The sequence below is a fragment of the Aythya marila genome (assembly GCF_965140915.1).
Source record: "Aythya marila genome assembly, chromosome: 5".
NCBI classification, from domain to species: domain Eukaryota; kingdom Metazoa; phylum Chordata; class Aves; order Anseriformes; family Anatidae; genus Aythya; species Aythya marila.
In genome coordinates this window covers 50,470,843-50,615,021 of record NC_139046.1, presented here as the reverse complement: position 1 = coordinate 50,615,021, position 144,179 = coordinate 50,470,843, and the positions used below count along the sequence as shown (strand labels likewise).

General features: G+C 36.1%; 1 protein-coding gene across 1 annotated transcript; it reads left to right on the top strand.

Moving 5' to 3' along the window:
- Positions 1-39,176: 39,176 nt before the first annotated feature.
- On the top strand, positions 39,177-128,728 carry LRRC4C (leucine rich repeat containing 4C; the record flags this gene model as incomplete). Its single annotated transcript, XM_082762464.1, has 3 exons — positions 39,177-39,249; positions 76,968-77,100; positions 126,770-128,728. Exon 3 carries the CDS (start codon positions 126,812-126,814, stop codon positions 128,726-128,728), a length of 1,917 nt encoding a protein of 638 aa, XP_082618590.1. The 5' UTR covers positions 39,177-39,249; positions 76,968-77,100; positions 126,770-126,811.
- Positions 128,729-144,179: the final 15,451 nt, after the last annotated feature.

The window sequence follows — 144,179 nt, the reverse complement described above, 5'->3', positions numbered from 1 at the left end:
CTAAAACTCCACATGGAACAGTGTTTAATGTTCATAGTCATCAGTCACTCTGCTTAGAGAGAAAAGTCACTAGTTCTTATGCAAAAAATCCTCCCACTCCAGAGTGTTTTACTGTGTCACTTCAGAAATCCATCTCTAGTTCACGTACTTTAATGTCAATAGAATGTGCTTTTTTTTTTTTTTTTTTTTTTTTTTTTCCTTTATTTATTTATTTCCCCCCCTAAAATTTAACATTTTGGCAGTTGTGGAAGTGATGAGTTGACCATCTGATAGACTCAGTCAAGTTGCATGTCAGACTTCTCAAATTGCTGACTGCAGCTGTTATGAAGTCTGGAAACCTGACTGAAGGCAAGTTCTAGTTTGATTTTTTTGACTCCTTAACCTTTTCAGTGAGTTCCACCCCTGAATTCCAACCAGCCTGAAGAAAGGCCAGGTAATTACTTTGTGATAAGAAGAGCAGCACTGAAGGATTTGCCTGGGGCTCATAACACTGATGGTCTGATAAAACTCAACAAAGTCCAGGGCCCCAAAAGACTGCCGAGGCTGGATCTGCTGTAGGCTAATATGCTTAGAGGAAAGGTCAGGCAGTTGTGGAAGGCCGAGCAGCAGACTGACTCTCAGCTCTGTGGCAGGTGGAGTTCAGAAACTGAGTGGGAGACAGACAGGGATTGATATAAATGAGTTAACTGATTCTCCTTTTCTTTAGGCCCACATTCCCCAGACATGTGAGCAGGTGTCTGTGCTGTCATTACAAACAACTGGAGCTGTTATCTGAGCCTCCTGCATAATTGCAGTGGGACAGGAAGACCTGGAGTGTCAGGGCCCAGGTCTAAAAGATTACTTCCACCCTTCTTTTAAACAAAGTCATGCATTTTTATCAGAATGAGTTGTTCAGATCAGAAGATATTTCTTTCTTTATTCTCTTCTCGATGCCAGCACATTTCTAGATTTTTTTTTTTTGCTAGCATCTTATTACATCTCAGCCATCCATCCTGATAGGTGTGGTGAATTGGTTCTGTTGTCAACCACTGAAAAATCTTAGAAGCTTTTTAGCTTTGATTTATGACAGAAACCAGAATAACACCTGGATAATTCAAACAGGTGAAGAACACAGTAGTTGTTTTAAAGCACTTTCAGTAATTCTCACCTCTGTCTTGTTTTATCTGAGTGCAGTCAGATGGCCAGGTGCCTTCAGCATAGCTACACTTTTCAATGGTGGTTTGTACAAGTAGTGATTACAGACTAAATGATGGAGGACCGCTGGGATTCCTCTTGAACTTGTTATAAATACAGTAGCCTTCATTTGCTTGAAGAAGATTGTGTAACTAAGGAAGAAGGATAGACTAATTATCAACAACCAGAAGTCAGTTGTCTTTTAAGACTTGTCTCTACTTAATAATCTTCTTTACCAATGTGCTTTTTTTCCAAGAGATATAGTGGAATTGACTTACAAGTACTGTAAGAGATAAATGCCTTACACCTGGGGACAAATTTGTCTTATAAGTAAAATTAATCTATTGACTGGAATCATCTCACAGTCTGAAATTACATTTGTCTTCTTAATCATGTATTTAAATACGAATTGTGCTATTACCCATTGCAGAAGAAGGAATTGGAAGAAGTTTGACTGACTGTCAGGCAAATTCTGTAAGATTTTTCAGTTTTCTATTTAAATATGATGGTTGGTAAGAATCGTCTATTAAAATCTTATTAAATAACAGTCAGACCATAAATGCACTTTTCTTGAAAGAAAGCTGAAAAAAATATTCTATACACTACTATTTACCTTTCAGTAATCTCAGTGTTTTCAAGCAGTTCTGCATCTTTCATTGTTGTTCTCTGTTTCTTCCTTCTTCATATGAGTCATAGTAGATATTTTAAAAACTTTTGGACTGGCAACCTAGAAGCTGAAGAAAACTTTCTCCTCTACTGAAATAACAGAGTCAGAAGGAATCTCTTTCAGTGGGTGAGTTGTGACCCAACCTGTCACTGGCTTTTTTTCTGAATCAGCTAAACAGCAGATACCAAAAATCTATGGAAATTATGAAGTTGACTTCACTGCCTGTTTTTATGTAAGCTACTGAACAGCCACCATCAGATAGTATTTAGTCTTCCAGGATTTCCTGACTGATGGTTATGAATGTTACTGGGAAAGCACCTTCAAATGGGTTAACTTAAATAAATATGTATATTCTTCAGGTATACTGTCTAGTCACAAATTTGCTTTATTTATTGATAGGTTTTGAAGGATGAAGAGAGGTGTTTTTGGTAGATTTTGTTATTTCTGTCTTTAAGTAAAGACTGAACTATAAGGCTTGTTTCCAATTAAAATAATAATTTCAGGACAGAAAACTGCTATTATTTACAGTATGAAAATGATTTAGTTGCTATGCAGTTCTCTGAATGTAAATTAAGATAGAATTTGGATAAATCTTGAACAGCTTCTGTTTATACAATCAGACTTGCGGTTTTACTACTATTATCTCAACATGGAACTCTGACAAAAACCAAACCTACTGGAAAGATGATATTTTTGCTTGATTTAGGAGAGGAAATGAAGTAACATAATAATATTGGGCAATGATAACAGTATTCAGCAAAGGAAAAACAGCATTTCCTTGTAAGCTTTTTATTTGTGTTTGAAAAATATACTAATTATTCACTGAGGATAAACAGTTTTGACAAAATTTCAAACCTTTGGTCTAATTTCTTTGCTCTGTCTTAGAAAGCTGTTGTATTTAACTTGCATGGGGAATCCATAAATGTCCTAAAATGATAGTTTGCATCTGTTTATATGTGGTATAACAGATATGTGGGAAGAACAATGGTTCTGTGGTTGTGAGGCCTTTTGTGTATCCCAAAAAAAAAAGGTTGGCACGACCACAATTTGTTCATATGTGAAAGGTTGAAGGCATAAGGTGGGACTTTGAAATTGAAATGGTATATCAGATAGATTTTAGTTGTACATTCATGGGGAAACTTCGCTGGCCAGAGTGGAACACAGAACTTCAATATTCTCGTTCAAGATAGGGTGATATAAATGGGGAAAACAAACCCAAAACTTAGAAGGAAAAGGATGTCCTGTGTAAAATTTTTGAACATGGCCAGAGGTGCTCTGTCAAAATAGTAGAATTGTAATCAAAAGCAGCTGTGGGCATTGTTTCGTTTCTGTTGTCACCTCTAGGTCAGTGTATGGAGGTCATTAGTAACTTTTTCTGATAGTGACTGTGTGCAGGTACTTGCAGACTCTGGTGCTCATGCATACACAGCAAAGATTTTAAAAAGCACTCTGGTGCCTTGAAATGACTTCTTCTCGGAATGAGTGTCTGTGGCAGTGCTAAATGTTCCTTTCCTAGCAGAGAAGTGCCATAGGCACTTTTAATTGAATTTAGAAGCTGATAGAAAGAGCCAAACTGTATGCTGAAATCCTGCTGTCTATCTGCAGTGTAAGTCTAGCAGACAGGAGCAGCAAAAGCTTCTGACATTCAGTAAACCCTGAAAGAGGGCTCCAGAGGGACTGCGTCTTGGAGTTGAACTGTAACCTTTTTCTCTGTGGGCGTCACAGTATTTCTCTCACTGCAAAAAAGCGCTATCTCGTGTTCTAAACTTGATGTTGCCTATGACACAGGCATCTTTCCCTTGAGAGGTAAGATAAACCTGCTAATTTATTTCATAGAGGTATTAACGATTTCTGTATTCTTGCTGGGATAGATAAAACAACTCCTTTCACTAGTTTCTTGGCAAAGAGTTTCCTCTATTGCTACCACTGCAGCAATGCATATAGAAGCCTACCCCCATCTTTAAAAGTGTGGTTGTTGGCCTGCCAGTCTATATTGTGAATTACTTGGAAGAAAAGCACTATTGTTGTTGCAATTGTAAGGGGAAGAAGGTGCTGTCCTAGTTGCTGTAGGTGAGTTGTAAGAAAATAATAGAATAATGGACAGGTTGTTGCCTGCAGGTAGTTTTCAGTTGCCTGCAATTTTGTTAGAAGAGATGGAAACGTTCTCCCAGAAACGTTTATTGTGGATTCATTATTAACTGAATTCTGCCCAGCTGAATGAAACAGTCAGTAGTATTTACCAGATAATATAGGTGAGATTATCAAAAGCAGACTTTGAAAGTTTTGAAAGTGTTAGCTGGCATTGTTTTGTTGAAATTTTCTACTCCTTAAAATGAGGAATTATATATTTTTTACAAGTTGCACTGTTTAGTACAAAATGGTGAGAACTTTATTTATGTCACTTATCCTTACTGAAGATGGGTCTGAAGAAAACTACTTCACAATCAAAAATATGTTTTTGTGTTTTCTGAAAAAGAAAAAAAAAAACGTCTGAGAAGTAATTTGTCTGTTCATGTTGTAGCCACTGATGCTGGAAATCTGAGGGAATCCTTCTCTCTGAGGCATTGTATCAGACAGATCTCATTAGAATTGCATGAAAATTGAGCATTTTCCATTAAATGTTATAATTTTGGCAGATTTGTTAATACCAGTATCAACTTGGACCATTTTTTTCTGCCTTGTTTGAGTGTAGCTAGTCTATGAGAGTAGGATTAACTTCCTACATCACTCTTTACTTGGTTATAACACTTTTCAATAAACTTGGAGAACTTTGTTATTAGTTTATCTACAGAGCTCTCAAGATTTTCAGAACAAGAAATAATACATCTTCCTAAGCGGAATGCAGTTTGTTTTCCAAACTACACTAGTATAATTTTGATTAATTGAAAATAGAATAACCCTGCTTAAAATGTATCCTGTATAGTCTAAATGTCCATGTTCCAGTTGGTATTTATTCTTACTTTAAGCCACACACTACTCAACTGAAAACTTTTACCTATACATTCTGCTGTTTTGATTGAAATGATGGGGAACATTTGCCGTCTTTCCTGTTCACTTCAAAGTTGGTAACTTTATCATCTCTGCATATGCCAGATACTGCTCTGCAGCATCTGGCTGTTAAGCTGTTTAATCTCCCTGGGAGAATCTTGGTTTAAGTCCATGACTAACAATCATATAAAAATATGTCCAAGCCAGATGCCTTTCAACTTGTGTAGCTTTTGATATTGGGGTGTATAATGTGGTCAGTTTAGTTCTTAAAAAGTCTCCAAGTAATCCCTCCTCCCCCCTCCCCACAAAAAAAGAAAACTTCACAGAATCACAGAATTTCTAGGTTGGAAGAGACCTCAAGATCATCGAGTCCAACCTCTGACCTAACGCTAACAGTCCTCACTAAACCATATCCCTAAGCTCTACTTCTAAACGTCTTTTTAAAGACTTCCAGGGATGGTGACTCCACCACTTCTCTGGAAACAAATGAGTGGTCTAAATAGATAAAATATTTAGTTGTCTTTCTAACCTTCATGAGAGTTTGAATATATTACTCATTTTTGTGGTTTCATCTTGAGATCTTCTACACACAAGATGTATGGTTTATGGCATCAGCTCTTTGACATTTCAGTGTATTGCTGCTTGAATACATTCAGTTGTGGAGACCAAAGCTATACATGTGTTAGGGTAATTAAAAGGATAATTAAAAACAAATACAAAAAGCGAGTTTACATACATATGTTTAGAAAAATCAGTAATACTTTAAGTTGCTGAGAAATTATATGAACATTGGAAAATTAGTCAAGGGCTAGTATTATTGCTTCTTCTGTAATAGTAGTTTTTAGAAAATTGTTAAAGCTGGAACATTTAACTTGATTTTGTAGTCTAAAATTTCAATTTGCCTTTTAGGAATAATCTTCATAGTTTCCTAAGAAAGTTGCAAAAAGGATTCTACTTTACTGAAAACAGGATAATTGGTTATTCAGGAATGCTAGGAAAATTAACATATTTTTCCTTTTAAAACTACAAAACTTAATTGAAGGACAATAAATACTTTTTATTTAAAGATTTTTTTTTTTATGTTTGAATTTGAATTATTATGGTTATGTAATTTCAAATTTTCAGCTTGAAATTTATTTTTTGAAGTTAGTAAATGATTTTTTTTTTTTAATGTGTTGGTCTTCGTTTCTCAAACTGCACAGCTTTTACGTTTTTACCTCTTAGCTATTCTCTGCCTAGTTTTTCCTTCCTGAAAAGGAAAGAAGGACTTTTGCTAACATAGTTCTTTCCCAAAATTGATTTTCCCTTTTTTCTTGCAGAAAAATTAGATCTGTTTTTCTAAGTTGAAAATGTTTTTCCCCTGATAGAGGAAATCTCTTCACTGCAAAAATGAACAAATAATAATAGAAGAAAATAATAATTTAGACATTATTACTGGTATGATCAAAACAAGGAAAGAGAAATTCAGAAAGATAATTAAATATATCTGGATTCCACTGTAAGACCTTCATAATAGCTCTGAACCTTTATCTGTAGACTACCACGTCTATCCTTAATGTAGTTTTGGCCATTGCTTTACAGCATTCTAGTGCTTGACAGTGTGTGCACAATCAGTGCAAAGTAAATATCAGCATGTGCAACAAAAAAGCAAAACGAAGCAGAACACTGGGATCTTTGACATACATGTGGCTTTAAATTAAATTAAGTAATGTTGTATGATTCCAGCATACTCCATTGCTTATTTATGAAAGATTTACAAATGGTTCAAGTCCTGTGGTAATTATCAACTGACCTATTACACGTAACATGTACAGATAGCTCTGATTTATGTCTCTTGAAGATGTAATAAAGTTAAATCTTAATGAATGCAAAATGTTACCATTACATTCTAGCTGAATTCTTTGTAAAGGAAGGTTGGGGTGAGGTGGGTGTAGGGAAAAAGGAAAGAAAAATAAAGGTGGGATAGGATGGGAAGGCTTTAATTACTACAAGTTACATGTACAGGTTTTTAGTGGAATTTAACTACCCAAATTGGACATGTGACCGTACAATGAGCTGTAAAGCCTTTACTTGTCAAAGGTTTTGAAGTTTCAGAAACTTTAGAAGTAGAGCTCCTACTATTGGGACATAATTCAAACAAACACTAAAAGGTCAAAATGCTTACTATTGCAATAATATCTTTTCATTGCAGCACAGTAGATAATATTCTGCAAAACTGTGACTTTGCAAATTCATGCAGTCATTAAGGTTGGAAAAGACCTCCAAGATCATCTGGTCCAACCATCCCTGTACCCCTAATATCACCCACTAAACCATGTCCCTAAATAATTCCAAATTTGTCAAATTATTCAGTCTTCAAGGGAAAAAACACAGAAGAAGACTGGTACAAAAAAAATAAATAAAAAAAAAATCAGAGAAACTTCACCTAAGAACATATTATATAGGTATTGAATGATAATCACAACATACAGCTGGTGGGTGTGGGTGTGTGTAAACATTATTTTACACTCATTTAAAATAAGAAGTTTCTGTATGAAAAAAATGTGTGTGTGTTTTGTTTGTTTGTTTGTTTTTAAAGCACAAATGTCTTTAGCATTTCATGTTTCAGTTGTTTGTCTTCATGAAGTCAGTGTGGTCTTCCATATCCTCCCAAAATTACATTGGTATCTTTTTTTAAAAAGCAAAGAAAAGAGGTAAGCTGAGGGGTGAAAAAATGGACAAGGACCTTTTACTCCTTTATACCAATAACTTTTGGGTTTTTCTTTTTTGATAAGTTATATTTTCTACCATGAGCTTCAGAGAAAATAAGCCTTTTGAACAATTTTAGAGGTGTTATACTGTTTTCACTGATGCAATGATTTTATTATATAGAGAGCTATACTTTTTGCTACAATCACTAGGGGTGAAGTGAAAGATATGACCTCCAAGTGACTGTTAAACAAGTTGATATTGATGATGTTATTTATTTTGTACTCTTAATTTTTAATTCACAAAATACCATCTGAAATTATTTCTCTTTTTACTCATTTTAAATATCATCATATAGAATCATAGTATGACTTGGGTTGGAGGGGACCTTAGAGATCACCTGTTTCCAATTCCCCTGCCATAAGCAGGGATGCCACCCTCTAGATCAGGTTGCCCAGCACCTTGTCCAACTTGGACACCTCCAGGGACAGGGCATCCACAGCTTCTTTGGTAACCTGTGCCAATGCCTCACCACCCTGAGTGAAGAGGTTCCACGTAACATCTAATCTAACTCTCCCCTCTTTTACTTTGAAATCAAACAAAAAGTCACTCCCCAACTTTTTTTATAGGCCCTCTTTAAGTACTGAAAGGCTACAATGAGGTCTCCCTAGGGCTTTCTTTTCTCTAAGCTGAACAGCCCCAGCTCTCCCAGCCTTTCTTCATAAGGGGCCTCAGACCTGGATGCAGCACTACAGGTGGGGTCTCACAAGGGCAGAGCAGAGTGGCACAGTAACCTCCCTTGACCTTCTGGTCTTGCCTATATTATATAGCCCAGGATGCAGTTGGCTTTCTGGGCTTCAGGTGTATGCTGCTAGCTCATGTTGAGCCTTTTGTCCACCAGAACCCCCAAGTCCTTCTCTGCAAGGCTGCTCTCAATGCTTTCTTCTCCCAGTCTGTGCTGATGTCTTGGATTGCCCCAACCCAGATGCAGCACCCTGCACTTGGAATTTTTGAACCTCATTAGGTCCACAGGGGCCCATTTCTCAAGCTTGTCCAGGTCCCTTTGGATGGTATCCGTTCCTTCTGTTGTATCAACTGCACCACTCAGCTTGGTGTGATAAAGTATGTTTGTGATCTTTTTTTTTTTTTTTTTTTCTTCATGTTCTTATATTTATTATCAGTCATAATCGGTGTTAGAGATTAATGTTGTGGGTTTTAATACAAGACTTACAAGGCTTATGCTAATGATGTCTAGACTATTTTTATGTAAATTTTCTGAATGTGACCTACTTTCATCTCTGTCACTGCAATCTGCAGATTCTCCTATTCATGTCATATTAATTCATCCAAGTTTAATGATTGTCCTGCCTCATTAACTGGACTTGCAGGACACATATGGGAGACCTTGATGAGGCCAAAACTTGTTTCTCAGTCATGCCAATAACATGTCAACATATTTATTCAGCCCATTGTGACCCAACGATCTCAAGTAAATCTGTATATTTTTAGTTATTATTAATGGATGTTGAGATCTATTTTGCAAAGTTTAACAAAACTACTTAATGATGGTCTGCCCATCTATACTTTTAGTGATAAATGACAAACATACATTTTCACACATGCAGATACAGGAAGAAAAAATGAATTTTAATGATGAATTGCTTTGAGTATTGAAAAGAAGAAAATATTGCACTTTCAATTTGTGCCTTGATGATAACTTTGATTCTAGCTCCTGCTAGAGTTTAATGCCTTTTGTTCCTTTGTAAATGTGGCAATTTGTTGGATCCTGTTTGATGCTATTTTCTGTTTTTCCTTATCATTTACTAGCTAGATAGTACTAACAGAAAACCTCGCAACATATTTTACTAAATAAAACTAGAGCGAACATCAGATGTTTTGGATAGCTATCTATGAAGCCAACTGCATTTTTCAATTCATTATTTAGATCTTCTGGAATGCCTCAGCTATTTCATAATGAAATCCATTCCAACTTTCATTTAAATTATACAGTGTTACCAGATTCAATTCTATTATTTTCATAAGCAGTAGTGCTTATGAAAGCTATATTAATGTCGGCATTGTATGGTACATAATATTTCTTAATCATTGCAAGGAAAAAAGTACCTTGAGTTACCCAGTTTATAGGTTAATTGAACAATAATAGAGTTTTAAGGGTAACTCCTTATTCCACCTTTCTGCCCCCAGGCTCACCTGTGCTTAACTGCATGTTGAGATGCTAAATTTTGCTTCTGACTTAGTTGTTGAAAATGTTGTATGCTTTGTGGAGATTATGGTTCCATACCAAGATTTGGTTGCAGTTTATTGCTAGATGGTCTTGTTGCAGTACACTTCAGTGAAATCTGAATACAATACCTCTGACAAGGAACAATGTACATACAAGATCAGAAAAATGCCTTGAAAGTTAGATGCTTAGGCATCTACTCAGTCTTGCTAAACATGCATAAATTGATTGGGAAAAAAAATCAAAATAGCATTTGTGTTACGTTAGTTGTGCAGAAAGCTGAAAATACATATCTGAGGTAGAGCTTCAGAAAGCACCCAATTGTGAAGGACTTGAATACTCCTTGCCTACTTAGATATTCTGTATGTTTCACAATTCTATTGATTACTAATTATTAGATTATAATTGTTTTACATGCAAATCATTTCGATATGGGAGTTATGCAACATATAGCTTACTACTGATATATCAATAGGAAATTTTTACCTCAGCAGATGAAGTACTTCTCAATACAAAAGATTCATGCAAGACTGAGTTTTTAAGTCCTCAGAATTCTAAAGTGGTTTGTAATCGAGTTCTAGGCCTTCTGTTGGGTTTCTACACCACTGTGAATTGTAATGTAGGGATAATTAGTAACTTTAATACTATAACTCCATGTTCACCTTGAATTTATTACAGAATTACTGAAATATATACTATATTCTAGTACATAGAACACAGTTGCATTCATTGCTTTGGTGCTTAAATTAGAGAGAAAGCAGAGGACCCTAAAATTAGCAAATTCAAATTCAGATGTTTTTAGTACATCAGAATCTCAAGCATTTCACTGAGATTTTTAATTTCCATGCTTAGGTGTGTTTTTGTCTTTTTTTTTTTTTTTTTTTTTTTTTTTTTTTTTTTTTTGTGAGCAAGTGCAGCTAATATGAGTATTTTTCATAGAAATTTTTTGAATATGAAACAGACCTGCTATGAACATAAGTGAATGTCTCATTGTGTGAGGGTTGTATTTGGATTAGATTTTCCAAAAGTGAATGTACATTTGCAATTAGCTATGACTCACAGGACATTAAAATTCTGCAGTAGATTAATTTAATTGTATATAAAAACTGAGAAAATGCAAAACTTAGAATAACTTTTCTAATAGCATTAGAAAAAAACCACACCCTCAGTCATGTTAACAGTACCACATTAACCAAACCAAGGGAAATCTTTAAAGCAATCTTTAAAGCATTTACTTATAAAAATTAATTTGAATTTAGAAAATATTCCATGCTGCATAGATGAAACTGAACCCTAACCGGGCTAAATACTCCATTCAAGTAGTTCAAAAAGTCTGAGGTTTAGTAGGAAACTGAGGGATTTCCAAATGCAAACGTAGGATGCTAAGTCAAGTTTTTTGCATATCACTGCACTCAGTGCCCCAACTCACACATCCTTTGACTTGTGAGTTGGCTTTTACGATGTTTTAACATATAGTTGAAAATATTATTCAAAAGGAGTTATTGAGGTGAATTTGTTAATTTTGCATTGAATTTCTTGTTTAGGGATTATGGGTACTGAAAGTAATGACTGAGTAAGTGTTTTTGAGAACTGTCTATAACATAAGTTTTGCAGAATTATTTTCCTTTTTTTTTTTTCTTTTTTTCTTTTTAGGGGGAAATAGTCCTTCATTCCTTTCTCTGTCAAGCATTTAGCAAGTGCCAATATAAGATTGGTTGTGTGTACAGTAATATATTTGTTTTCATTTTATCTGTTTTTAAAAGTATTCTACAAATGGAAAATAATTTATACTTCAGTCCTATATAGGTATAGACATGGCTTCCTCAGGTGATACTATCCTAATGTAAATGTGACGCCAATTTAATGTGATACCTCATTTTTCTGTATGTGTCCGTAGATAATATAACCAAAAAGATTTGTTTATGTTTCCTAGATATTTTATGTTAGTGATTATATAACGTGTTTAAGTGTAGATTAAGGCACTTGGCATTATGCACTTTCTCTCCATTTCCTTTATTGAAGTTCTGTTTTAGGGACTATTTCCTCTTCATCAAGGCCAGGTTAGATGGGACCTTTGAGCAACATGATCTAGTGGGAGGTGTCCCTGTCCATGTGAGGGGAATTGGAACCAGATAATCTTGAAGGTCCCTTCCAATCCAAACCATTCTATGATTAATTCTATTTAGAACTAAAAGATTCACATATTATAAGTGGTTAAAAACCTCACACTATACAGCGATACACAGCACTAATACTTTTATTAAATCCAGTACTTAAAGATATCTTCAAACTGTTTTTTTTTCCTCCTAATAAAAACCACACAAACATTTTCAAGGGAATGACAAAGACATTGCTGCAAATAATGGTTATTTGTACCTTGTCATGCATCAACATTGTCACTTTGCAAATGTAGCATGAAGAGCTGAAAATCATCAGTCTGAGTCATATTCAGTAACTTTTTTTCCTCTCCATCTTCAATTTTTGCAATAATATATATTATGTTTATTTCTCTCTCCTAAATTGCTGACCTAAATTACAACAATTAAGGAATAAGGGGTATCTGGAATGCATTGGTCAGAAGACTGAGTGAGAACAAGGATTTAAGCAAGTATGATTAAAATGGCGGTATGTGTTTTTCTTCCTTTTTTTTTTTTTTTTTTTTTTTTTTTTTTTTTTTAATATGGCTGTTTCAAAAGGAATGGGAACCAAACAATAAAATATGTAGATGGAAAAAGCATAATGTTAAGTGCAGGAAGAGCCATCTGAGGCATGAGATGATAGCTCTGTTGCTAGAATGACAGCTATTTAACACTGAATCTGACAAAGCATTGCAGAATGAGATGTGGGAAATAACCCTGAAGTGCCTTAGGATGTGGACAAAACATTAATAAACTGTTTCACATTTTCAAAAATAATTTTTAAATGTGTACATGGCAATATTAGTACATTAGTTTTCATGAACATGTTATTTCATAATTGCAGATGGAGCATCTGTTAATAGTTTGGGTATTGAGGCTATTGAAAGTGTTTAATATTTCACTTTTACTTCTGTGCAAAGCTTCATCATTTTGAAAAGTACAAAATTGAGTGCATGCTTTTTTTTTTGCTTTTTTTTTTTTATGCATAGGTATAGAAATAGTTGATCTCCCAGTTCATCCCTTTAACTGTAAAATCAAAAAGAAAAAGTACACTGTGACCAAATGGAAAAAAAAAGTTTTCCTGTCTTCCGTTTCTACCAATTATAATCAAATTATAAAAATTATTTCAGACCCAAAGGCACATTTTGTTTGATCTGAATAAAATATTTTCTTTTTTATTTTATTCTATTCAGGATTTCTTTTTTTTTTTTTTTTTTAATGAATTTTTAATCTAATTTTTGAAGTCGAATATGTTCTAAATAAACCCTCAGCAAGTGGCTAGACACTACACAGCCTCTCATTAGTTGCCCCCTCCACCAATGTGGGGTGGGGGAAGTGGAAAGGAAGAGTAAAAGCAAGAAGATTTGTGGGTTGAGATAAAATTGTTTACTAAGTGAAGAAAAAGAAGAGAGAGAGAAAACAAAACACAATCACTTAGACAATCACTTATCATCTACCAAAGGTAGACTGATACCCAGCTAGACCATGAGCAAAAGATGGCTAACCTCCCTAAGCCCCCTTTTCCCTTTTATGTCTGATCATGACGTATGGCTTGGTACCTCTCTGTGATTAGTTTAGGTCATCTATCTGATTGTGTCTCCTCCCAAGCTCTTGCACACTCCCTAATCTAATTCACCGGGGAGGGGGGGGCACAGAGTAAGAAACAGAGAAGGCCTTTGTGCTGTGCAAACTGATCAGCAATAGCAAACATAAGTGTGTTATCACTATTGTTTTGATCACATGTGTGAAACATGGCACCATATAAACTGCTGTGAAGAAAATTAACTCCATCCCTGCCATAGGATGCAATAGATGTACAGAGCACCATGGGATGGCTATGAGGAGAAAGGCCTAGGAAGCTGGCCTTTTGGAAACACCTAATATTGGAAAAAGAACAGAAGGAAGAGAGTTGGAAATTGAGGAATAATAACAGTCCATGAAAAATTATTGGAAAGGAGTGATCCCTGCTGAAGGTAGAAAGGATATGTAGCAGGTTTACTGTACCGAGTTTTTTCAAGTTTAATATTGGGAATCACTTTATAATAGAGAGACTGAAATATTGGATTGTAAGGTCCAATAATATCTATCGCCGAAGTCTTTCTGAACAAGTTAGGAAAAACATTTATCAAAAAGGATGATGGTTGACATTGTGAGAGGTGTAGAGTGGTGAAAAAGGAAAAATTTACCTGTTGAAGGGACTGATTTTCTGAGTACAGAATAATGTAAATGGGTTCTAGAGCCAACGTAGTCTAATTTTCCACTCCAAACTTGTAAACGTACTTTACTTCTTAATTTCTAGTGTTTCATTTTTGTATTGGTATTCAAGGTACAAGCATGTTCATGGTTCTGAAATTGTTAACAGAGTAGTTTGTACAAGCTCTCTCACTTGGAAATAATAATAACATATTTCTGCTTTTTACAGCCTCTTTTCAGACTCACACAATATATAAAACTGGAATGATTTTACCATAGATAGCAAGACTGTCTTGTTTTCCTCAAACAGTGGCAATAATAGGATAAATTAATTAAACTGGTCACTTAAACTAATGACCATAGCTTTCAAGAGGCAAATAAACTCTTCACGGTCATGTGGGAGAAATTCTGTGAGAATGAAGTGCAAGAATAATACAAAGCCACTCTGAGATAAATATTCTGTTTTTTTTTTTTTTTTTTTTTTAATTATTTTTTATTTTATTTATTTATATATATTTTTTTCCAGGGGGACATGAATTGATTTTCTCTTGGGAATTACTTTATGCAAATTTTTGGAACGTGGCCAGTTCAACAAATAGGTCTGTTCAAATTGGAGTGTTTGTTTGTTTGTTTGTTTGTTTCCGGTTCTAGTGGCAAGATATGTAATTCAAAGGCAGGTTATTGTTCTGCACAGAGGGAAGCAAATGCATGTTTTTGACATCCTTAAATTTGTTCTCCTCCCCCGCCCCCAGCAACACATCTTGTTCATTTGAGTGGCAGCTGAAGTATGGAGTATTATACTGAATAAAGTGAAGGGCAAACTTAAACAATTAACTGTTCTTTCCAAGACAATGAAGGTACCAAGTAAGATTTAGAAGAGATGGATATTAACCCTGTTTTTGTATGTAAATCATAGCAGAAAAAGGCAAGTGTGGTTGCAGGAAGTTTATCTCTGCTGCTTTTTCCAGCCTCTTGAGCTCAAGTTATGCAAACTCATGTAACTTTCACGCTTGTGAAATAAATATATTTCCCATTGGGAAGTTCTGGATAGCCTAGGAAATGAGGAAACATTCTTCCCCTCCTAGCCATCTGTAAAAATGGCTAAAAAAATAAAAATGTTTATTTAAAAAAATAAATAATAAGGTACCATGGATTTATGACTTTTATCAGGCTTTCCCTTACAATAAACCACAACAAAACAACCTAAGCTAAAGCTTTTAGGTATCATGCAGAGTACAGATTTCCTAGGCTTGATTCCACAGTAAAACTGAGCTGGATTTACAGTTGTGAAGAAGTAGGTAGGATTTTGACTGAATGTTTCAGTCTGTTATACTCTAATACGATGTGACTCATAATAAAATGGGAGCCTGTAACAGAACAACTGTACAGATCTTAACAACATCACTGATACAATGGTTTTCAATCTCTGAATTTGCAGTAAAAATGATGTGGTATTTGCATTTCTTCATTTTGTCTTATACTTTTCTAGCAACTTGAGAATGTTTCAAGGATGAATTGATTTGCATATGTCAGAATTTAAGACAAAGCTGGGAAATGTAGATAATGCATGCACAGAATGTGTGCTTTATAATATGAAGTCATACAAATACAAATGTTTGGAGAAGTTTGTGTGCAACCTTTTTCTAATGCAAAGTGCCATTACATGGAAACACATTGGCTTTCATGAAAATTTCATTACAGTGGTTACTGAGGGCAATGGAAAACTCAAGAGTTGACTCATTCATTGCTGAGTTTACCCACAATGGGAAAGTTTCTTTATTTCTGCTAGCTTATTTGGACATTTTGGAACTTGAATTACAGTCAAGGTTACTGTACAGTTTATAAAGGTTTGTGCTTACATATTCTTAAAACTATAAACCTTTTTTTTTTTTTTTTGTCACCTTATTATCCAGTTTTCTTTGGCTGTGAATTGTTTTCTCTTGCTTTAACTCATGAAGATGTGAAGAACAATTAACAGAGGTCAATTTATAAAGTTATGCACGTCAGTTTATCCTACTTATTTTCCCCTCCCAGTTGTGTTCTAGAAGAGTTCCAGGGCTGTGTTTTAGAGTTATGAAATCTTTTTTATTCTGTTGGGAATAATTAGTAATTAGTCTCACTTCATGTGAAAATTTTGATTCTATTAAAAGTTTTTATTAGCTGTTGTTATTATTTTGAGAGCTGAAGGCAACATATTCTAACACTTTAAATAAACCATTTAGTATAAATCATGTATAATCCTGTAGGCATTTTGCCTGTACGCAAAACGCTGCTCTGCAATCTCACTAGTCTTCCACAAGACTGTGATAATGTCTTAAATAGATTGGGGAAAAGGGCATACATAGCTAGAAGTGTGTTCAACTGCATTTTACATTGGTGTCATCTTTAATGAAGCTTGTGCAGAAAAAGTTCCTTGATGAGACAACATTAAATAAAAGATCATTTGGGAGATATTTACAGTACGTGGCTGTTCTTGTAAACAGGTAAGAGGAAAGGGAACAATTTGGTTTCCTTTTGTTGTCGTTTTATAATCAGTTGGTTCTATTTCAGTTTCCTTAATGCTATGATAGTGCTGGCAGGCAACATAGAAACAGACTTCAGCAGTGTGCGACATCTCTATCGCTTGTCTGAACTTTGGCACAAGAATGACAGTTGTCGGGAAAGACTTGAATTTATATACTGATCCCTAATAGAGTTTTCATGTCTTCTGATAACTTCATTTTCTCTTTTCTCATATGAAACCTGTTAAATTTTATCAGTACCTCAAACTTATTTTCTTTGGGTAAATGCTTAGAGCCATATTTGCAGGTAAAATTGGTCTGATTCCGCTTGATGGGAACAGACAAAAAATGTGTAAGTGTATATATGTATAAAAAATGGTACGTGGAAATATATAAGCCTTATTTTTTATATATATTTTATGTAAGGGAACAAATAATTCAGCTTTTCTAATGAAGGTATTTCTGACAAAGTTACTGTGTGTACTTGCTTGTCAAATAGTAACAGACTAATAATTTTTAGAAAAGTCTTAGAATTAATCTTTAGGAAACTATTTGCATCCTACTTCAATAGTCATGCGCTGTGCTTATCCACTGACTATCTTACATTTTTTACTGTTTTTCAAGTGTCAATCAACTACAGAATATTTTGATAAAATGTTTTGATCAATAAATTTACTTCTTAGTGCATGTATATTCTATTATTACCTGTGAATAAATCGCATATTTTCTATCCATTTATATGGATTGAATCTGACTTTCTCTAATAAGAATATAAATATTCTTTCTCACATGTTAGAGAAACTTTTATATTTCTTTTCAGTCATGATTAGCAAAAAAGTTGCTAGATGGCATCTTTCATGAAACTTCTTTTTTAGCTTGACTTTTTAAAATTCCAAAAAAAAAAAAAAAATGCACCATATGTAATAACAGAATACATTTATGTAGATCATATTAGGCCAATCTGGAATGTTTCAAAGAAATTTGAAATAAAAAATGCAGCTGCTTCTGACACAGTTAAGTAATAATTCCACTGTAACAGGTATACTTTATGTGTATTTTAAAGACTAAAATTTGAGATGAACTTTTCCAGTTGGATAATTCCATTCATACTAACCTGATTTTTGATATTGAATATGTCCAGGACATCAGAGGATCACAAGGAACAGCAGGGTATCAATAAAGCTAAAAGAAAGTAACCAGATGTCTCACAATGCCGAGTCAATGATATTGCACAGTGGCCATCACTTCACTTAGCTAATATTTCTGGGAGACTGGATATACAAAGGTGTTCTCTGTTCTTTTTTAATTCCTCGATCCCTCCTTTTCTGTATTTAGATTTGCCAATTTAATGTTTTCATTCACATTTAAAAATATAATATTAATTTTCTTATGAAGCATTTCTGTTGCATAGGTTAGTGCACTTGATAGTATTTTTCTCCAACTGTGTGACGTTCAAAACTGGTTAGGCATTTGTGGACCAGCTTTGTAATGGTGGATTCAGCACCAAGGACAGCATAGGAGTACCTAATTCATTCCTCCCTCACTGTTTTTTTTTTTTTTTTTTTTTTTTTCTTACCAAGTTTTGCTAAAAATAGTTGGATAATAATTCTGAATATAAAGAAAAATTAATCATGGATGATACTGAGTTTACTGAAAGAAATTGATTTGTTAATGAAAATATGAATGCATAAATGCTTTCTAGGATGAATATTTGATATTCATCCTGACCTTCTCATAAGGCCTTTGCCAGCAGCATCATTGTCCTAATTTGTTCTCTTACTATTCTCAAAGTGTTCAGTGAGGTAGGAAATGGTCAGAGTAGGAGGGACATGCTCTGTGCTGTTTAGAACAATCCTAATGAAATTAGAAGGTTTAGTTCGGGTCCCTTAATATCACTGTCTTTTGTATAATGATTAAAATGATAATCTGATGGTTGAATTCCACTTGCATAATTGTATTTTGCCTATTAAAATTGTAAAAGATTGAGCAGAATTTTTTTTTCTTTTTTTTTTTTCTTTTCTTGGTATGAATATTCTATGTAGTACTACTGTGAATCATTTACCAGAAGTTATGCTTTACCACAGAGACCACATATCTTTGATCTCTAAAATAATTCCGATGTGGTGATTTTAGACAAACTGTGATGAAAAGTTCTGTATTCATACAACTTACTGCTTGTTTTTGTTGTTATTATCACTTTATAAGAAGTAAACGTAGATTTTTTTTTTTTAAATCTTATAATTCTATAATATCTTAAAGGTTGGACTAGATGTTCTTAGAGGTTTTCCAACCTAAATGATTATATGATTACTTACAAATTGATATTATTGATAGGGGGCCATGATTATTAGCTCCTCTGTGAGTTAGTTTCCCAGGAATACTGTGCACCTCAATCATTATTGCTTAAATGTCACTCTAACAAGGAAGAATACAGCATGTCTAATATAATTTCTTTTGTATCCTGTTATCCACAGTATTCTAAAAAGTGAAGCATGAGTGAAGCCTAGATGAGTTTTGTAGGCAATGATACCAGCTGCTAGAAGCAAGAAGGCCTCACACAGTGCTGGTTGCAATGGCACTGCAATAATGCTTCCTGACCTGATAATTATGTTTGAGAACTATTTCTCTGAATTGCTGCTAAATGCTGATTTTTATTTTTATTTTTATTATTCTTTACTCCTAGTTAGAAGATTTTTTTGCTTATTTTAGAGAAACAAAGAAGCCAGCCAACCAACCAATCAAGCAAACAAAAACCTAAACAGAAAATGTGGCTGTATATGGGGAAAAAAGAGGGAGAAGCAGAAGAATTGAAAAAGTTGTCACCGCATTGCAAAAAGGACAGGGGAATGAAAAGTGAATTTGCTTATTGCGATTTAATTTTCTGCAAATACTTGGAGAGGCAAATTTTAATGGAAACAAGACGTATAAAGCTTTGTTCATATACATGTAGGCTAATTTTCAAAGATATGGAAGCTGTTCTTAATTATTTATACATGTAACTTGAAATTTTCTTCTTCAGGAAATTCAGGCTTCCATACGTGTCTAATTGGCTCCTCTTCTTTTTTTGTGTCTGTGTATTTAAAACCGATGCCTGTATCTGACCTCCTTACTTTGATGCCTGTCGTGGTTTAACCCGGCTGGCAGCTAAACACCACGCAGCCGTTCGCTCACCCTCCCCCCTCCCTCTCTGGGACGGGGGAGAGAAATGGAAAGTGAAGCCCGTGAGTTGAGATAAAGACAGTTTAATAAGATAGGAAAATAATAATAATAATAATAATAATAATACAATGATGATAATAGTACTACTAATAATAATATGTACAAACAAGTGATGCACAATGCAATTGCTCACCACCCGCTGACCGATGCCCAGCTTAACCCCGAGCAGTCCGGCCCCCTCCCCCCGGCTAGCCACCCCTATATATTGTTTAGCATGACGTCAGATGGTATGGAATACCCCTTTGGCTAGTTCGGGTCACCTGTCCTGGGTCTGTCCCCTCCCAGCTCTTACTGCACCCCCAGCCTGCCTGTTGGCAGGACAGAGCAAAAGTCTGAGGTGTCCTTGGCTTGGTATAAGCACTGCTCTGCAACAATTAAAACATCGGGGTGTTATCAGCACTCTTCTCATCCTAAGCCAAAACACAGCATTCCACCAGCTACTAGGAAGAAAATTAATTCTGTTCTAACTGAAACCAGGACATCTATCCACCCCTTATTCCATACCATTTATGTCATGCTCAGGTTACACTCTTTTCCATACATTCTAATTAGTCACCTATAGTAGTCATGGTAGTGGTAACATACAGTATTATATAGCAATTAACATGGTACAATTCAGTTCATGGGCTATTCTCACCCAGTATTAAATCTCCTTGAGGTACACACCGGACCTCTCCGTTCTTTTGCATCACCCACCAAGTGTATCCAGGTCCCTGAGCGAAAACAATTCCACGAATGGGTTTGCCTTTTCCTGAGGCAGGAGTAGCCCAGACTGTTTTACCCAGCATATTTTTTACATGCACTACAGGAACTTTATCCCCATCTACAGTACGTAATAGGTTTGATTGGGCAGGTCCAGCTCGGTTGGCAGATCCCCTAGTATTGACTAGCCAGGTGGCCTTTGCCAAATGCGTATCCCAGTTTTTGAATGTCCCAGCACCCATTGCTTTCAATGTAGTCTTTAACAGTCCATTGTATCGTTCAACTTTCCCGGAGGCTGGTGCATGATAGGGGATGTGATACACCCACTCAATACCATGTTCTTTGGCCCAAGTGTCTATAAGGTTGTTTCGGAAATGAGTTCCATTGTCTGACTCTATTCTTTCTGGGGTACCATGTCGCCATAGGACTTGCTTTTCAAGGCCCAGGATAGTGTTCCGGGCGGTGGCATGAGGCACAGGGTATGTTTCCAGCCATCCGGTGGTTGCTTCCACCATTGTAAGTACGTGGCGCTTGCCATTGCGAGTTTGAGGGAGTGTGATGTAATCAATCTGCCAGGCCTCTCCATATTTATATTTCAGCCATCGTCCTCCATACCAAAGAGGCTTTGACCGTTTGGCTTGCTTGATTGCAGCACATGTTTCACAGTCATGAATAACCTGTGCTATAGCGTCCATGGTCAGGTCCACCCCTCGGTCACGAGCCCATCTGTATGTTGCATCTCTACCTTGATGGCCTGAGGTGTCATGGGCCCATCGGGCTATAAATAATTCACCTTTATGCTGCCAATCCAGATCCACCTGAGCTACTTCAATCTTAGCAGCCTGATCCACCTGCTGGTTGTTCTGATGTTCTTCAGTAGCCCGATTCTTGGGCACATGAGCATCTACGTGACGTACTTTCACAGCCAGGTTCTCTACCCGAGCAGCAATATCTTGCCACAATGCAGCAGCCCAGATGGGTTTGCCCCTACGCTGCCAGTTGTTTTGCTTCCATTGCTGTAACCATCCCCACAGGGCATTTGCTACCATCCATGAATCGGTGTAGAGATAGAGAACTGGCCATTTTTCTCGTTCAGCAATGTCTAAAGCCAGCTGAATGGCCTTCACTTCTGCAAACTGACTCGATTCACCTTCTCCCTCAGCAGCTTCTGCAACTCGTCGTGTAGGACTCCATACAGCAGCCTTCCATCTTCGATGCTTCCCCACAATACGACAGGACCCATCAGTGAACAGGGCATATTTCTTTTCATTTTCTGGTAACTGGTTGTACAGTGGGGCTTCTTCAGCACGACCCACCTCCTCCTCTGATGATATCCCAAAGTATTTACCTTCTGGCCAGTCCATAATCACTTCCAATATTCCTGGGCGACTGGGGTTTCCTATTCGAGCCCGCTGAGTAATTAGTGCAATCCACTTGCTCCATGTAGCATCAGTTGCATGATGCGTAGAAGAGACCCTTCCCTTGAACATCCAGCCTAGTACTGGCAATCGGGGTGCTAGGAGGAGCTGCGCTTCAGTACCGACCACCTCTGAAGCAGATCGAACTCCTTCATATGCTGCCAGTATCTCCTTTTCAGTTGGAGTATAGCGGGCCTCAGACCCTCTGTATCCCCGGCTCCAAAACCCCAGGGGCCGACCTCGAGTTTCCCCAGGTTCTTTCTGCCAGAGGCTCCAGGTGGGGCCGTTTTCCCCGGCTGCAGTGTAGAGCACATTCTTTACATCTGGTCCTGTTCGAACTGGCCCAAGGGCTACTGCATGGACTATTTCCTGCTTAATTTGTTCAAAGGCTTGTCGTTGTTCAGGGCCCCATTCAAACTCATTCTTCTTACGGGTTACTTGGTAGAGTGGGTTTACAATCAGACTGTAATTTGGGATGTGCATTCTCCAAAACCCCACAACACCTAGGAAAGTCTGTGTTTCTTTTTTGTTAGTTGGTGGAGACATAGCTGTTATTTTGTTGATCACATCCATTGGGATTTGACGACGTCCATCTTGCCATTTTATTCCTAAAAACTGGATCTCTCGTGCAGGTCCTTTGACTTTATTTTGTTTTATGGCAAAACCAGCTTTCAGAAGGATTTGGACTATTTTCTTCCCTTTTTCGAAAACTTCCTCTGCTGTGTCACCCCACACAATAATGTCATCGATGTACTGCAGGTGTTCAGGAGCTTCCCCCTGCTCCAGTGCAGACTGGATCAGCCCATGGCAAATGGTAGGGCTGTGTTTCCACCCCTGGGGCAGTCGATTCCAAGTATATTGGACTCCCCTCCAAGTGAAAGCAAACTGTGGCCTGCACTCTGCTGCTAGAGGGATGGAGAAAAATGCATTAGCGATATCAATTGTGGCGTACCACTTGGCTGCCTTCGATTCAAGTTCGTACTGAAGTTCCAGCATGTCCGGCACTGCAGCACTCAGTGGTGGCGTCACTTCGTTCAGGCCACGATAGTCCACTGTTAGTCTCCACTCGCCATTAGACTTTTGCACTGGCCATATGGGACTATTGAAAGGTGAATGAGTCTTGCTAATCACTCCTTGGCTCTCCAATTGACGAATTAGCTTATGGATGGGAATCAGGGAGTCCCGGTTAGTGCGATATTGCCGCCGGTGCACAGTTGTGGTAGCGATTGGCACTTGCTGTTCTTCGACCCTCAGCAACCCCACCACAGAGGGGTCCTCTGAGAGACCAGGCAAGGTAGATAATTGTTTAATGCCCTCTGTCTCTAAGGCAGCTATACCAAAAGCCCACCGGAACCCTTTTGGGTCCTTGCAATATCCTCTTCTGAGATAGTCTATGCCAAGGATACATGGAGCATCCGGGCCAGTCACAATACGGTGCTTTTCCCACTCATTCCCAGTCAGACTCACTTCAACCTCCAATACAGTCAACTGCTGAGATCCCCCTGTCACTCCACAAATATAGATGGGCTCTGGTCCTTTATAGCTCGATGGCATTATAGTGCATTGTGCACCGGTGTCTACTAAAGCCTTATACTTCTGTGCGTCTGATGTGCCAGGCCATCGAATCCACACAGTCCAATAAACTCGATTGTCCCTTTCCTCCCCCTGGCTGGAGGCAGGGCCCCCCTAATCCTGGTCAGAATCTTCCTCGTTTCTGTGTTTGAAGGACTGTCTGCTGGAAGTTGGAGCAGCAAACTTTTCAGAGAATCCCTTCTTCCTGATTGTTTTCTTTTGCAACTCACGTACCCGTGCCTCTAGGGTCGCGGTAGATTTTCCATCCCACTTTCTCATGTCCTCTCCATGGTCTCGTAAGTAAAACCACAGGGTGGCACGGGGTGAGTACCCACCATATCGTCTTCCTTGTGTGGGTGAACGCCTACCCCTGACAGCTGAGACACTGCTTTGTACAGGTGCGAAGGAGAATAATCTCTCTTCAAGTTGGTGAACCTTTTCAGAAAGTTTCTCCCAAGTGTTCTCCTTTGGTCGGTGGGCACTGGTTGGTTCAGGTGGGGAGGACAATAGATTCTCTTCAAGTTGGTGAACCTTTTCAGAAAGTTTCTCCACAGCTGAGACGCAGGCCTGTAAGGAAGAGGAGAGACTTTCTTCGTACTGCCGGAGTTGTTTAGCCGCTTCACCCACTGTGGGTTCCTCATCCTCTTTCCAGGCCATTATTGCCAATGAGCTGGCATATGATGATGGTGCACTCCGTACAAACTTCCGCCACATGGGTCGTGTACACTTGACTTCATCTGGATCTGTGGATGTTTGTTTGAGGTCTGGATCCTCATAAATCACCTCCCGTACGGCTAATTCCCTCAGGTACTGGATTCCCTTCTCCATAGTGGTCCACTTGCCTGGTAGACATAAAATATCTTCCTTGAAGGGATACCTTTCCCTCACAGCTGAGAGGAGACGCCTCCAGAGGCTGGTGGGTCGTGCTCCATCTGCAATTGCTTTGTCAATGCCGGCGTCTCGAGCAAGGGATCCCAGCCGCTTGGCTTCCCTGCCGTCTAATTCCACACAATTGGCTCCAGAGTCCCAGCACCGGAGCAGCCAGGTGACAAGCTGCTCACCTATACAGCGACCAAAATCTTTTCGCACATCTCGTAGCTCGCGCTCGTTTAGGCTTCGGGTAGTTACTGTTGCTCTTTCGGCATCCTCATCTTCCTCCTCCTGAATCCTTGACGGCCCAGCGTCGTCATCATCTTCGTCATCTCTATACTTAGTTTTGGCAGAAGCCTTACCTGGATTGGCAGAAGACTCTCTGCGTTCTAAACGACTTGAATTTCTGTACCATATTTTCACCTTCTCTACAGGGGCAGCTTGCACTGCTACTGCTCGTTTCTCTGACTTTGTTACAGGGTCTGCCACAGGGGTTGGAATGCCCTCTGCAGGGTCAACTTGCACTGCTACAGCTCGTTTCTCTGACACGGCCACAGGAGCTGGAGCGGCTACAGGAGCTGGAGCAGTTGCAGGAACCGGAGCTGTAGCGGCTACAGGAGCTGGAACTGGAGCTGGAGCAGTTGCAGGAGCTGGGACTGGAGCAGCAGTAGGAGCTGGAGCTGGAGCAGCTGCAGGAGCTGGAACTGGTGCGGCTGCAGGAGCTTGAACTGGAGCAGCTGCAGGAACCGGAGCTGGAGCGGCTGCAGGAGTTTGAACTGGAGAGGCTGCAGGAACTGGAGCTGGAGCGGCTGCAGGAACCGGAGCTGGAGCGGCTGCAGGAGCTGAAACTGGAGCAGCTGCAGGAGCTGGGACTGGAGCAGCTGCAGGAACCAGAGCTGGAGCGGCTGCAGGAACTGGAGCTGGGGCGGCTTCAGGAGCTGGGACTGGGGCGGCTTCAGGAGCTGGGACTGGAGCGGCTTCAGGAGCTGGGACTGGAGCGGCTGCAGGAGCTGGGACTGGAGCGGCTGCAGGAGCTGGGACTGGAGCGGCTGCAGGAACTGGGACTGGAGTGGCTGCAGGAGCTGGGACTGGAGCATCTGCAGAAGCTGGGACTGGAGCGGCTGCAGAGTCCACCGTAGGGGTCACAGTGGCCGTTGGATCTGTCACTAAGTTGATAGCAGTATCCATGGCAGCTCGATAGGCGTAAGCCAGGCCCCAGCATGTTACAATGATTTGTGTTACTTTGGAACTTCCCGAATCGCGACACCTTTTATTCAAGCATTCTGCCAGTTTTTGAGGATTTTGCACTTGTTCAGGGGTGAATTTCCAAAACACTGGGGGTGCCAACTGGTCTAGATGCCTGCCCATATCCTCCCATACTCCCTGCCACCCACAACTATACTGCCTCCGGGCAGATCTCCGGATGAGTTTCCTAAGTAGTTGTTTAACTTTAAGCAGAACCTGAAGTGCATTCAGGAGGCAGAACAACAGGACTATGCTGGTCTGAGTATCCCAAGGATATTCAATATCTTGGAGAGCTATTGTAATAAACTCGGAGGATAAGAGGGTGGTGAAGGAGGAAGGGAGAGTGACCAAGGAGGGTACAGGGGTGGTGAAGGAGAAAGGGAGAGTGATCAAGTAAGAAAAATTATCTTCCCCTTTCCCCTCCACAGATTGACTCCCTAATGAAAAAAGGCAACAGATACAATTGCTAATAGTTTCCAAAATACAGTTTCCAAAGTATAGAATCGAAGATGTTACTGAGTACAAATACCAGGTTAGAGTCATGGCCAGATATTTCATCATCTCATAAGCCACTGATACAACACACAGTACCATAATGGTCTGAAACCAGGGCCCGGAGAGGAGAAACAACATGACAGAGAGCACATACGGAAAATAACGTGCTATAATACTCAATTTGGAAAACAGGCGCAGCACAGTTGAGATTAAAGCAATCAGCATTATGACAAGTGACTATTAAGCAGGTCTAATACTTATACCAATTTTAGTTTAACACACTCTAGTCAGATCTGCCGTTATCTCAACCTTTCGAGCCCCACGTTGGGCGCCAAAAAGACTGTCGTGGTTTAACCCGGCTGGCAGCTAAACACCACGCAGCCGTTCGCTCACCCTCCCCCCTCCCTCTCTGGGACGGGGGAGAGAAATGGAAAGTGAAGCCCGTGAGTTGAGATAAAGACAGTTTAATAAGATAGGAAAATAATAATAATAATAATAATAATAATACAATGATGATAATAGTACTACTAATAATAATATGTACAAACAAGTGATGCACAATGCAATTGCTCACCACCCGCTGACCGATGCCCAGCTTAACCCCGAGCAGTCCGGCCCCCTCCCCCCGGCTAGCCACCCCTATATATTGTTTAGCATGACGTCAGATGGTATGGAATACCCCTTTGGCTAGTTCGGGTCACCTGTCCTGGGTCTGTCCCCTCCCAGCTCTTACTGCACCCCCAGCCTGCCTGTTGGCAGGACAGAGCAAAAGTCTGAGGTGTCCTTGGCTTGGTATAAGCACTGCTCTGCAACAATTAAAACATCGGGGTGTTATCAGCACTCTTCTCATCCTAAGCCAAAACACAGCATTCCACCAGCTACTAGGAAGAAAATTAATTCTGTTCTAACTGAAACCAGGACAATGCCTTATTTCTTTATGTTCTTCTTGGGTGATATTGAATTTTACTCTTACGTTGCTTTTGACCTTGCAGCTTCTGCCATTAACCTTCTTCTTCAGCGAAGTGTTGTGCCAACCACTCACTGTTTGCACATTTGACCTGGTAGTTGTTCAGATCACTTTAACTAAGACTAATAGATGTGGTTGAATAATATTAACTGAATACTTTACATACTGAATTCCAACTGCTTCTCAGGAAACCTTACAAATATGTCTTGATTTGTAATTTTGTGGTTGTTGGGATTCAGTTGATGATCCCCTAGCTTGTGCTGCCAGATCATTTCCACAATGAGCAGCAAACTTGTGCCTGGATTGTGACAGAGATTTTTCCTCAAAATGACTTGTGCCTCTGCAATCCCTCTCAGTGCTGTTCAGCATCAATAACATGCGTGCTCTCTGCTGTGCATTATGACAGTCTGACTGATGCACTACGCAATGAATAATAATGTGTCATAACTGCAAGTAGTTAGAGCTTCCTTCTCACTTCTAGCACCTTGCCTAAAAAAATCATCTACTCCTACACTGTTGTGTGACAAAGGGCTGGGGTATATTTATATACTTGCTCTCATTTAAGCAAAGCAAAAATCCTTGCTATTCTAGAGCTCAGAATAGAGGTCTTCATCAGTATGATTGACTTATAAATATCTCATTTAAATGCTTTACAGAATCAAATCCCAAAGATCGGCATGGGTGTAATACAGAACTAGCCCAGAAGCAAACATCAATCGGTTTGTTAAGGAAGGAATGTATAGGATGGTATTTGAAGTTTTCTGCAGCAAGATAGTGGGGTGGTATTTCAGATATTGTCTTAGAAATTCTGGAAGGAAATATGAATCTGCGTGTATATTAATATATTTTCAGTCTGCACAGAACAACCCCAGCTACTATGACAGGCTTTGGTTTTGTTTTATTGACCAGCAGGATTAATGACTGGTTTATAATCCTGCAATACTCAGCCTCCAACCAAATAACAGAGCATACAAACTTTTGGTTTTCTTCTGCTCAAAGGAAGTAATAAATAGAAATGAAGTCTTTTTAAAAAAATAAAAATTGGAATAGCCACCAATATCTTGTTATGATTAAGCTGACACAAATGGTACTGACTACCTGTAAGAAGTTTTTCTTAGTCCTATAAATTATGTGTGGACTTTACACATTTAGCACGTGTTATTAGGAGACAAATGGTGTTCTTGTTTGAAAAGCTTTCAAAGATGAAGACATACAAGACTTAGGTGATTAATGAACTTAAACTCTGTAAATCTCGAAATGTTCCAATCCATATGTTTATGCATCTGAATACCTCTTTAAAATCTATCCTAGGGGCTTTGTTTGGAGAGTAGATTCAGGCTTGGTGGTGTTTTGATGTTGTTAGGCCTTTATACTTTAGCAAAAGAGTTTATTTTGGTGAATTTCAGCAAGCTCAAGTTCTTATATATAAAGCATCAATTTAAAGGAAACAATAACACTGCCTAGAAACTGGTGGAAAATCTTAGACTAACAAGGTCAAGGACCAGTCTACATTTACCTCTCATTCCATTGTATTCCATTATGGATTTAACAAGCATATGCTGTATAATAAACACAGGCAACAGTATTTTAGAATAAATATATGAGAAAATTCTATTTATTTTAAATCACAGGTGGATGAAAAAAAATGTTTTATTAAAATATCCATTCCTGCAGTGTTTTGGAATGTAAAACAAACAAAAACTTAACAATGACAATATTTAAGACTTACAATCATTATATATGTATTTGGGTACATACATGTTTATGTAGCCGTATAGATGGCAAAAACAAACCAATCCTTGTTTCTTATATCTGGGGAAGTCATGGAGAAAGGGGAATTCATGGAGAACGTGAATCATCTATTACAATGTAATTCTGTCATCTTAATAAGGATTTGAATTCCTAAGGAAATATTAAAGAAAAATATATACATAAAAATAATCACTTTGGAACCAGTTGTTTCTTGATATTTATGTATCTGGTTTTATTTTCCTTTGAATGAAAGAAATAACTGTTGGAGAGAGAGAGAGGAGACAGAATAAGAAAAAATATATAAACAAATAACAAAAATGAATAAAAACAGGCAAAACATGGAATAGTTTGTTCTACAAATTATCAAAATAGGAATACTTCGATATTATCAGTATTTTTGTTTTAAAATCAGTTTTTCTTTAATTATGCTATTTCCAGGGAAAATTTTTAATACAAAATTAAAAAGGCTTTATACCTTTGCTTTTTGGGAGAGTTTGTATTAAATGTTTACTTTGAACCTAAATCTCTCTTCTCTTCTAAATTTCTCCTCTGGAAAAGGAATTCTAGTAAAATATGCTGGAATTCTAGTAAAATATGCTTTATGTTCTTTAGCACCACAGATGCTAATTACTGCTTTTGTGTCTATGCTTTCACATAGAGAACTATCAAATGAGTTTTCCAAAACTCATGATTAATTTCAACTGACTCCTGACTTTGACATTGGAGATTCCATTTTAAAAGAGGTTGGATAAAAAAAAAAAAAAAGAAAGATCGCCATGCCTGCTTTTGGTAAAGATGCACTAGAAGTATTTTTAATGAAAACCCCCTGTCCCTTGTCCTCTTGAGTTTCACCAAATGCATTTGCACACATTTTTTTCAAACTTTGTAAACTTGTAAACTTTAGCCCATTATTCCAGTATTCTTATTAATCCCCCAATTTATTGTCCTATACTACAGTACTGTAAACTTAGATGCCACTACTACTTCTCAGCTGTTAAATGATAGTTTGTGCATTTTTTTCACCATGTTGAAGATCATTTCCACCTACATTCATAAAGGGGTATAAAGCAGATAAGATTATTAGGAAATGCAGTTTCAGTCTAAACTACTGAAAAAGTATAGAAAAAGAGAAATGGTGGGTGCACACGCAAGTAAAAAGAAAGCAATTTTACAGGTTTTAACCAAATTCAGACTCCTATGCATTATTACTTTTTTCTTTTTTTTTTTCCCTAAAAAAACAAAACAAAACAAAACAAAACAAAACCAATCCTATACTCCTGATGTACAACTTTTTAAATTAATGTTTTGTTCCTTGCAGGATTTTTGTCCTCTTCATTACCAGAAATGCCCTTCAGATGAAGTTCTTCCTTAGATTTTGAAGATCAGATCTGATTCAATAAGGTAGGTTTCAATTTAAAACTCTACCATACCCATTGGGAAAGATGTTTGGAGAGATGATAGGAAAACTGAGTCTTAAGTATCACTGATGGAAAAAATATTAAATATACACTTTAAATAACCAATATTTTTATCATCATTTTCACCAGTCACAACTGACAGGATTTCTTAAAATCTTATGATCATTTCTAACATACAGTCAATAAAGAGTGAGAAATATTCTTGACCACAACTTTCTTTTAGAATTTCTTAGACTCTTGCTCTAAGGGAAGCAAAGATGTGTATGTATTAAATCTGTTTCCTCTTATTGTCTCCAAAACGTATTCCCTTGTAACTTTTCCATGGCTTAAGTACAAATTCATTCTTTCCCTTATTTTGCTTTATGAAATAAATATTCTGGAACCACTTACTACATATTCTCTACAGAAGTAATACTTCAGTGGACTAGTTAGACCATTGGATTGTTCTAGAGTGGTAGTAGCCTAGTAAACTCTAAAAGAGTGTAAAGAGGATCATTATTGTTTTATAGTTTTTAATCTACTTCTTTAAGATGACACTGGAAGAGGATTAGATAATTGAGGCTTTGTATGTTCTTTAAACATTTTACATTTTTCATGGGAATTAATATGAATAGCAGGGAGAGATAAAGACTGGATGAGAAAATCCAGAAAGCTCAAGATGAAAGTTGGTCTTATTCCATATTTCACAGCACTTATAAGTATAAATATGGTGAATTCTGCCTTTATTCATTGATAGGTCCTAAATTGTTTTCTCACTTTTTCATCAATCTGAGTCAATGTCTATCAAAGTACATTCATATCATACCACATTTGTAGATCTTAAATTATTTAATTAAATTATTTTATATCAAGTATAGATTTCTAGGGTACTGAAGAAAATGATAAGTGTGTGTTTGTTTATTTCCCCCTGATACTTCATTTTTTTCCTACTTGTTTGCATCATATGTTGGTAAGGTGTCACATACGCACTCCAGCTGTGACATTGTACACTCTCCCTAGTCCTCTTAATAATGAGTCCGTGCTGTTTAACATGTTCATAAAATATTTTTTCCATTTTACAGGTAGGGTAAGAGGCATACAGAGAAATCAAATAATCTATTCTGAGAGCATGCAAGCACTCTAGGAATAAAATCCCAGTGAACACTGGCTATAACTCTTTTGATGTCCTCATCAGTGGCCATAGTCCTCCAAGGATTGATGGTAAGAAAATAGGTTATTATATACACTATAATTTACACAGTAGTTATGTGGAAAATAGAATATATGAAAAATACAGTTAAGTGGAACTTATGATGTGTGTGTATATGTATATGTATATGTATGTGTGTGTGTATATATATGTGATATATACATGTATATGATGTCTGATGTATAAAATTTGTATTTAGATAGACATTTAGTTGGAAGTTATTTAGAAAGTTGTAAGTATCTGAAAACAGAAAAACAGATGTTGAAAAGGAAAGTTGTCTTCTTAACTACTGTAATTTCTAATAAGTTGTGGTTTTTTTTGTTGTTGTTGTTTTTTGTTGTTTTTTTTTTGGCTGTGATGTCTGTCAATAATGTGTCTTTGCATATACCGTTTCTTCTACTCCCCACTTTATTGAAAGGCATAACTTTATCTGGGATCTTGAAAGGTTAAAGCAAGCCATTATCCCTTTTTTTTTTTTTTTCAATGAAAATTTAGAAATCTGTTATGTTACTTTTTTCTTGGCTCAGAGTTCTTTTCTGAAGGGCTTTTCCACAAACCTAAATTTCACTTTGAATGTATAGACATGAGGATGAGGCAGAGCAATATTGCTGCTAGGTTGTTTCTCGTTGAAGCTATGAAGCATATGTAGTTGAGATTTTATTTTCAATAAATGAAAATTTTGTTTTCCAGTCACAATTCCACAGTGGAAGAAATTAAGATGTCCAATATATTCATCTCTATGTCAGAGTATCATAGTCTTGCTATTTATAATTCACTGAAGAAAAAAATTGGTGTCACACAGTAAAGATATTATTTCCAATGTGATGCATCATTCATGTCAAACTCTAGTTGTCTATATTCTTAAATTTTGCTTTCTTAAAAAATCCAATTTAAAACTAACAGTAAGATATCTGTCCTTCTCCATTCTGTTGACATTCTCACAACCAAAATGCATTAGATGGGGTGTGAAAATAAAATGAACAACATTTCTCAATTGTCATTTACACCCATTAATCCAGACAGACTCCATTGAAATCTAACAAATTATTCTTCCATGTGGAGCGAATTTCAGCAGTTTAATGTCAGTGGCACTCTGTCCTGGAGAGGAGAGAATTTGTCTAGGATTAAATTCTGACTTAAACTAGTTCTATAGGGATGACATGATTTGAGCCACCTTTTCACGACTGTTTTAGAGGGAACAGTGTTTCCTAATGTTCAGACAAATCCTGTGTTTCAGTTTGTGCCTGTTGCCTCTTCTCTTATGTACCACTGAAAAGAGTCTGTCCTGTTGATGAGATTCCCCTTGAGCCTTCTCTTATCCAGATCTCTCAGCCTTTCCTCATAGAAGACATGCTATTGTCTCTCTTGGGGCAGCCCAAAGCTGGACACAATACTCTAGGTATGGCTTCAGCACTGTTGAGTAGAGGGAAAGAACACTTCCCTTGACTTGCTGGCAGCACTTTGCCTAAAACAGCCTAGTTTTCTTTTCAGCAAGAGCACACTGCTGACTCATGCTCAACTTCGTGAATTGGTTGTCTCTGCCGTAATGGAAGGACTGACAATACTGGATTCAAATCCATAAAATGGAAAGTCTAGAACGTCAGTGTTGAAGCAAGTTGCTGTTCAGTTATGGATTGTTAACATCAAAGATATTCCTAACTTTACTTTTTAATAGGACAAATTGTAGAACCATTCTAAACTTGTTCTGATAACCCAACTGGACAATGAACATAAAAAAAATCTGAGAATGTAGTTCCTTTCAAATGTAAACAACAAAAAATGACATTCAGCTTCATTTTTAACAAAAATTATAGGTACTATGATATTACAGAGAGATGGGTTTATTAAACAGCACTTGAACTTCCTACGTGCTGTGCTTTTACCCAGATCTTCCTAAAAGGATAAACTTGTCTTTGACTTCTCCTAAAGATATGTGACCAAGTAGAAATTACCTATAAATTAAGACTGAAAACTGGAACAGTAAACATTAGAACAAAAATATGTCTAATAAATGAGGAAGCATTATAGTCAGTTGCTAATTTTGATGGTTATGCACCTGATGTTATTTTCTTATACTAAAAGAATTGAACAGTCATCAGTGACATCACATACACATAAAAACACGTACCATGAGTTTCAGTTACGTTAGAGAAGTCAATCACCCAGTGACATTATTTCTGATACATATTTTATATAGTCTGAGATTTTTAGCATCTCTTCAATCCCTAAATTAATTGTTGAGCTAGATCCCTGCAAACAAAAGTAAGTTTGTCAGCATTTTATGTTCTCCTTTGAAAGCAGTAAGCTATGAGAAGATGCAAATACTGTCTCCACATGCAAGCAGTTTCTTGTCAGCAATGTAAAATAAATAGAAAGAATAATATGTTCCATAGCTTCATTTATGATTTCTTAATATTTAAGAGGAAGGCAGGGCTGTCATTGGCTTAGAACAACTTTGAACCTGCTTTTCACTTAAACAAAATTTTCTGGTTTTACTCTTTTTCACATAAACAATGATCTGATTTTACTCTTTCACATAAACAAAATGGTCTGGCTTTACTCTTTCCTTACAATTAGTATCTTCTTATTCCATTTAAAGATTTATCTTCTCCTTTTTATGTACAGGTTAGAATTTGCTTTTCGTAGGCTTTAGTCATGTTTCTCCTTCACCAAATCACTGACAATTCTGTCTGGTCTTTTTCATTAGTCTCTTCCAGTGCTAATCACAGACAGAAGTTCAGTTCTTTAACTTTCATCACTTGTCAATTAGGAATTGTTATGACAGCTGTTTGTTGTCCATGTTTATTGTGTGAATATTTTCCAGTAGATAGATTTGAGATTTATTTTCACCATCATACACAGGATCAGGCAAGCTTGCCCCATTTGCCGGAAAAAAATGAAGTTCCATGGCCAGTCTGTGTTTAGTTTTTTTCATAATTCATTCTTTTGACTCATGATGATCCAGAAAAAGAACCAGGATCTAGTGACCTCCACTGTGTGGTTGGGATTTTGTATCATAATGACCAGGACAGCTCGCAGGGGGAAGACCAGCTAACAGCCACTCTTAACACTCGCCTTCCATTGGAGTGTGCCCAGTGGTGGGGCACCCGTGTTGGATGGATCTGTGAACTGATATGATGTTTTTCTTTCCCAGAAATTCTGCAAACTAAAAGATTGAAGGCAATGTACAAATAATACACTTGAAGGCAAGAACATTCGGTGTAGTACGTTAGAAAGTCACACACAAACATTTCTGTCCAGCCTTTCATTCCAGCCTCTTAACAGTGATACCCTTTTAACATTTGATTAGTGATCAAATGTTGTTGACTTATAGTGATAATGTTTAAATATTTGTTTTAAATAGATTTGACACATAGGTGGCACTCATGCTTGACAAACAGATAATACAATTATATTTTGGATTTTGTTTGGTAAAATAACATTTAGCTTTTCATAGACCATGCAGTGTCATCTCATAAATATTGCAAATTAGATTGCTTTAAAATTATGTTCTGAGAAGCTAATCACTCTATTTTCTGTGTTTATTAGGTGATAAAGCATAATTGGTATATTTAAAATAATAAACTTTGAGAGAAGATTGTATCATAGCCTACAGCATGTTACAGTCTTGATGCTAATTTTGTGTCATGTTAATGTCAGTAAATATATTATCTTCATATATGTATATGTACAGCTATTTAAGTACTGGCATATGTTAGAAATTGTATTTTGATGCCATTTGAATGACATAAAAATGCAGAATGGGCAAATTTCTGGCAGAAGTAAAATATTTTGTAGGATTTTTGTGGATACAGTAGTTTGCATCCACAGAGATAGTGTAGCTGTTGCAAGTGCTTGTGTCTTGAATTCCGATTAGATCCCCAAAAGCTGTACGTCTTCTGGTTTTGATGCTCATATATTTGTTTAATTCAGTTATAGAAACCTTCAGTTTTACTCAGAAGTTCTTTAATATTAGCAGTAAATAAAGTGTTCAGGCACTTTTTAAAGAAACAGTGGAGCAAAAATATTAGGCTGTGATTTGTTTTTTGTTTGTTTGTTTGTTTTGTTTTGTTTTGTTTTGTTTTATCTTTCTGGGAAAAGGAAACAACTTTGGTGTTTGTTTTATTTTATTTTTATTTATTTATTTATTTATTTTCCAGATTTAAAGTAGTAAAAAGAAAAAGAGTCATAAAAAGTTTGTAGGCCCAAAATACACCAGCAGCATCAATGAATCAGACAGGAACAAAATAAGCTCACCAGCTGAGAAAAAGATTGTTACTTGTCAGCAACTTCATCTCATATCACACTCACAGCCTTCTCCAAATTTCTGAAGTCTTTTTTTAGTGTTCTTGACAGACCATTATGTTTGGGTTATTCATTATTACTATACAGCTAGTCTTTCACCCATGATAGGGAATTTGTGTTTGCCATTGATTTCAGTAAGACCAGATGCTAAATGGTCTAACAGTGATTAAGGACCTGGTTCCAATTCCATAACTTATATCTCAAGGAACTTTTTCACCAAAAAACCCACTGAGTCAGTAGAATAAATCTGAAAGTCAATGTTAATGATTCACTAAGTGTTATTTGACTGAATTCAACTAGTTTATGGATTTTATAATTCCACAAAAACTTTATAATATGACATTAAACTTAAAATTTAATTTTGTTTTATTTTCATGTATGCCAGTTTCACACCAAAGATTGAAGACTGAATAAGGATACCAAACATAATTCAATAATTTGAGAGACAATTCAAAGAACTAGCTATATTATTGTATGCATTGAATAACTCATAATTTCTGCTTAATATATAAAGTTTGCTATAATTACCATGAAAACTCCTGACTAGTTCTTTTTTTGGGGTTGTGCGGAGGAGTTAGATCTATAAATAATTTCTTTCTGATTTTGAGAGAGAGAGAAATGCCGGCACATACATCATCCATATTCTGTTTCTTTTGATCCTGCAGAGGGTAGCATGTCTAACTTTATACATGCCAAGTTTTCTGTAAAATTTCTTTTTCTTTTGAATTTAGGTCCCAGGGAAGAAAAAAAATTATATATATATAAAAGTAGTATATATTTATATATATATATAAAAGTAGTATAAGTAAATTTGACATACCTTGGTAAGTGCATAACAAATGTGCTAGTACCTTGCAAACCCAAATCTGTGACTCAGTTTATCAAAAATCTTGGTTGGAAGTCATACTAATCAATGTATGTGAGCCTAGATGTTGTACCATTGTGTTCCTGCCACTTAACAACTAACTGGAGCTGTCACTTAAACCCACTAAAACATTGAGGCACTTCATAGGGTTTTTGGCCTAGAACATCTGCCCAAATGGAGTTTTAGGTACATATATACAGGTTTTAAACACACATTTATTTCTGTAATAAGAAAACTGATTGTCTCTCCATAGAAATGATTTCCACTGTTACTTTTTATGCAAAGATAACTTTATACCTCATTTCTTTTTACTGTCATTCCTCTGCCTCTGTGGCTAGGCGGTACATGTGAATAGTGGTTAATCTCTACTTCTTTTGCAAAGATAACTATACTTTTTTTCATTTTACTGCCACTCCCTCTGCTTCAGTGGCTAGGCTGGTACCTGTGCATACTGCTTGATCTGTCAGAATCAAGCAGGCTTTTAAGAAAATGACTTTTGTCATTTCATTCCTTAAGATGATTCCTTGTTTTTCAATTACTGCTTTCTGACTTGAAGGTTTCTTAAGGTAACTTGGAGTTTGTTCCCAGACTGTCAACCAGGTGGCAGCAGTGCCACGTCAGAGCAGCTCCAATACCCTTTCCCTGACATCAAGTGTTAATGCAATTGACCAATCAGTGCTAAGATGATGGGAGGTAATTGGGTAATTGTATTTTACTGATCACAAGCAGAGAAAAGGGGGGGGAGGGTGGGAAGGGGGGAGCGAGAGAAACGGAGCGAGAGCGGAAGGGGAGAAGGAGGAGTGTAGCCAGAAAGATTGTCTCCGGGACATTTGCAAATCCTAGGGTGCCACTGAAAGGTGGCGAGTAAGAGAAAGCTAGGGCGACAGAAAAGCGGAGCTACTCCCGGCAGCAACAACAGCAGCTGTCTGGAACTGGATATATACATAGATGCGTACGTCCATGCACACACAGGAAGAATTCAAGCTGGGAGGGAGAAAAGGTTTCGGCTGTGCAAAGGGCTATGCGTTTCAGGGATGAAACTAAAAACTGAAAGAATTGGCCGCGCTCCTGGGAATGTATCGTCTTGGAAGGGAGGGAGACAGGAAGGAAGAAAGAAAAGGGGGAAGATAACTGGCATGTGGAAGACGATGGGAGTCTAACTCACTGCTGTGCAGAAGGGAAATCCAACTTGTAGATCTGAAATACACCAGATAGAGATTGCAAATGCAATCGGAGCTGCATTGAAACAGAGAAAGGGAGGAAAAGGGAGGCAGAGGCTGCAGAGATTTTATCCTTCTCCCTCTCTCTTTCCTTCTGTCTCAAAGAAGAAATAGAAGTTTATCCGTCTTGGTGCTGCTGGATCTTTATAGCTGCTGGACAAAAGATGGAGAGGAAGCTGAAATGAAAAGCAAAGGGAAACCGGTCCTTGTGAAACTCACAGCTAAGAGGACAAATCACGCCTCCCCAGGCTTCTTTTGTGCCCCATCGGGGGAGTTTTAACATCAGAAAGATTTTGAGAAGTGTGGGGGGCAAAGGGGAGAGTGGGCGTTAAAAACACCCGTCCTGAGTGTTTAAAATATAACAAGGGGATGGATTTATTCTTGACAGCTGGTGGGAACCTTGAATTTTTCTCTACTCCCTCCCTCCGTCATTCCATTTAATGTGAGATTATGAAAATGCAGAGGAGTTGGAGGGAAGGCAAAAGGATATAACGTGGAGTTTAAAGCAAGGAGAGGGTGCTGATGCTGTGGATTGCTGGCTTCTTGCTGAAATCAAAAATCCAATTGCGCACTGGGTTGTGATTGGAAATCTAATCAGATCTTTGGAGAGGGGGGAGAGAGACACTAAAAGTTTATTATTTTGACATACACAAATAAAAACCTAAATGCATAAGGAGATTCTTTTTTAAAGGAGTGTGGGAGATAGGGAAAAAGAAGAATGGGAATCCCTGTTCTAATGTGGAGACACACGGATTGGATAACTGATAGTGCAGCAAAGAAGGGGGAAGAAGAAAATTGCCTGGCAAGACCTGGATCTTAACAGTCACAACAAAATTGCATTAAAAGAATACAGATGGAGGGCTGCTCAAAAAGAAATGTAGCTCTTTCTGCTCTCCAGAGAAAAAACAACTAGTAAGCAATGGAGAGCAGGGAAGCCAGAGAGGCAGAAAACCTCACAAAAAGGAAAGTAGGCAAAGGATCCACAGTGGAATGAAAAGTTTCATAAAGGAGAAGGACCATTTATCCTCTACAAGATTTTTTTTTTTTCCCCTGTTATTCTTAAACCCCTCTTTGCTGGTGAAGGGAAGCATCAACATTACCACTACAGCAATTTTAAGCAGGAAAGTTGAACACAACAGAAAAAAATAAAGGACAGAGAAGAGGAAAGCAAAATTGCCGGAGGGGAAGAGTTCAGCAGTGTTGGGTTGGATTGGCACCTGTATGGACTGAAATTGCCAGGAAATTGCAGTTGGATATCTTTTATTTTTATTTTTATTTTTATTTTTTTCTTTTTCTTTTTTTTTTTTTTTTTTTTTTAATTTGGTTTGGTTGCTGAAATGAAATAGTTTTCTTAACCCCCCTCCCCCACCCTGTTTTTTTGTAACCACTCGGATTTCCAGCTGGATAGTCTTTGAGGATATAGTAAGTACACTTTTTATTTTATTATATCTTGGGAAAGAAAATGTGCCCCATTGCTTCTCTTCTTTTTCGTTATGCCTCTTTCCTTGGTCTGTTCCCCCACCTGAATAAAGAATGTGATTTAATTTTGATAACGGCAAGAGTGGGAAGGGGGTTTCATCGGGAAGAGAGAAGGAGAAGAATGAGGACAGAACTGAAATCTCACAGTAGCTCAAATGTTCCTGTTAGTAAAACTCCAGCCTTGGTAAGATGTTGCAGATGCCTGCCTGTGTGGCTTTATGGCATTTGTAAATATTCACTAGCAAAGGAATCTTTTGAAAAAAACCCTGCAGTGAGTGATGGGTGCTGCCTGATTGCCCAATCTGTAAAATCCAGATGCAACTTACACAGAATTGAATGTACAGGGAAGGTTTATTTACCTATTTTTTTTAATTTTTATTTTTAATTTTGTAAGTGTTTAAAATAGGTTATGATTTCACTGCTGGCATCCAGTCTGACATTGCAGATCAACATGGTGTATTAACAGGAAAATTTTATAATCGAGCAAGGAAATGAAGGATGGCTTTTGGTGGGAGTGGGGTTGTGTAGGGCAATGGGTGATAGGTTTTGAGGAGGCAGCTCTGAGAGAAATGGAATGTTTTACGCTCTGAGAACAAATAGTAGCAGGCAGAGAGAGGGCATTCTTCTGTTGAAGGGGAGTTTAGAGAACTGCTGTGCTAGCCACTCATGCCCTCCAGATCTCCTAGGAAATTTGTGATTTTGTGATGAATCCTCCAGGCTCCCCTAGGACTTTGATGGCAGTGGAAGGAGATTTACTGAGACTGACAGCCAGTGAGAGGATGCTGTCGTGTCTGGAGCTTTTTGTTATTATGTTGATAATGAAAATAATAAAAAGTGGCTTGTAGATGGTGGGGTTCACAAATTAGTAATGATGTGTAAGAGACCAGTAAATGTCTCTCCCTTCCTGGAAAAGTGGGAGTGTGAAATAAAGGCAGAATAATGTGATATTTAAAATAGAGGTTCTTGTTTTCATGTGGGGAAGCATGCCACCTCCATCCCCTTGTATGGCATGGATGCTTATCTTGTATATAGGGAGTTTTCTTCCTTTTACCCTTCTCATCTCCCTTACCTCTATGCTTCTCAACCTTGGCCTGCATATGGAGGGGATCCAGCTGAAAGTACTAGGCCACAATTGGGGTAGAAAGAGAGAGAAAAACTCATAGTTAAATGAACCACTGATCAGATACGGATAATTTTTAGTAGACAAGGTGCAGAGCTAGCTTTGCCAGTCATTTTACTTTTCTCTAGCTGGAATATTCTGGAGGAGGGGAAAGAAGGCAGGAATGGGGGAGATGTTGGTTGAGCCAGATCTTGATTTTGCCATTTTTTTTTCTGGCGATGTTGCCCTCTTCACAAGCTTCCTGTGTGAATCAACACAAACAAGAGCTCCAACTTCCCTGGATAAATACATAAATAAATATTAACTTTTTTTTTTCTTTTTTTCTTTTTTTTTTTTCTTTCTACATTTCATACACATCACCACTTCATGTTACTTCATGTAAATGTCCTGAATCTTTTGGCATAACGGAAGTGAGACCTTCTGCTTCTCAAATGTGTCCCATGTGCTTCTGTTTGGAGGTCATGCCTCTTAAGCCTTTTCTACTTGTAAAGGATTAAGATTTAGGGTCCAGTTCTGCTCCTAAGGAAATCTCTGGGAGTTTTTGTTTGGCCACGTGTTTGAATCAGACCCTTTGTGCTGTTGTGTGTAGAAAAAGAAGGAAGCAGGCACAGCAAAAGTTGTTCCTCCCATTTCCAATTACTGCCATCCTTCTCAGTATAGCTAAATCAGTTTAGTATGAAGTGCTTAAGCCTCATTTATTTCTCTGGGCACATGTTTTCTGGTGGGACACTAAATGGGTAATAAGTTTGTCAGCATCTGAAAGTATGCGCAAAACTCTGTTCTCCATTCCTTCATGTATCATTATAAGCCTGTGCCTTATTGTGGACTACACTTACATCAGCAGTTGCAGTAATAGAGCAGCTAAATTTATGTTAAGCTGCTGCTCAGTAATTACTGAAGGAAAAAGAAGCTGGCTAAGGAAAAGGCATCTCCAAGCTTTTCCCTGGATTGCTGTCAAGTGAATACATAAACAGAAAATCTGATAGAGCAACTCTGTTTTTTTTGACAATAGAAATCACCATATTTTCCTCATTCATTTTGTACAATAACTAGCAGGAGGATTTTCTTGATGTGATAAGGAAGCACTGAGAAAATTTAGCCACCAGTATGGGCTGAAATAGGCAAACCATGTCAACATTAAAAAGCTAGGGATGCGCGTCTGCTTCTAAAGAGGCAACAGTTTCACACTTCAGTGAATCATTCATTTAATACAGTAGCCAAAAGACACATGGAACAACCCAGAGTTTAACTCGTTCTGTCTCATAATGGCAATGAGTATAGCATTTCTAAGCATTTGTGTTGGGGCTTATCCAGAGCCCAAAGGGCTGGTCATAAAACACATTGCCGAAAGTGTCAATAGAAACATCCAGCTAAATGAGGAGCATCAAATCTCCTCAAGCAGAGGCAAGAACTGGTTGTCTCTGCTACTTCCTTTGCATGTTCCTGAGTAAAGGTGTATCATTCAGCAGCTTGTGCTGATCCTACAGGCTATCTCCTCTCCAAAACATGGACTATCCTTTCACACACTGGTCTGTAAAGGTGGTGCTGTACCATTATGTGTATATTTAGGCACCAAATGCTTGTACAGAAGGAAAGAGACAGCTGTTCTAGAGAACCCTGCTCCATTTGCTGTAGTTTTTCTCCAGAAGGTCAGAGATCATGGATCTCAAACTTAAAGTTTTCTTGGCAACTGGAGGTTAGTACTGCAAAGGGGTAGCTGGTCCATGTTTTTTCACAGGTAGGGAATGATTTTCAATTACCGAGAATAGGAACATGCTCAGTTTGCTGGAGCAGCAATTTTTCTATCACATTAGCTCTCAGCCTGATAGCACAGAGTGAAAAATAAACTTTCAAAATGGGCAAAACCCAAGAAAGAATGCTGTAGGTATGAACCAATACAAGCAATTGTATGGGACTGGAGGAAAAGAAAGGGATTTCCAAGATGTTGCCATAGCTTCCTGCATACAGACACCAAAATGATTTGTCTGCGACCTTAAAAGCTGGATCCCATTCCACACAAAGATTCTAGCTGTGACAATATAAGACAGGAAGATTTTTCGCAGTACTCAAGACAGGCTTTTAGCATGTTTGGTGAAAAATTGCAAGACAAAATATCCAAGAATGAAGTGTCAGTGTATTCGCTAAAGGAGTGCACTGTGCACAGCAGCAGTGTGTGAGAGCCTCCATCTCAGCTGTGCCACTATGCCTTCACTTTAGCTTGCAGAGATCTCTTTCATTTTGACTGCAAATAGTGAGGGAATGAGGAGAGAGAAGTGGGTGTTACTGCCGCTTGCAGTCTGGGAGGGAAATGACTGAAGAAACACAATTAGCACCCACTAAATTATTTCTGAGGTAGTCAAGCTGGCTGGACTTTGAGCTACTATTAGCAGGGGCCTTCCTCCTGCATTTCCATCTGTTCCTTTGCCAGCTGCCCTATGAAAATCGTAATGAAAAATAAGTCTCCTTCAGTTATAAAGTGCTGCCCCTCCAGGACAACCCAGATAATAAGAATTTAGTAATAGTAGCAGTCATGGGGACCCAGAAGGTAGCCTTGCAGCACTCTCCAGTTCCAGAGTGTGGGTAAGGAGCTGATCCTGCCTCCGCTTCCGGTAATCGCGTCCTGTAACAGCAGAAGACATGGGGGTTGTACTCGTAACATTTTGGAGTGGTTTATTTAACGGTGCTATTTAAAACATAAAGGTACCTGTTACTCAGCTTTTCTATCACAGCTGTTTCTTCTCTTGTGGGATAGAAATAGGGAACCAAGAGGGGCAATGGGTGTGCTAGTGGTGTGTTTTAATTGTGATGCACAAGCTGCAATACGTGGAAATGAATTAAAGCCTAGTTCCTGGTATGGGGCATGGATTTTTTGCTGTCTGCTAGAGGAAAAGGCAAAAATCAGAAGCTTGCCCATGCACACAATAAACGAGAATCAGGATCTACATTTGGTATCCAAGGAAGCGAGAGCAGAATCCTGCAGGGCTTTCTGTTCATTGTTTAAATGTTGCCATAGCAATATCTCAGGGCACAAGTTACATGTTTTCCACTTCTTGAGTTGATCTTTTCTTCCCTCTCTGCTCTCTTTCTCTCTCTTTCTCTGTTTCTCTCTCTGGATCTACTCAACAAACAGGGGGATCTCTGCAGAACTTTGTACAACAATAGGAAAAGGACTTTGAGAGCTGTATTATCTGTCCACTTATGTCCGTTCCCTGTCATTTGCTAATATGTTGAAGAAAATTGTTGGACGGAAGTGAAGTGTGAGGCTCTTGTTGTTAGGACATTGAGCACATTGCAATATTTTGTGTAGTGGTGATATGTTAATTGGATAGCTGCAGGCAAGTGAAGTGTAGCAGTCGCTGACAATTAGAAACAACAATGAACTTGCCAGGACTGAATCTATTCCTTGGGCAGATTAAAATGCATTGCAGGTATCTACCAGAGCTTCTGTAGATTGAAATGCTCGCACCACTGTAAGAACTCGTGAAATTCTGTGTTCACAATGCCGAGACAAGATTTACCCTTGCTGCTTGTGAAAGGGAGAGAGGCAGTATCAGACCACAGAATAAAGTCTTCCCTAGTATTTGCTGCAGAGCTTGTACTTGTTATGTCAGGACTGTGGGGGTGCAATGTAACAAGAAAAACAGCAGAATTAAAAAGTGAAACAAACCAACCCCAAATCAAAGAAGAAGAAGAAGAAGAAGAAAGATAATTCTCCAGCAATGAGGTTTCACATGCAACAAATTAAAGCTTACTTTAGGAGTAATGCAGCAAAATAAATAAATGAATGAGTTTTTGTCTGCAAACCCAGCACCAATTCAGGGTATTTAGATAGGTCATTTGTGTTTAAAGGGATTTTCTTTTGCTTTTCTGTTTTTTATTTGGCAGCTGTGGGATCCATACAGTCCCTGTGCATTAAAATAACCCTCAGAAATATGGATGTGGTTTCCCTTCATGTTTGTGTGGACACTATAATATGAGCTGACGTCCTAGAAGCCTAGGACTTGGTACTTTTTCTTCACTATACATACAAGAATGATTATTTTAAGAGCCAGACCAAATCCCAAAAGGCAGTGTTGGTAATTTAAAAAACAAACCAAACCAAAACAAAACAAAAACAAAAACACTACACACTATTAATGTAGTTTGTATCTCCAGCATGTTTTATTTCTGCTTACAAATCTTTCTTCACTTTCATGTCAACAACCTCTTCACTCATGTGACGTATTACATAGGAAATAAAACCAAGAACATAAAGAAGCTGTTGTTTATTGATGGGGTGAGTGTAACATAACTGATAACATCACAGGTTTCCTTGCAGTTTTATTTCAGGTTTTCTTTTCCTGAAGCAAAAGACTGCCTTAAGACCTTGAGTAGGCACTAATTATTTTAATATACCTTGATTTTTCCTCAGCATCTCTGAGATGACCAAAAGGGTGGCCAAGTGTGATATGGGGATGGAGATAATCACCTCACTTACCATTCATTGTGCTTCTGCTTACTCATCAAATTACTGAAGCCCACTGTCTTGACTGGAATTTGATGTAAGGAGTTTAGGATGAAAATTTTGGCATTATTGGGCCTTCTATATAGACTAAATAGACCAAAACTATAGACCAACATTTTACTTTCCTTTTAATCTCCAAAACCAACTACTAGTGAGAAGGTGGAAAAGGCTGGAATTATAATCTCCCCTTTTTGTGAGGGAATTCTGTCTTGTGGAGAATGAGTTAAAAAATAATGTTTTAATTTTAATATGCTAATGCATATTTTTCTGTTCTAGTGCAACACTGCAACATGTAGAATTTAGTCTGTTGTATAGTAACCATTCCATGCAAACAGTTTCATACATTTTACATTTCTTTCTCCTCACGTCTGTCCTTATGCAAAGATAAATGCAGTTCTGTTCCAACTAATCTAAATTGGAGCCTTAGTAATGACTGCAGCAGGACTGATCCTACTCCTTTTTTTTTTTTTTTTTTTCTCCTAAATTAAGTATAAAACCTGTTTCAGTTTCGTAAGGAAACAATAGGGCAAGGATTTATATTCATGAGCATAAAAAGGTGATCTGAATGCCATTTTGAATTGATATTTGAATTGATAAACTGTCTAAATTTTACATTGTTCCAGATTACCCTCATAGCCCCTGATGACATTCCAGGTGGGAATGTAATAACTGATGGATTAATTAAATAATCTAGTCCCTGTTGCTGCCATAGCAAAACTTCAAGTTATATTAAAAAGAAAAAAAAAAAAAAAAAAGGAAAAAAAAAGATTTTTTTATATTTTGCAAAATGTCATATTTTAGGGCCTAATTCTTAGTCACTTATTACTTATTGGTGTTGGTGTAAACTCTCTGCATTACATATTCACATCAATAACTGAATATTGTGACATGTTCTAATAAGTATAACAACAACAACAAAAAAAGAGTTCACCTTTAAAAGCTACAGGAGAGGGATGTGCAAGGCTAGAAAAGGGTTAACTTAAGGAACCATAGCTTTTCCTCCCTCAATGCATGCAGATTTCAAATGAAGTGTGCAAAAATATATTAAATTCCATGAGCTTCTTTGCCAAGGGGCATACATGTTGTGCTACGGGTTTTTTACTTAGCTGTTTGGTTTTACAAGAATTTTCTCTGCCAGTACTGTATTTGTGAGCCCTTATTTGAGAGGCAGGTTCTTCTAGAAGTGGTTATATATTATTTTTCCAGAGGCAAGCTTTTATATTTGTTCCATCATTTAAAGAAACGAGGTTCATTTTTGTTAGGGTTGTTGATGGCAAATCTACTAAAGGGGAAGGATGATGACCCCGTTAGCCTTTCAAGTTGCTCATATGCAGTACACAGTCTCTCTTCAATAAGAGTTTTATTGCATTTAACGCCCGTGTGAATTTTGACTGTATATGATGCAGGGAATTAAAACCATAATGGATTTCTCTTTTGGAATGGAAAGAGGTCGAAAAGCCTCACCTTCAGTGAATGTTTGTGTTGATATCTCTCTTTCTGTAATGTGTTTCACTGAGTAGTCTGGCCCTGAAAATTGAGAAATATACATTAAGTAAAGTTCTGGAGGTATTTGTTAAAGACTGCTGAATCAAGCCATAGCAGAGGATAACTTAGTCCTTAAATACCTTTCTATAACTTGTGGAAAAAATAATTGTCTTTTTTTTTTTATGGGAAATTTCAATTTTTGGAGTATGTATGTAAATCGCAGAGCTGTAGTAAAATGTCATTAAGAGCTGCAGCGAACTATAGATAATAATTTCCCATTACAAAAAGTATTGTCTAATTTAAGGCATCACCTATATAATCTTTCATAGTGGCAAAGAAAGATAAAATTGATGGTTGCCTATACTAAATGAAAGATAAAATGCAGCCAGTAATGGTGCTTCAGAAGGATTTCTCTTCTAAACCTGAGGAAAATATTGGAAAATAGATTGAAAAGAACATTTAAGCAGACATCTGTGAATAAAAACTGGATTGTTTCTAGGAATGTATTGTTTTGCCAGAGAAAAACCCAAATCATAGAAGAGTTCATGTTGTCTCTGATACAAGGGAAAATGAAGCCAAAAATTAACAATTAAGCCAACGTCAAAGCAAACTTTTATATAGTAGAGAGAAAAGAAAGAAAAAGAAAAAGAAAAAGAAAAAGAAAAAGAAAAAGAAAAAGAAAAAAAAAAGGCAACAACCCATATAAATAATACGTTTTAAAGTGAATACAGCTAATAAGATAATTTACCAAAGAAATCCAAAAAAAATCTTAATAGGAAAGAAGTGGTGAGGTTGGATGGTAGGCTGAAATATACTTAGAAATGAGGTATTGTTATTATTGCTGTTCTTAGTGCTGCTTTAATTAAAGACATCTAATGAAGAGTTATTGACAGTAGTGATGCAGAAATGACTGAATTTTTCAATTAAAATTTCCATTCTGCATCTGGAAAAATTGTGATTAAAAATTCTTACCCTGAAAAGAAAAGGCAAATTAAAAGAAATTGGAAATTATTTATTAGAGGTAAATATTTTAAAATCAACTGTCCTATTATATTTTTTTCTGAAGATTATTTCAGAGTGTCTCTCTAGACAATATTCCAATGACATAAGTACAAATGATTACCTTGGTAATCATTTACCAGTTTGTCTTGCATAAATTTTAGGCAAAATAACAGAAAATGTAACACAGGATTCAGCTGGTAGAGAATTAAAGCAAGAGAAATGTTTGATGGCAATACTTAGATGTTTAACTATTATGTTTAAATGTTTAACTATTAAATGTGTTAAAGAGAAATGTTTGATGGCCTTAAGTTAATAAATAAATAAATAAATCTATCAAGCAAACAATGTGACTGATGACACTGCAAGGTTCACAGATAGAAGTTACTGTGAATATATAGTAAAGTTAAAACTTTGGACTGCATAGGATACTCATTAAATAGCTTGGAAGGACTGGTCAGATATTAGAAATGAGTATTGGTCAGAAATAAATATCATGGGGAAATACATGTATATTTTAATATATTCTACAGGGTTTGTAGCTCTTACAATACTTGTATCAATGATCTAGACAGATCACTGACAGAAGATTACACTTAACATCACTGACAGAAAATTGCACTTAATGTAAGTGTAGGGCCCACAGCTGGTCAAATGGCTTGGATAAGAACAGCTGTTAGGATGACAATGTGAGGGTAAACCAAATGAATGAGATACACAAAGCAAACTGAAAGGGCATTTCCCCATAATGATAATGCTAAAGAGAAGAACTATAAACAAAAATTTAAACAAAGGAATCAGCTTGGAAATATGTGTAAAAGAAGCATGAAACTTTGTCAGGGTGAGTGACTGGGCAGGTGAGAGAAACAGAACAAGAAACTGGCTTGACACAGCAAAAAGTATCCCCGTGTCATTGTGATCTTGGCTAGATCTGACCTAGGTGATTCTGCACTGTATATTAACAATGAACTAGTATCCAGCTAGAGGAGTGCTGATCAGAAGAGGGTGTCACAAGCAGGTAACCACACTTTGCAAATTCATGGGTGAACCATGAGCGTTTTCTCCCCAGCAAGTGCATTAGTGGATAGCAGCAAGTGGGACAGGACCACACAGAACTGGACCACCCATATCTCAAGAGGAGGAATGAGCAAGCAGGGGAGCCTGTGTGCTCTGAAGTGGGGATATGCTTGTAACCCACATGGCTTATGAGAGTATCTGTGTGGTATTATTTGAGGGATTTAACTGTAGGGGTGTTTACAAGTTTTTTAGGGGTTTATTATCATTTTCAAATGTTCAGTGTTGCGGTTTACCTGTTGTATTGCTGATCATGTACCAACAATGACTGATAGCTAATAACATTATTTAATCAGTAAAGCTTTGAGAAGTGATATAAGTCACATGGATTGTGAAGTTTTTCCTTGTAACAGTAAGTATTAACAGCATGGTAAATTACAGGTATGCAGAGTGATATGGATACAAAATGTTATGTATAAGAATGACAAATACAGATGAATGAGGGACATTCATCTGTAAAAGCAATTCTGAAAAGTATTTGAGGTCATAAAAGACAAGAAATTCTACATGAGTTCCCAGAGTGATCCCGTGTTTAAAAAGACTACATGTATGTTGTACCATTTGATAAATAAGCAGAGAAATAGAATAATGATTTCAACAGGAAAACATGAATGGTATGTACATTTCAGTTTGTAAATGTTTTCAAAATTATGTTGAAAAGAAAGAAGAGACACAAAAATGCTGAGTGATAAAGGAAAAGGTTTTAGATGTTTCAAAGTTTTCTAATATAGCAAATATAAGAAGAAGAAGCAATAGCTGGAAGCTGTGGTCTCATACATTCAGATTAGAAAATAAGATAGATTTCTAATGGTGAATGTAATTCACTATTTTAAAAGCTGCTTGGAGAAGTCCCATTTTCACCATCTCTTGGATTCCATGTTCATAAATTGGTTTTCTTTGTGGAAAAGTGTTGTAAGGATGTATGTATTACTGAATTTGCTGTGCTGTGATATTTAGTAAGGCAGACTAGCTGTTTCTGAGGTCCCTGTACCTATGCCTATGATTCTGCATGTAGAAGGAATGCATCCTGGGCATTCATAACCAGTCTTCCAATCCTGTCATCAACAAGCATGTCTGCCTTGCAATAGGTACTAAATATAGAGGTGTCAAAGTTGTTTTACCTTTCTCCCTGTTTCTCTCTGCTTATAGGCCAGTAAACATTATTCTGTTAGTATTTTTATCTTGCTGTGAATGGCACTGAAGCAATTTAGGCTAGAAATATATTTTTCTGTCTTCATAAAAGAAGTCAATTTTGGGACTTTTTTTTCGTGTTTGCTTCTTTTGCTAATGTGTGTACCTGCATTGACAGAACAACTGAGAAGAGGAAAGAATTAAGTCAGTTTGACCCTGCATCTGCCAGCATATTAGCTTTTGGTGATATAGGTTACAATTGTATGCAGTCTCTGTGGGGTGTTTTCTCATATTTCTAACTATTCTTCCCTTGATTTCAAGTTTAAGATTTGTTCCAAACTTTTCAGAAAAAATTACTGATGGAAATCTAAAACACAGATACATATTTCATACTTTCAGGTGAGATCAGTGGTCATTCTCTGCTCACTTTTGAGTTTCATAGTATCTTTCATAATCCAAGCCAATTTGTGTGTGTGTAAACTGTTTGCAGCATTCAGGAGCCCTCCTGAAGTAGTACACAATTTGATTGTTACAACTGAATATAGTTATTTTGAGAGGTCAGGGACTGTGAGAAAGTATTCTCTCAGGCAGCAAAGGGCATTCCTTTGGAGGTAAATATATTCAATTGCTCTCAACTATAACTTGTCAACAGATTCTGTGTCCTGAGATATCAAATCCTTATTTCTTCCTTTTTCTTTCTTTTTCTGAGACAAGAACAAATATCAACAAATTTGCAAGTCTTAGGAGATTTTGATCTAATTAATATTTCCAGAATGAATACTTTGTCTGTGATACTTCAGCAGTACCAGTGTACAAAGAGGCATATTTTGGAGTGGCAGGTTAAAACAATAATATTTTATTTTTAATCTTTGACCTTCCTTCCCTTACTTACTGCTCTACACCCATTCTGTGTATATCAACTGCAGCTAATGAAAATGTAAAACAGTGGTATATTCTTTGTCACTCAACTGAATTGTCTCCCAGTTAATGTTTGGATTGTCACTGCATGAGATAACAGGACATTCTTCTAGTAATGTGGCTTCATGAGATGCTGTACAGCTTACTGTGTCAGCTTATCCAAAGAAAAACTAACATTTAATAGGCCTGATTCTCCATGTGGCTTGTATTGTCATTTATCACTGAGTGATTGTCGTATTCAGACAGTACAAAACTGAAAGTGTAGTGTTTTCTGCTCTCCTAATGTAGATGGAAATAACTGTGTAAAAGATAGTGGGAACTTCAATGCTTTGTTGAGGAAGTCCCCACTTTTCAGTACTGCAGGGGCCACAGAAAGCCTGCTGACCTTTCAAGTATTTCTAATTTTATGAAGTTCAAGATGAAGTTAGAGACATGGTTGTAGTTTCCACCTTGATAATCTATTTTGTATTATGCTTCTTTTGGCACTCTTTATTATACCCTTGCTTTGGATGGATAGTCTTATTTTTCAGGGACTGTGAAAATGAGTTAAATTATCTCATATGCTTGCTTATGGTAGAAAACTGTGGCATGATTTTATAACATACTAACGTGCAGTGAAGTTGCACTGAGTCCTGGTGTAGCTGCTGTGTGTTAGATTAGATTACATGAAGGCATTGTTAATAAGTATAATTGTTAATAAGTAGTCAGTGTAGTAGTAATCAGCATTTTGAAAGTTCATACCTTAATCCTTATTAATTTTTCCACATGTCCCAAATAGCGTGGTCATGGGTTTTAAAGGAAAATTGTTACATGTCCCTTACTGCTCCCACAAAAAACAGTAACTTCCCCCTACTGTTGAAATCCTACAAAATTGATTGTCTAGGATAATGTTCTTAAAATGTTTTAATTTGTACTCTCAGCTCATCTGGGATTTTTTAATTTCATGAGGCATCATTTTCCTACTTTTCCTTCATTTTCTCACACACACATTATGCAATGTTCATCCTTTAGATTTAAATCGAATAAAAAATTAATCAAATATAGCTGAAATTTTGCATCGTTGTTCCATTAATATTTACAGTAAGTGTCTGCTTTGGTGTTGGAAAAACAAGGCTTAAGTCTAGCAGACATTGTCTTGGATGTTCTCTCCTCTTCTTTCTCTCCTATTCTCTCCCTGAATTCCCTTGTCAGTTTCTTTCCAAACCATTCACCTACCATGGAACCAGCCAAATGATGGCAGGGGTCAATAAGTATTCAGTTTGCATACTGGGAAAACTAACTTTTGGCTGCTTCTCATTCCCTGACTAGAGGTCCTTATGGATATTTTGTGTCAATAACCCATCCCTCCCCAATGGTAGCAGAGTTCAGAGGCTGTTTTTCTCCTGCAAAAGTTCAAAAGGAATGCTTCATGCCAGAGCTCTGTGAAAGATAAGGGCTATCTTGAGTGATCACAGCAAAGAGGTGTCTGAGGACTGGGGAAAAGCAGCATTTCTATAGCTCTGTTTAAGGACAAGTTAAAAACTTGAAAGATATAGTGCTGTTCTTGCTTGCTCTTCTATGCGGAGAGACCTGTGGATCAGAAAGAAGTCATCTCTCTAAAAATAAGGGAATTCCATATTGAGGAAAAAATGTATTAATGAAGCTGTCAGATTTCACTAGTTTGACTTAAACTACTCTTGCTACTAAAATTCCATATTCATTTGTCTGTATGCATGGGTGTGTTTAAGATCGTAGATTGTCCTTGAAGGTTTTGGAATATATTTGGATTTATGACGTGTTAAACATGATGATTCTTTGCACAGGTGGTTGCATTATAGAAAAATAGCAGGGAAATAGTATTATTTTTTTATATATATTTAGCAAAGCACCTGCTTCCTTAAGTCTCTCTGTGTAGGAAGGGGATAGAAATCTCCACACATTAGTCATGTAGATCTCAGAAGAATTATAACATATGGCATCTAGGTTTAAAAAAATATATCTTATCTGAGAAAGGTTTAGAGATAAAGTTTTTTTTCAATACAAATAATTTTAAAAAATCCACATGCTCCAAAAGCAAGAAAAATTATCTAATCTTATATCAGATCTTTCCCCCTCTTCATTTCAAATTATTCATTTTAAAGGGTAAACAGGATTAAGAGAGACATTTAAATATTGTAGAATGGATAGTTTTGGGTACTGTGATGGTCACCTCTAGAGATTTCTTGACTCTGGTCTCTGTGTGCCTACGTCTGACTTACCGCATGAAACAAAATACACAAACTCTATGTACTCCATTGTACTTCTCTATAACTTCAGAGAAATTATTTCTGCATATTGCAGGGAAGAGCCTTCCAAATTTATGCAGATAAAACTGTTTTTAATATTTCAGACATCAAAACCAGTTTAATATGATTTAAGAAGTGGGAATAGGATTTAAGGGGAGTTTTTTGTGAGATTAGTTCACAGTTGCATGAAAGGACCTTGAATAAAAGACATTTTGTAAGCCCAATTTTAGTGCAATCAGTATTGCCATACATAACACACATTTCTATGCAGAGTAGGAGAGGAAAACAAAGAAACATGTACATCTCATCCTTAAATATTCCATTAATGAAATAATTCTAGACACGTACGTCAAAAACTTTTCTCATGCTTCCTTTCTTAAGAAAGGATTTTCCTGATCTGCCAGCAATTTCCTGATACTGCTAACTATTTTATATTCAGACTCTTAGTGATTTTTTCCTGCTCACTTATTTCGCCTCAGGCATAAATTGAATTGAACAAACAAACAAGAAATTATTCCATTCTGAATGTTGAGGAGGATTGCAAGCCTGTCAAATCTTACTCTTAAGAGTAAGTACTTTCAAACTTAACCATATTCAAGTATCCCTTTGACATTCTAGCTCTAAGTAAGTAAGAGAGATTCAGTAAAACCTTTTCAGGTTTTCTACACATTCTACACTGAAATTGTTACTTATTTATTTTTAGGTTATACACTGGAATGGTTGAAGAACACAGTGCACAAACCTTGTTTTCCCTGGACACTGTTGATATTGCAATAGTTCACAAGGTTTAAAGATAAAAAGTTATTTTTGTCATAATTCACAACTTTTGGGGCTCCTGTTTGCATTAGACGTCAACTTATTTTGCATTTAGTAGATGAACCACTTCCCACTGCTGGATGAAAGGTGCAGTGCTCTATATATAGATTTACTTTTTTTCCTGAAACCAGGGAACTGATTTCTTTACTTTGTCTTAGGGGAAGATTAGGATAAATTCAGTGTTGAAGATCTGGACAACTAATTACTGAATATAATATTTATCTGCATGTGATTGAAATAATTTTGGCTGTCTTAAATGCTGGGACCTGATGCAGCTAACCTTAAATTTCGTGGGAGGTATTCAGCTATGACGATGATGCATGCTTTGCTTCTCTTATGTTGAATTTGCTTACCTAGTCATTGCTAACATGTATAGAAAGTCATCAAGTCAGCATTACAGACTCTTTTTGAAGGGTGGTAAATTCTCTAAAATCTAATAATCTCCTTTCAGCCTACCCTTCTTATGCAGACACTCATACCCTCCGTCCAATGCAAATGAGCAGAGAATCTCAGGGAATACTTGGACTTTCAGATGTGACTCAGAGGTCGATAGATTCAGAGCCTCAGGCAGCAAGTGAAATTCACAGCTAAGGACAATTTATTGTGACCACCCTGATCCAGGAACCTTCCAGCACAACCAAGGGGTTTGGTGATGTCCTGATTTCTCACATTGTCAGCTTCCATGAGTTTGCATAGGAAGGCATGTCTCCTACTGAATTAGAAATATTCTGATGAATAAAAACTGCATATTTGAGAAAAGGCTTTGGTCGAATTTAAGATTCTCATTACAGGTTCCCATGTTACTGTTCCTAGGTATAAATTACTGCTTATGAAATGAAAATTCGGTAAAACAAAATTTAGTCAGATGTTTGGTAGGGTGAAAAGGAGAAAAATGTAATGATAAGTTCCTTCCTTCTTATTTTCTTATTTTATTTCCTTTTTTTTTTTTCATTCTTTTTCTTTTATTTTTATTTTTATTTTTCCTTGGGTTCTCTGTGGAGATAACAACACAATTAAGACACCTAAATCTATCAATTTAGCAAGCACTAGTGTGCTTGCTTTTGCTTGGCACATCAAGTATCTTTTAACAATTGTGTTTAACACAGAATCTGTCTTTTTAGTTTGAAATGCTTTGGTTTTGAGTGTTGTTTGTTTGTTTGTTTTTCCTTAACATTATTTCATTGTGTTTTAAAAGCCCTGAATAAAGTTTACATTAATTCAGAGGCCCTTGTTGAAGTTTTGTGCATTGTTTAAATTCCATGTTGCTGGAATGTTAAGGATAGAAGGCACCTCAATAGTTAATGAACCAAATAAAGGAGAAATTGTCCACACTTTCAAAATTCATTTCTCACATTGGAGGCAGAAGATAGTTATGGTGAATTTTGCAACAGGCTTCTCCCACGGGGTCATATTTTATTAAACTGAGTAAATTGGATGAGTCAGAGACATAGCTGTCTAGGAATTTAAACAAAATAATTGACACATTATCTGCCAAACATACTGTATTTTTCTTTATTTTTGTGGTGGGTGGTAGGTTAAGAGATGTCTGCATAAACTCCAGTTGATGAAGAGAACAAGATGGTGCATTTTTGCATTTTGCTTTGTTCTGCATTCCACAAAGTAGATCTGCTTCAGATATGACTGTCCTCCTGTACTCCCGTCCAAAGGGTAAAGGATGAAGAGTTGTTTTTCGATGAAGAGTGGAGAAAATCCTAAAATCGTCTAATTTCCAAAGGAAAAAAATCCCTTACAGTGCTTACTGTTTTTTTCAAATCCATCTTATTTACTTCTCTAATAGCAGCATTGTTCCACTTTTAATAGTATGTGTTCAACAGTGGACTGAAGGTAGAAAGCTAAAGGACTTCTTTGAATTTTACCATGGCAGATTTCCCTCCAGCCTCTTAGTCCATAGATGAAAATAATTGTGCCACAATGCCAAGAAATTAAATCCTACCACAACTCCAAAATGCTATGAAAACATACCATTGCATAACTGTGATTCCAGTGAATGGACTCATTATGACTAAAATTGTCTAACGTTCTATTGCCTTTTTGTTCATATCTGGCAGGAATCAGGCTATCTCATCGTGGTACACAATAGGTTTTTCTAAATATGGGTGAAAACTAGAACGTTCTTTGGAACAAGTATTGCCTAAATACAACAGAAGTGAATGGAGAATGCTGGCTTTAATTAGTGATACATTCTTGCATTGGAAAATGATCAGCAGATCAGTCATCTTTGGGTGGAAGGAAGCTCCTGTTACCAGATGGAAAATAAATTGAACATTTCTCATCCCTCAAAAAAATAGTGCCAAAGTAGAAATCTATACATATTTAAAAAATCCTAACAAATCCTGCAATATTTTGGAAAAACTGAGGGGTGTGTGTGTGTGTGTGTTTTATTTTTTTATTTTAATTTTCTTTTTAAAATCATTTCACTTTGTGTTCTAGCAATAAACTTGCCCAGTATAACTTGCTTTTTGTAGTTAGTTTCTTATTTCTTAAATAAATATGAATGAGATATGAGTAAATATTAGACAGTTGTGCACTAAAAGTTCAATTCTCTTCAAAGAGCAAGGATATATGGTATTAATGTTTTGGAATGAGCAATCCTCAGTTTCAATTTTATGGTCTTTTCATTTCTTTTGTCTCCAGTGTTTTATAAGGCATGCGAATTAGCTACCATCAATATCTAAAGCCCTCAAACCTGAGTTCTTTGAGTAAGGTAAAACTAAATCTATATCCAGATATGTTTACATGCAGTTTGCCTTTTCCAAATAATTTCAATGGCTGCAGTTCTTATGGACTTCAGCTCTTGGAACATTACAAAATGTTGAGTCCTAACATAATGTAAATCATGTATTTCATCAGAGCTGTCTTTCAAATAAAAAAGAATTAGTGTAGTTTGGTTTTACATTCGCCTTTTCAAAAGATTATGTTGTTAGATTGTATGTCAGTGTGCTTGAATAGACTAGAAGATGAATGATCATTTTGCAGTCCTGTGGTACAGGCTATGCAAACATTTATTAAATAAAACTGATAAATGTAGTTTAGTTTCACTGCACAATTGCATTTATTGCTAGATCCAATCTATATATACACAACACATCTATCCTGTCAAAGTCCATTCCTATTGTGTAAGAACATATTAAAGTGACATGCACAGCATTGCCATGGTCTGCTTTGTCTTTATTCTTTACCTGGTTCTCTTATAAAATCTACTTCAAAAGAAGTAGAACATACAGAGAACATACACAGTAACTAATTTACTGTGTTAGTATCTTTCTGTTTTACAATAAGTAAAATATAACAAGGTTTAATATCAAATGTACAGTCAAGAAACAGCTGGGTTTCTTTTGTGGTGTCCCAGAACTGCCTGAAACAGTTGAATCAAAGGTCATTGAGTAATCTTTCTCATTTTTCATATGTATACATGAGATGTGATGCAGGTCCTAATAGAGCACCCTGATAAATTAAATCAACTAATTACTTCTTTTCGTCTTTACTCCTTCCTTCTCCAAAGGAATACAGTGTTTTTTCCCAAGAGAAGTTGTATTTTTGTGTGTGATTTTTTCCCCATAGCTTCTACTACTATTATGAGTGATTGTACAGATAAATTGGACTGCAGGAGTTCTGGAGTCATCAAGATGCAGTAGCCCAGAGATACTGATGTTAAATGGTGCCCTTTTCCTTAAAGGCATACATTTCATGCTTGCTTTTGTGTAGGGCAGTGTAAGCACAAGAAAATTTAGTACTGGATTTACATGTATTTTCAGAATTACGAATCATTATTACTTGGCTAGAAACGTACTGATAATTAATAGCAAACAAAAAACACTTAAAATAATGGTAACTTAAATATATTTATAAAAGTAAAAAGCAGATGAAAAAGTCTGATTAGTTCATGACCATAAAACTCATACCCACATGAATAACCCAACTTAAAAATTCAAATTATTTTATTGTGCATGACTTGGCAATACAGATGGGAGTAAATTAAAAGCTAGACTGAACAGTTGTTCAGCTCTTTCAATATGGGAAGGGATATCCAAAAAGAATCCCAAGAAGGGAATTGTGATTTAGTTACTGTTCCAACTCAGATTCCGCCTTGATCCATAAGGAAAACAATTTATTGCAATCTGTTCATTTTACTACCTTCTTTGCATAAGCCTTTTTCTGCTCACTTCTTCGTTAGGAAGAAGTGTTAAGAGTCTTTCTTTTGCTCATTTTTTTTTTCTTTCTAATTACCTTTACTGAAAAGGAAATATCTAGAGACTCCATGATCTGTATAGGAACTGCAGTAGTTAGAATGCTTTACTGGATCAAGACTAGATCTCTCTACCATGCAGAGTTGAGCCATAGAGGAGAAATGCAAGTTGCTATAATAAGCCAAGTGCAAAATTGGATTACAAAGTCATTAGAGGCTGTAGTTGTTCAGCACCTTTTAGGCCCTTGGGAAAGATTATTAAACAAATGAAAATGGTTTTAGAACTAAGCATTCAGTTCTTTTCAAGTAGGAGTTATTATTTTTTAACATCTAATTATTGTGCACAATATTGGATTATATCAAATACAAAATTTAGTTTATTGCACCTATAAAAGCAGATCAATGCCAATGTAAAACCCTTAAAACATACTTTTTTTTTCTTCCTTTGTCTGTTTCTGTAAATTGGATGTTTAGATAACCAAAAGCTTATATTCCTTTTTTTTTTTTTTTCTTTCTAATATTTCTGGTATGTTTCTTAAAAACAGAATGCCTGAGAACAATCTTTAAACTATCTAAAATCATTATATTTTTGCATACTATGTTTTAAATTAATAATCTGTGATATTATATGAAAATAACTTATTTTCTTTATGTACCTTAATAGAAGCACATCGTTTCTCTTTTTTTTTTTTTTTTTTTTTTTTTTTTTGTGTGTATGTATGGTAAAGATAAATATATTTCATAGCTTGATTTGACTGACTATTCTAGCCATAAGTATACCATCAGTTGGAATCATTGTTGCTACCCTTCAGCTCCTGGCAGTAGTTAAGTGCCTAGGCCCAGCACATGGCAGCAGAAAAATCCAGGGGCTGGTGCTCTGTTGTGGTTCTTGTTTGGTTCCTTATGTCTATTAAGGAATAGCAAGTTTTTGATTGCGACTCCAGTTTTACCGCTCACACATTTTCCTTGGAGGATTGCCCTGATCCTGCCCTGGTCAGGCTGGAGTACCTGGAATACTGTGTCTAATTCTGGGCTGCTGGGTACAAAAAAGACAGGAATCTCCTGGAAAGAGTCCAGCGGAGGGCCACAAAGATGATACGGAGTCTGGAGCATCTTCCTTATGAGGAAAAGCTGAGAGACCTGGGTCCATTCAGCCTGGAGAAAAGAAGACTGAGAGGGGATCTCATCAATGTGATCTCATCATACCTGAGGTGTGGGGGACAGAGGGATTTGGCCAATATCTTTTCAGTGGTTTGCAGGGACGGGACAAGGAGTAATGGTCACAAGATGGAGCCCAGGAAGTTCCGCACCAACATCCTTCGCAGTGAGGATGACGGAGCACTGGAACAGGCTGCACAGGGAGGTTGTGGAGTCTCCTTCTCTGGAGATATTTAAGGCTTGTCTGTAAGCCTACCTGGGTAGCCTGCTCTAAGGAACTGTTTTGGCAGGGGGGTTGGACCTGATGATGTTTTGACATCCCTTCCAACCCTTTCAATTCTGTGATTCTATGATTGGCTATCAACTGCCTAAGCATGCTGAGAATCACCTGGTCAAATAGAAGACCACCAATCTGGAACCAGTTGTAAAACAGCTTTTTTGAAATGTTCTAAGTGTTCTGTAAAGAGGAAGAAAGAACCTTTTTCCTAGAATCATATAAAGTATTTTCAGAAAAATTCCTTCCTGATCCATACAGAATAGATATAACAAATAACATGTATTATGCTCCCTATGATTACCCTAACATGAGCCTCGGAAGAGGGAATCTTTTCTTACTTAGCTGTCTCCGACAAATGGCTTTGAGGTGCTAGTCTCAGTCATTTGTTTTTCTGAGGCAATAAGTTACTTAACTCACAATACATATTCTGAGAGGTGGTAAGGATTATGTGAATTACAGGGACAAGACAAATGCCAAATTCGGTTCAACTACAGTGGACTGACTCTTCATCTTCAAGTAAAATATGATTTCTCTCTCCTACAATGGTTCTTTCTTGGTGTCTTTCCACAAAATTCTGTCTTGTAGACACATCAGGTTTTGTTGTTATATTAGGCATGGAAAGCATCAGAAAAGATAACCATTGTCTTTAAAGATTGATACATTTTTTCAAGCTTTTAACTTGCAGTTTTTCAGAAGCTGACTGGGGCTACACTGTGAAAAAAGAAAAAAAAAGAAAAAAGAAAAAAGCAGTAAAGGTTATCACATGGTAGAATAGATCATCCAGCCTAGTAAGTGAAAATATATTGTTGAAATAATAAGTGAAAGCTTGTGCTTTGGTTACAATGCTGGTACGTGCTGCAACAGGACAATATTTTTGACTGTTTCTTCCTCTTCCTTTCTCCTCAAAGAGAAAAATGTATGCAAATGAGAATTGAATGAAATATATAGTAATTTCATGTCAAACTCTCTTACTTAGTTTTAATTTCTAAATAACTATTCTATGATTATAAGAAAGAGATACAAATATGTATATATACATATCTCTCTATATTTTTTTTCCATTATGACTTAACTTTTAGTTTCTAAGATTGCTTTCATTGTATTCCAAGTAAAGAAATCTAAACTCTGAAATCTCCTTGGAATTTGAATGAAATCAGTGTTTGATGGGGACCACCAAAACTTTATTTATTAGTATTTTGTGAAGCTTTTTTTTTTTTTTTCCCAAACTTCAGAACTTACATCCATTCCAATTACTTTTCCTAAGTTCTTTTCTCCTGAGTCCGTGCTCCATTTAAATTCATAAAATACAATGTGTAAGTCACGAGTTTGTTTCATTACACATTTTTCTTTTTTTTTTTCTTAATTTGTAAACCCTTTCTATCACAACTTCTCTCCTGCACGAACACTGTGCAGCTCAGTTCCGGATCTGAAAAGCCCCTGCTGTTCCATTTTCAAGTGTATCTTGAGTGCTGTCTGCCAATTTTTGATTTTCACCAGATTATGTAGCAATTAAGTTCAATTTAGTAGAGAGAGAGAGAGAGTTAAATAGATCGGCTTACTTGAAGGCTATCAATCAAAACCTATTATTTTCCTGGAGTTGAAATGGGAGGGGTGATAAGAGCTCCTGAGTATTTAAAAAGATACTTAAATTATGCTTCAGAACTTTTTGTGTACAGAAACAAATGTGAACAGATTTAATAGGTCCTCTGAAAGTTCCTGCTCTTACACAACAGACGCTACTATCAGTTGTCTTATTGTCGTGGTTCCGCTCGAGTGGGCAGCCGAGCTCCACCACAGCCGCTCTCTCACTCCCCCTCCTCAAAGAGGAATGGGGAGAAAATATGTGAAAAGGGCTCAAGGATTGAGATAAGGACGAGAAAATCACGCAATTATTGTAACGGGCAAAACAGACTCGGCATAAGGAGATAGTAAGATTTATTGCCTATTACTAACAAGCGAGAGAAGTGAGAAAACAAAGGAAAAAAGCAAACCAAAAGCACCTTCCCCCCCATCCACCCTCTTCCACCTCCTCCCCCCGAGCGGCGCAGGGGAACGGGGGAATGGGGGTTATGGTCAGTCTACAGCACTTCTTCTCTGCCGCTCCTTCTCGGTCACTCTCGTCCCCTGTGCTGTGGGGTCCCACCCACAGGATGCAGTCCTTGATGAACTGATCCGGCGTGGGCTTCCCACAGGCAGCAGCTCTTCCAGAACTGCTCCAGATATGGGTCCGTACCACGGGGTCCATCCCTCAGGAGAAAACTGCTCCAACCTGGCTCCCCTACGGGCAGCAGCTCCTGCCAGGTCACCTGCTCCTGCGTGGGCTCCTCTCCACGGGCTACAGGTCCGGCCCGGAATCTGCTCCGGCAGGGGTCTTCCACAGGCGGCAGCCTCCGTCGGTGCAGGGCCACCTGCTCCACCGTGGTCTCCTCCATGGGCTGCAGTGTGGAACCCTGCTCCACCGTGGTACTCCATGGGCTGCAGGGGGACATCCTGCTTCACCATGGTCCTCACCACAGGCCGCAGGGGACTTCTGCTCCGGCACCTGGAGCACCTCTCCCCCTCCCTCTACACTGACCTTGGTGCTGTTCCTCACTCCCTTGACTCTCCCGGCTGCTGTCTGGCCCAGTGTTTTTTTCCTGTCTTAAATATGCTCTCACAGAGGCGCAAACAACATCGCTTATTGGCTCAGATCTGGAAAACAATGGGGCCCTTCCCAAACATGGGGCAGCTTCTAGATCTTTCTCACAGAAACCACCCCTATAGCCCCCTGCTACCAAAACCTTGCCACGTAAACCCACTACACTTATATTTCTGTTGAACCTGCAGTGTGCAACAGTGTACAACAAAAGGCAGTACAAGCTCTAATATAACCCTTCAAATTACTGTTTCATTACAGATCACAAATAAAATGCAAAAGTTAGGCAAACTGAATACAAAGTGAATCTAATTTTTTTAAATTGTTTGATTTTCTTATTTCTTTCATTGGGACCAATATTTCTGGTGTTTTGCTGGCTAACATGAAATTCCCATTTGGTAACATCAAGTATACTTGTGTGTGGAGATGACTGAGATACAAAATTCATATATTTTACACACTCATTGCAAGAGACTCTGAAAGTCGATAATGTTTTTTCTGAAGAAGGACAATACAATATGCATTTCTTGTGCATTTCAAGAGGAATACTGCTAATGGAGATTTTAAAAATTTGTTGAAAGAAAATACGGTATTAGGATACCAGTGACTATCTAAAAAATCCTGGAAATTCACCACATTTCCTTTTTAGCAGACTTTGACCATTTCAAATATGATTTACAAATACCGTATATTTCTGGTATTTAAAATACAGTTGTCCAGTAAAGGCAAAACTGTTTAGATTGTTTTTGTTTGTTTTTCATTCATTTGTTGTTTTCATTTCATTTTCATTTAATTCATTTGTTGTTTAAACAAGGAGAGAGAAGTATTTATTTTCTTCTAGCATCGAAAACTTTTAAATCCTACTTTCTAGGGTTTCTAGACATGACATCTCTTCTATAAAATGCTTGCAGGTTTGTAAGCTTTGCACTCGCTTTGGGAGAACCTTAGTCTACTGTTTGTGAATGAGCTCAGTATGTGGATGTAGGGATGTGGGAAGCAGTCACAGTATTTAACATTCTCTCCAGATCAAACATTTCTTCATCCATCCATCTGCTTTTTCTGATTTTTTTTTTTTTTTTAATAAGGTCACTGAGACTATTGTGATGCGTGACCTTTTAAAAATCATAATACTGCAGAAAGTTATGTTATAAAGAAAGAATGTTGAACACTATGTCCAGATGTTACTTAAAATAGGTTTTCAGATATAAAGAAAGAATCAAATATGAAAACACAGTGGATACACAAATTCTTTCTTTGAAGCAGAAGGAAAAGGAAGGGAAATGAGGTCACATCTATTTTGACATCCCTTTTAAAAGGAAGAAGGAAAATAAAGAGGTTTTAAAATGTAGTGGTGCTCCAGAATGACTGACTAGATCTCAAAGACAAAAAAGGCAAATATGGATCATTTAGCCTTCCATATGATCACTACACAGTTGTTTCTTACAGTCTCATGCTTTGTCTACTTTATTTCCAAATGTTCTCACCTTTCACAATTATGTTACTTTTGGACAGATTTTAGACTTCTGAAATGTTTTTCTAGTGTCCAGTTTACTGCCTTCATTTATACTATCATTTTTACTTGGAGTTTCATTTTTCCTGTACCATACTACATAAAGATTTTCTTCCTCAATGTCTGTAATCTTCAGGTATTTATAAATGATAAAATCTCATTTTACATTTTAATTAGCTATATTGGACTAATCTGTCCTCAAAATAAGTTCGTCTAATAACTTCATCATTGTTCCATCTCTGAATATCCTATTTGTTATTATCATTTTGGTTATAAGGAGACTAGACTTAGGGTAATTTTGGACTCAGGTTGCATCAGACTCAGGTAGAGTACATGATCAAGATGATGGAGTAGATTCATGTGAAGTACGCTAGTAGCATTTCATGGTCAACTAATATTGCTAAGAACTTACTTCAGGTGCAAGAAATATACATGATCAAGGCTGTGGTGACTGAGATTTTCTGCTACTCAAAGACAATCATTTATTGCCAGAGATGAATAGGGGCAACAATCAGTTATTTGGCCTCCATCTTCCCTGAATAAAAAAAAAAAAAAAAAAGTTTCTGTCAATTGACTTTAAACTCTAGAGAGTTTTTTCTCCATGTATTGAGAGTAAAGCAGCATAAAAGAGGTTTGGTATATTAGGAATTGGATATATTTGGTATTATTAGGAATGCTTATTTATTTTAAATTTTTTAAGTTATTTAGTTTCAAATCTCTTATATTTAATTTTAATTAATTTACATACTTTTTTATTACATATAATAACAATTAGCAGTTCTGTAGAATACTATTTATTCTATTTTATAGAATTTTACTAATTATGATCATACAAGTTCTTAGAAGTTGGTTAAAAATATATAATCCTTTTTTTTTTTTTTTAATGAGGTGATCGCCCTACATTTTTTAGTGTTCTGTGTTGGATTAGTTGGCTTATGAGGAGAAAACACCAATTCTTAGTTAATTTCTTTATTTAATGAAAAAACATACTTGTTAAAAACAACAGTTTTGCTTTAATTCATCCCTTTGGACAGCTAGACTTGTAGTAAAGCACAAAGTTAAGAGTACAGATAACAGTTTCATTTATTTTATTACATTTTAGTGTATTATCATGGTTTTTTGTTTAGCATTCATTGTGAGACTAATAGGCCTAAGCCGCAGTGTTTAGTGCTTGCAGAAGTATATCTAATGTGATAGACTCTTTTCAGAAAGAAGTAACAAATGCAGTCTCTGATTTATAAATAAATAAATAAAATATCATAAAGTATTTATTATCTATTTGGTAAATTACAAAAGAAGGAGAAATTTTTAATATTCATATTTCACAGAAAAATAGGAGGGAAGAGAAACAAAATTTACAGTGCATTAAACACGTAACCCAATAATTCATTATATATGCATATTGCAATACCCCCTCATTAAGTGTAAACATTTACACTCAATGGTAAATCAGAATGTCACATTGTCAACTATTCTGTGCAAGCATTGTATTCTTGAAATGACTATGGTCCAAATTTCCATATTTTCATTATGGAGTTCATGCAGTGCCTACGATCATCAGGTCAGTCGTTTCATGGCAACTCATGACCATCTGGAACACTTGAAGCCATGAGTATATTTGGCCAGTAGCAGTGAAGAATATCCAATCTAAAACTCTTTATTGGTGTTGCAGACTATCATAATAATTGAATTGAAAAAACAAAAAACAAAAACCACTAATTTCTTTTTTTTTTTTTTTCCTTTTAAATATTCTCTTACACATTTCACTTGCCATTGGTATTTAATGGTGCTGTTGGTGTTTAATTTATATACATATATGCAATGTACAAAAATAAGGAAAACCATAGAAAAGCATGGTTTTTGTTTTTACTTTATAATGGACTACGTTGTGTGAAGCAGCAGTACTGCATGTAGTAATAGGTGATAGGTTACTAATATATTATACGTAACCCCAGGATGATAATTATATTATTAGTGTTATAGTTGGCATTAATGACTCCCAAGCAGACAAATGACCAGTAGGTAAGAATGGTTGTCAGAGATGCCATTGTACACACCACATTGTTTCTTGTGAACAAGATACAGAAGAAATAAATGCGCAGTTCAGTGATTGCTGTTTTTAGCTAGCAGAAGACTTTTGTCCTTAACTTTTATATATATATATGTGTGTCTGTGTGTGTGTGTGTATATATATACATATATATATACAACCTGGAACCAGGCAGCCTGTGCTCATCACTCTATATTTCTCTGGGCCCTACTTGCTTTATCTTTATCTTGCTTCATATTACAGGATCAGGAAACCCATGTGCCATAAGAGGATATTTTATACCCAGATTTATTCTATCATTTTTTGTGTGCTTAAGATGATGGATGAAATTACTTACTGCATTTCTAAGTGATCTGTTGTTTTTATTAGACCCTGATAGTCCAGCAGGAAACAGGTATTTGCATGTTCTCAGAAACCGCCTTTGGGGTGGGATCTTCCTTCCTTGATTTCTCTGTTCTGCTGCTAATCAAACCACCAGTTGGACTCAAATACAGGATAGCTTTGTTCTTCTTGGCTGCTTAGTAGTCTAGAGACTTTGATATCATTTGAATTTTGTTTCTTCTCTTGATCAACATGTTTCTTTGTCATGCAGGCCTAGTCTTGATAAGTAGATCCCAATATGTTCCAAAAGAGTCACTGGGAATGATGGTGTTTAATTTTTGCATCCAACTTCCTGGGACTGGATATTCCTGATGGGACTAACACAGATGTATTTTACTTTCTGGACCTTGTTTTTCTGTTGTTTTGCATTGTTTCAAACTTCATTGACTGTGTTCACCTGTTATACTACTGGTTGCTTCTAATGATGTGTATGTTGAAAATGTACCTAGACTGGAAGTACATGCATGGAAGTGGTATAGATGTTCATATATGAATATAAATAGTATATTTAAGATAAAATATCAGAAAGGCATGATGAAATTCAGAACTCTGATTCTCCGCTTGGTGAATGGTCCATTGGAACTGCTATAAAAACTACTTCTAACTGTTGTGGTTTAACCCGGCCGGCAGCTAAACACCACACAGCCGTTTCATTAATTATAATTATTAATTTATAAATTAACTCTGTCCTAACTGAAACCAGGACACTAACACAGAGATTTCCTTTTTAAATTAAATTGGTTTTGACAATGTGGTTGTAGTAAGTAGCTAAAGATTTGCTCGTCTTTTGTGCCAAGAATGCTTTCATCCACCTGATTTTAAGGAACACTGAGGGCTCTAGGGTTTCCCACATTTGTTGCTAGAGCTAAAATCATAGAATCACAGAATCATCTAGGATGGAAAAGACCTTCAAGTTCCTCAAGTCCAACCATCAACCTGCACTACTGATTACCATCACTATATCATGGCCCTTAGTGCCCTGGCATTGCCTCTGGGTAAACGTTTTAATAAGGACTCTAATTCTGCAGAGTGCAGAAATTATTCTGTTCCCACTGAATGGTACTGAAGGTTGCTAGGCACCTCAAAGGGCCAGTGAGTATCACAGCTTGCTTAGCACATGGCACTACATATGCCATTTGCAATCTCTGCGTAGAGCAGACTTCTACTGCTGTCGCCATAGATTATTCAGTCTAGTTTCTGAGTTTGTTTTGTTGTGCTTAGAATGTGAGCCCATCCCTTATAAAATGGTAACATTCTGTGGATTGTGGCTTATGGATCTAGCAAAAACAGGTCACTGAAGAAGTGGGAAGAGGAAAGACTTGAGATTTCTGTATGAATAGCAATAAAAAAGTTCAGTTCCCTGAACATTTCATAGAAGATGTCTCCAGAAGATCAAACAAGCCAGTGACTGAGGCAATGTGACAGTAATAGCAAATCTTAATTTTTTTTTTACCAGCTTTGTTAGGTCCTTATTGTTTGTTGTGACATGTGCATTCCCGTATACTCTGTGTAACTGTGGAGGTATACAGGATGCACTTACCATGGAATAAGCATATCCCCAAAGCCTCAGGGTATTGAGCTACTCTTTTGTTCCACATAACTTACTGCAGAAGTGCTCACAGAATGGCATGCTTTACTGTGTGTCACCTTATTGCTTTATTATTAGGCTTCTCAAAGGTCAGATGGGCTTGACCCAAATTCATATAGAAAACAATGCTGTACAAAGTTGCTTTTCCTCATTTTTTTTTTTCTACCAGAGAATCTGCTTATTTTTCTGAGGCCTGCAAGAGTATTTTTGATATTATGTGAAAAGCAGAGAACTGTTTTCAATTCCCATTGTGGTAATCAATGAGATGTAAAATTGCAGAAGTTGCATGCTGCCTAGAGCCTCTCCTGACAAACTTTGTTTGGTTTGTCAGAATGCATAAAACATGTAGCATTAGCTCTATTTCTCTCTGATGCAACTGAGCACAGAAAGAAACCAGCTTTTAGGGAAACATTTTCATTTGCTTAATTAACACTGCCATGGCTGCCATACAGAAAATTCTTGCTGTGCTATGCATGTTTCTTAGGATGGGTATAGAGACCATTACCTGTATATGTGATACAAAAAAATCAATAAACTTGTGGACTAGCTCTATAATTATTTCACTTTTGACAATTTCATTCAAACATAGAAAAAAAAAAACAGTCAAGATAACCTTATATTGTATTCTGTATTTTTATCATATTTGTGACTACTCAGGAAAGTTGTATTTGTTGCTATGCAGTTAGGAATCAGTTGGATACTGATATATAAATTCATGTTAGTAGTTCCTAATAAATAATTATGCAAATAATTCTTATGATATATTTAGGAGGAAGAAACTCTTAATATTGTATGTTTTGGAATTATGTGGAGTTTGGTATATGTTTTTTATAAAAAAAAAAAAAAAAAAAAAAAAAAAAAAAGGAGGCATTGTTTAGCCCTAAAAAGTTTTCCTATGGATGTCCTTATGGGTGGAGTGATTGTGTTGCTTATGACATTAGTAGTGGGCCCGAAGCTTCTTGTCTGTGCCTCTGACGCAGATAACTATAGTCATCACTCATGAGTCCCTTGGAGGTGTTTATAAAGAGCTCTGTTCTCATTCCCTTTACTACTGGAGAATACATCCATTTTGTATAATGCCGTTTCTCTTGACTACCTTAGCTGATAAGTAAAGAAGTGAATGAATGTTTGTAAATGAGGTATTCTTTCTCTGCAATGGCTATTCTTTTAGCATAGAAACTTAGGTGATTGCCAGTTTCTATCTCATTTTGAACTGTTTTCTAGAACTATATTCCCCTTTTGTTTACTTTCCTTCAGGTTGATTTTCTAATGAACAAATGTGAATGAAGAGGCAATATCATTGCAATTTCCAAGCTTTCCCTAATTGCATTAGCTTTTTGACAGCAACAAAAAATAATAATCCTGAACGTTGAAATGAAAGTTGGGATTATATTTTAGTGTACTATACATGTTTTGAGTATACCAGCTATTACCTCAATTAGCAGGTCAGCAGATAAGAGTTTTTACCTTGTGACTGGATTGCAGGATCTGGATTGAGGAGAATGCAAACAGTGGAAATAATAATCTATAACATCTGTCAAGACAAAAGATGGAGAGGTGGATATGTTGGAATCACTCCCTTCATAAGAGCTCACCACTTGTGAGCTCTGGGGGATATCTGTCAGGGGATATGTGGAGAATGATCTGAACAGAAGAGGTCTGAAATTCTTCCTGAGAGAATTTAACATTTCTCTTAGCCATTAAAACCAAATTGTATACAAAAATGTGGTATTGTTTCACAGTTGTGGTTTTATCTGAAATTCCATTTCTAAATTCTGATAGCAGCATAATTTGTTGGTTTTGTGTTTGTGAGGGCTTTTTAATTGCTTGGGTACAAAAATCTGTTTCTCAAGTTGAAGCTTGGCCTCATGATACAAATTCTCAGCCAAGGAATAAGTTTTATTTCTGGAGAGCATTTGAAGAAGATGGAAAAATCATGTTTTTATTTGTTTTTGAGTTTCACATTTATAGACATATTTTCATATGAAAAAATCCTGAACTGCTTCAAGTTCCTACTTTAATACTTTGACACCTTGCTGAAATTTTGTTGCATTTGGATTGCAATTTGAATTACTCCCTCTCCTTTCCCTCTCCCCTCTCCCTCCCCTCTCTTTCCCTTTCCTCTCTTCTTTCCCTACCATTGGATAAAATGGTAGTTCAGAAAGAAATAAAAAAGTGATGAAGCTTATAGTCTCTAATCATTAGATAATATTTTATAACAGTCTTTTTAGGAGATTAAAAAGACTGAAGTTATAGTGTAGGCTCAATGAGGCCTCCTTTTTGTCCTTCTCAAAGTATGACGAGGTGACCAACTAAGAGTAAAAAGCAGTTTGATGGTTTCTTTTCCACTGTAGGTTTTATCTGAACTTGAGTCTCCACTCAATTCAAAAGGTATTCATCCCTGAACTGTGTTGTATAGTAGAACATACCTATTGTTTTCTGGTGTGCATTCCAGGACACTAATCAATTTATGTATGAGGGTGGTGAGGCACTAGAATAGGTTACCCAGAAAAGCTGTATATGCCCCATCCCTGTAAAATCCCTTGAAATCTCTGGGTGGACAAACGATTCACTAAATGTATCTAAATAGTAAGCTATCAACTGAAGTGTTATTCTTGATAACACACTGTTTATTTTGATCTGGCAAAAGCATGAATAGTTATTTCTTTTAAGTACCTGTTGAATGCACTTTGTCAGTATCTCCTTGTTTTTAATCTTATGAATTTCTGAGATGACTTCCCTTACCTGGAATTATTCACACATGTATAACAATGATGTGTAGCTATGTACCTACAGGATAAGACAAATTTTATTCTTCATTAATATAAGACAAATATTCTTTGTATCCTTCTGAAGTAAATCTGTCAGCTGAAAACTAGTTGTCTTAGAAAAATCTTTCCTTTGATATCTCAGAGAACATTTTTTTCTCCATGTGTAACACCAGCAATTGATATTACCTTCTTCTGCAATACCTTGAGGTTTCAAAGGGCAGAAAATAGATTAAATAATGGAGTAGGTCTTTTGCATTGTTAACATATCTGAAACTCTCTGACTTGGGGAATGTATTATGCCTGGGAAATTTCCGCATGAAATAGTGAAGAGGGGTATCCTGTAACTCTTACCAAGTAGTTTGCTTCTGTGCTTTGTTTTTGAAGCTGATTTTCATAAATTCACTTCCAGTTAATGATTGAAAACTCATTAAACTGGGCATTAAGTAGGCAGAAGATTCCTAAATCATAAGCAATACCATATGAAACAGCAGAAGGATAGTATTTCTAAAACTGTAGCAATAATTCATTTAATAATAATGATTAATAGTTACTAATAACTTCAATTTTAGTTTTGAAAAGCATTTATTTTGATGCTTTTTAAATAAATGAACTTATGGCTTCTTATAATTAATATATAGTTCTGGAACTCAATAAAAATTCTTTCTGAATTTTTCTGTGGCTGTTGGTCTTTTCAAGAGTGTCATCTTTCTTTTTTGTAGTGATAATGAATGATCCTTACCTACTCCTCTGATGATCCTACATTATGATATGGCAGAATTCCTTATAATTATTACTAAGATGAAAATATAGCAGATGTGCTAGTCTGAAGGGGGAAATCTAAGTCTGAAACTAATGGTAGAGTTCAGTAGAATTCAATAGAACTCATCCTATTGCTTTTTATAGAACAAGAGAGTTGATTTTTCACCTGAGATTCACTTTCTTCTTTCTGTCCTGATCTGTTTCATTTCAGCCACACTGAATTTAGCAGTTGATGACGTTGGCACTCATTTCTTTATTTCACTGTATTTAAAATGCTAGACAACACTATCAAATGTTCTTCACTTCAATCTCTTTTCTTTCTGTTTGTGAATGTCACACTGTGTTGTACAAACACAGCAGGGATGAAAGCTAACACAAATGCATATTTGTGTCTACAGGACAAAAATGTGTATTTATAGATGAACAAACCAGGTCAAATCTTTCATAGTAAAAAATAAATTAAACAGCCATTTGTCAGATGAGTGTCTGGAGACTATTATTAGTAGTCAATAGAACCGGTCTTAAAATGGGGGGAATATTGGCAGGGGTAAATATGCAATTTTAATGTCATTTTAGTTTATAAAGGCACACACACACTCAGATTAAAAAGACACCAGGCCTGTTTTTCACACTACACAGTTATTCTGAAATGAACCACTCACAAATTTGTATTAGTTAGGCTGAATAAGACCAATAGTCTAGAAGACTGGTTCAACACAGATTAACTAGTTTATTGATTAGATGTACAAAACATATCCAAGTATATGAGTGAATTTCTTTGCTGCAGCAGATGACACAGAAAAGCTCAGAATATGATTTTAGAAAATGGTATTTATACCTTAACTTAAGTTGTTTTGGTGAATATCTGTGCAGAATTACCTAACCTCCATCTGCTTAACTCAAATGCAGAAGTATAAAAATATCAGCATACCGGAGTTGCATCTATTCTTTGTTTTGCTCCATCTGGCATTCTTGAAAGAAGAAAAATCAGAAGTGCAGCATACACAAAAATTATACGTCTGATTCAGGAGAATAATCCTTACTGAGGATTTTACTAGCTGAAAAAAACAGGAAAAAATGTAGTTATGAGCTTACCATGAATAATCAAAGATTAGGCAGTTTGGCCAGTTCTTTACTATATAAAAGTTCTATTCGGATAAGTATATAGATAAAATAGAGATCTGAAATAGCAAAATAAGTCAACAACTGAGGGGAATAGAAGTTGGCAAGAATGCCTCTTCAAATCAGCAAGAAAACACTGATAGCTAGTTTTACTGCACAGTGAATCAGCAGTTATTCAGAGGTGAGATTTAACTCAACTTCTTCATATTTACTGGTAAGACAGTGTGTGTATAAAAGTGTATTTCTTTGTTTAAGAAACTGTACAGAGTATCATTCTCTCCCTGTACCCTCTGGGACTGTTGAAATTCTTATGTGGACATAGCACATTACATTTTTCCTGTTTTATTGCCTTTACCCTTACTTGTTACCTAACATAAAGAGCTCACATGTATTTTGCTAACTGCTTGCGATTCCAATTCATAAGTAAAGGCATCAGATGCTATTTCAGATGTCCCAGAGTATCCAAGAGTTCCATAGGAGCAAGCAGATAAGAGATGGGGCCTATAGCGAACCTGTGCTCCTCTGGAATAACTCAGGCCAGATACAATAACATGGATCATCTAAAATAGCCCCCTTTCTTTTGGCAGTTGAATGCTACCATGTTAGTGATACATGTGAATAGCCAAACGTTTAATATTTATTAAAAACAGCAGGAACTGAGTAGATATTTGTTCCCTTCTCCTTGTGTATTTCATTTACTATGTCAACATGGTAGAACATGCTACCATGTTTATTTTTTTTCTCTAATAAGTCTTCTTTTTACTGCAGCTTTTTTTCATCTGATTGCAATTCATACAAAATAACTGCTTTAAGAACAATTACAAAAGCCCGATTATAACTTCAATGAGCTTGTGTTACTTATTGCCATAATAAATGTTTAGAAAGCATTAAAGATAAAGGACCAAATAATGATCTGTTGTACTGGCATAAGTGTGGAGTAAAACCAGAGCACTTAGAACGAGGAGCTGGGCATTGAGCTGATACTATTGACTATTTTAAAACGATTTCTTGCAGTTTTCCTTGGTGAGTTATTTAAGCAAAGATAATGTTGTATATAAACAATAGTTGTCCTTACTATTGAAAAACTAGTATTGAAAACTTACTATTGAAAACTTACTATTGAAAAACATAGTAAGAAAAACTATGTAAGTTTTTCTTACTATGTTAGAAAAACTATGTTTTTCTTACTAAAACTTCATTTTTCTCATAATGTCCTTTTTCCAAACCTTCTTTAACACTGCATTTTGCTGTAGTAGTCCATAACCAGAAAAATAAGCCATTTTACAGCTCTCTTTTTTATGTTGAGGAGCACTGGAAGGGAGGAAGATGGCCAAAATCAATCTTTTCAGTATAACTCTTTTTTAAGCATAAGTGTATGGCAGGTGAGATTTGCCAGTATAAATGTACTGTATAAATAAAGTATAAATCTATACTAGATTCCATACTCAAACCTCATTACAGACTTCAGAAATTATGATGAGACTCCTTGTAACTTATTCTTTCATGTGTCTTGAGAGATTTCTCTTTCTCTAGTTTTTGCATGTTTCCAAAGGTTTTTGTCCAATGACTACTTTAACACACTTTCTTCATTGTGTATGTGTCTTGGTTTCAGCTAGGATAGTGTTCATTTTCCTCCTAGCAGCTGGTATGGTGCTGTGTTTTGGATTGAGGATGAGAATGCTGCTGATAACACACCACTGTTTCTGAGCAGAGCAGTGCTCACAAAGGGCCAAGGCCTTTCTAGCTTCTTGTGCTGCCCTGCCAGCGAGGAGGCTGGGGGTACACAATGAGCAGGGAGGGGACAGAACTAAGACAGCTGGCCCACACTGACTGAAGGGATGTCCCACACCCTGTGGCATTGTGCTGAACAATAAATATGGGGTGGCTGGCTGGGAGATGTGGGGGTTGCTGCTTGGGGACTGGCTGAGCATTGGTCAGCGGGTGGTGAGCAGTTGCACTGTGCATCATTTGTTTTGATATTCTTTTAATTATTATAATCATTATTATTTTCATTTTCTGTCCTATTGAACTGTTTTTATCTCAACCCACAAGCTTTTACCCCCCCCCCCCCAAATTTCTTTCTTCCATCCCACTGGAGGGGTCAATGAGCAAAGAGCTGTGTGGTGCTGAGCTGCCCACTGGGTTAAACAACAACAGTAGTAAAACCTATTATAACAATTTTTTATAAAAGTGCATGAAAAATGTTTTTATTGTCAATTTACATGTTCTTGGACTTATTAAAAGAAGATTTCTTGCTGAAAGTGGGAAAACAGATACGCAAGTGTATGCTTCTGGTACTCTTCATTAGCTTTATTTCCAGGGAGGTTGGCTTAACACTGTAGAGCACATGAAACCATGATTATATTTTGCAAGAGTGGGAAATCCCAGACTCTCCATTTTTGCTTTAATGATGGTATAGTGTAAAAAGTGAACATAAGTATGAGGAAAGTGCTTATCAATAAGCAGCTACTTAACTGTGTAGTCAGAATTTCTTTGTATTATAGTAACTCCAAGGAGCACAAATTGAGACTTTTTCAGGGAACTACAAACTTATGTCATTGCATGGAATGACAGAGGTAAAGCAACTTAGAAAATTACCAGTAGTGATTCCTTGAACTGAAAAACTCTTTCTCCTGCTTAGTGAATCTCTTTGTACATCTATTTCTGTGGATGCTTCCACTGTTCATTAAAAACCTAAAAATGAAGCTTTTTTTATCTACTAGGTTATTTTTGAATCATTTTCTATCATCCATTTAGTTTTTAGTTTTGCTGGACACTGTTATGATTCAATATATTTTTGGTTTTCTTTTACAGTAGCTCAGATTTAATATACTTATTTTGTACTGTTAAGTTTGGCATAAATGAACGTTGATGCCTTCATACAGACAAACACCAAGATGTACATGTACTTCCATAATCTTACAACCATCATGGTCTCAGCATGACTCAAATTAAAATAGGTTGATGCAGATATTTTTTTTTAAGTAAACCTGACTTTTTCTTTGGTGGTTGTTTATACTACTTTAAAAAAAAAAAAAAAAAAAAAAAATATTTTGTTTATATATAGCTCTGCTGGTAGTGAGACGTGAGATACAAAAGCCATGTCACTGCCATGTGACCACAAGATATGACCACTATTCTGAAGAGGTGAAGAGCAGATTAGGAAACGTCTTTGACCTTTTTTTTTCTCTTCTTTTTTTTTTTCTCCCTCCTGATTGGAGAAGAGGGATATGCTGATCAGGGGATGAATTGATCTAGCAGTATTTGTAAAGTGGTATATGAATTGAATTGGTAAGAAAGTAAGTATTTTCTCACGTAGTGTTGGTATATTTTCTGTGCAGTCCTCAATTTTGAAAAACCAATGAAGGAAAAAGCCCTGAGGAAATAGGCATTTCCAAGAAAGCTTCTGACTTGTTCAGAGAGAGACAGTCCATATCCAGTTTCAAACTACTTATTATAAGTAGTCCCATCTCCTTCCAAACTGTCCCACTTTGAGTCACAGACACAGCAGGAGATGAGTTTTAATCTCCATTTTCTTCCAGTGCTTGGATGATGCAGGAACTGCTAGTGACTCAGTACAGCAGCACAAACTGTCTTCATCTTACGTAAAAGCTCCAGGCTGCATGAAAGCAGGAGCCTTACATAAACAGCTAGTATTTCAGGGTGAAAAAGCGTATCAAAGAAACAAATCAACAGGGACAGCAAGAAATATCAGTGCCCATTACAACAGGAGCTTCTTACAGAGACTCAGCTGTTGTCTCATGGAAAGTGGGATTTGCATAGTTCCCAATTTCAAGGAGGTAGGTACCTCTCATTGCAAAACCAAGGACTGTGTCCTTTGCTGAACCACTGAGGTGATCTGTTTAGAATCCAGTGTTAGAAACAAGGAACAAACAGCTCTTTGTTTCTGTATCTTTCTTATAGACATTCTCATAAATAAATATATAAATAAAAACTGTCCAGAATTAGTATAGACTAAGAAAGCTCTGTGGAGGTTGCTAGGCAGCCGAGGCCAAAGGAATAGAAAGCAGTCATGTCTTTGAAAAACAGAATCAGTGACATGGGTTATCTGGAGTCACCATTTACTGTTGTCTTTAGTCATAAACATGAGCCAGTGGAATTTATTTTTCTTTAGTAAATGAGCAGTAATTTTAAAAGATTTTAAATAAAAGGTCTGTTTTGTATCTCTTGCCTATTAGTGTTTATAAGCTATGAAATTATATGTATGAAAATTATTTTTAATATTTATTTATTCATTGATTTAACTAGGGTATGTCCAATCTGTTCAGGCTATAAGTGGAAAATATTTTTGCAGAGTAATTAATTTTTAAACTTTTGTCCCATTTTCATTTTATCACTATTTGCATCTAAGACTCCAAATGAAGGAAGGTTCAAATGCTGGAAAGTATACTTCAGCCTCGAAATGTGTATGTGTTTCACTGCTATTAATGACAGTGGAAAGATCTCATTTCTACCACCATATCCTTTATGTGTGATGAAGCTACACATTACAGAAATATAGCAGTAACAAACACACTCTTCTCATTACTGTTAAGCTTGTAAAAATGCAGTAGCAGGCAAGGTTTTCATATGCAAGATTAAGTGATCACATTATTAACAAATTGCTGCCTGTGAAATCTCTGTGCTTGTATTTGTGTCTTTAAGCCTTCCCAAAATTAAGTGCACTTTTAGTAGTCGTGTTATACATACAAGTATGCTGAAGGAACAGCATATCTTGCAACTCTCCTACCTTCTCGGGTAGTGTAATGACAGCTCTTCTATATCATGTTTTAGTCTACATTACTTACTCTCTCTCAACATCTTCAAATGATTTTGTCTCTAGGAGATTTAATTGATGCATCATGGATTTTCAAAATTTGTTTCTTCCACAGGGTAGATGCTGTGGTGGGGTCCAGGCAGCTTTGTGGAAACGTCTCCAATGGGCTGGTAGAATGAGAAGGTCCAGGGGTAGTTTGGAAAACGAGGAGAAGCATCACCTCCCAAGACAGTAAACCTACTGAAAAGGTAATTCATGCTAGGATACTTCTGCACAGTCTGCTGTTAAAGCTCATGGATGTAGCACATGGCAGAAAACTAGTAGGGAACAGGAGCACATACTTTTAACGCTGTCCAAGTGCTCATAATAAGTCTCCTGCAAATCTTTCTTAAAGCCCTGGCTTTCAACTCCCTTCCTTGTGTGAGAAATTGAAGGCTCTATCTTACAGTGCTTTTCTTGCCTTCCCTTGGACCTGTTTGAGAACACACAAAATTTATAGCAGTTTACCAAAAAATTCCTCATAGGGCTTATGACAATGCCAGCATATCTGCCACAACTTTGAGTAATTAAATGTTGTTTCCTAGGGTGACTTAATAGTTTTATTTTTCACAGTACATAATTATGTTTGGTTGGCTTATTTTGGTCTTATCTTTGAGGCTTAACTATTGTGTTTATGGAGACTATCTTTCTCCCAGAACCTTAACTATGGATGTTTCTATTGCTAACATTTCAGAAGTCCAAGAGAATGAGCAAACTAAAGATCTGTTATCCCTCAGCATCCTAACTGTAATGCTGCTTTCTTCATGTTAAGAGAGAGTTCAACCAAGAAGTACCAGTCAATGAATGTTAAGTTTCTCAGCTGTCCCAAAAGTTCAGCTATGTTGTGTACATCTGAGCCCAGTTAAATCTCAGTATGTCCATGCTATGTATGTATTTACTGGTCCTCAGCTATAATTAAGTTTGCTGAACAAACAGATTTTGTGCACTCATCCTAAACCAATCATGTCCCATGATACTTTACAAAATACCTGACAAGCTGACTTACTTCTTTCATTTATTAATGTGCCTTAATATATGCAGAGTCTAAGAATATTAACAATGGAAAATCACACCGGTAAAAAATGAAATGGGATTTTTGATGCAAAAGTTTTCATAAGGTTCTATTTCCGTATCTCTTGAGACAACCAAAAAGAACAAAACATCATTTAATTAGGAAAGTTTTTTCCTTTGCTCAGGAGTATGGATGATTTGACTGGTTGAGTACTAGGCTAGGCTTTCAAATGTCTCTGGGAAATACCTTCCTTTTTGTTGCTGGTGAACTCAGTCCAGCTCCTTGGCATACATTAATTAAAACCATTCAGAGATTACACTGCTTCAATTCACAAATTGCTTCCATGCTTCACCAGGCTTGGCAGCTGCCAGAAAACCAGCCAATCTGCACTCACATAACTTACTTGGAGTTATTTATGTCTCTGTATAACCTATAGCTGTGGTAGAAAGTGAGAGTCAAAAGCCTTCTATAAGGAATAGAAAGTATTTTATTATCTGGGAGAAGTTATTAAAGTATGCGTGACAGAAGAAATGGTTGATATAGGAAAGTGAGAGGTCTTGCCTCTCACTTCATATATATATAAAAGTCATAATTTTGGTTTCATAGTCTGCCTTTCAGAACTCTTCCACTCAAAGGTCTCACTAATCAATTTAGTCTAAGTTATCCAGACCTAATTTGTTTTTTTATTGTGTAGAAAAAATGAGCTAATAGGGCTTTTTGTTTATAAGGGTCCAGTAGTCTTTATAAAAATTGCATCAATTGATTACAAGTAATTTACTGTAAATGAAAGACAAGAATAACTAGCTTGCTTATGGTTAGAACTAGTCTGAGATCCAATGGAGCTGGCTTCAATCCTAAGCTGTGTTTCTGATGTTTTCTTGCTGCATTTTTTTAACAAATAAAATGAGTAGCAATTTTGTAATGTACCTTTGTTGATGCTTCTGTAACCTCAGTGCCACAGAGTGGTTTGGGTGCCAGACTTTACACTGGAAAGAAGTTACAACCCTTCAGGGAAAGAAAACTGAAGCTAGATGAGATGAAACTGAGATCTCTTCATTTGCAACGTACTAAGTAAAATTTGAACTTCTCCAAGCCCTACACTTAATGAGAAACAGGGTGCTTAGTGGATTGACGTTTCAGTTTCTGATTCACTGCTTTAACTGTGTTTCATGGGAACTAGTGTTGTGAATGTCACTGTGACTCAAGAATGGGGAAGATAAGAATGTTGTTTAAATATAACATGATATCTTGATGTTAAAAGGTTATTTTATTTTATTACCTATATTTTTGGTAAGAGGCTTTTGTCTTCATTTGTGTTGATATCAATCTGATATCAGTAGTAGGTATATATTCTTGAATTCTGACCATATTTTGTTCCTGGTGGGAACTTCAAATGTTTCACATTGTTCCAGCACATGGAGCTTTTTACTTGCATTTCTTTGGCTGCTCAGCTTACTCCGGATGTGCTTGCATTTCACTTTTCTGTTTCTGTATGATAAGTACTTACTACTTATTTTTGGTCTATTTTAAGATGAATGGTTCTAATTTTTTATTTATTTTTTTCCCTGTGGCAACTGGAACTGGAACTAGATGATCTAGCTTGTTCTGTTTTTCTTCTTCCTTTCCTAAGTAACCAGTTAAGCAACCAGTTCTGTTCTATGTTTTGTGGAAAAGTTCAAGCCTTTCAAATTAATTGAAAGGACATTCAGTTTCAGAATTAATAATATCCTTATACACAATGAAAAATTGCATTTGAGAATGAGGTATGTCCCAGCATTTTGAACAGCAGAAATGAGATATTCAAATAAAACCAGAAGTTCTTTTCACCTAGTAACAATTCATATAGACATGTTTAGAAAAATACTTGTTTTGAATGGCTATAGATACTGACCTGTGCGACAACAACTAGCTCTACATAGCTGGCAATTGAGATTGAAATCACAAAGCAAGGATGTTTTCCATGCAAAACTGTGTAGGCAGTGTCCATTGCTATCAGGCAAAGGGAACACTCAACTAAGTAACTATATATATGTATATTCTTTTCCATTTCATTTCCATAAATGAAAACTGTGAAGTTTCTATTTTTATTTATTTATGTTTACCAAGGGACCTCCAAAGATTTATGTAAGAAGAAAGAACCCTTAGATAGAACTGAAGTTGATAGCCTTCGAGAAAAATGGAGTTAGGAAAACTTAGCAATTTCTTTAATATTTTACAGAAAGCTAAAGATTGTGACATCCCAAAAACAGACCATTGGATCTTTGGAGTGATCTGAGAAATCAAATATAAAGGAGACAAGTTACCAAGCAGCCCTCACTGGTGTTACTCAATGCTATACACATTGTATTCCACAGCCGAGAACACCGTATTTAATGAATTTTGTATGTTTTGTGGGAAAACTGATGCCTTCTTTTTGCTTAAACTCACTGTGTGAAATTCCTCCTTCATTAAAACTGGTAGAAAAGCTCACCCCTTCAGTGTGTTAGGATTCAGTGTCCCAATTTACTTCTTTCTTTTCTCCCTCTCTAGCATTGTTGTTTTTGTTCATCTACCACTTTTGTTTTGTATTGTTATTTCTCCATTATTATTTCATTTTTTTACCTATTGTGGCAACTTATCCCGATTTCCTCAAGTTCTGTTATGACATAAGACAGGAAACTAGTTGTTTGGTACTGAAGGAGAGCAGTGTAGGGTATTTATTCTTTCTGAGACTGAATGTTTTAGGTACCTTTCTCAGAATATTCTAGTTCCTGTCGTGTTTCAGGGTCCTGTCCTGCAATTTTTAACATTTGCTTTAGTGGAAGCGTTGCTTTGGCTACAGTAGAATGAAACTGGTGGTAGAAAAATTGATCCAAATAAAGAATACTCAGTGAAATTCCTTAATTCCCTTGACATCTTGGGAACTTGCAAAAGATTAGCCGTTTATTTAGCAACATATAATTGATTAAAAAAATTAGCTCTAAACTACTTTAAATGTCTTGTGACAAAAGAAGCCGTGTAAAAGGAGGAGAGAGGGGAAGAAAAGGATTTATTCTGAGATACAGCAGGCAAAGCACATTTTATTTTTTTGCCATTTGTATGTATGTAGGAGGTGAGGTTTCTGTAAGAAACCGTCAGACGCACAGCAGCTTTTATTTATATGCAATGTCTGGAATAACATTTCTTATGAAGGTATTGATAGCTGTAACAAGAATTGAACATTACCAAATGAACTGCCTGCATTAAGCAATATGATTATTAAAAGAGCAAACTGAAACCAATTTATATACACAAGGTGTCTGACTGCAGCTAGAACTCCCTAGGGCATTTAAAGCTGTATCAAAGTAGCTGGAGAAGACAGTTATTCTTGTGGAGCTGCATGAAGGGGGCATGATTCTATAAAACATGACTTTATAGCTGTTGAGCAAAAACACACTGAAAGACATTTTACATGAGGAATGTGAATGAAACCTAGTTGTAAGCATAGATTGGAACAACATTTTCATTAGAATAACATTTTACATTGTTTTGTTTGTTTGCTTTGTTTTGGCTTGCAATGCTCTGTTTGCTTGCACTGTGCAAAACTTTAATCTCAAGTTTTGCTAGGTATAGCTTTCATTTTTATTTTTAAACTGGTCTTGTACTGGGGATAAAAATGAATCGAGTGAAATAGGACTGCCTATATTGCTGTGGGTAGAAATTCAAAAGATTATGTATGCAAGTAAATTAAAGGAGCTGTACCTTGAGACACAGGTGCTGGGAATGTTTCCTACTTCTCCATAAGCATCAGTATGGAGACGATGGCTGCCAAATAGCAGCCTTTGGGAAGGAATTCCCTCTGGCAGAACAGTCCTGTGTTCTTCCTCCTTAGGAGCAGATGGCAAAGAGACAGCCCACATCACCAGGCAGACCTGGATATGCTTTGTGTTTTGGGGCTGAAGATTATTTTAATCCAGTAAATTGTTGTTCTTTTCAGCTATACAGATATTTGAACTAAATTAGGTAAAATAAAATTTATTTTGGGGGTGATCCCTGCATTTTTTTTCTGTAAAGCAAGTGAGCTGTACAGATAAAACCGATTTTATATGGCATAAAATATAGTAGCTAACATAGGTGAACTAAAGCTAAATTGAGCATATATTTCTAATATATTAAAGCATTGCTTTATATTTGACAAATAGACTATTATATACTATCATATTATTATTTTCAGTAGTTTTCTAACATTGGTATATTATGGCACTATGACACTTCATGAAAAGAGCTATGGAAGCAAAGAGTAAAAAGGTGTTCTACAACATTGAGATGTATGCCAAAATGAGGGAAGCGATGTCTTTATTTAATCCCCTTGATTTATATCTATGATTCTTTGTGTGTGTGTGCTGATTACAAGAGTATTTGACTGCTTCACAGTCATTAATTCCTTCAAATGCATAAAGAAACAAGAGGTGCCTCTCTGAACACAGTGAGCCTCTGATCAATACTTAAAAATACAGTACAGCATAGTGAAAATGGTAGTACACTGCCTAATATATTAAATAACCAAGCAGCACAAAAGTGCTCAACTTCTCTGAACACTACACTCAGAAATGGGTTTCTTTAGCAAAACTACATGTTTAGAAGCAGTATATTCTACGCGTAGGTCTTTTTTTTTTTTTTTAACCTTTGCAACTCCTGTTGTTTGATCATTATTCCAGTTTTACAAATAAAGAAGATAAGACACAAAGATGAAGGATTAAGAAAGTTAGGATTTAGGACTCTTTCTTAATGTTTTTGAAATCTGAGCCTTTTTCCATATAGTCCATTTAAATTCATTATCACGTGTCTTTACAGCTCTTTGAGAATCCAGGATACCACAACTAGAAGTCATGAAAACTTGTCTAAATAGAAAAGGCTGCTTAAGTCACAGAAGTAAAATAGAGACAGTGATGATCTATGGTTCACTACCATGCACTTTGTTAAAGTAACACTTTTTATAGAAAGAAGTTAATGGCTAAGGTAGACAAAATTGCCCAGTTGCACAAGTGGCTCTGTTTAGTTTTGTGAGGAATACTAAAGTTTTGGCATCACACAGTCTGCATGTTAGGAGCATCAAGCAACAGATCTTCTTATTTCTCACATTCTTGGTTCATCTAAATATACACAAAGAATTGCAACCAATGTCTGGCTTTCACAGTAATGGGTAATGTCACTAATATCCACTAGTGACTGATCTGAGAGCTATTGTAATCCATTCCTTTACTGCAGCCAAAAGTTAAATTTAAAATGACCAACATGAAAAATCAGTGTTGTTTTAGTACCAGAAGTAATTTAAGTCTGAATTGGTGGCCATTTAATAATGGAATTTCCAACTGTCATGATCCAAAAAGAAAATAAAAGTGAAAAATGGGGCTCATAAACAAAACTGGGTTTATCAGTGTTAGCAATAACAAATCAAATTCAAGCTGTATATAAACTTTATGCATCCTACATGGTCACAGAAGGAAATCAATGGTTATTCACTTGCTTAAACCAAAATTCTAACTAATAAAATGAACAAAAAAAATCTAGAAAGTGCATGCTGGGTTTAGGAATTTGTGTAGAACAGTGACACCATACTTGGCATACTCTAATATGTCAGTCAGTCTCTGATAGATGAACCTCTTGATTATTAATCCAAGATCAAATGATAGCTTGCACCTTTCCTGAACTCCATGTTTTGGAAAGTTTTTCTTCCTTGATATTTTTTTTTCTTAAGTATTCCTAGAATTCTTTTATTCTAATTCTGTTTCAGACAGAATGCCAGCAGAATTTTTTTTCTAGTGACCTTTCCACTGTCCCAGTTAACAGCCTGATGAGATTCAAGTAACAACTGAAGATCGCTAAGAAAATCTGAATAAACCAGAAGTACAGTGGCCTGCAATAGATGCATTTTTCTCTTTTTATTTTTTATTTCAGTTTGATTAAAATCACAATGTGAGAAATGCTTTAGAAGTTGAAGAGTGAAATCTGATTTTCATGGGATTTAATCTGATGTGAGCAAAATGTAAACATAAACTTCTATTACATGTGTTTTCCTTGAACTTGCTGGCATGCATTTCCAATTCCAGTTCACAGAATGTTTTTTTTTGTTTTTGTTTTTTTTTTTTTTTTTAGTTTCACTGATTTATGGATGATGAAGAAGGAATATTAGACATTATTTATTTCACTTGCCAAATTTTCAGATTTTCCCGAGCCTTGTGTGAATAAGCAGTTTCCTATTGGACAGTCTAATGTAGAATTTGGCAAGAATTCCAGGATGAAAACTGTAGGCTGTGCCATCCTGTGAATGAAATAACAGAAAGTCTTTATTCCATCATGCTTAGACGTGATTTTGTGAAAAGAAATATAGTAATCCACACTATTCTATACTATGCTATTCTATACTATAAAAGAAATACAGTATTCTCTATGTTCTCCTACGGGTATCACTTATTCATTCCTCTATTTTCAAGTTAGGCACTTAAAAAAGTGTTAACACAAGTGGTTACAAATAAGTAACATTTGAAAACTTAACTATGGATCACATAGATCAGAGAATTATATTACCATCTTCATAATCTCACGTTTTAAGTCCCAGAAGCAAATTTCAGTGTGGGGTTGTTGTTGTTTTTTCCCAGTTACTTGTTATTCCTTATCTCAGGAGTCAACATAGAACAAAAAAGAGAAATAGGAAAAGAGTAAAGACTTTCAGAATACAAAAGACTTCTACAAATAGGGCCTGATTTGAAACCTCTTAATACTGATAGAAAGGCAGTTTCTCATTTTCAACAGGATGGGATTGAAACTTTGACTTAATAATAAGGTGCTAGTCTATTTAGATACATAAAAATGTATCTAAATACATTTGATTATTTTCTTTTCTTAATATGTCAGACAGAAACTTGTTAGTGTTGATACAATTTTAAGTATGTGAGTTGATGTTTACTTATTATTACGGATAAAATATAAAATTTATGAGCACTGGCAACAACTGGAATGAAGGAAGGAGGAGTGAGAGGAAGGAATGAAAGGAAGGACTGACTTAGAATTCAGAAGAAGAGCTATTTGTTGGCTATAGCAGTTATGTATATTTGAAACACACACGCACACACAAAAGTTAAATTCCTTCCATTCATGGTGAGGTTATAGAGCTATTGATGTATGTATGCCCACTGTCATACCAGGAATGCCATGGTTATTTCTAGTGCCCTGAAGAAGAAAAGGACAAATTCACTCTCATACATTATATTCTCTACTTAAAGAGGCTGCAGATTCCCTGGTCATGCTATGAATTTAGTACACACAAGAAATGATAACGAGGACAAGTAAACAACTGTGCTGACCCTTATACATACTGGTTATAATAAGACTTAACATGAATCTGAACTTGTGATGACTGTTGTGATGACAATAGGTTAAATAATTTGGAACTGTTTGGCTTTAGGATTTTAACCTCCTATGACAACTGTAGTAAAAGTGTTCATGCACATGCCATTAACACCTCTGCTTTCTGCTTTCATCATTTTCTAAGAAAAAATTAAGTAGAAATTTGCAACTTCTTCCCCCCTCAGAAACAGTTTAGTTCCTATGTAAGGATTTCTGTGGTAGAAAACCATTTCCAGTAAAATGTAAATATGGGAGGGATAGAATGATAAACTGTTTACATCCACATAAATATTATGTCACTATCTTCAAGTGTGTGATCATGTCTTAGTCATTCTTTCTATATGTCTGCCATCCACTGAGACCTTGCCTCATTCATTTGCACAGGATTACTTTAAAAATGTAGCTGTAGAGAAAGAAAATCTGGGATATTTTTAAATGCTTGTCTTTGCAGCTGAGAACTTTTTTTTTTCTTTTTTCCCCTGAGAGAAAGAGAGTAATGTGTTTCAGGTGCACTACATACACACTTTTTTCCTGCTGTTATTAGGAAGTTTAAACTCTGTCAGTCAGTGTCCAGAACTCCCAATAAAAACAGCTGGAGATCTGTACATGGAGGAGAAGTGGAATGTCGAGTTGAGCTCAGCAGTGTGTCTGAGAAAGGAAGGTGCTTCCCTAGACCTTTGCTTCCTCTGGCTGTAGGTAGTATAAAGAGAAGAGTTAAGACCTAAATACTCCTGACTGTGATGTCATTTGCTTACTCCTTGAATTTCCCTCCAAAAGAAATGGGTAAGTATTTACAGTAGGATTTTTTATTATTATTAACTTATTATTTATATAATTTAACAGGAGAATTGATAGAATTGATTAACCTTCCATTTTTTTCCTACCTCAACTCTGCAGAGATATTTTTTTGTCTCCTTTGATCTACTCTTACTCTTCTCCTTCTGCATTTAATCAATGCTTCTGTATTGACTTGGTCTTGCAGTTCTGCCTTGCAAGCTTCAATAGCCCCATCATATTTGGTGCTTATAAAGACCTCATGGAAAACATTGAAAAACATTCTTATTGGAAACAATTCTGCCAACATTTCACTGATCTCATATGCATCAAATTATGCGTTGGGTTTTTTTGTTTGTTTGTTGTGTTGCTGACTCACCCTATCCTCTGCCCTAGATAGGTACCATGGTTAACTGACACCTTGTCATTCTGTCTTCCAGATCAGTGTTCTAGTTAGTAATGAGTCCTTCCCTTGTGTCACCTAGCTCTATTCCTGCTCTGTCCTGAGGCAGTTATTCAGTAGCTCATTGTACTTAAGTTGATTCTGTCCCCATTGCTTATCCGTACCACTGTTTATGGGGTTGCATGATGAAAAAGATAGATTAAAAATAGTGTTTTAAAAATAATGTTTTTAAAATAATCTGCTTTTATAGGGAGGCTTGCTTTTGATGTGGATGTTATAACCTGGTTCCCCGGTGGTCTGTTGAGTGTGTGGAATTATATCAGCACCACCAAATGGGTGTTCAGAGGATGGAAACAGTAGCTGGGGACACAGGAGGCAGGAACTTCCTGAGAAAGACACTGTTGCCAAGAGAAATGTCTGTGGAACAATGGTCTATTTGCCTTGTCATTTCTTCTCACATCTTTTGCTTTAATTATTACATTTAGCCAACTTTCTGAAAGTTAAGGGCCCTTTCAGCTCATGTATTTTTGAGTGATTTCTACCAGTCAGTAGTAACCAGTTTCTCCAGGACAGGAGAGCAGAAAACAGCTGTGCTTATTGATGTCCTCATTTTGAAGAAGCTGAACTATATCCAGCAATTAAGGATGACTTGAAGCTTTCTAGGAAGTGTAAAAATTGGAGTAAGTAATAATAATCCCTCTTAATTCCCAGCTCTGCAGAACTGAGCTGTTGCTCACTGACAGGTTTCTTTTTAAACCTTTGGATGACCTCCAAGAGATTTATGGCCCGCAGTTAGAGAAAACATTACTTATCCAGTGCCCTTCCTGGTCTCAGATGCCACCTTTCTCTGAAGAAAACGTGTCATCCAGTTTTGTTTTCTCTTTTGGAACACCATTAGTCTTAGGAAAAATGTAACATGCATTATTTATTTTACTAGGAGATTTATGTCTGGAACATGAAGCCAGGCATGAAGCTCGTCAAGAAGTTCAAGTTAATTAGGCACAAGAAAACATTCTTGTCTGGATGTCTGTGATGTAAGATCCAATTGGATGCAGCCTCGGGGCAAAGAGATGACATAAAGCTGACACTTTCTTACCTAGTATTTGATCCATTTTGATCTTTGCAGTCTATTTTATTGACAAAGATGCACATTTTATAAAATCACGCCAAAACAGTGTTTCTATAGGAGGAGCTGGCTCCTGTTCCACTGTAAGCATTATGGCTTGTCAGGGATTTTATTTTTGGGGATGATGTAAGATGCAGAAAGCAAGTTGTTAAACTGGCTTTCCAGTGTAGTTTGTGATCCTCCTATTTCTCCATCAACTCTGGACAAACAAGACTACGGTTTCTCCTCTTGTCAATTTGTCAATCTTTTTTTTTTTTTTGGGGGGGGGGGCCAACAGCAGGAGAAGGTTTCCTTTCTTTCTTTTTCTTTGCACTCATGTATGGACAGATAAATTTTTGATCTTTATTCTAATTATTCTGCATTTTATCAAAAGAATATCCAAGTGGTCCTTACTTTAAGGCTCGTGATTACTTTTAATACTTTCCTAATCTACCTCAGTGCAGCTGAAAATGATGAGTAATGACCATTAGATACAGTTTTTGTCACTAACACAGCACATCTACTGCTGTATAGGCTTTTTCCCTTTTCTCTTTCTCCTTTGCTGGTGCCATGCTTTTGGCTGTTTAATGGTTACTTTGCTGTTGAACTCCACAGGGGAACATATCTCCAAACATTTCTCTAACCTCATGCAGAGAAATCTAAGACCTCTTCTTCCTGTGTTCCCAGCAGGAGCTTCCTGCTTGCTTTTTATGTTTCAGCTACTACACACACATACTTAGGTTTGACTTCTTTGGTAATAGCTAACCCAATGAGCTATCACAGAGACCAGCTAATGGCAATGCAACCTCATCCCCTTTCCCTATATAATTTTTCTTATCTACCTGTGAAGTCTTTCTTTACTGTGTGATTAATTTTCTTAATCTCAGACTTTTAAAATAATCATTATTATATTTAGCTATTACTCCAAGTGTTTAAGATCTGCATGGCCTTGTGCTGTCAATATGTTTTTACATCAGCATATATAAATATGCCACTATAAGATATTGCTGGGTAAACAACCACTGAAGATTTACATCATACACAGGTTACTCTGTAGAGTGCTATTGTCCTGGGGAATAACTGTTCCATCTCATTAAACACTGTCTTGTTTCCTGAGACATCACATATTTGGGGAGCAGTGGGTCAAACCAACCGAGGGATATAGACCTAAAATGCATGCTTAAATTCTTTCTCAGCATCTCTCTGGAACTGATCCCAAACTGTCTCCATCTCACATGTTCTTGTTGTTATTGCATATCACAATAAATTATTCCCATTGGAAATTCTAAGCTGCTTCCAATGCTGCTAGACATCCCTCAGTATCAGAGTGTGGTCCTGGATTGAGGAAATAAAATGAGGTATATTCACTGATTTTTTTCCAGGTTTGTGGAAAGGTAAAATTTGATACTTACATGATATGACTGTGATTTAATATAAGCCATTAAATGACTGGTTAAGTCATGCAGTATTTGCTGTCACCTTTCTAGAGAATATGAGGAGGGATTTTTCTTCTTTTAAATTTACTTTCTGATTTATGTCAGTGTGTAATATGTTCAAATAACAAATATAATATCTCGTATGTATTGTGTCATATAATAATTCCAAATATCAAATGAATTTGACAATGAAATTTTGTAATTACAATCCATATGATGTGTTCAGATAAAACTTTGAAGGAACAGGAAAAACCCTCAAGAAATCATACAGAAAGATGAAACCCTAGACCAGTCAATTCCTCTAAGACAGTGTACCACTTTGACACATTCTTCATCTCTGTAGCCAGGTGATGTGCCATTTGGAGAATACTTGATGTGATAGGACATGAGGAAACAATGAGGCTTTCCAGGGAAGTGGTGGAGTCCCCATCCCTGGAGCTATTTAAGAGACATGGATGTGACACTTAGTGATGGGACTTGGGTAGGTCAGGTTGACGGTTTGACCATGAAGGCCTTTTCCAACCTAAATGATTCTATGATTCCATGAACTAATTAACTTTTATAAGCTCCAGAACACTCACGGAAGTGTTGTACCAGCTTGAGTAATATGAAATCTGAAACTGTGAAGGTCTAAGTACTCTTAATGTGTTTCAAGTTATGAGGCTTTTGGTAGATCAGTGCTTTCTAAAATTCAGACTTTTATCTTAGTGCTGCATTCTATATTTTTTTCTGTCTGGAGGCTCAGATATTTGGCATAATATATATGTAAGAGGAAAAATGGCTGCATTTTGAAGTCAAGATCATAGAAAATGATTTTGAAATAAACTTACCGTATTTATTTCATTCATACTTGTCACAGTGCATATTACACTCTCTGCTCATAAAACACCTGGACCTGCACTTAACTGTTAAGTTAATCAGTAGTGCTGTTTTATTCATAACTCTTACATGCAAAGAGGTGGCCATGAGGAAGCTACAGCCTCTAAGGCAAATGATGAGAAAGTAAGATATAATACTAAAAATATTGTTTGTTACCTGTCTTTCTTTGGGGTGAAAGAAAAATAAATAAAAAACAAAACAAAACAAAACCAACAGCAAAACTACTGTTGTGACTACTGGACTTGATATTGATTGCTTAATGGTAGACTATTTTAAAGTATATCTTCAGAAAATTTAAAGTTCTGAGGAGGAAGCATGAAGATAGTGACCAGAGTTATATGAAAGTTCTTGAGAGCAGCAAGTAATCAAAGGTCACAAGGATCCAGGACCGAACAGAATGAGAAAGACTGCAAGTATAAGTAAAAAAGATGAGAATCTGTACTGTTTCTTAAAGAGCTCTGTGATAATCTATGTTTAGACTTTTGGAATTTTAACATTATATTTGCTTGCCTAAGTGACATATGCAGTGTGGAAGATGCAGTTAAATTGCTGCAAGCACAGCTACAACAAAAATATATGCTGTAGATGAGTATTTAAAATGACAGTGGTGCATACAAGAGACCCATCAACTTGTGAAAATCGGAACTCTATTGCTTCTTGCATGATATTCAGGGAACTGTGTTAAAGAGAAACAGGGCTAATCCTAATGAAACATGACCTCTTCACTGTGCCAAACTTATGTAAACTGAATCTGACTGGCTGCTGCACTGGTGACATTTTGTAATTCAATTTAATGGATTCCAGCACTTGACCAAGCAGCTGTCAAAATCTCCCCTTGATTGCCCCCTATGTCATCTTTTCATCTGCTTGCTTTGCATTTCAATTATCATCTCATTCTCATTTTGCATCTCCCAATCACATGGGTATCTAGCAAATGTCTACAATCAAAATAATCTCAATATTGCATGTAATTTCCCTTTATGATTCTATGCCACCTCCAGTTCACATCAGGTTCTTGTTTCAGTTAAAAACTAAAACACATTTAACAGATATAACATGTTATTTACTTCCCATTTTTTTCCAGTTTTAGACTGATGGAATCTGAATTTCACCAGGTTCCGGAAATATAAGGTATCATTCCTATTCTGACAAATGTTATGTTTTACTTAAATATCATAAGTGCAGAATAATTAGTTAATCAATTTATTTGCTATACTAAAATCTACTCCATTTTTGTATGGAATAAGTCTATCCTCACAGTGTAAATAAATCTCATATGTAAGTAACAAATATGGTTGCATTAAGTGCTTGTAAGACCAAGACCCAGGAATGGCATCCTCCTTGTGTTATAACAAAACACACCATTTTATTTATAGCTTATTTATGCTTTTAGCTTGCCATAATTTCAAATGATTCCATTACCAATATCATGAGAATGAAGAAGTAGGACAATTTAACAGCTAAAGTGGCTTTTCAGAAAATTACACAAGTTACTGGCATCATTCACAATTTGCCTAGCACCATTATATTTAATGTAAGATGACTAACTTCATTAAGGCTGAAATATTAGCTGGTAGGAGGGGCAGCCAACTGGGGCTATAGTTCTGTACCCAAATGTGGCTTAATCATTTCTATTAATATGCAATGCAAGAAAGGATTTATCCAGAATTAAGGAAGAACATGTACCTATCTATACAAATATAGACAGCACTGATTGCTGCAAGTTTGTGAAACTAAAAGAACAGAAGAGGCAGGAGCTCTGTAATATGTCTGAGAACAACATTAGAATTATTTGAGTTTGGGGAATAAAATAGGGAAAATATTAATAGACTGTCAGGGAATAACACTTGTAATACTATAGTAAGAATTACGCTGCATATCTTTCATGTTCCTTTACAAATATTAGAAACACAGCGTTTGCAAACTTTAATTAAATCATCACTACTCCACTGAGAGTTAACATTTTTAACCCTGTTTTAATGAAAAGCTGTGTAGTACAAAGTTATATAAAATGGTCTATGCCTTTTATTAGAATTAGAAACTGCTTCCTAATCTTCTGTGAAAATTACCTATGTTGAAAATAGAAAAGATATATAAATACATCTTTTTTTTTTTTTTCTAATTTATATTTAACTTACAGTACCTCAGGCATTTAAATACTTATGTAATCACATTAATCACTAATATAAATGATTATATCCTGATCAAAATAATTATACGATGAAGTCAAGAGGTCTAAAACTTAGGAAACTTTTTATAAAATATGAGAATAAATTTTCAAAACTTACTTTTTATTCTTTACATATAGTTTACACTCACAAAATGGCTGCTTGCAGGGTGGTAATGCAAATTTATAGTAAGAAAATAATTATCTGTTTTTGACATTTTAATATGCTATTGTTATCTTTACTTTTGAAAGAATATATTGGATATTTCAGTTTCATTGAAAAGCATACTTCTGAGTGTTTTTCTCAGTTCTCCTGTAACTTGGGAAGCAAGCAATGAAAGAATAAATGAGTGAGTGAATTTATTTTATTTAAGAGCTGTCATGGCTCTGATTCCTAGAAGGGCTGATACAGCAACAGCTGTAATAGAAGCCACTGACAGCCATAGCATAGGCATCATCTGGTTTTCAGAATCCTGGCCCTTGTTAATTCAGTGGAAGTCCATCGGGATTGAAAGACATCAGATTTTCTGTAGCCTGAACCTTGATCTTCTACATTTCCTTCTTCTAATAGCACTACATTAAACTCAGTTACTGTACAAAGGATTTTTGTTAATGGAAAAATATCATCAAAGAGATAATAGATATTTAAAAAATAGAGAGCATGAGGAAATGCTATGCAAGTGATAGTTTAAAGTCTTTTGGCTCTGTTTTTATTATTCTATGAAGTTAAGTATTAATAGAGTCAGTGCTACTTAAGCAAAGTCATTCGTATCATCTCACTAACCTACATGGAATTAAGGAAGAATGAACTCTCTAAATAAGCAGCAGATAACAATGCAGCACGACATAGAAATGATTGAATTTGCCAGCAGTGTTTGTGCAATGCTTGCTAATTTACAAGGGCATTTTCAAGCGATTCAGTGGCTGGGATTCCTTGGGGGCAGTTCACTTGGGCACTGAAACTGAATCAACATTTAAATGGTTTTACTTTCAGAGTGGTTTAGAAAAATCCTAAGTAAGTAATGTTTTCATAATTAATACAGTAACTGCAAATCATGCAAGGATCATTTGCTTTTCAAAAGGAGAGAAAACAGCATTCTCAATTGGCTGGGCACCTTGCACTGCATTTGTTAGTACTGTGAAAAAATATAAAATGCAGATTGCTGGATTAAGACGAGCAATTACTCACTGATCTGGATGGCTCTACTCCCTCTTCTTTAGTAGATAATCTGTTGTGGAGGAAATGAAGTGAGCTAGAAGTCAAAGAACTGAATTCTTTGCTCTGCCACCGATGTGTAGTGTATAGCCTGTGCCACAGCATCCCACCTTTCCCTGCTTTGGTTCCCCTTTGGGCAGAAATAGGAGAGCCAATGACCATGTTCAAAAGAACATCCAAACCCCTGATTTTCAATTCAAGATGTGTTGTTTTCACCCTACAGGAGCTCCTATTGCTTTTCTTCCTTCTTAATGGCACAAATATGTTTTAAAATATGACTGTGAATGTTTTGCTGCACTGCCAACATTTCAGTAGAAGAGTATAGAGGATATTACATTGCTCATTTCGTACTCTTTCTGTGTATGTACAAAGAGGGATAGGCTGTTAGATATTTGCATTAGATGTTGATGCACTAAATACCTGCACTCACTTGATTGCTGTTAAGTTCTAATAAAGCAGGAATTTGGGGCAGGATATTAAAGGCTGGACCTGGTGCTTAGGGACATGCTGTAGTGAGTGGTGTTGGCAGTAGGGCAGTGGTGGGACCAGATGATCTTGGAGGTCTTTTCCAACCTTTATAATTCTATGATTCTATGATTCTATGATTCTATATTCATGATAGGAAGGAAGGTGATGTTCTGGCAAAGGCACAGAGTAGGAGCAAGAGACAAGTCATCTGTTCCTGCCTACTTAATTTCTTGAATGCTTTTGAAAGGCTAGCTGAAGTGAAATCAAAAATCCTTTTTATTTTTTTGAGAACATTAACTTTTTTTTTTTTTTGTTAAACCATAATAGTAAAGCTTCAGTAAAACTGCTCCACCTTCATCATTGCTAGTTCCCACCCTTTTGTCTGTAATAACTCTTTTTAAAAATGTACTTGAGATACATGAAATAATACATGAGATAATAAATACTTTTACAGAGGATGAAAAGATTTAAATAGCTTTCTCTTGCAAAGCCTTTGGAGGGCAAGATACAAAATGCAATTCTTAAATGCTCTAGGCAAATGTAAACCCCGAACTGGGAATCCTTTGTCACTGAAGCAAGAACAAAAAATATTGTCATCTCAGACCATTTTCTAGTGAGCTCCTGAGATTTTCAGCATTGCAGAAGGGGATCCTGGTATGAGCAAAGCTGGCGTCTGCCTAAATCTGATTCAGACTCTAAGGGATGAAAAATATTTCTTGACCTATTGTTGTTGCGGCCTGTTTTACCAACCATTGAATTTTCCTTGACTCTGCCCTAGTTGTTCTGTAAAGCAATTAAAAAAAAAAAAATCTCACAAGGTCTTTTGACTGAATCTGAATAATGCCCCTCAATTTCTTAAGGTTTTAATACCATAGATGTTTATAGATTTACCAGATGAAGTTTCTTCCCAAATCTGTGTCCAAATCTGTGTCCTTGACTCCATCCAGGTTGTAGACTCTGAAATTGCTAGCTGTGCTAAACTTTTGGAACAGGCAACTTCTGTTTCTGAACTAATGCTTCTTTTTGATGGGCTTCCAGCTTAAAGAAAGGCTGGAAGAATTTTTTAAAGGCTCTTTACGCAAGCATGTTGAGACATGTTTTATTTTTATTTTTAAACTTTAGGTATTCCATTCATTTCCTTGTAAAAAATAATTTAAAAGTAAAATTGAAGAACAGAAAGGGCTGCTGGGAATTGAGTAGCACTGCAGATTAATGGTCTGTTGCCTCTGAATGCTGCATGTCATATATGAAATTTCTTCTGTAACATAACCGGAACTTGGTATTTCAGTTCATATACGTATACACATGTATATTTTTATACATGCATGCTTTCTTCCTGATGTACGCATGAACTTTCCATGGGCATTTTTGCTCAGTGCTTAAATAGCTTCATTTAAAAGACTTATATTGTAATTTCTGTTGCTATAACAGTCTCTGAGGCATATGAAATGCCACTGAGTTTAGTAAGAGTCTCAGATCTAGTGGCTAGATGATCCCATAATGGCTGAAATTCAAATCAGAGTATGTTGATCATCTTTGAGGAGCTGTTAGTAAATATGCTAAACTTATATCAGAAGAAAGTTGGTTTAAAACCAGGTGATGCTTCCCATATGGAAGAGTTACAATGCTTAAGAACATAATTAAAGTCAGAGTCGCTGAGATCTGGCTTGGCTGCAAAGTCTGTGTAAAAACAGGCTTTTACTCTATCTTCCCTCCTATTCTCACCTTCTGTTCAAATTGAAGTGAATTTCATTAGATTCTTTGGAACCTACTAATTTTACTTTGTTCAAATTTATAAAACTACATTATCTATTTCAATTTAATATTTAAGAGGCACAGTGTGCATTATGTGAGATTCATCCTACTTTTCACATATATTATTACCAGAGATCTCTACTGTACCCAGACAAGTGGCTGCAAATCACCTCAAAGAAGATAATTCTGTCAGTTGGTGGTTATTGCTACATATCTTTCTTAGTAATCAGAAGTTCAAAAACACTCAACCAATTAGTAGATATGTGGCAAGCTCTGTGTGAACAGCATTAGCAACTAATTTCTTCCATTCTGGAGATACCACTCTGTAACATTAGGCGATAACCATGTTAAGCTCCAGGGCAGGCTACAGTGTGGCAATGTACAGTTGGTCTCTAACCAGGAGTGACACCAGGCAGAGCCATTCCTTAGAGTTTTTATATGCATCATTAAACAACTGGAGTTTTGCCTATGAGTTAGAGTAGAAGAATGATGCCAGTGTTTTTCAGTCATAGTTATGCTTCTGATTCATTGCATGGCATTAAACAAATCATCTTGCATCTGTTCTCACTTTTAAGGTGAATTTTGAGGTATCTTTCAGTGTTACAGGCATGATTCGGACCTCCAGATGCTATTGCAATATGTATATGAATGTAATGAAAATGTATGTAAGTAAATAGTAATGAAAAATAATGTGGTTCACCTTTGCATAAGAACTGCTTGAGTGCAGGGGATCTTACCACCTGATTGAATAGATTACTCTTGAATCACTGAGACCAAACCGTTATTGTTCAGATAGATATAAGTATATATTACTTCTGGCTCTAACCTGTGTTACCAACCAGACTGTTAAATCTGTTCTCAAATGATCTCACTGTCTTTGTTGTATGAGTTATAGACATTATCAAATGCTTTAAGTCATAGTAGTCGTAAGAAATCACAGAATTGTTTAGGTTGGAAGGGATCTTAAAGATCATGTAGTTCCAACCCTCCTGCCTTGAGCAGGGACACCTTCCACCAGACCATATTGCTCAATGCACCATCCGACCTGGCCTTGAACACTTCCAGGAATGAGACATCATCAGCTGCTTATTTGTATTTTCAGAATGGGGATAGTCCTTAATGAAAAACAAAATGCTACTGTTTGTACAGAGTTAAGAGAGAAATGGCATAAAGCAGTTTTGTATATATATTATAGCAGCTCACTGCTTTTAAGCAATGGAAAATTTTTTTTTTGTTGTTTGTTCTGTTTCTTATTGAACACTAGACATATGACATAGATCTATATGTCTGAATTTGGCACCATGAAAAAGACCATTCACTTAGATAATTTAACCCAGATTTTGCACTAGACTCATATTTCTGTGTCAAAACTGTAGGAGGTGACCAAGCTTGGCAAGGGCAGTCATGTGAAACAGATCTTATTGCTAAGATACAGGCACCCCAAAACCATGGAGTTACATATGCAGGGCAATGTAAGGTAGACCGAGACTTCCCTGTGCTAGGCTCCTTTGAAAATCTTAGCTTTAATGTAATTAAGTAAAATACTGAGCTGCAGTCGCCTTGATGGCTTGAGTCTTATGCACCTAGCTGACAGTTTCACTATGCTTCTGCATTGTCTGTACTTTGATTAGGCCCAGATACATTTAATTAGCAGGTTGTTTGATCAATTAGATAATGAACCCTAAAGTCACCTTCTTGCTTAGATGTGCCTTGAACAACAATTTTAATCTTAGTGACAGCTCTTCTAGAAATAAAAGGAGAGAAACTAATGTAATTAAGCTGTTAGTGCATAAAAATGCCTGTGTGGCCATGCAGCATAAAACTAAAAATATTTTGAACATATCTATCTTAAACATAGAAGACAAATTGTTCATTGGATGTTAACTGAAGAGTTTCATTTGAATTATCATTTGTTTATATCTAGGTTTATGTTGAATAGGTGAGAGTTAATATTGAATCATCTTTGCTCCCACTTCATCCTTCATCGATTTCTCTGGCATCAGAATAAGGCTAATGCTGAGTGACTGTTGTGTGGTGCCTATGTGGTGCTTTTGTAAAATACTTCTAAGTCTCTAATGAATAGCAGTAGGTGAAAAACAAAAGGGAACAAGCAACCTTTTTTACTAGGAAAAACAAACAAACAAACAAAACTTTGGATGGAAGTAAGTGGAAGTTCCCCTTCAGACAATCAGAAATTAATATTTGTATCCATTTTATTTCTAATGCAAGCATCTTTCATGGTTTACAGTTCAGTGACAGACCCCTAGGAATATAAGTAGGGTTCCCTTGCTCTGCAAACCATTGCATCTCATGAGCTTCTTGATACTATCAAGTTTCTTTGAGGAATACTCTTTTGTGTTCTGGTTGTCTGCACTGCTAGATCTATTTATTTCTATATATAAAGTATATTTTTTAAACATCCAAGTTTATATTACCTAAACATGAAACCATCAAGCTCCAGAATTTGCTTGCAGATTATCATCAAATGTTGCTCTTTATTGTTATTGAAAGCATGTTAAGAATTCACAGCTTCTTCGTACACCTGTGGAAATGCTTTCAAACTGCAAAGTGAAATGTAACTACACAGGACATGTGGTAGATGTCATGTAAAGCAGGATGGAGAAATTTGAGTAGAAAGTATGCTTTTAGTTGAAGTCTTTTGATTGCAGGGGAAAAAAAAAAAAAAAAAAAAATGCAGTTGATAATCCAACTGTAATTATTTTGAGAATTTTACTTCCATAAGTAAAAAAGAAACAATTTGCATGTTCTGAAAATATACATAGCCAGCAGTCTATTTCTCTTTGACATCACTTGAGAATATTGAATCAGTTTTATTTAGAAGGAAAGCTGAATTAATGAGCAATTTTGGTTTTGATTCATATGTAATATAGAGAACGGCCCCAAACTTTAAAATTGCCCTAAATTAGTGGATTCACAATAAACTCACTACTGCTCTGAGATATGCCTGACTATATCCTATTTCAAATGGGAGTTTAGAATCAACCCAGTCAGATTATTGGAACTGGTAATAAGGATGGGTTGAGGTTCTTCTTGGCTTTTGAGATTAAAAGAATGACACATTACGCTGTGCAATAAACATACATTTTAGGAAAAAGAAAATGTAAGCAATCTTTGGGAGCTGATTGGTCTGCCTATCTGTAGGTCATGTTCCACTTCTCTATGTCTGCGCTGGACTTCTAGATGATTTAATTATAATAATAAAAATTCCAGCAATTTAGAGGATATTCCTCTATATTGAATTTTGGGGGTATAAGCAAAGAAATAGTATGTAATGAAAAGGAACTTGCAGGGGCAATTAACAAGTCTCTTAAAATTTAATAGGTACAGTTAAAAAATCAAGGACTCAATAATTTCCCTGTGGGCATCTAACTTTGACCAAATAAATACATAAACAAGAATCAAAGGAAACATTTTTTTCAGCTGTTCAAAGTGATTTAAGAGGCAGAAACTTACTCCAGAAAGGGTGAAAAAAAAGAAAAAAGGTTTTATTTGTGTCTACACCATGCACAGCTGTGTGAGTGTGTCCAAATATACATACGTATAGTGCTCTCGGTCAAATATTTCTGTTGTGTTCTCTAGTCATGAAGGTTAACTTTGAAACATGTTTTGTGAAACAAACAAACAAAAAAAAAAAAAAACTTTTTGTTTTCTTATTTTACTGTGTAGTTTTGATAGATAAGAGATGTTGAGCAACAGGAAAATAAATTGTTTCCATCTGTACTGGTGGTGGATAGGGTGGAATCCTATCATTACTTAGATACTTTGTATTACATTTGTGAATGGTGTATTGTCTGGTAGCATTCCACCAGAGAAGATTCAGTTTTTCTTTCAGGCTCTTATACCACCAGTAGAATTGTCTATTATTTTTCTCTGTTATTGGAAAACATCTCCACTGACTCAACTAATCTCTCTGCACTGTTTGAATTAAAAGATACTTTGAGGTGTGGGTGTGAGTATATCTATATATACATACATATATAGTAATAAAGGAAGTACCTTATGTAACTAGAAACATTAAAACATCCCACTCAGTATGCAGATACCAATCCAATTTGGAAAGGGTTAATTATGTTCTCTTGCTTCCACCACCATCCATTTTAAGTATTTAAGTGTTCTGTCTTGAACATTATTCACACTTCGTGAGATGTGCTCTCCATTTTATTTTGTGCTTTAGTCGCACACTTGTTTTCAGATTTAAGTCCAAAATTCATGCAGAAATTCAAAATCAAAAAGTAAACCTCCTTGTGTCTAACTATGTCACATATATTAGCTCATTCCATTTTCTTCTCGTATCACCGTGCTGACTCCTTTTTAACTTCTCTAGGAGGTATTTTGCTCAGAAGATTAGTTGCTCTGAAGATCTAGTCAACATGTTCCCTAAAATGTATGAAATTGCTAATATTTCTGGTCTCTTACTTATGCCATCCTTTCTTAAGAGCATGAACATAGGAGTGTTCATATGAACATGACCTTTCCATGTCAGGCCATAGATCCATCTAGTTCAATATCCTTCTCCTGTAGTAACACACAGTGGATATGTAGGAAATAGGAAAAGAACAAAAAGCATAATGATTTATCGGTTCACTCTCCAGTATTTTTAACTTGGGACTTCTCTGGGATTTTATTTCTGTGGTACTCTTGATAGCTTTTCATTCTGCCAGTTTGTTTCTTCAGTATTTGATGCAAGTTTACCCAGGTACTTGGTTTTATCACAATGAATGCCTCTGTTAACCTCAGAGCTGATGCTGCAACAGTGTCACCACAGGACTGTCTGTGCTGGTATTCTCTTTTCAACAGTAGTTTTATGAACACATCAAAGACCCCCACACCAAAGAGCAGGTCAACAGCATAGGCTTCTTACCCTAGCTAAGTACTTGTCCAGTCTCTGACTGTTTTCAGTTTAGAGGAATTTATGACCCCAAAGTGGACTTATATTTAATAATTCTTACTGGGTTGCTCTCCCAAATAATTGTCCAGCATCCATGCGAATCTGTTCCATGTCTTTCATCATTTCAGCTACTGTGCTGTAAACTTTCTTTTGTTCTTTTATATCCTTTTAAAATGTGTCACAGTATTCAAGAAGGAATGTCAGGAACTTAAGAGAATGTCAATGTTTTTGTTTTCTGTTCTTTCTCTTATAATCCCTAATACTGGTGTTTTTTTGACTGCTCTAAAATTGTTTTTATAGTTATCTACTATAACTTCACAAAACCTCTCTCCACAGCTTTTCCCCCTTTTACAAAATTTATTTTTCTGTATTATTTTCAACTTCCTGCAGACTGTCCCATTCTGTTTAAATTTCCTCATCCCTTTAAGCAGTTTACTGAAACTCTTTACTACAAAAGTAAAAAATAAGAGTACAAAATATTAATAGCAGAATAAGATTTACAAATTTCACATAAGCTAGAAATTCTGAGATAGTTTCAAGCATGTGAGGCTAAAAAAATTACAAGATTCTTGGGCTGCTGAGGAAACTGGCATTCCTTCATACACAAGCCTTGATGCAAAGATAGGCAACAAGAAACCCTTGGAAAATCAGTGTAAGCCAAGCTTACAGAGCTTCAAAGTTGTGTGTTCCAGGGCCACCAGGCCCCTCACTGTGCACCAGGCAGAAGGATGCTCTCAGATACAGCCTCTAAACAGGGCTGACAAGCTTTCTGGGCTGCCTACTCCACTGGAAGCCTTGACAAATCTGTCTTTTTGCCAAGGATTTTCTGAAAAAATAATGTCTTGTAAAATTCCTGACCAGTCTTATTATTCAGCCCACTAAGCATAAAATCAAATGGAGGAGGTGGCCATTAACTCTCAGGGCAGCCTGGCATTTTTATTTATTTTTTAATTATTGTTATTCAAAACAGCAAAAAGCAGTAGTATTCAAATGGACTGTAGCTGCATCTGCAGCAAATGCCAGTATAGAAATGTGGCTGGTAGTCGTTTCAAAGTACAGAAAGCATTATGACTGACTGTAGGAAGGTAATATAATTTGACACTTAAAAATAATATCTCATTATAAAATCATAAGAATTGTCAATAGCAGCACAATGACTCACCGAGGCAGGTAACTCATTATCATGACCTAAATATAAAGGAAGTAGGATTGGCTCTGTTGAAGAGAAAAGATTAATACATCCTAAGGGAGGAAAACTACCAGCAGCTAAGTTTGAGGAGGTCTATAGAGAAACATATATATTTTTAACTGTTAAGCTGTTTTGTTATTTTCCATGGAATAATAAAGCCCAACCATAGGAAAGGCATGATTTTTGGACTCTGCCTTGTTTTTAGTGAATCCTGGGAAACATGCCTGCTCACACAGTGTTACTAATAATAACGTAAATTATTAAAGCTGACAGAATTTTTATAGCTAATGCATGTGCTCTATGCACTCTGCACTTTCTTCAGCTTGGGCAATGAACAAACACCAATCAGTTTCTGTTCACTCACCAGCACAATACTGTTATATGTGTAATAAAATTGCAGGAAAGTCATAAAATGCAAAGAAGAAAAGGTGAAAAACAGGCAAATAATCTCTTGGGTTTAAATTAAATTTTCTGTTGACAGCACATTCTTGTAATATTCCTTTCTTTAATGGAAAATATAAATATCTAAATAATACAAAATTTAAATGTGTCTAGTGGCTTTCATAGTCTCATTATTAAGATTGACATCACTCCTCATGATGTTCCTAATAAGCAAAAATGCACTTCTCTTTGTATATAGGAGAAAGCTCTATTTTTAAACTGAGATCTTGAGTTCCAGATGATTTATAAAACCAAGTGATAAAATAGCTTGCCTTTGAGCTCAAAAGGAAAGGAATTAGCAGATACAACTTTGTCAAAAAATTCTGTATCTTACTAATTTTTGAATGCTTAAATCCTGTTTATATGCACAGGCAATAGTAGAAATATTGAGCATTCTGGTCTTGCAATTTAGGTGTTAACTTTCTCTAGAATAATTGATGTAATAGCATTTGGGTGCTGGCATTAATTCTAATGGAATCATCTGGCAAGGGTAAGTGTAAACTTATAGGAGTGTTAGGCAACAGAAAATATAAAGCTGGACTTTGACTGTTGTGGTCTAGAGAATTTTTTTATAGATTTCTCAAATTCTCCTTTATCACATTTTGCTGGATATTTCTAGTTATATATAAGGGATATTGCAAATCAGGTTGTGGTATATTCATACAGGCTTTATCTATATGCATATACATACTTATTTGTAAGTTTGATGCAGAAAGAAATGCCACAGATTTACTTTTGGATTATGGTAATAGGAGTTGGAATTGCTTTTGTATGCCAAACAGTTTTCCTCAACAACTATAGACCATGCCTTATCCTCTATTACTCTTTTTGCAAAAGATGACCATATTCAGAGATTCTCTGACTGCTTTATTCCTTGTTATTTTCTGCCTGCTTTTGGGGTATGAATAGCTATCATTGAAGTACGATTTTTTTTCTTATATCCTGCCAAGGGAGGTCTCTACTGTGCACAGCAATGTGTTGTCGATTTAAAAGAATTCTTCCCTGCAGGAAGCAATAACAGTAGAAATGATTAAAACAAAACCTGAAATGTCACCTTAGACTAATGAAATTCCATCATCAAGCAACACAGAGTTGACACTTTGGTAAGACCCTTTAAAACTCAGATTAAGAAGAGAAAATTAAACTTGAACTGGGGAGGAAACAAAAGCAGCTCTCTTCTGTGACAAGAGTTGAGTACAGTATGTTGATTATTCTCAGACAAGCTGATCTCACAGACAGTGACCCTCTCTCAGGGTAAAGAACAGCTAACAACATTCCTTTAGAAGGCTGGCAATGTTATCTATTGGAGTGAAAAAAATGCAGATATAGACATGAAACCAAGAAGATTATAGTTAGATTTCAATTTAAACTGTCTGAAGAGCTTCACCTTTCAGATTGTAATGAACTAGTGCATTCATCATCTTAAAAAAAAAGAAATATCTGTCTGTTGTGTAACTATCTGTAGCGTCTCTCCCATGTCCCCTCTATAGGGACATAGCTGCGGAACTGTCTTACTAGCTCAACGCAGTCTTATTCTCATCCAGTTTCCCGTCTCTGGGAGTGGGAAGTACAGATTGCTTCAGTGTAAAGTATAAAAATTCCGCACAGATGGCAATTATAAAATAACCTGTGCATAGGGGAGTTTTCTTTTAAATTCATCTAATTATATACCAAGGCCTGCTTGGAAACTCAGGGGTTTGTAGCTTTTTAATTCATACCACTGAAGTTGTAGTTTTAAGCCACTTTGGATGTTCACAGTATTGAAAAGCATTCCCTCATCCCCACATTTAAATCTAGGTAAGCTCCTAGTCTTGGTGGTACCTCACAGTGCTGAATATCACAGACCAGCTGCTTTTTTGGGAAGGGCATCAGTGCTCATAGAGGTTCTGTGGTGTCAGTGCAGCACAGATGTGAGAGCACAGCTCTGGGGAACCATTTCTGAGCTGCAGCTTGGGTAAGGGTTTTAAGTTTCCTACAGAGACACTTCTGCATTGCTTTAAACCACTACATTAGGCTATGCAAGGGTGAAAAAAATATATATAATTATAGCATTTAGGCCAAATCCTGAGGTTGGGATCTTCAGCTGTTTTTAGGATCACATGAAAATGGGAATTTCAACTCAGATAGTCCCTGCACACTCCAGCATTTTTCGCTCAGCTGCGTGTGAGAGTTTAGACGTAATTTTGCCTTGGGCACGAAGCCAGTCCCTGCAACACTGAGAGAAGTGATAGTTCAGGGCTGCTCTTTTACTTCTTTTCATCACTGCTGAGTGTTGTTTTACTTTCCTCATTTCAGAAAGAAACCGATCATCCAATGTGTGGGCTGTCAGCAGCTCCCTCGCTCTCCCATTTTTTCTGCATTTCAGCCTGGAGGTGACTTGCCAGCACTGCACAGCCTTTCCACACCCCGGCTGCTGTGCCCCCAGATTCCCACCCCCCTTTGCCTGCAGTGCATACCATAAATCCCCCCCGGCAGACACACCATTGCACAGGGTGCAGATGCTAAGGCAGCAGCTGCAATCAGACAGAGAAATCTAGCAGTCTGCTTCACACAGGTTTTACCCTATTGGATCTTGGATCAGGTCACGGAAAAAAAAAAAAAAAAAGACGTCCAGCATTTTGCTTTAAGCAACAACTGATACTTGATGTTTTAAATGAAGCTGAAAGAACCTAACAATGTAACTGGAGAATTAGGTGTTGCATAAGAAAAGGGTTTATTTTAGCTTCTTTTCTGGCCCATAAAACAAAAGCATAGTTAATTCTTTTATAGATTGCAGAGCCCCTTCTGTCTGTAGTTGGACTTGGGAACAATTCAGGTCTGGGAAAAGACACAGTGAGAGAGAATACATGTGCAATTCAGACTTGCTGAAAATGTCTTTTCTATCTTTTTATCTGAATCTACAGACAGGTTGGAATTACCCTAGCCAAGCTACCAAAACTTATTGAATTACATGCTATTCAAACTAGCACACTGTGCTGTTAACGTTTTTTCGTTATGTTTTATTGCTGATTGCAGGGCCACTGGTATGGAACACTGTGTGTTCAGATAAAGCTCCCGTGAAGCACCAATTTGTTGAGACAGTGGAAAGCTGATAAGGATGTACAAATTAAGATAGCTTTAATGGGTTATAAGAGCACGGTCCATCCTACAGCTGTTCTTAGAAACTGATAGTGATTTCCATGTTCTAGTGATCATGTAATTTTAAAAACAGGGATGTTTGATGATTTTTATTGGCTGTGATAATTTTGCTTGAATTCTATATGCTGGTGATAATGAGATTAAAATTTTCTCCATGTTTAATTTAATTTCATTATCAAGGTTTAAAAAGTACCCAAACTATGGGTGATATATTTTTAGATGAAATTTTTGGTCATGCAGTGTTTCAGGAGGTCTTCTTAGTGCATGCTGAATCTCGTTCCCAGTAAGCTGTTCATTGTTGTTAGGCTGCTGGATATCTTTTCAAAGGAAACACAGAATCCAGAACTGATAGCATTTTGTAGACATAAGGATATCCATGATGTCACAAGAACTGCATTTTATAAAGAAACAGCTCTTCAGCGAAGAAAGATTTTCCAGCTCCTTTGTTCTTAGAAAAGTCAGGCTATGCAGATCTATTCCTTTGTTGGCAGAGTTGTTTTCAAACGCTATTTTATCCAAAAGGATGAACTGGGATTCAAAAATTTCATCAGCCACCATAACTAAAATGTAGAGCTAGCAATTTTTTTTTTAAAGTGGATTTTTTTCAGTCATATAGGACCATGTATTTATCAAATGCACAAGAAGTATTTGAAGGAGGTTTTGATTGATTCTGGGGACTGCAGTGGAAACCTCTCATGTTTGTGTCTGGCTTAATACAGACAAAGCTAATTAGGAGAATGCTCTTTTGGTTCACTGTGCAGAGATTAGCTTCATTTCAGTGGAGGCAAAATCTTGGGTCCTTGATTTAAAAATAGGTATTGCAGACATTCCATGGAGGAAAGCTCTTTGAAATGTCTCCTTGGGTACATGCAGTTCCCTGCATTTGTGCTTAGCAGTAGGGCATAATTAGATTTCAAATCAATGGATCACATGACTACCCTCAAACAAGGCTAGGCTAGGGTGAGTCAGTAGGCAAGTGAGTTAATTTCTTCTTTTTAGATCTTAATTTCAGACCCTTCCTCTTTTTTAAGCATGTGTGTCTGTGATATATGTGTGCCTTGAATGTTTGTAAATATCTGTACTCATCTCTCAATTAACAAAATAGTCAGTTGACCTAAAGTCCTTGGCAGGATGAAATAGCCTCTGTAAATGTCATTATTTGTCTGGAACCGCACTCTGCAAACAAGTATCTGAGGAACTGGTCTTAGGAGCTTTAAGGCATGATTATTCTATGAAATAGAAAATGGTAACAAAGACACTCATCTTCCCTTTTCATTACCTCTTCCTAGAAGCAATTCTGCTTTATTTGCATGGCACAATATTCAAGTTGTTGAATCCTAGTCTCTCCAGACCCTCTCAAAGGACTGGTAATGATTTCAGACCCTCCGTGTAAACATCCATTGCACAGTATAATACTGCACTTCCTCAGCTCCACCATTTTTCCTATTTCTGCAGCACTAGTAAGAACTTAATAAGTGAAGAGATTGAATTAGAGATAGAGGAAATCACAACATGCTTCTCTCTTTAACTTAGAAACAGGTGATCTATATATTATTCAACTGAATGCAGGATAAGGTGACTTTAAAAATTCCTTGAAAATTACAATAATTTGCAATAGCAATAATTTAATAATACAATAATTGCAATAGCAAGTCATGGAGAGTGACTCTGGCTTAGATCCACAAAACTAGGTAGATACCTTACTTCTACTTTAGGAATTAAAGATATGATTACAGTGAAGTATTTTCACCTCAGTCCTTTCCATCACCAAGTACCAGTACCTATGCTTATCCATAACTGATGTATGAGAAACTATGTATGAGTGAGGGGGAGTCTGGATGTAGCTTTCAACAGAGGTGAGAAGAATAGAGATCTTGTAAAAATTGAACAGGACTGCATTTCTTTCTCTTCTAAAAACTTATAGAGTATAATGAACCTCTTGTGGAAGGAAAGTGTTTTTCTAACGATTTTACTGGGGCCATCATTCTCTCCTTAGAACCTAATTAAAAATGATTTCTTTTAGATAGTGGTTTGGGGTTATCTTGTAGGACATATAAAAGTCACTTGTAAGGTCTATAGAAATTAAATTCTTTAGATTTTTATCCCTAGGCTCTGCAAAAACTATTTCTAGGCCTATGAATAGTTTATTAACATCAAAACCACTGTGTACATTTCATTGTATTGCATAACAGGCTATTGTTCAGTAAATTCTATTGGCAGAGTTTTTGGAATGGATAAGGAGATGAAAAAAAAATGAATAAAAAGAATATTAAGAAGGCAACTTTAAAAGAAAGCATGTCTTCTAATTAAATTTAATTTTAAATTATTTATCTCAGGCAAGCCCTGTACACTTTTTCGTTGTCTACGCCTTACGTTATAGATATATCAGATGGTCAAAGAGATAATTAACCATAAATCAATGTTTCTATTTCATTCAAAATTACAAAAGAGCATTTTTCATGTTTAGTTTGCTGGGGTGCAACCTTTACAGTTTTTGTTTTTTTTTTTTTTTTAACACCACATGAGTCAGTGGCTCTAATGAGCTATGGCTGGAATAATTAACTGAGATGAGCTTTTTTTTTTTTTTAAATCCAACCCCTTATAGAGAGAGACTATATAACTATGATCTTGAGTCAGGAAGATACTCTGCTGAGTTTCAAGATCAAATCAGCTTCAGCTCAGACTGCATAATGACCCCTCCCTCCCCCCCAAGCATCTTTCAGCAGCAGGGTATAAATTTATAATCTTCAGTATCACAGCACAAAAGTTCTGCTACATGTATTTCAGGAATAACTCCGTTAACTGTGCTATAGAAGTATTTTCTTCACCTAAGAGTTGCAGCTAATGGCAAATGCAGCGCACACCACTCTGCATCACTGTGAGTGTACATGTAGAGTAAAATAATCCCTAAACTGCTTACAGAAGACAAGTTTTAATTCTACTTGAATGTATTTATTCATTACTGTACCCATCTTGCAGAAAAAACGTATGACAATGTTTTAATTATATGGGGATGATGTATTTTACAATTGCAAACTAAAACTAGAGTTATATTTTATTTGCCCTTCAAGTGCTCATCCTCCAGTCACCCAGATAGGAAGCAGAGACCACACCAGGTGATTTGGCAGACCAGTCATCCAGTTTATACTGTATTTTGAAGGTCAGGGTCATGCCTTGTTCTCAGTAATAGAATTAAAACGTATATCAGACTAATGCTAAGTCAGTCCCATTTTCCTGTTGCTTATTATAGCCATTTATGTTGCTGCATCTGCATCACAACACCAACAATACATATGGTAACATTATGTATTGAAAAACCATGAGTGAGGCATTAGGAGCATGGATGGGAGTGTTCTTAGCAGACAGGGCAGTATGTGAAGTATCATCTGTTCAATTTCTAATTCCCTTCTACATCACCAGTGGCTTTAATTCTTTCCATAGATCCAAATGTGTTACCTATACTATGCTTTTAGGACTCCCTCTAATTAATGGTGAATCTGGAGCTTTGTAAAGTTCTTTGACTAATGTGAAGAGGAGAAGATGGGCTTTTAGCATCCAGTTCTCCTGAACTGAAGCAAAACTTAAATATTGTTCTATTCTCTTGTCATCAGAAACATTTACCCCTACTAATCTGGTCAGAGGTACTCCACTATACTTGCATTTGAGACGTCAAATACAGATCAATCCTATAGCTTGCCAGTGTATGATTGGTGGGAAAAAATAACGCCATTTTAACATTTAAAAAAAAAGTATGTGTACTTCTTGCTGACTTTGTAGGTTTCACTGAAGTCTGCGTATTGTTAGATTTCAAGTTTTGTTATTACTACATAATCACACAAGTATATTTTATACTAAAATTTCTTTCTGTCTCTTGATAATTGCAAAAAGAAATAGACTGTGGAGTTAACAAAATTTTGTATAATTCCAGAGTCTCATGCTAGTCTCAAGTCTCAGTCAAAAAAAAAAAAAAAAAAAAAAAGAAAAAAACAGAATAAGTAAAGCTTTTATTCATTGCAGGTCTATTTCGTATTTGATGAGGAAAAAAATGTTACAAACATTTAATCTAATATTATTCATTTGTCCATGGAGTTGCTCTAGTTATAAAGCATATATATATGTGCACGATTCTTCAATTTCTACATGCAATGCTTATGCTATGCTACATATAGTGCTGATGTTTTTTCATAGCATGTGTAAGTTGAAAAATGATGATTTGCATTGCTCAGATACAACAGGTATCATACTACACATAGGCATGTGTAGAGCAAAAATGAAAACCCTAAAAGAATGATTTGTTTGGGCAAATGCCATTTTTATGTCCAGAAAACCTGGAATTCTGCCCTTTTAAGTGAGTATGAATAATTTTCTTCCTACTCAAACATTTTGAGTTGCACTGTAAGCTGTGGCAAATTGCCTTTTTAAATACATTTTGGAAAATAAATTTCAGACCTTCAATCAGCTTTAGAACAATCTTGAAGTGCAATCTCTTTGCAAAGCCTTTTTGCAGTTTCCAGATTTTGCAACCAGCTGCTTTGAGTAACAAGAAAAAATCTATTAGCTTATACTTGCCTTTGTATGAATAAGAAAGGAATCAAACATCAAAGAATATGGGTGCTGTTTTCTAATACAGTCCTGATAGTTTCACACACTTTGTTCTAACTCAGCTGAAGTGCAGTCAGGCCTCATTAAGATCAAACATTCAAGATAATGGAAGGCTGTGATCTTCTGCATTATACTTTGTTAACTTATGTTTAAGATGAATCTGTAACTTTAAAGAGAAAGGAGAGATTTCTGCATATTGCATAAGAGAAAGTGATATTGGTAAGGGGTATGGCATTTGCCCAAAGGGACAAATGACAAGCAGCAATGTAATAGAAACATGTAGAAGCAATCATCCCAATTTCTCTTTTGAAATCCTCTTAATCACTTCATTGTTAAATGGCATGACTTACCTTTGAGTGAGCTGACTGGGGAAATAGGGGAGATAAAGTGATTCATTTGATATCTGTGGTTCAAAACAACTGAGCATTTACTTCCTGATTGTGTAAGTAAGCTTAAGGTGGATTTAATATTATCTAGAAGACATTGTTGGTAAGACAAAAAAAGTGAACTTGAACTTGGGACCTTTCAATGTTGATCTTGAATTTGTTAGTTACTTATGGTATGGCTTTGGCAAGTCATAATTCATCAGCAAAGGAGTAAAAAAATAAAAAATAAAAAAAAAAATACACCACTTAATGACTTAATGTCTTCATTCCAGAGAGAAGACTATTACCACGAGTATCAAACACTGAATTCCTCAGAACCATCATCCACACCTCCTAGAAACATTATTTTGCTGATTTTTTGTGACACAAATCCAGTAGTTGTTCTAAAGAATAGAGACACAAAAAGTTGCAGGTGGATTTTTTGACCCTGCTGATTGAGTTCAAGTATTTTTGAGAAATAATTAATTAGATAATTTTTATATGAATATAATGAATATATTTGTGAATATATGTATTTATAATAACATAATGAATATGTATGTGTATATATACATAGATAGATTTGACTATAATAAATAATTACCAGACATTTAAAACCTAATCTTCATTCTTGTATGTGACAATACAGGTATGTCATTAACAGTGAACAAAGAGATTAAGAATATCCTTTTTCACTGTGCTTTTTTAAATTATTATTTATTTATTAAGTGTGAGTGAGTTCACCCTCAGTTGTCTTTTACCAGTGCTTGGAAAAAAACGCAGGATCAGGGGTTTGAGAAACTTTAAATGGATGCAGTGAGCCAGATCCTGTGCCAGTGAAGCTACACTGATTTATACAAGGTGTGGATCTGGCCTGTGAATTTTATTTTTGACAGCAAACAGTATTACAGCACAGTCAGGACTTTCTACAGGCATTCTTCATGCTATAGAGTGCTGTTTCAGCATCCATAACTGTAATTTTGTGTTGAATGACCTGATCTTCCTGCACTGGATTGAACTGGAAGCTTTCTCTTAAATGAATGTCCCAAGAAACCAAAATTCAATGTGGATTCAGAAGATGGAACTGGTAGTATTTGTTGTTGGTGGTGGTGGTGGTTGTTTGTTTTGTTTGCTTTTTTGTTGGTGTTGGTTTTTTTTGTTTGTTTTGTTTTTCGGGGATGGAGGGAGGTCACCGTAGCTGAAGTACAAAATCTGGATCATTGAAATCATTGATGTTATTGATGATTGTGCCACCAAGGAATGGACAGAGTGGCACATCCAATGATCATCATAACGCCCAAGGTCTTCAGAAGGCCTTGGTTAGTGCATACAAATGTCTGGGAGAAAGGAAAGAGTGAATGCCAATACTGATCACTAGTGATCTCTTTGGTGTTTGTATCCACCTATAAACCTTATGTTCACAATATTTATAGAGAAATTAAGTAAAAGTGTTTTTGTTGTAAATGGAGTCAGCCATTATTCCTTGCAGTTTGCAGGGGAGGTACAGCAAATCCATGTTCAAAATCCTTGAATCAATAATATGAGAAACAGAATTTCAAGAAGAGGACAGTAGCAGCCCCATACCAACTTTCAGGTATCCTGTCTGCTGTGGCTCCATTGTCTGTTCAGCAATCACTAATGAAATTATTCCTCTCACTCACTAGTATGCTCTTGCTTTGCCTTTCAGTAAAAATTGGGAGATAAAGAATAGCAGTGAAGAGCAATTGAATTTAGTCTAGTAAGTGCCTTTCTCACTCGTAAGTACTGCTTGTTAAATTTCATTTTGAAAAATGAAGCTGTATTTAGTGTAAATGTGAGGAATCCTGGTGAGAAGAAAAGCACCCCAAACCATTAAAAGAAAAAAAAAAAATGTTCTTTTTGCTGCTATATAATTTTAAAACGACTTAGCAATTTGTACTGCACTTCAGGAAAAAAAAAAAAAAAAAAAAAAAAGCTGACAACTTGGACACCAGACTGCAGGTAAATGAAATTTTAGAAGGAGAATTTTGTACTCTTTAAAAAGGAAGAATGAAGTTTGTAAGCTCCTGGCAGCCCCTTAATTAAATTGGAAGGTGTCTTGCTATGCTACCTTAATATATTAAGGAGAAATTATTAAGGCTGTTTTGGTGACTGCAGTGTACTGCAGTCATGCAGGTTACATTGCTGGGCTGCTTTGTGGAGTAGCAGCAAGCTCTACCCCCTTAAACAGCATTAAAGAATGATGGTAAGATTTATATAGCTTTGCTCTCTTGCACATGTGATTACCTACAGAGGGGACTTTAAGTCCCCATATATGTCACTGAGCATTAAGTTGGTACCTGTTGTAAGAAAAGAAGCATCAGCTGCTGAAAGCAGTCTAATCAGCAGATATTGAATTTTTATAGATCTTACCAAATTATGCCTACTCTTTTGCAGTATTTGTCTTTTAAGATGAGAGAAGATAATTCATGGCAAACTCTTTCCCAAGAAATCTGTCTTGTCCTGGCTTACTCAAGACAGATGTCAGAGATAAGAGTGACTGCCTATCACATCCTTTGGCAAATACTGATAGATTATCAGTATGCATGTGTTACTGTTGACTAAAGGTTGTGGAATAATAGTCTTCTTACGCTGGAAACCTAGTTTTCTGTCTATGCTGAAAAAAGATCTATTATATCTGCCAAACAAGACAGAGAGCTACAAGAAGCTATTTTAACAATTCTGTAAAAGCAGATTGTTCTTCCAAGCTAATCCTACAGCAGTGCTCTAGTGCCGTACTAACACAAATACTCTCTAACATGATACAAGTGAATGAAAAAAATCCCGAGTCAAGCCTTCTTTCCAAAAAGCAGTTTCGAAAGCAGTATGGAATTTTACCCTGATGCTGCAGGTCAAATTTGAGCATAGATATATACCCCACATTTATAAAGTTTGCTTTCAGTTTGAATTGAAGATAGCAGTCTTCAGTATTTCCTAATATAACATGGTATACTGTAAAAAAGCCTCTATGTTTCTCTCCAGAAATAGCTGGATTTAAGTGGAAGATAAGGTAATTCTAATATACCATATATGTTGTTTGTCAGTGTAGGATTTAAAGCTCACAGGCGAACTTCTAGATAAAAGTCGGTGTATATCTGTAAGCTATTACCATCTATTTGTCAATGTAAAGCCTCCTAAATCCCATGTACACCCAGATATAATACATTATAAGGGTTGGAGATAAGGACCTCTCTTGATTCATCACAGGCTATATCTGCTGTTTTCAGTTCATAGTCACCATTGCAACCCTGTATTTTATGGTAGTAAGGAACAAAAAGAGAAAAAGAAGAGATGATTATTTTGAAAAAGAGAGGTTTTTGTTTGTTTGTTTTAAGAACTAAAATTAAATCCAGTCATAATTAACATTGTTTCAGCATTTCAGCAATCAGAAAACAGATCTCCCTTATTTGCATACTTTAAAAAAAAGCATTTGTCTTATCTTTACCATTTTTATAAAAGCTACATTTTCTTAGCAATTGGCCGTCTAAACCTTCTGATAGTTTAGAAAAATGCATCAGACTAATTTAAAAGGTAACAAGGCTCACAAACCTCAGCTAGAATAAAAATCATTGTGATTTTCATTGACTTGAATAGAGCAATACCAGTTTATCCCATTATCTGAGAATTAGACCAAATTCAATTCTATAGAATTACATAGACCAATTTCTATAGAATTATAAAGATAAATATTGCCTTCACATTTCTGGAATTGAAAAAATTATAAAGAAAAGAAATAATGGGAATGTGCTATATATATAACTTGTGCTTTTTTTCCTCCTCAGAGCCATAGAGGAGACTACATATTTAAAAATAAAAATAAAAAAAATCTCCATCATCTACTCTCTGGTAGTGATAGCTCAGGTTTAGATCTATGGCTGCAGTATTAGAGGAAGTTCTTAAATCTGTTCATGCTCCTTATCCATGATACCAAGCAGCTCCTCTATCTTCATTGAGATCCTTCTAAGACTTAGATCCCAGTCCAGAAATCAGGGCTAGTAAAAGAGATCTCTGTGCTTCTGTGAAGTTCCACTATGAAATGTAACTTCCTGTACTGTTCACTGGTTCTAGCTGCTGGTATCATGTCTTGTCAAGTCTTGAGCTTTCCATGGACAACAGTGTGAGTAAAGAAATGAAGATGTTTTTCCTAAGTTAATTGAATCCAGGGTTTAAAATCATTCTTGCAGATCAAGGTCAGATATTGGCAGCCAATTACTTGGCCATGCCTAATACCACTATAAGGAATTCTTGCACAAGTGGTTATGGTCAGAAATACCAGATAAATAGGAAAAGATACTCTACATTTACTTATGTAAGCTTCCAGACTAAATAGCCCGCTACCTGATGTAGGTCTGTAAGCAAAACAGTGCTGGGAATATATGCAATGTACATTGTCAGTATTTCAGTGCAGTGTTAACACGTACATTTCTTAGCGCTTATATTTAGCATCATTCTTTGCAGTCCACAACCACATGGAACTGGCGTGAAATACTTTGGTAATACAGTGCCTGATGATGCCACAAGTCTTCTCCTGCATGCTTCAGGGAAGGTCTGCATTATCAATGGATTTATTTTCTTGAAATACTTATGTGACCCCTACAAATGGTTGTCTGAAGATATTTAGTGTGCTTATCCTTATGCATCCATGGATCCATGGTACAGTAGGGAGTATAGATGAGAATCCAGGATATAGGTCTCAGCCAGAGAGATCTGGATGCATTCGTACTTTTGTCATTCAATTTTATTTTTTCATGTGCTCAGCGTGGATCAGTAGCTTTTTTTTTTTTTTTTTTTTTCCCTAATAGGAAACATAATTTTTAGAAATAGTTTTGGGCTATATTTTACAAAGTATACTAAGTATACCTATGCATACACAAATACAAATATTTGTATGAAAACAATGATGTCTGCCCATGTTTTGATACTATCTTTAACTACATGACCGGATCATATTTCTTATAGAAATCCTGTGTCTCTCAGTGTACAGAATGAAAAAGCAGCCTGAATTTAGTACTTGGGTAACGTTGCGTTTTTGTTACTATTACTTACTACCATAAGGCGCCAACTGCTTCAAAGCTGCCTTGAGGATATCTGTAAAACTTTCAATGACCACAGTGTAGGTATATCTCTTGCATGGAATATTTAATCTGCAAATGGTTAAAAGTTTACATTAAAAAAAAAAGAAAACGGCATTTCACAATGGTCGATATTGGACATCCTTAATAATAGGTGGTATCATTGCTGTCTGTGATAAATATACATGTATGTGTACTGCCATATAAGTCATCATAAAAATGGAAGGGTTTACTACAGACATATTTATAGCCTCAAATAACTTCAGCTATCAAATTTATTCTGCTTTGAACAGATAATTTTGAAATTTGTTTCAAACCTTCGATTCACTCTTTCTTTAAATTTTTAATGTAGCAGCATAATTGCTTGGGATCTTTTAAAAATCCAATATGTTAATATCTTGTCATTTTATAATATTAAATTACTTTTGTTTCATAGTACTCTGTCACACATGTGAACTCTGTCTTTTTAGCTAGCTCAGTCACTACTTACTTTATGTGATAGCTTTAATTAAATGAAAATTAAATTTCCATCTCCCTAAAAACTATCCTAAAAGAAAGACATCGAAGTCCAAGCTCACATCAGCAGTAATGTGCAGTTGACTCAGTATACCAAATTCTTATTCACATATGAGATGGAGTCCTGACTCAGCTAAAATCAAAGACAAAACTCCCATTGATTTCTGTAAGAGTCAGTTTTTACTATGACTTTCTCTCATAGATCTTGTTAAAGTGGTCAACCCATGAATTTAGAATACTGCATCAGCACTTCAGAATCTGAATTGGTGAAAAAGCAGGCAGCACTTCTGTTACTCGGAATTTTATCATGTTGGTTGACTAGAAGCAGATAAACAGCACTTCAGTGAAACTTATCATTTACTTAAGAAGTATATGCCAACCTTCATAGTTCTGCTATGAATTTCATATTTATGTAATAATACATTGAATTTGGCCAATGATTTCAATAAGCAGTCTATAAGCAGTCTACTCAGAAAAGATATTCCATCACATATACATGTATTCCTGGGTTTAAAGAGCAAGTCTTCATGAAAATATGAAGTAACCTATTATTTTTCTCTATAAGACTTAGCACAGTATAAACAGAGAGGAGAGTGTCAGTCTCTTTTCTCAGGTGACAAGTGAAAGGACACAAGGCAATGGCCTCAAGTTGTGTCAGGGGAGGTTTAGACTGGATATCATGGAGAATTTCTTCACAGAAAAGGTGCTCAAGCACTGGAACAGGATGCCAGGGAGCTGGTGGAATCCCCATCCCTGGGGATATTTAAGAGATGTGGGGATGTGGTGCTTAGGAACATCGTTTAGCAGTGAACATAGTAGTTAGGTGGATAGTTGGACTTGATGATCTTCAAGGTCTTTTGCACCCTAAATGATTCTATAATTCTAATATGCAGATAAAAATGAAAAATTTAGTATATTTAATGCATTTCTGGAAGGTGTACAAATACTATGGTAAGAATAATACAGGAATCTATAGAATAGGACTGAATATCTTTTACTATTTAGTCAAATTCAGTTTTAAATGTCTTAGCATGTTGGTCTTTTAAAGCGTGAGCATCACACCCTTTAATATGTACATAAAATCCATATTTGAATAGAAATGTGATTCTGGAATTCTGGCTCCCAGTCCTGCCTCTGCTACTGACAACTTTCATTATAGCATATCCACTTAGTCTCCCGTGGACTGCTCTGAGCAGGATTCACCCACACTGTATTCAGATGCAGACTCTGTCTTTGTGCTTTTGGGGCTAGGTTGGAGCAGTGCTGTGAGGCATCTTAGCTTAGGGTCAGCAACAAAAAGTTACTGCATGGCTGTCATGTGGAGCAACATGCATTACATCTAGTCAGCGTGGAGTGTGAATCTCATGTTTGTGAAGTATCCTGTAGACACATGCTAAATTTTGCCAACTGATTTAATGCATTAATGCATCAGTTTCTTATTTCTTTTTCAGAGGCATTGTGAGGATGTGTTTGTGTGATGTTTTATTAAGACAATCCAGGCAACAACGCATTGTTACCAAAGTTTTCAGTGTGTGCAAAGGGCTCCGTAGCCCCTACTTTCATGCAACTCCCAAAAAACAAAAGTACCGGGTGAAAGTTTGTCCTTCAGATCTACGAAAATGCTTGTAGGTAGTTGTTACAGTCCCCCTCGAGTCATCACATAGTTACACTCTTAATTTTATTTCACTAGCTGCCTCCTAAATTGAGTCAAAACATTTTCCCACTCGTAATATTCAAAGGTGTACAAATAGTGTATGCAAGAGCACCTGTGACCTATTCATTGCCCAGCAGTGATAGATCTGGTAATAATGTGCTTGCTATTCTGGCTGTGCTGCACTTTGGTAAAACCTAGGGTTTAATTGAAATACACCCTGACCTTGGTTTTGTTCATGGGGCATAGAATGGACATAATTACTATGAAACTACTGAGGGATATTATGGCAAAATGTCATATTACTAATTTTGGCTACTCACACACTTTTGAAAAAAAAAAAAAAAAGAAGAAAAAAAAACTCTCAGTAAAAAACAATGCACTGCAGTTTCACAGAAGTCCTAAAACAAGTAATTTTCCAAAAAATTAACTTCTTATTATTCTCTGTACCTATTTTTTTTCTCTCAAAATGCTATCACAGTATGATAATTGCATTGCCCCTAACAGTTTCATATTCCTTCATAATTAAATAAACAGCTTGTAAATTGCAGACCAGAAAATGCCTGTGTTTCACTCTTACCTTAAGAGGTTTCCATAGTTACCAAGGACAAGAAGTTTAACCATCATTTGCCAGACTCGAGGCTATTCACAGCCTTAACTTTTTATCTCCTGTCTCTCTTTCTCTTTGTCTCTTTGTTTATTAACAGAATGAGGGAGTAATTTGGACTCAGTTAGCCACTACAAATGCAATGATGCAAAATGGACTCTGGTGCTTTAGTGTGTTATTAGCTGGGTATGTTTCTCCCAGAACATCTTTTAGAATAATGCATACTAGCAATACAGTCTATAGTTACCAAGGTTATGAAATACCTATCCAGCACTTCTCCAGCTTAACATCCAATAATTCGTATCTTAAAATAGGAAAGCACCTTTCTTAACACAGTATTACAGCATAGATGTATTTAGGTGGATATTTTAATTAACCCACAAAAAGCATTAGTGAAGATTTTGCATTGCTGCTTTAATATAATTTCCTTTCATCCCTCAGTCTCCTGTTTTACATGTACAAAATACATTTTGAAAAACTGCACTTGTTAAAGCCCAGACACGATTCTGTATGCCACTGATGTGGACAATCCTCTGATTTATTAATCTCAAAATAATCTTAATATTTTTCTAAACGACTTCAAATTTTACTGAGCATTCCTTTTGCCAATGTATAGAAGGTATTACTGATTCACAACTGCACTATATTTTTATCAGAATTAAATATTTCTGTCAACTAGTTTATATTAACTACTGGTGTCAGGAACTCTGCATGGATCAAAGGATGATTTGTATTGCTAACAAAAATATTCAGCATTTGCATATTCAATAAATTAATATGCATATTGTACTTTAGGAAAGGATGCTAAATCCTATTGTTTTTGATTTTAAAATCTGAACTCTAATTTTATAACATTAGGGTGAAATTTTCTTAAGGGATAGTATATGCTCTTATACTCATTTCTATCTGTTGATCTTTGTTGTACTGGTTATATTTGCATATGCCTTGTTAGACTATGTGGTGGTCTGATCTGACATTTTCATCGTCTCTGTATTATAGTTTGTGAGCAGGGAGAAGATTCAGGGAAGAATCAGGGCTAAAGTATTGGTTTCCATCAGTCTTCACTTTTTTGCCTTTGCATCCTTTAAAATGCACAGCATTTTATTAACCTATAGACCTAACCTGCCAATTTTTGCCTGATAGTTTAAAACCTTGTAGTATGTTTTGGGAAATTATTCTAATTTGTAGGATTTATTATTTGCTTGTAAAAATTGATAATATTCTACCTAACTAAAAGTAGTTTGTTTGAAATGAAGTACTACTGTAGTACCTTTAAATAGATGTCTTTAATCACTGCTAGTCTGTTAAAAACACAGAAGTACTAGTGTTCCAAAATAATGACCCCAGTGTGACGGGAGTGAAAACTCCAGTGTTTGGAGCATGGCTTTAGAGTATCATTTAATTTATTACTAAGGGTTGCTTTTATTGCTTTTATACTAATTTGTTTGTGGTTAGCAGATATGAGTTTTGATAATAAACCAAACAGATTAAGAAATCATTCTTTCAATAATTATAGATATACTGCAGTTTAATAGTGGTTCACTGAGGTATTTCTGGTATAAGAAATAACACACCTTCAGTTGAAATACTGAAGGTGCTTGTATGACTTCTGTTTATATCATGGTTGGCACATGGGACGTAGTGACATGCTGCTGTAACTAATTAAAAGAATTTTGTTATCAGGGCTATTGCAAAATTTCTTCTGTACAGTTCTGTGGTTCCCCCCCCCCCAGATAAATATCTGTCTAGAAGAATACAGAAGATGAAAGCAAAATAGTATGTTCAGAGAAATGGTGTTTTATCAACTGAATTAGTGAAGGAGAAGAGCAAAATGGCAAAATGGGACTTGAATAACCCAAGGGATTGGTGATGTGGTAGAAAACCTTTTTACCTTTATGTAATTGGTTTGAATTGAGCCCAAGTCAATACAGAATGAAAGTTCCTAATGTCTACATGGGGTCTCAAGAAAATGAATCCAAATTAACTTTGAAAAGGGACTAGCTAAACTGCATTACATTCTTTTATGGACACTCTTAATTGAAATTACAGTGGCCTTGATTCAATTTAGCTTAAATTAAATTCTAAATAAGAGCGTCCACACAAAGATTTAATGCAATATAATTAACCCACTTTAAAAGTTAATTCCAATTAAATTTCTAGAATGTTTCTGGGTAGACTATTACCAAGCTCTATTCTGATGGCTTTTATGAAAGAATTTAAGCTCTTTCATAGTGGACAATTCATAGATTGCTTTCATTCACACAACTGTGAGTAGTCTGAACAGAGAGATTTTATCCTTTCCACCCTTTGGGTGACATCCAGGCAAAGTACAGTGATCAATAAAGAAAATAAAAAATTACTCTAAATAAAAATAGCATGTCTTGAAGAAATATCCATTCATATTGACTGTAAATTAGCAAATGTTTTCAGTTGTACTGAAGATACAAAGTACAAGTCAAGCTTGGGAGTAAAAGACAATGTATAAATAAAGGGGCATGCCAAACCCTGCAAAATTTAAAACTCTGTGAAATCTATTTCCAGCTAAAATATGAATATTCCTGCCTGGACCAATGTGCACTAAAAATCTCATTTTAAAAATATCTATTTCATGTTCATTTCTGTCAATTTAAGTTAAGGAGAAAATTAAAAATCTTAGGAAGATAAAACAATGAAATCATGGTGGAAAATGAGGGGTATGAAATAAAGATGTTTTCTATATAACAAAATGAAAGAAAAGAAGTAAAAGGCAGGCTGGATCAAACTCATTCTTGATTGAACTCCCCTGAAATGAATGGTGATTTAGGAGGATCGAATGTGTCCAATTGCATTTAGGTCTTTCAGGTCAGTGTCTTAGTGATTCAGCTGAGTCTTAGAGGATGTTCAGAAGAAAACTGGAATGCATCCATGGTACAGCAATATCCCCTCTGCATCCTACACTTACATGCTTCAAGGGGCCATAGGAAATCCTCACAATATCTGAGAGGAAAGCAGTGAAACATGCAAAGAGGAGCATAATTTCCATTATGAGTGTCTTGATTTATTTGATCTCATGTGTAATCAGTTTGCATTGCAGGGCTGCTTCTTTGGCCTCCACTGTATTTAACTAAAAATAAAATAAAAAACAAATAGATAAAAGCTGCTGGGCTTTGAAACCTCCCAGGTTTTTAAGCATTATTGCAATGGCTCCCTAAACTATTGTTGAGACTTTTAAAGTCCTACAGCAGTGGAAAGGGAAGAGATTTTTAAGAATGGAGGTAAAGATGCACAGCTATATAGTTGCAGTGATTAAAAAAAAAAAAAAAAAAAAAGGCTAAGAAGAAAAGACATGAGATCTGCTTTAGCCCAGTCTATTTACTGATTTTGTGTCATTATTATTGTAATGCTCAGTAAAGAACATAGCATGTTTTCCTCTGTTGGCAGCAAGGACAATGAAGAAAAAAAAAAAAAAAAGGTGTCGTTTTACTGTATGTGGACAGGGAATGGCATGAAAAGTGTTTGTACTTGTATTGAACTGAGGAGCACTAGTCCTCTGGGGTACGTCCAGGTGGAAAGGAATTTCAGGACAGAAAAGGCAGGAAGGAGGACAGGAGGGTATGGTGAGTGAATTCGTAACGTGATTCCATCAGCCCAACCCTTCACAGCCATATGGGGACACACATCTGAGGCTGCAGAAGCATTTGCAGAGCAGATGTTGGTGGAGGATTTCTGACCCCAGTGGAGCTCCCTGCCCACAGTTCAGTCTCTGTTCAGGGATCACGGTTTGCCCTTGTGTGTTTTAGCATTTTGTGCAGCTAAAACAGATTGTGTGCTTGTCTCTTAGTATCTGCACTGAAACTCTCTCGGCATTGCTGCCTGAAGGGGATCAGTCACACACTCAGAGCAGTCAGAATTCCTCAAAAGAGAGGCAAAAGAGTCATTTCTGCATAAGGTCATCCTGGGGTGTAGACCTGTTTTATTACTGTATGCCATGCTCCATTCCATACAGAAAGTATTTGCATGCTCCAGTGCTGATACTACTGGGAGAGACTTCCCAGCATAATAAGCTGCTTGATGCACCTAGCTCCTCTTCATATGTTTGGAAATCTGCCATTTAATTTGTAATTTTAGAGTGGCTTGTTTACTAAAAAATGCTTATATATTTGCAACGTGTTTTTCTTTCAATAAGCTCTTTAAAATGCTGTGGTGTACAGCATACATAACTGCTATATAAAGCAAAACAAAGGTGTCTTTTCTTAATGTAGCCACATATTTGTTAATTTAGTTATAAAAAGTGATCTGAATGCTCTCATCCAGAATATTTCTGGCATGAACCTAAGGGAGAGTTGTGAAAATTTAATTGTACTGTGATAATTTAATCACCTGATATCTGATGTTCTCATCGTGTTTTCAATGCAGTGACATATAGCATCACATCTCATTCAATTTTAAGGCAGATGTACAGCACCAACCAATGTGTATTAGATTATGTTGTGTCATAACCCATATACTGGGCTAATGCTACAGCCTTTGCACCACACTGCTCCACTGCTGAGACTATTATTCATAGACCCACAGACTAGATAGAAAACTAAAGATGAGTTGCCAACAGCAACTAAACTGGAGTGATCCAGCCAGGGATCACTCGAACTTGGGAAAATATCTTTGCCGCCTGCATACCTCATCAGATAAATTTTTGGGAAAGGTGTTGAAGTTCTTTTTTTTGTAATCAAAATTCGTCATTACAGGAAAATCCCTCAATAATCAGAGTGAGTGTAGTCACTTTATAGTAATGTAACAAAAAAAAAGTATAGTATAGTAAAGTAACAAAAAGTGATCAAAGAAGCATATCAGGCATAAGACCTAATTTAAAAAAAAAAAAAAAAAAAAAAAAAAAAAAAAAAAAAAGAAAGAACCACTGGTTCCACTATAATGCCCACATAAGGAAGACAACTCTGTGTATCCATGTTCAGCAAAGTTACCTTTCAATAGCATAACTGCTGCATCCTTCAAGTGGTCCCTAAGGAAAGCTGCACTGTACATCTCTGTAGAGCCATATTAGCTTTGTCATTCCTTGCTTCATCTTCTGCATTGGAAGAGGGCAATGCTTTTTGCTCAAAGGAAAATATGTAGTACATCAGGACTACATCACGTAAGCTATAGAGAGGAGAACATGCGTATCAGCAGTCCATTTGAGTGAAGACTTCCTGAGTTCTGTGGAAATAAAAAACAAAACAAATAGCTATATATATGTGTGTGAATGTGTGTCTCCATTACCATAAAGAAAATATACATTACTGTATAAGCACAGTTTTATAATTGTATGGTGTCTGGGAAATGGATTGAACTGTAAGGACATTTTAAACAAATTTTAAATGTATGCAGCAGAGGGCACTAGTGTTATTGAATTGACCATAGAGTTGATATTTTGGTACTAGACAGATGAAAAAAAAAAATTGCTTAGAAGACAAAGAGTTGTCAAGATAGACTAAAGAAGCTGGTTGATGGTATGTGTTCCATGTGTGGATTTATAAAGCTAAACCTTCATGTGTCTCTAGCATAATAGACAGATATTGAATAGCAAATTACTCTGGTACAGAGTTCCAGATGGGTCTTTATGTAAAGCCCATTAAAATATTTCCATAATGTTCTTCAAGGCTTTAAATGAATTTTCTACTGTGTTTTTGCACTGGCTATTTTTTTTTTTTTTTCCCAGGGTATTTCCAGACTATTTATATTTGAAATGACTCTGATGTGAAATGACTGCACAAAGACTTCCTGAATACTTAAGCTCTGAGCTGTGGAAAGCTACCAGTATAAAAGAAAAGGACCTTTTTTAATACATTCCTACAGCACAAGAATTCTCACTGCAGTATATTAGCCTATTAGCTTCATGCAAAGCTTGCAGGTTGGCAGTGAGGACTTGCAAGGAGCTGCCTGGCATAGCTTCTGCTGTCCATGACAGCTTTTCATATTGTCAGGTTCCCCGTACTTCAGTACAGTATCAATGTAAAATATTTTTATCTTTTATTTATTTATTTTAATCTTGGAGCATATGTGCAGTGATGGAAAGGGAAGATTTTCTGGATAAAGGAGTGAATTAGGGAATGGTGGGAGATGGTGGGAGCTAGAAGTTGGAACAGGAACGAAGTGCCTTGTAGTTCTTGAAAGTTGCAGTTGAAATGATTGGCTTTATGGAGACTGGCAAAGCAACTGAAGGGAGTTTATGCATATGCTGGCTGATGTTAAGGGTACTTGCTATCCCATGACCTTTGTTATGTTTGCTACACTTTCTTGTTCTACTAAACCCATAATTTTTCAGCTCCTTCAGGTTATCCAGGATACAGGAATGAGAATGGAAAATAGCAAAATGAAAGTTAGAGAAACCATATGGTATGTTGCAAAGCTGGCCTGTAATGATGCATGGGTACGAGACTTATAGAACATAAAAGATTGCTCTAGCTTCCTGGGAGCCACGTGCTCCCTGTGCTTCCCATGCCCCACCAGCCATACAAGGATAACTGGCAGCTCTGAAGCTTGAGAGAGCAGAGTTCTCATCTCAGTTACAGTGAAGACAATAACATTACACTAGTGTGATGGTAGAATAATTAGTTTGGTGTGTTTCTGCATCTGTTTTATTACTTGATAATGCATTTATTCAGTCTAAGTCATTAAGGAATAAGTTTTAAAAGACTTTTAAAAAACGAGGCAGGAAAAAAAGAGAGAAATCTACCCAGTAAAACAAAACTAGAAACAACAACAAAAAAATGCTAATAGAGTCACATTAACTATCATATAAGGTGGTTAATAACTATTCAACAGCAAAATTCATGGATCATAGAACTTAACTAAGAAGTCTGAAATCAATATTGATCAATTCATGAATAAATATTCAATTTAATTCAAATGGGAAACAGGTTCTTTTCAAACTTTTTTTTTTTTTTTTCCAGTTAGTCATACTACAGTGGATTGTTTGTGTAAGAGAACTCATCTTTTAGTGAGTTTTAGGAATTAGTTTCGGAGTGTTTCTATATATTGTGTTGAGCACCTCTGAAGAGATGCTTGTAAACCTGCAGTAAAAGGGAAGGTGTGTACAACAGCTACCCCTCATCAGTCTAGTACAGTATCCTAAAACAATGAAGTAGGAGTGTGGATATTCATGATTTCAGGAGTATATGGTTCAGGAGTATGGATATTGGCAGACTGAGAAGCAGGAGCATCTAATGCTACAGATACGAGGTTATCCAGGATCATATGGCAAAAGTTAAGCCACAGGCAGAGAAGTTGAGTGACTTGCTCAAGGTTGCAAAACACATTAGTTTCATGAATCTTTCATACCAAGACTGATGTTTTATAAATAGCACTTAACAGAGCAGATCAAACAAACAGCCCAGATCTTCCAATTCCCATTCACTGGTATTTAAACCATTATATTGGCTTTCTCTGCAGTGAATTATTAAAAGTGAGATGAGAACACTTGCTAGCTCTGAACCATTATAACAAGTTTTTAAAAAATGCAAAAGTGAATTCTGAAAAAAATACATTGTCTGAATATATAATTAGAAAAAGTCTTTCATTAAATGAATTGCTATGAAGATGCAAGTCATGTTTTTTTTTTTTTTATTAATAATTATTATTTATATATATTTTAAAAAATAACTTCTTCACACACAATGAAACAATTTAAAGCCTGGAGTAGAAAGCTTTTGCCTTTTAGTATTTTGTTTATTATGCATTTGTGTGCTCTAGGTTATAAATATGCTCTAAGCACGATGTAATTTATAAGACTTCACTTTTGGCTGATTTATAGGAAATTTCATTAATCTCTACAGCAGAGGGACCTTGTAGTGAGCAGAAGATTGAAAATGAACTGAGGGCTGAAGGCTTTAAGAATTACCCCAAACGAATCAGTACTGAAAGATTTAGAATGATAATTCATAGAGTAAAGCCTTTTTCCCCCTTTTAGTAACATCTGTAGGATTTTCTTAGAGGTACTAATGAAATTGTCCACTCTGCAGCTAAAGAGATATTTGTCAGCATTTAAATGGCTATTCTTATTTCTGTGTTCAGCACATATGTACTAATGCTTGCTTCTCTGCTGCTGCTGGTGCCAAGCAAAAGAATTGAGGAAATATCATGAAATGGGATGATACTGTTTAACAGTAGGGAAGAACTGATGCTCAGCATGTTTCTTTTGTATTTTATTTTTAAAATCTGAAATAGGCAAGATCTTGCCGTAACATTTCCATGATCTACTACATTCAGTATCAAAGGCTTTACTTTTAGTCAGATTCTGAAGCAGGAATCACATTTGTATAGATAAAGAGTTTCATCAATAATAAAAAATAAAAATAATAATAATAAAAAGTCATGAGTCTCCATTTAGTCTTCATATTATTTCTTGTCTTGATTTACTGTAATATTAACAAAGTTCAATTCTTGAATATTGTGATGATTCTTATCTTACTCAATTTTGTTTTTTGAGGTTCTTGACACTTCTTTCCACTCTTCTCTTGAGTTAGAACATTTCTCTTAGGTACCCAGTGTGGTTGAACTTGTTATCTGCCATCAAGCTACATGCATTATACTTTGGAATGAGCAGGAAAAGCTAGTGTCTGGATATTTCTTATTGCCAATTACACCTGGCATGGCTTTACAGGAAACAAAATATTAGAATTTGTATAGCTATTTATACTACAGTTTGATGAAATTGGTAGAGCTGACTGAAAGGACTTGAGAAGGCTCTCTGTTTAGAGAGCACATTTAAATATTTGAGATTAATTTAATATTCTCCTTTTCCCTTCTTTCTTTCAGACTATTCAAATTCCAGGAGGACCAACACCAAATAAATTATGAATGTTGAACAAGATGACCTTACATCCACAGCAGATAATGATAGGTCCTAGGTTTAACAGGGCCCTATTTGACCCCCTGCTTGTGGTGCTGTTGGCTCTTCAGCTTCTTGTGGTAGCTGGTCTAGTGAGGGCTCAAACTTGCCCTTCTGTCTGCTCCTGCAGCAACCAGTTCAGTAAAGTGATTTGTGTACGGAAAAATCTGAGAGACGTGCCAGACGGCATCTCCACCAACACCCGGTTACTCAACCTCCATGAAAATCAGATCCAAATCATTAAAGTGAATAGCTTCAAGCACCTGAGGCACCTAGAAATCCTGCAGCTCAGCAGGAATCACATCAGAACAATTGAAATAGGGGCCTTCAATGGTCTGGCCAATCTCAATACTTTGGAACTCTTTGACAATCGTCTGACCACTATCCCAAATGGGGCTTTTGTATACCTGTCAAAACTGAAGGAACTTTGGTTGAGAAACAACCCCATTGAGAGCATTCCTTCTTATGCTTTTAACAGAATTCCTTCTCTCCGGAGGTTGGATTTGGGAGAATTGAAAAGGCTTTCATATATCTCAGAAGGTGCCTTTGAAGGTCTGTCCAACTTGAGGTATTTGAACCTTGCCATGTGCAATCTTCGAGAGATTCCTAACCTCACCCCACTTGTAAAACTGGATGAGTTAGATCTTTCTGGGAATCATCTGACTGCCATACGGCCAGGTTCCTTCCAAGGGTTAATGCATCTTCAGAAACTGTGGATGATACAGTCCCAGATTCAAGTGATAGAAAGGAATGCTTTCGATAACCTTCAATCACTTGTGGAGATCAATCTGGCACACAATAATTTAACACTACTGCCTCATGACCTGTTCACACCGCTCCGTCTCGAAAGGATCCACCTGCATCACAATCCTTGGAACTGCAACTGTGACATCCTTTGGCTCAGCTGGTGGATTAAAGACAAAGCACCCTCCAATACTGCGTGCTGTGCCCGTTGCCACACACCTCCTAGTTTGAAAGGAAGGTACATTGGTGAGCTGGACCTGAACTACTTCACGTGTTACGCTCCAGTCATAGTGGAGCCACCAGCAGACCTCAACGTCACTGAAGGCATGGCTGCAGAGATGAAATGCCGGGCATCAACCTCCCTGACCTCTGTATCTTGGATTACTCCAAATGGATCTGTTATGACACATGGGGCATACAGAGTTCGGATTGCTGTGCTCAGTGATGGCACGTTGAATTTTACAAAGGTAACTGTGCAAGACACGGGTTTGTATACATGCATGGTGAGTAACTCTGTTGGGAATACCACAGCTTCTGCCACACTGAATGTGACGGCCCTGGATAACCCTGGTTACACATACTTTTCAACTGTCACAGTAGAGACTGTGGAACCTTCTCAGGATGAGGCACAGACCACAGAGCAGGTTGGGCCCACACCAGTTACCAACTGGGAGACCACTAACATGACAACCTCACTCACTCCACAGAGCACAAGATCAACAGAAAAAACGTTCACCATTCCTGTGACGGACGCAAACAACGGGATCCCAGGAATAGATGAGGTTATGAAGACTACCAAAATCATAATTGGTTGTTTTGTGGCTATCACTCTCATGGCTGCTGTGATGCTGGTAATTTTCTACAAAATGAGGAAACAGCATCACCGGCAGAACCATCATGCTCCAACACGGACTGTAGAGATCATTAATGTGGATGATGAGCTTACAGGTGACACACCCATAGAGAGTCACTTGCCCATGCCAGCAATCGAGCATGAGCACCTAAATCACTATAACTCTTATAAGTCTCCTTTCAACCACACAACAACAGTTAACACAATAAATTCAATACACAGTTCAGTGCATGAACCGTTATTGATCCGAATGAACTCAAAAGACAATGTACAAGAGACTCAGATCTAAAACATTTAAGACATTATGGGGTGGGGGTGGGGACAAAAAAAAAAAGATGGTTTATAAAGCAAATGACACAAATGACTGGGCTAAATCTACTGTTTCAAAAAAGTGTCTTTACAAAGAAAAAAGAAATTTATTTATTAAAAATTCTATTGTGATCTAAAGCAGACAAAATTATGTGTATTCCTCAGAACCTGTTTTTTGCTGCACTTATTTACCCTCCTCCTTCCCTTTTTCCTTCCCACCCAACCCTGATTCCCATTTGCCATATTTTTCATAGGAGATCTTGATTCCCTAAAAGAACTGGTCTAGGAAATTTTGTAAGAATTCTGTTACACTTTGGGAATTTTTATGGTGAATTCTAGTGGTGAGATTCGGTCTATTTTGTCACTTCTTTTTCTCTTCTTTTTCTTTTGTTTTCTCATGCCCTTTTTGAAATTATTCAACAGGGAATGGAAAAGCAGCAGCTTTACAAGTGAGCAAAACAAACAAGCAAACTTTTTTTTTTTTTTTCTCCATGTAATGATTTGATAATTTGCTCTGTATTTACCAAAAGGACCATTCTGTGAAAAAAGGAAGAAAAAGTAAAAAAAAAATAATAATAAAAAAAATTAATTTACTTGTGAAAACCTATAAAACCCATTATCTTTTAAGCAATTCTAGAACCAGAATTTGTAGTTCAAACACTAAACTAAGATTATAAATAAAATATTGTTTTTTTTTTTCTGTACTTGGATATAGCTCATTTGTAGTGTGGCTTTAAACATCAAAAGCTTTTTAAATTTCTTACAATATTCTGCTGTGATGGTCCAAAACACAATCACTTTAAAGAGAATAATTAAAGCACTTTGGATCATTACTGAAGAATAGCACAGTTTTTGTTTTAGTCTGTGTAAGCAGTCCACTAGCAAACAAGGTTGCCTGGTTTTTAATGCAAAATAATGATGATATCTTCTAACAGTGTTAAGAGTTATCTCTTTTATATCACCAGATGTATCCTACAATACCAGGGAAAGTTCTACAAAAAGTTTTGGGTATCACTGGATTTATTAGACAAAGATGAAAAGTATGTTCTGCTTTTTATTATCTATAGCTATCAATAAGAATTTTTATTTATTTATTTATTTATTTTTATCAAAGCTAGTAGTTTCCAGTTCAGCTATTCTGGTATTCCTAGACAAATATGAAATATCTTTAGATATCTATAAGACCCATGTTTAGATCTGTATCTCTGTGTGCAAAATTACATCAAAATGCTGTTGAAGGTGTAACTTGGAGGACATCCAAGGATTTTGATTAAAAATAAAAAAATAGGGGGAAGAAAAAAGACAGGACAGGCTTAGCCAGATCAGTTTAGTGTGATTTGCATGACAATTAGGCTGCCTATAAAGTAACCAGTTTAGTTTAAATAAAACTCAGACTCATTTACCGATAGGAACTGTACACCCATTTCTTTCATTTCTTTTCTATTTTCATATGTTCTGTGGATTTAGCTTATTGGTATAGGAATGGTGTATATCTTGTATGCTGAAAGGTAAAAGGAAGACTTTGCTTAAGAAAAAAACAGACTCAGGACACTGTATTCTTCCAAGTGTAGGATTAAACTATTGAATTAAACTACGCATTGGCAAATGAGTAGACGCATTTTAAGACAATGTAGATTAGGAAAAGCAATCATACTGAATATTAGTTCTGAATGTCTTTTCACTGATTTCTTTCCTTAACTACACATACCATGAGTTTCAGTTGACCCGTTCCAGGTAAATAATGTACTTAGTTCTTATCAAAATTTCTGTGGACCTTTCTGGTATGAACAGCATGCAGGACAAAGATCCTCCTGAACAATATACTTCTATTTTGTAAAACTAAGAAGGAATGTCTAGATAAGTTGATGGGGTAAATATCTTGTTGGATACACAGTTCTCAAGGTTGCAAATGAATGTAGCAGGGAGAAGGTCTGATTTAAAAAGGACAATGTTAAGATATGTGACAATGAATCACGCAGTGCAAGGAGTCTGATAAGTATAATGCCGAATGAACCCAAAAGTTCTATAATAATCTCAAAGAAACATTTGGCAAGACATTATGCTTTGATGTACTTCATGAGAAATAATATCTACTCTAAGGGAATTTTAATAGAGGACAAAGATGGACCTGAATGTAAAACACTGAAGTAGTGATTCCTTGCTTTGCCTATTTCTTCAAAGTGCATTACAGAATTTTGTTGGTGATTTCTTCTAAGTGTTGTGATGAAGTCTGTACAGAAATGCTGCAAGTACACGGGTATTTGTATTTTTGCCCATCTGGCTAGTAACATTATTAACGTGGCCAATACTTATCTGACAATTGAAAAAGTTGCTTCTGGGAAACCTATATCTGGACCATCTGTAATCAACAGGTTTATTTTAAAAAGATGGCTACTCCCTAGCTGCTATCTGCTAAAGCACTTTAGGTCGCCATGGTTTTATAAACATGCAGTTTTTACTAACTGCTAAAGGTTAAGTGTTGGAGGCCTTTAAGAAAAAAAAAATAATAATAAAAAATATAGCTGTTGCAAAGCAGGACACAGTGTCAATAACAATCTTTATTCCTCTTTGAAGTGATACAAAATAATATCAGTAACTATTTTTAACAATATATATATATTTTTTTATTGAGTATTAATCAGGTTATATTGACTAATTAAATAATACTTTAAAAAAAAATCAAACAAACAAAAAACACAGATATTCCTGCTCATTCATAATAGGGATAAAGAAAAAGCATTTTAGTGTGTTTGGTTAGAAGATATATGTGCTAAGTGGAAACTGTACTAGTTGTGACATTCCCTGCATCTTCCCTATCCTTCTTGGAATTACAGAGATTATTTTTGCAGATTAATTTAATACCAGAGTTAGAGAATACCACAGTTTAAATTCTGAACTGAGCTCTGCAATAATGTGAGGGGAGTGCTGTGCACTTTCTTGTTTTGGTGTTTAAATCACAAGCTAACACAGCCTGCAACTCTTGCAAAGACTACAGTGTTAAGAATGAAGCCTGAGTCTCCTATAGGGGAGAGCATAACTGATAGAAAGCTCTAATGAAATTTCTTTTACAGGTGATGTGGTTGTGTATGATGTAAAAGAATTGTGGGGAAAAAAATGTGACCTTGATTATGAGCTATCACTTTCTAGTGGGCTCATGAGAAAGTATGAATTGTTCTTCAGATTATTTGATGGAGTTTGAAGATGGTTCCCTGTTGTCCTATATGAACACAAAGAACAGAGCATTTTCTTTCTGGAAGTGTCATCAAGTCTTATAAATCTTGCCATGTACAGAAATAACTTGTGAAAAGCAAAGCAAGCGAGTTCCATCCAATTCATTATACAAAACAGACGTTTTATTTTACTTTGAAAAGGGCTAAATACATTAAAAGTGTTACAGTAATTGTATTGGTTTTTTGCTCATCTTAATGAATTAATTATATTTAGTGGTTTTGAGATTCCCCTTCCCCATATTATAGCTTAATCACAACATTAGAGAAAAGATAACTAAATTGATATTGTATTTAGATGTACTAGCTTCATAGTCTTGTGAAAATATTTCATAACAGCTTTTATATGTTAGGTATGACCATTCCTGTAGTCTTTTCAATGATGAGAATGGAAAATCTTTTCAACCCCTTCTCCCTATATTCCAATTTTTACATGAGCTAAGTACAGAATGTTTTGAACTTTTCTTTTTTTTTTTTTTTTTCCTAAGTCCTCGCGATGAAGGTCTAGGAAATGTTAGGAGCTACCTTTCAATTTCATACCAAAAGAGGTAAATGAATTAATATATCCTTATCTTCAAGTTATAATAAGGGGGGTTGAACTTCAGTATCTGGGTTTCTGTTTTTCTTACTAGAACTATTTAATGCATCTTTTTCTCATTTGTGCAGATGTTGCCATCTTCAGTCTTCAGTTCAAACGTATATCCGAAATTCAGTCTACAGTTAGTCTGAACATAATGGTGGATGCTTTAGTGTGGAGGTGGTATTATTAGTATTATATTAGTACCAGAGTAGAATGGTATCTACAGCTATCGCTACTAAAATACAGCAGTGCTAGCAGAAGATGGGTTTGGGGAGATTCTGGGAAACCTGTCTGGTAAATCTGCAATGTTTGTTGGCCCTGCAGCCTCAGTAGTGATGTCCCATGGAAATGCTGTGGTTTTTACTTTGCAGCTGGAAGAATATGGCAGAGCTCTAAATTAGGAACAAGTTCATTGGCTGCTCCCCAGCTAAGAGCATAGATGCAAAACTAATCAGGGTATAATAACTCAGTTTCAGACATGCAGTGCATGACCAAAAATGAAGGAATTATTTGTCTTGTTTATTGGATTTAATCACTGATAGGTTTCAAGGCTTAGTGTCCACTAAACTGAAACCTTGAAGAATAAAAAAAAATCACAGGTCTACAGTGTAAGTTTTACACGAAGGACAAAGTCATTATGCTTCAACAAAATGCTAACTCTGGTTTAAAGGAGTCTGGGAAAGTATTTGCACTATTAAGAACTCTTAAGAACAAATGAGATCTGTACTTAAGTAGTTACATGCAATTTACTTCCATAAGAATAATTTGAGATTTCCCTAGGTGAGATTTGTTAAACAAAATACTGTTTTCAATTTGCCTTGTTTTAATTCCTTTCACACATTTATAAACTTATACTCAGAGTGTAATTTGAGTAATCTCAAAAGGAGTGAATCAGTGAAGCCTGGCTTTTAAAAGTGAAAAAATCTTTCCTATGCTGTAATTCTAGTGAATTACTCAATTTTGAAATGACAAGGAGGTACTGAAATGATGACATCATCAGATGATTATTTTATGACTATCCTTTGTACAGTAAGTAAAAGGAAAATAAGGTCTGTCATTTTGAGAACTTTGAAAATCCAATCTTATGCAAAAGTAGAAAACTAGTTTTAAAAAAATATATATATCCTTTTTAGAAGATATCAGAACACTTTTGTTTTAAACTTGAAAGTATCAGTAAGATGGATTGATTACAGCAAGAAGTGTAAGTCAGACATCCTAGATAAACTTTACATCTTTTTAATACTATATGCAAACTTAAAAATTTGAACAACTTTCTGTATCATTCATCTTGTTCAAGTATTCTGGCTGCCCTATCCACAGATTTCTGTTTTCATTTTAAATGTTGAAGTACATGAATGATGTAATCTGGACTTTCAGCTCTGGAACAATTTCTCAGACAGGCCTTGCAAGGCAATTCTCTTTTAATATCTAAGCTCCATTCACTGCAGGTTCATGTTTAATATTCTCTGGGGCTTTCCTTAGTTTGGAAATGGCTTGTACAGTGAAAGATTCCTCAATTTCTTTGATTCTGTTGTGCAATAGTAATATATGCTGCACAGATGAGTTTGAAGAATATGGTTTTGTATGGGTTATACTTTCATCATATTTAAAACATAAATTGCAGTTGTATTTTATTTTGGTAGGAAATTTTGAATTCTGTTAACTTGAAAAGTACTTCTGTGCCTTTCACAGTAACTCAGTTAAACTCATCTAAATTACCAAAAAAAAAAAAAAGAAAGAAACCTGAATGCTATACATGTACAGGTCTGTATGTGTGTAGAATTAAAATGTGAGTCTGTGATTTTACAGGTGAGATAAATGGAGTAAAAGAACAAATGCAAAAATAGGGAAAGACAGAATAAGTTTGCTGGGAGATGATCTAGTAAAATGAAACTGGAGTTAGTGGACCGCTGAATTAATCCAACCCCTATGACTAACTTAATTCTTTAACGTGTAATTCAATTTGATTTAATGTGCTCATTTACTTCCTCAAAAGGATGGATAGTTGACAGAGCTGAGTCAGTGCAATCTGAGTTTTGTTTTTGACAGTACCCACTGTCTTCCCTTTCCCTGCCCTTCTTGGCTTGCCATTTCTGTCTCACTGTTCAACTGTCATTTTTTGAAGCTGTCTTCCTAAGGCACTCATCTCTCCATCCTGTCTTCAGATTGAATTCCAGTGGTCAATGGGACAGACAAAAAGGTCAGTGTTGTAACACTAAGTAGAGCTTCTGAAGGCCTGGGTACTGGGTGTTTAAGTCCATTAACTTCTAAACAACTACTTCCTATTTTATACTGCAAAGTAGTAACATAAATCATGTATTTTTTTATTTTAATCTTGTATGTACAATTATGTTTGATCACCTGCTGCCTGGATGATAAATAGGAATGCTCACTGATCATTCCTAGAAAGCAAATGCCTAAACAGACAGCATTTCCCCCTGTTTTTTCTTCCTTCCTTCCTTTGTTTGTTTGTTAAGAACAATTTATCTATTTGACTCTGCAAAGTCATCAAGATCTTATCAGACTGAATAAAGCAGAGACACCAATAAGTGCCATGGCTTTTACTCAGATGTAATGACAGAGATTATTTGTACTGCTTATTTTCTTTTTTATAAATTCTATTGCTTACGTCAGTAGTGCTTTCATCAGGATGGATTTGAGCAATTATTGTTGGAAATAGTCACCTCTTCTTTCTGCCTGGAAGCGTTGGCTCTGGGTGTTTCTCTTTTCATCTCCCTGCTAATTTTTGACACTTCTATGGGGAAGCAATCAATTCACTGAAAAGGAAGCCTTGGCCCACCTAACACAATAGTGAAATAATAAAGAGCTGCTGAGCCAGGCAAGGATGAATAAAATAAAATGCAGTGGTACAGAGGGGAGAGAAGAATCCTGAAAAATAAGTAAACACTACAGAAAGAGGAAAGGGAAGGGAAGGGAAGGGAAGGGAAGGGAAGGGAAGGGAAGGGAAGGGAAGGGAAGGGAAGGGAAGGGAAGGGAAGGGAAGGGAAGGGAAGGGAAGGGAAGGGAAGGGAAGGGAAGGGAAGGGAAGGGAAGGGAAGGGAAGGGAAGGGAAAAGACAGAGACAAAAGAAGATGAAAAGGAGTGAGAAGCTCTTTTCTTTCCTTCATTTTTTTCTTCATTTCAGTTATACCATTCTTGGTATAACAGGATAATAGTTAAATACACTGGTGAATGCATTCTAAATAAATCATTTTGAAAACCATCCGAGGAATTATTTTAAAAGTAATAAAACAGAAGTCCTTATCCTTGTGTGGGTCAAACCAGTCTCAGAGGACTATTTAGGATGTTAGATATTGTACTAAAACACTACAAGGTTACTGTAGCTAGAGATAGAATTAAGTTGAAAGCCTGAAAATAACTGTTCTTATTTATCAGTAGAAATAGTTTCCCAACCAAGAGAAAAAGTAGAAATTTGTATGCTGGGATCACACAATTGGAAATTTCTGCATGTAAATATCATTTTAACATTAGCTTCTGCTGATTTTAAAATTGGTCCCTTAAAATGAATTTGGAAGAAAATGCATAGAAAAGGCAAGGATGTTATTAGTGAAATGTTTACTTTAGTACAACTTTCTATCTTCTTTGATTATTTAAGTAATAGATTATTTTTAATTAGAAACTTAGAGGCTTATTTTTACTTCATCCACTCAACTGGGGATATAATTTTTATTTTATTTTATTTTTTGGCTGGGTAATACCACCGGTATTAGAATTTTGGAAAAAAAGAAACCCCTGGTCATTTGGTAGTTTACTTTTGCTTTTCATTTTAAGTCGCCTCTTCTTGCTTTTACAAACAAATAGAAATAAAGCAAATAAAATGGGATGATAAAAATCCTGACTCTACAATGAAGTTTGTCAATATGCAACTTTTATATGTACTTGCCATTTTCTTAATTTCATTCTACTTTTCAGTCACAAAGACTAGGAAGACCAATTAGATCCTTCTTATTTTTTTTTTTCTTCATGATTCCTTAGTTTTTGGATATATTTTCCAGCACTGTCAAAATTAATTTTCTATGGATTTCATTATGTTATAGATTTGAAGCCTTTTTCCTTGTCTCTTTTTACAATCTTAGTCTTTTCCCGTATCTTGAGTTTTCAGTCAACATATTTTCTCAAAAGCTCTGTCTCTTTTCATTACGTATTTTTTCTGTGACACACTGTAGTAGAACATAAATATGAGTCGCCTTTCTATATGTCCTCCCTAACTTCATGGCAGTGCTTATGTTCATTATGTATATTATTTGTGTTTATTATGATGTTTATTATGTTTAGTAAGTCAGTACCCTTGCAGCATTATTTGGTTGTATCATTCCTTTAATTGAGTACCTGAAAATTTTGGGTATGTTTATTCCACAAAAAGTGTTGCCTTTAAATGGAAGTGTCCAGAATGTGTTTCAAGTCTTAACAGCAAAATCCCCTAAACTCAAACTTTCCAGGCTTATTGGGGTTTGATTGCAGAAAACCAGCAGAACAGCCTGAATGGTGTGAAATAATTCATCTCGTGTACATCTTAAAATGCTATCTTGGAATAGAAGAGCTCTTTGTATCCTCTAAAGATTGTCTTACAACCTCAGTAACAAGGAAGCTTGGGCTTTTAGTAAGTTGTTTTCATATTTAAAATTTCTGAACTCTATTGATTTAGATTTCTGAAATCATATTTTGTGCACAGTTGATGGAGATGCTGCAAGACTGATATTCAATCAGCATCACTGACGGATCAGATCAGCTTGTTTTTATATGGACTTTCTTCCTGGTGACCACAGTTAACTATGTGTCTTTTTTTAAAACGACTGTGAAGTACTGATTGCATGGTTATGGAGGCCCCTTACTAGAAACAATGCCAACATTTTACAGTTGTGCAGATTCATGGCATCTAATCTAGTAGGAGTGGTCTGTTGGTTTAGTTTAATTTTAAAGTTGAAACCTGACATGCTTCTTTAATGGTTCAGTAGAGGGTGTTATTTTGTTCTTTTAAATGTTATTTATGCCCTAAGAGAATTGCTGGGCTGAGAATCACATTCTTCCCATTGCTTTACTGTGACAGCATTGCAGCTTTGACTTTAAGGATGCAGCCACAGTGGATGAGAAGCATTCAGTTTCTGTATCTGCTCCCATGCAACCAGTCTTCTGTGACAAATGCAAGTTCTCAGAAAGAATATTTTCTCTGAGATACAAACTCTATTAGACACTTTGCAAATAGACCACAGTATACAAATCATGGGGTAATAAATATAATATCTCTTCCTCCTGAATTTGGCCTTGGGATAGCATTGTATGTCTTAATTCAAGAGCTCTACAAGCAGTGTAGCTGCAAAGTGGCTGATAGCTAAGATCCTCTCTTTGGAGGGTAAGTTATGCAAGAGTAAATGAGTTGTCACTATATATCTATTGTTTAGATACTAACTGCTCTCTGACAGTCCTTTATGGTAACTTCCAATGTTTCTCTGCAATCCTAACTGATAAGATTAATTCTCTTTATTCCATTTCTTTTCTCAGGCATCTTCCAAGGAATGGCACAAGTAACGGCAAGAAGAGAGAAGTTGGTGATTTTGCTCCCAGGACATATGTGAATCCAAATATTTGTGTAAAGAGCCCATGGGGGGAATATATATACATATTCTTCTTTATATATATAATTTATACATACTTTATATGTATATATATAAGAAGAAATAGATCTTTCAAGACACAAAAGATTCAAAATAAATATAAATCCCATACTTTCCTCTGTTGTATATAAATATACATATATAGATATAAATATAAACATGGGTATATACATACGTGGTTTGTGGCTCTGATGCTATTCAGGAATTCCCTTTAGTGGAGATGCAGTGCATTTTCCATTGTGTGCATCGTGATACTGGACCTGGAACTATCTGCCTGATGATGTGCTTGGCAGAGAAGGAAACTAAGACACAAAAAGCTTTCACCAAGGCAAAAGTTCTGGTGGGGATAGGCACCTGCTATCCCTGAGGTACGAGTCAACCCTCTGGAAACAGTGTAGTGAATCTGGAGGATCTGCTCTCTAGTTGGCTCCACCTTCTTGTGAAATGGCTTAAATGAAGACATAGGGCACTGAACGATTTGACTGTCAAGTTGGGTTACCACAGCTAATTTAGCTATTAAATTAAGATGAAAGTCAAAGAACCTAAAGAGGGGAGGATGGGTTTCCTTATGTATAGCCTAGGGAAAAAAGGTAAGACCCTTCACCAGGCACTTAGATGTACTCTAGTTTAGGCATCTGAAAGTGGAAGAAGGTGAATGTCTGTGTAGTTTGGCAATGGTACATGTGATTGCCGTGTAAAACAAAAAAGTCTTTTTATGACCTTTTGAAACAGCTTCCCCATTTGCAAGGTGCGTTGGGAAACAAAAGTACAAAAAGCAGTTGAAAAGCTGGTCATTACTTCTCTTGCTGGTTTTTGCTGAGGTAGGATTTTTTCCTTGTGTTTCTTAAGCATTCAGTGATTCTCTTTGAGGATGGTAATGGAAATTATCTTCACTGATGATCTTCAAATAAAAGAAATGCATGATTTGGTGGTGCTACTTGAAGGTTATGTTGTGTATGTTGCACACCTGTGATATCACTGACAACAACTGTGGACTGTAACAGCACATTCAGATTGTGTGAGATGTAAACAAATTCTGCAATACACTCCTCAGTTCTTTTGTAGCTTTCCCAGAGATTTGCTTTGGAAGAAAGGGTAAAACAGACCACATTTTCTATTCTATAGGAAGAAAGTGAAGGGTTACATGCACAGCTGTATGAAGCAATCATAAGTGATGAGCAGCACTCAGAGTGGGGGTGAGATGCATTTCACCTGGGGAAGCTGTAGAAAATAGCTTTCCTTCTTCCACCAAGAGGAAGACTTTCCTGAGTAAGTAAACTTTTGCAGATTGTTGTGGTTTTTTATTCTTAACATCACATTCAGCCTTATCTTTTTCAATCTTATCTTATCTTTGGTGTGGACTGTAAAGTGTTCTATCTTCAGGAAGATTGATTCAATTAAAGGGCAGAAAACAGTTATGGAAAAGAAATGTAACATTAAGGAGCTAGGAGTTGACTGAAGGAAATGTGTGAAGAGAGTATGTGTTCATGGTTATAGGGGTAAGGAGGAGTTGCTGTTATTTATTGTTTCAGCAAATCTTCCATAAGTTTACAAACACTTACTGGGAATATTCCTCATCATTATCTGTAAAAGGAGGGAAATTATGATAAAAATTGCCTGAGTTATTTCTTCCTAATTTGTGAACTACTTTACATAACAAGTGACATGAACAGGGGGACCTCAGCCACTAGGGGAAATGCTCATCCCATGGAGTGGCTGGGAGTGTTTGGGGAGGGAAGGCTACAGATGGAAAGGGGAAGAAATTTGCTGAGGTCCTGCAGCAAAGCAGCATTAAGCTTTGCCTTTCTGTGGTGTAAAAAATAATAATAAATAAATAAATTCTGGCATCTCAGAGGAAGCACACAGAGTTTGCTGATAGCAGTTAAGGAGACCTCCAGTGAGGGGAGGGAGATTAATGTATACAGTGTTCTAGTTTAAATTCTCTTTATTATTATCTATTTAGAAGGCTAATTATTTTAGTCTATATACATATATTTAAAAATACCTGGCTTTTCTGTTTAAAATTTTCAAATCATCTTCAATGATATTACTGTCAGGAGTGGTCTTGTTATATTCATCTGAAAGTTCAGGCTGTCTTTTATTCTTTTTCAAGAAGTATAATATCTATTTTAGAATGGAGTGGTCTGAGACAAAGACCAGTTGAATTATGTTGTAGCACAGGTAGAAAGTAATCTTTTTTCTTTTCCCTTTTACTGTGTGAATGCTTTACTTACTTCTAGGCCCCAATATATATGGTATAAATGTCCTACAATATATCAATATTTTTGTATCAACTTTTTTTTTTTTTTTTTTTTTTTTTTAAAGAAATATGTGGAAACAGTAATACCAAGCTTGTGTCCGTACTCTTGGCATTAAATAAATCTCTCATTGCTGACAAATCATTTGATCAAAAAGGTGTTATTTCTTTATTTTATATTACTGTTCAAGATTGAACATAATTCTTTTAGTACCTTGAGTTCCCTTCCTTTAATTAAGGTCGAATACATCCCTTTAATACATTTCTTCAAGCAACTGCTTCCTCAACGGTGTATTAGTAACATAGAACAGAACAGTATGTTACAGAATCAGTTTTTAAAATTCAGCACTGATCTCTCAATTAAAAAAGAACACAAAATAAAAATAAATATTTCCTAACTCTAGCATTCAAATGCAAAGATGTACTCTCTTGCTAGTGTTAGCAACCGAAACATTGCTGCGTTCTTACAGTTTATGAGAACTGAAGAGCAAAGCTAACTGCATGTTTCCTTTTTTCTTTTTCTTTCTGAAATAGAAAGGCTGAGGGTAAATGGAAAATGTAAATGCTGAAGAGTGTGCATGTGATTATAAAGAGTATATATATTTTAAATCATAATATTGTTATATTTAAGAATAAATAAGTATTAGGAGGTACAGTCATTGAAAGTAAATCTTGCATAACCAGAATAGTTTAGGAATTGAAATGTTTCTTTGTCTGGTGTTTAGTCTTATTACATCATTACTGCTAGCAAATAGTTCTAATGTCAAAAAAATATAGAGACAAACTTATGTGTAGAAACAACTAAATACAATGAAATTCTCTTTGACCAATTAATAACGCATATCTAATGAGGTACCACTGGACATTCTTATTTTTTGGTCCTCTATAATTAGCATAATTGTTTAAGTGATGCTCTCTGAGGTACCAGAAGTTTGTCTCTCAGAGTTATTTTCTCAAGACAAAGTATAAAAGTTTCAGCATTATCTCATCCTAGAAAAATATTTTTGCAACAGATTAAAAATCACTAATAAAACATGATTATGTCATTTAATAAAATATTTTCATCAATGTTATGACTCTTAAGTTAGAAGAGATGAGTTGTATGGGAAAGTTAATATATATATATATATATTTTGACCGTAGAAAGTAATGTATAAGCAAGTAAGATTTTGCTGTTGTCGCCGTCCATCTGCGTTAAGACAGAAATGACAAGGACGAAGTTTTGTAGGGAAGAACAGGATTTACTTTCATGGTATTGTTAAGCAGAAAATAAAAATTCAGTGGTTTTTGTGAAATATCAGAAGGAACTGTATTTTCATTACAGTTATGGAGTTTGAGGATTTGGGGGGCTGCTGATTTAAACTACTCTGATATAATTAAGTTTGTAATGATGAAAAATGTCCCAGTCAATATAGAAGAACGAGCAGTGTTCAGAGGTCTGTGGTTACTGAACTGTGAGAAAAGGGACCTTCACTGTAACTAAACTATGAGGAGAAAGCTAGCTACATAAAATAGGTTGTAAAAGAATTTGGGAGCAGGTGATGTGTGGTTGGTATGATGCAAAGGAAAGAATTGTCTCTGCTGCAGATAGTGGGCATACTGGGTTAGGTAGTCTCATTACATACCAGTCTGATGCAATCATGCCATTTGTGATGGATTATTGCTTGGTGCTGGACAATATATTTGTACTTCAGTAGAATCATGTTTTTGAGGTACAGGATATCTAACACTGTTTGGTGCCTGCTTGGTTGCTGCCTAGTCCTGTGATGTCAGCTCGTGTTGGTTTTGCCTTCTGCTGCAGTTCTCTTTTCAGAGCTGAGGTCTCCTGAGCTTCTAGCTCTGGCGATGATCAGTAGGTGGATGTGTAGACAGACAGACAAACAGACAGATGGTGTTCTCATTTTCCCTTCTTCCTGCTGAGAGCTGCAGGTGTTCTTCATGAGGTCAAGAGTCTCTGCATGTCCTGAGTCAGAAATGGTGACAGGTGGGGAAGACTGTGGCTTAAAGGGAAAGAGCACATCCTGGTATTGGGCACATGTCTTAGGAAGCTGGCAAATATGGTTCTCCACACAGTGAAGCCTGTAGGAAATCAGGTGTGAAAGTCAAATGGAAATCGATGTAGGAGGAGAAAGAGACTTGGAATCTACATCCTTGTTCTACAACCTACATTCTTATGTTCTAAAAAAAAAACTAATAGTATTGGGCTACCTGATATGATAGTGATACTTTATTTAATAGAGTCCAGTATCAAATTTTAACACCTGATATTGCTACAGCTGGCTCTGTCTTCTTAAACACTTAAAAAAAAGAAAAAAAGAAAAAAGAAAAAAAAAAAAGAAAGTGGGTGGGATGGGGAGGAGGGACAGGGCAGGATGGGTCTGAGTCTGAGTGACAGAACCTTAAATACATGGTAGATTAAGTTGCAGCTTCTAACTTGATGGTTGGTGTATATGATGTCAATCAATTTCATTTGGATTCAGTGCCTCAGGCCTGGCTGTGAAGTCTATATAAAGAAACTTATTCTATGAAGAACATGCTCTTCTTGATATAACTATCATCTGTCTTCCGGCCTTCTCCAACTGCTTCCTTGTCTGTAGGATTTATTAACTGCTTCTTGTATTTCTCAAAGTATCATAGTAAATTAAAAAATAAATTCCACAGGTGGATTCTTGGCTCTAAAAAAAAAAAAAAAAAAGAGAGAGAACAGTGTTGTATACCCTTTTTAACCCCTCCCCAAAATAATACTTGCATAGCAAGATATTTTCCCTTAAAAAAATAAGTATATATATATATATTCAGGGTTACATAGCCAGTTCTTTTAAAATAAGAATCTGGCTGCTCAGGCAACCGTAACCGCATTTTAAATTGCTTGATTATTTTTTTGTGGTAGATAACTGTTATATTGCCTGAAATAACACAATTATATTGCATTACTCAATGCAATGTCTATCACAAAAAGTAGATAAAGAAATAGATTGAGCTTGTTTTAAGTACCATTTGAATTATAATTATTTGAAGAAACAAATGGGAATTGTGAGACCATACACAAGAGATTGAATTTTCAGTTGTGAATAAATAGCCAACAGAATGCATTCAAGCCACTAAAATTATTAACACACTCTTATGTTTCAGAGTATATAGTCTAAATTAAAGTGCACATATTTGCCAATGAATAACTTCTGTTGCAACACAGAAGAAAAAGTGAAGCTCACCTGTCAAAAAGTATTAGTAACCTAAAAGAGTTGAAGTACTCTGTAACTTAATTGTGCTGCAAAGGGCCATATTCACCTCTGATTGAAAATCAGTAAATTATATTCATATATTTATTTGAATACATAGTCATCTTCATAGATGACTTCTACATAGTCATCTGCATGATGACTTCCAGCAATAAAGCCAGGGCGAATTTATAGTCCAAATAACAAGACAAAAGTGTTTTTTTTGTTTGTTTGTTGGTTTTTTTTTTTTTTTTTTTATTAGCTATGTATGCCATGTATATTGAAACTTACTTCCATGCCCTGAAGTACTTCCCAGCACCACAGTCTGCAGTTGGAGTCCAGAGAAAGGTAGAGCCAGACCAAGGCTGTGATGAAGGCTGCTATCCATTTCTACAAATGCTGCATAGATTCCAAGTTTTCATCTTGTCATGAGGATGCTTGCTTCAAAAAAATTAAAAGAATGGATCTTAAGTGCATAGAATAAAGTTCATTTGGAGGTTGGGGGAGGATTTTCAA